Source organism: Talpa europaea, assembly GCF_964194135.1.
Source record: "Talpa europaea genome assembly, chromosome: 1".
NCBI lineage: Eukaryota > Metazoa > Chordata > Mammalia > Eulipotyphla > Talpidae > Talpa > Talpa europaea.
In genome coordinates, this window is record NC_140073.1 from 148,874,987 (window position 1) to 149,019,165 (window position 144,179).

Sequence of the window (144,179 nt, forward strand, 5' to 3'; positions counted from 1 at the left end):
ACCTCTCCTGACTCGCCCGCTGCTCCCCTCAGCAGTGTATTTCAGTCAGTCTGCCTGCTCTGCTCCCCACTCTGTCTCTGGTGAATCCTCTCACTCCCCACATCTCTGGCCTGTACCCCAGTTCTTGTGTGCATAAATAAATCTTCAAAAAAAACCAAACCTAGATACTGTCTTTCATCATTAAATTACTTTAAAAAAAAGAATGGGGGTTCCTTACCCCCAGAAGGCACTGGACTGTTTCTTCAGGACACAGGGTGAGCGGTGAAGGTAGTGGGGGAGCGGGGTGAGGAGCTGAAACCTCCCGGCACACAGTTAGGCTTCCATAACCTGTTAAACTTTAAGATAGTAAAAACGTCTCTTAAACCACATTGGAGTCCATTTAAATTGTATTGGTAGAAAGTTTGAAATTTTGCCACCACTTAGCAGGCAGCATTGGAAGGGGATGGAGCTTCTCAGCAGGGAGTCTGAGTTTGGGGCTCTGGCCCACAAGTCTGGGGGGGAGGCGCTGTGTTTCACTGAGCATCACTGTTGTATGTTACTGTGTTTTTCAAATTTGAAGTCAGATTCGAATTCACTTTTGCATTTCAAATAATTCTTGCTAGAAAGTTAATGTGACTGATGTGAAAATGTCTTTGCCCCCAGAGATGACCCATACTTTGCCTGGTTTGGAATGCTCAGAAGACATATTTTCCTCTGCAGTTTGCCAGCATTGCTCCACCTTACCTTTAGCATTTGGTTTTGCAAATGAGATTCTGATGCAGATGTCATTTTCTTTCCTTTGCAAGCAAGTGCGTTCATTTGGGAGAACACTTACTTTATCCTTAGAAGTCAAATACATGTTTCTCAACTGGTCTCAAATTTTCCAGTTATCCTGCAAAACATTGATGAGGCATGTTGTGTCTTAATTCATGTCTTTCTTATACCTGGGAAATTTTCATTGGTTACTGGTTTGCTTATTGCTTGTTCTCCATCTCCTTGACTGCTTCCTCACACCCCTACTTCACTGATATGGGGTCTCCTTGGCCTATTTTTTTTATGCCTCATATTTTGTTTTATAAATTCTCTTTCTTGCGCTTTTGCTCTACACTCCATAAGGCTTCTTTTACCTTTCTAAATCATTATTTCTGTTTTGGGGAATGTTCTTTCATTGTTGCTTATAATAAGTTAGACTTTTTTTAAATAATTATGTTTTTTTCTTATTTTCAAGAAATTATATTTTGTAGTCTTTTTTTTAAGATTTATTTCTTTATGCATGCAAGAACTGGGGTACAACAGAGGTGTGGGGGGTGAGAGGATCCACCAGAGACAGAGTGGAGAACAGAACACTCTGGTGAATCTACTGAAATACACTGCTGAGGGGAGCAGCAGGAGAGTCAGGAGTGGTCTGCTGCACCATGTGGGTAGCTCCCTGGCTGGCCGGGGATTGAACTTGTGCTGCAGTGGCTGCACATAGCTTCATAGGTTGCATCTTAACACTTTGTGCCACCAGGGAGGCCCAGCCTTTTCTTTTTTTTAATGAGACGATTGCCTTAGTGCTGCAATATCCCTAAAGACAGCATGAAGACACGTTTAAATATTGTTGTTTTCTGCATTAAAGCTGTATGACTCCAGCTATTATGACTTTTTGGCAAAGGAAAATCTATAAAGAAAGTTAAAAGCTCAGTGGCTGTCAGGGTTTAAGGGGGGAGCAGAGGGACGGAAGGATGGCGCACAAGGGAGTGGAAGGCAGTGAAACTGTTCTGTATGACGCTTAATGGCGCATACAAGATATCGCACGTTGGTCAAAACCCACAAATCTGTAGGAAAGAGAGTGAACCCCAACATTAAATGCACACATCAGTTAATAACAGTGTATCAAAGTTGGTTCATTAATTGTAACAAATATACCACACTAACCCCGGATGTTAATAATAGGGGGAAGTTCCAGCAGGAACGAGAAGGGATTTCTGCACTAACAGCTAAAATATTAATTTTTTAAAACCTATAATGACCCACCCATGTCCCACTCTTCAGATTTTTCCAGGTGAGGGTTGGTTCAAATGGAATATTGAAGCAGCAAGGACCCACGTGAGGTCTTCCAGGAAGAAGAGCACAAACCGGAGGAAGATGGGGTCCATCTGACTCAGAAAAGAAACCAAAGGACCCCAAGGGGAACCCACCTGGGGTGAGTGGCCACAGGTTGGGGTGACCACGGGCTCCAATATGCTTCCGCACACCAACAGACTTGGAACCAACCTTTGCCATCCTGCTTTGCTTCACCTAGTGGTGTGAGCACAACCTGCAAAGACACAGGTCAGTAGGTGACAATTCTGCAGAAAAAGGAGGTAAGAGAGGGCTAGAGACAAAGGCAGGATACATTTTCAAAGGGCAAAAATATAAACAGGAGACTCCTCTGATGACTAAATACTTCATTTACTGCTGTTACACCCCACAAAATAAAGATGAAATCATGAATAGTCAATGAGAGATGTGCATTTAGCTCATCAGGAAATTCTTCTCATGATTAAAAATAATAGGGACAGATTTAGATTTACTATTTTTCCAAATAGCACATGATCTAAACAATGACCACGTGAATAATACAATTTATCCAAATTCTTGGAGTACTACACATTTTGATAAATAAGTGAAATAAGAGAGGGAAGTGACTGCACCAAGGATTCTCACAATGAAATTAATTTAATCTCAATACTGATTATTTTTATAATGAGTAGAATTGTCATTCAAAATGCCTCTTCATTGCTTATATCTTAATTTTGCTTCAATATAATATTTTTGTGTCTTCTGGGGAGAGGAATGAAAAGAAGAATTCACAATGATAAGCTAGATCTAAAAGAAGAACCTTAAATTTTTTTGTAACTGTCAATTGTCAAAATGTTGGTCTCATTAAAAACCTTCGAGCATGGGCCTCCCCGGTGGCGCAGCGGTTGAGCGCTGGGTTGCGAAACTGCGCGCGGCCTCTGTGGCGCCGGTTCGATCCCCGGCTGCTCCCCGGCCACCAGAGGAGGGTCCCACATGGCGTGCAGACCTCTCCTGCCGCCCGCTGCTCCCCTCAGCAGTGTACTTCGGTCCTTCTGCCTGCTCTGCTCCCCGCTCTGGCTCTGGTGAATTCTCTCACCCTCCCGTGCTTCTGACTGTACCCAGTGCTTGTATAAATAAAACAAACAAACAAACCAGCAAACAAATAAATAAAGCATGCCTCTATATAAAAAAAAAACAACAACAAAAAAAAAAAAACCTTCGAGCATAATGAAAGTGAAGTTTATCTTACTGTCAAGTTAGTAATACCTGAACTCAACTGCAATAATGAAAGGATTGAGCATAGAAAACATTAGACTTCACTGACTCACTTTCTGGACTCTGCCTCCCCCCTCGTCTTTCCTGCCCAGTTGTGACCACAACGCATGGCTCCCCTCCCAGCCTTTCACATCCGGTTGCGACAGCATCTTCACTTACATTGGGGGTTGGGGGTTGGGGGTTGGGGGAGGGTAGTGAAATAAGAGAGACTTAAATTCCTTTTATTACTAAAAGGAATCACATAAAGTAACTGTTTTACTTTTTTTGAGGGGAGTTGTACTGATTTCAAAAATCAAGCAGGGCAGAAAGCTCATACTTTATATTTCAGGAAATTATGTTAGCTCAATGGAGAGGGGAGAGTAGAATGATTTGGTTTCGTTTGTACTGTGAAGTTTCTAGGCAATATGCTCAGCTGATCAGAACATGATGTCATAAGGCAAATGCAAGAGTTTGGGTGTAAGTGCAGGGCTCTTAGCTATACAGGCTGTGGGGGTTCCTATTCATTGTCTCAAACATACACTGCAGTTAGTGGGTTGGAATGAAGTTAGCATTTACTGAGGACTTACTAAGGGACAGTTGTCATGCTAAGAGCTACTCCAGGGAGAGCACGCCAGCGGCTGCCCCTTTGGTAAGCCCACACCCCAGTCTCCCAGGACAAGGACAGCAGGAGCAGCGCTGCCATCTGTCATCCAGGCTCACCAGTGGATTCACGGGTGAGTCCTCTGGGGAAACTGAGGTTATGAAGACTAAATATTAACAGACCATACTCACGCTGAGGCTGCAGCAGCAGCTACTGCAGTCAGGGGCAGGAGCAGAGTAATCATCAGTGAGAAATCTCCAAAGGGAAGTTGCACATGTAAGGGCCGAAGTACAGGTGGGGAGGGGCCCTGCTTCACCAGCCTGGAGCATGCAGCTTGACTCTGGACCCTGAATCAATGGGTCACCCTAGTGGGAGAACTATTTTTGAGTCTCAATTTTTGTCTTCAAGAATGAGAGAAACATTAAAAACATGTCTTTTATGGTTGGTACAAGAAGAAAATATGGATGATTCTATGCAAGTTCATTACTAAGAAAAAATCCAAGTCAGGCTGGGGTATTAGGAAGTTGGGAGTGTCAGCTTCTCGAAGAAGTCCCCTCACGACAGGTGACATCCAGCCTCAGACTAAATCTCACTAGCGGCTCACACATGCTCCCGATCTTCAAAGCTGGCAGCACAACATACGAATTTTTGTCACCCACATCTTACCGAGTGGCTCCCCAGCCAATGATTCTTCCAGGAAAAAACAAAACAAAACCCACATCTGTTCCATAGGCATTTGTTTCCTCCTTGGAGTGGCTCCTTCAGGGCTGCAAGGGAAGGGTCACTGTGCTTTGAACGCTTGGTTTTTAGATTCAATTTCTCCCAGTGAAAGGGTAATGAAAATTTTAGGACCTCTGACTGCCCTTTGACGTGAGGACGCTATTATTGATTCTCCTCCCCACAGTTAGTAGGATCCACTAATGACAGCTCACCTGTTTAATTACTACTGCGGGGCGATGACCACGAATAGCTTGTTAACTGGCTCACTTTGTCATCAATCCTCTTCACTTGATCAACATCTTGCTTTCGCCAGCCGAGGGGTAATAAACGCTTCTAAGATGTTAAGGAAAATCTTAACAACTTGCCTGTCATATCAAATGAATGCTCTCTAATTAGTGAAATTGGAGTTTATATGCTTTACTATAACACCTGTAATCTACAGTAATGGTTCCCACATATAGCTGCATCAAAGAAACACCTCAAGCCTGCTAAATCATCATCTCTGTAAGAAGCACTAGTTGTAAACATCCTGAGAAAATTCTAGTGTACAGTCAGATCTTAGAACACCCGAACACTTGCTAATCCTCATGTGGAGGGCTTGAGTGTCATAGCACACTCTGGCTTGACTTTAATGATTTCAGGCCTTCATTTCTTTGAGACTCAATTGCATTAAAATCAGTTCAAAACAAGTTTGGTGAATACCAATTTAACAGTAATTTTGGTAAAATGTTGCCAATAGTACTTGCTTTGCGGCAAACTTGAGGGGGACTTCTGAAATGTGATGGGTTTCCTACTTTGAAGGGCATTCCCTTCCCCCCTCATCTAGCAGAAGTCACCACAGGTTTTTGAGTCATTCTACAGCCGCACACCCTGGCTGCCACTGTCAGAGCTACACTGGGACTAGTGCACTTTTGTCTTCTACCCCACTTGATTCCAGGCCCTTTGGGTTAAATTGTTCTGTCACTTTGATAATTGCATTTTAAAAATTACTCTAGTGGTTATTTTCTTAAATGCAGAAGCTAGAATCATATAGGGAATGAAAGTAAAGTTTCATTCTGTAACTGACGTCAGCTCTGTAAGTTTACAATAAACAAAATACTCAAATACACCACACACACCCATGTGCACGGCTGTTATCAATCCTCCACATCAAACTCTCCAAGGAACATTTTTAATAAATTGACAGGACAGGTTCACCAAAATATTCACCAAGAAAATCTACCTTCAGATCTAACTTCAATTTAGAAAGTTCTGTCTAGTCTACCCAAACAACTAGGTGCTGGGAACACATTAACACTCATTAAAAGCACAAGTTTTACAATCAGAGTTGGGCCCAAATTTCTGCACCCCATTTATTATTCATGCGAATCTGAATGTTTTTTTACTACTGGAGGGTTTTAAAAATGGCATGTAATTAACATGCATACAACCAAGCAGCTAAAATCAGCAGTTGTTTTACATTTTCCACTTTTTATCTGGTTGAAAACTAAATGTTTTCCATTTATAAAAACTCTTATAATAACTTTGAATGTTGTCATACTCTCCCAAATAATACAGGACAAATTTTAATTTTTTAAGTTCAATTCTTTTAAGACTTTGTTTCAAAAAGTGTCCACTCAGCACATTCATCTGGGATTTACTGCCTGCCCAGCCCACCACATGCCAGACATTGCACTGAGGCCCTGGAGAATCACAGCTGTAGAAGAATCTCGAGACTTAGGATTTTAATTTTCCCACACTGCCAAGAATTCTTGAGGTTTTGTGTTATTTGAGCCATACTTTGCTCTCTAAAGTTAAATTTTTACCATTTCATTAGTTACTAAAAATGTGCAAAGTTCTCACTCAGTTATAAAGCTATTTTTATTCAGCTCATTTGGATTCAAGTTAAACCCGAATATTGAGGGTCAAAGACCATTTGTATTTTGTCAGTCTGCCCGTTCTGTTCCCCGGTGAATCCTCTCACCCTCCCGCACACCTGGCCTATACCCCGTTCTTGTATATCTTTAAAAAAAAAGACCTCCATTTAACTGACATAAACTTGCTGTCTTTAATGGGTTCCTAACACTTTCTAGTTGTTCAGGCTCTCTAAGCTGGTGAAGTGATTCATCTGTATCAGGTTAAATTCATGGTCATTCTTTGCCTTCCTCTTGGGCTAACCCATTTGCAAACAGGAAAGGCACAAAATAAGGAAAATGCTTTTCAGAATTTTAGACTGAACATAAGATCTACCCATTACCCACTGAAGTACTTAAAACTTACAAAAACTCCAGAATAGCAGCCATTACCTTCCATTTCCCGCCATTCCAAGGCTGACATTAGCAAATACTTAGAAATTTCACCTCTACATTAGGAGCTTCAAGTGTTGTCTTCCTTGTTTGCTGTATTATATACTCTAGCTTTCCTTGATGTGAATGAGGTACAAAGTAATGAATTTGTGAACAGAGAATCATCCATCTGCAGTATGGCTTAGGCAGAACACAGATCAAACCTAGGTCCAGCTGCCAGCTGGCTCCATGCCCTGGAAGCTTGGGCACCCTGAATCACAGTTCTCATTTGAAGTGACCACAAAGTGAAAATACACAAAAAGCATCCCCGAACAGTGTCTGGCACAGGACATGAAGCACTCAAACGTTATTACTGTTTATTTAAACATTTCTAGCCACTCCTGTTTTGGGGAATAGAAGTGGTTTATAATAATGTTGCTAACCTGAAATGTTTTCACATTGGTATCAATGAAGTACGAGGTACTTATTGACGGACTATACGCAGCACCATAGAGTAAGATAACACAATCTATCAATTTGGTTATTTAACATTTCCTTCCAATGTTGATAGTTCAATAATCGCATACATCAGTTTATGAAAAATGAAGCTATAAAAATTGCCTTAAATTACAGTAGACAGCAAGGACTTAAAAAATTGTCACTAGTCCATTATTCAGTGATATTTAAAGCTACGGAAACAGACAGCATTATCTGGATTTAACATACTTTCCAAACAGAGGCACTACAAATGCCGAGTAGCCGAGAAGCCTCTGTACTAGTCTTCTAAGGATACAGGCACAGTCTGAAGGTGACCAGTCGCCACCTGCATCGTTTTTGTCCCCCCATTCCCACCTGGGGATGGAGTACAACATCCACAGTGCAGGCATGACAAGGATTCCCAGGGAGAAAGTGTCTCAGCGTCTTGGAGGGCCTGGGGTGGCACATGCCTAAGTTTACGATGCTGCACAGGTGACTCAACTTTTGGAGACAAACATCCCATTCCCCCCACTCCCTTTTAAAATTCACTGACATAATAAAGAATCCTTGCAGTCACAACCACATTTTATTTTGTGAGGCTGTGTATTCCCTAATTGTAATGAATTTTCAATCTTTAAATAATAACAACTACATGACAATTCAAAATAAACACTGACCTGGATTTGAAAATGACAGTAGAGAATTACAATTTAACAAGAGTTGAACAAAGATTACATCATTTGTGTGGTTGGAAAACTATGTATCCACCACCCTCCTTAAAATTCTTCAAGTCACCAAAATTTATTCACATCAACAGGATTGAATGGGTAGGTTAGGATGCATTGATTTTTAGATTAAGCATTAAGAAACAGAAAAATATGGACTTCTGCTGAAAAAAAAAAAGCTACAGTACAGCAACAAAATGTGTTATTATGAGCTTTTTGAACTAAGATACTTATGAGCTAGAACATATAAAGGTGTTAGGTGACCCAATTTTTTGCCAATGCATCTTTGTCTTCAACCATTCAACTCAACTGCAATTCAGAAATGTTTCAATATATTTATAAACATTCAGAAGCACAAATATCAAAAGTGTGCTCCAAAACTAACATGTCTCTATAAACTCTAGGCTTATTTGTACATCCACATTGAGACAATAACATAAAAATTTAACTTTACTGATTTCAAAGCTTAAACTAGCACTTAAATTTTTATTTAATGTCTCATTTAGGAGATTTCAAGTGAATTTTTACATCTTTCATATTAACTTAAGTCAGAATGTTCTATTTATTTCCCAAGGTGTTATGTATCATTTAATTGGGATTTGAGCAGTAAAAAAAAAATCTGGAACCTGAAATACCAGTATCTTCCTGGAAATAAAACATCTTACCATTATAGGAATTCCAATAATGTAGAAATCTGAAAGTGAAATCCTTCAGCTTTCCACATTACACCTGACCCCCTATCGCTCATACTCTGGTACAAGTATCCTGAGAATAATGTTCATGATAGTTTTCATCTGTATCTTAACTGCATCATGTAAAAGTGGAAAATGGAGAGATTAATAGTATAAGGTCTACAATTCTACAGCACAAATGGAGACAAAATTATATGCAATAGGAGCAGATTTCCAAGTCTAAAAGGAAAATTATAACCCAAGACGCACGGGGAAAAATATTTACGTGGAGTTTTTAATCCATATTAGAATTGTTGTAGCGTGACCATTAAGTTTGAACAGATACGTAATCTTCCGAGACAAACATTCTAATCAACAGTTTTGATAGTTGAAGGGTCAGTTATTTGAACTTATTACTAACATTCCATTTTTCTCTCCAACACAAATTTGTAGTGGTTTGCCCCAATTACACAACTGAAACACTGTCTTATGAAAAGCAAAATGAAGTAAAAGATAAAAATACTCTGAAGATAAAAAGCAAACTGTAATCCTCCGCCGATCATTCAGGTAAAAAAACATTGGTGAAAGTTGGAAGCACAGGATAACCAATTTAAATCTTCAGCACGAAGCACAGCTTTGAAAACATGAAAGGATGACTCTTTGGAGGACAAGAGCTAAATATCCAAGAATCATCAGATTCGAAAAATATTGCTTCATCACGTTCCAAACACAGCTGCAAAAACTGAAGATTTTGTTAAAAAATACCAAGGTCATATTTATTGCATCTTTAGAATGCATTTTGCAATAGAGAATAGTGCACCCCAACTTCACCAAAATATTTGAGAGGGGGAACCGACAATATTTATAAATAAAGTATAGACTGCATGTGCTTTTCAAAGGGGCTGAATTAAATATAACCAGCTGCCAACTTTGTGCTCTGACATACTTGAATTAGTGGGTATGTGTATTAACTACGTTCATTTATTTTTGTCTACAATAAATGAAATAAAAACACCGCCCTATACAATTCACTATAGCAGTGAGTACAACAGCAAAAAATTATTGTACAATTTATACATACTAAAATATTTTCTTTCTCTAGAGATAACGCAGAACAAAGCCCAATCATCATAAGACTTAATTTGGGAAATCTCAATTACAACAGGGTACAAAACCAAATCGGTGTGTAGCTGAGCCCAAAACAAAGGTTTCTGGTCATAAGGCTAGAAGATTAGTAAGTGCAAGTGGTGAAGAAAGCATGCTTAAAATGTATGCTTGGGTCTTTGTATTATTTATCAAACCTTTAAATTAAACAAGATTAGCTAACGAAATGTCTTAAGCAGAGCAATATAACTGGGAATTGTGTCGATTCTTATACCATTTTGTTACCCAACTTATACAATGCGCAAAGTGCTAAGCAACACTACAAAAACACATTTACATCAACACTGAAGACCTGGGGAAATGAAATCCAACAATTTTATTTTAATGAGCTGTATTTTTCTAAATTTTTGTTTTATTTTTTTCCTGGTTTGTACAGTACTGAAAACAAAACGCAGCACATTCACATTTTCCCGAGGAACTGGAAAGATGGTCTCTACAGGGATAAACGTTGTAAAGCCTGAAGCTCAATCGATGTTGAAACTCTCAAAGGGAGTAAAGGCTTGATCTGAATGGTCTAGAACATGTACTGTAATTTAATAGAAGAGATGGTCGTCTTAATATTTAATGATTTAAAAGAACTTCCCAGTCCATGCTTAGAATACAGTCCAAGAATAAATCAAATTTCTGAACGCATTTTATGCTACATATGTGTATACTTTGCGATCCTCAGGTGTTCGTGCCAAATATTCTCTCTCAATAAGTCCTTCAATACGTTTCTTAATAACAACTGGACTTGGTAAGAATCGAGCCTTCAACTGCTGAGTTACCTATAAAGAGAAGGAAAAAAAAAAAAAAAGTAATTCCTATCTCCAAAAATTTAAGTATATTTCTGTATCAACAGACAAAAATCCTTATCTTTGAATAACACTGCCATGCCATTTTATTTTAAAGATTTATTTATTTATGCATACAAGAGCTAGGTTGCAAGCCAGAGGTGCAGGGGGTGAAAGGATTCACCAGAGACAGAGTGGGGAGCAGAACAGCCGATCTACTGAAATATACTGCTGAAGGGATCAGTGAGCTAGAGAGGAGAGGTCTGCTGCGCCATGTGGGTCAGCTCCCTGGCTGGGGATAGAATTCGTGCTGCAGTGGCTGTGGATAGCTTCATAGTGCTACAACTTAATCCCTTGCAACACCAGGGAGGCCCCTGACGTGCCATTTTAAAACTCAAATCAGGACCTCCCCTGGTGGCACAGGCGGTTGAGCGCCGCATAGCAGCACTGTGAAGCTGTCCTCAGCCTCTGCAGCGGCGTGGCAGGGCAGACCTCTCCTGTCGCGCCGGCTGCCCCCCTCAGCAGTGTATTTAGTCAGTCTGCCTGTTCTGTTCCCCGCTCTGGCTCTGGTGAATCCTCTCACCCTCCCATGCATCTGGACTGTACCCCGGTTCTTGTATAAAATAAAAAAATAAATCTCAAAAAAAAAAAACACCAAAACACCTCAAATCAAAGTTTAGTAATTTGATTAGCAAAATTAAAAATACAGAAAATTGAAAAAGATTTTATTTCAACATGTATGGTTAGAACTTACCTCCTCCTCACATCAGAATGTGAATGCTATAGTAGACTAGTAGTTGGAATCAGTTGAATATACTACTGTGACATATGCTCCCTGACAGTTGTAACCTTTTTGATGCTATTATCTACCGACTTCTACTTCTAATCCAAAGAATTTAGGTGACACATAACGTGTTTAAGAGCACAACTCAGGATTGCCTGGATTCAAGCTTCAGTGCTCCCATTTACTAGCACTGGGAACTTGGGTAAGCCACTCAATCTTATGACGTTGCAGTGGGTAGCAAATAAATTAATAGATGTAGTGATGCTTTAGAATACTACTAATATGCTACATATGTTTGTTCTTCCTTTCTCCAACTGCTGTCAGGATTCTAGGTATTAAAACGTAAAACAGTAACTATCTCAGCACCAAAAGTCTGACTCTGCACTGTATCAGTCATTTTTTATACACTTGCTCATTTAATAAATTTAACCTGCAGAGTTGGTGGTCTCATTTTACAAATGAGGAAAATAAGTCAGAGGAAAAGCTACGCATACATTAGTAAACAGAGCAGAGCCAGTAACTCAGAGATGAGAATCTAAACCATTCCGTTCCCCAAAGTCTATGCGCCTCCCACGTATCACCCTGCTCTTACACCACATCCACAGACCTGAAAGCTGTCTTTCCTACCATTTCTGTTGCTTTAGTTCATTTCCCAAAGCCACAATGGACTGAAATCTGAACCTCAGGCACTTCCCTCTCCACCCAGAATCAAACTTCTAGTATTATCACTTCAGTATCAGCAACCTCTTTCTCACATTCACCTGAAAGCTCTCTCACTTTCTGACCCTTCCCCCGATGCTACTAATGACTTGACAGTACCTCCTTCCTGACAGGGTCTAGAGAGAATACAATCATCCCTAAACTCCTCTAATCTATTCCATGAACACCCATTCCAGTGCCGCCTTATTTGAAATGTACTCTCTAGTTCTCTGCCCAGTAAAATTGTAGTTTTTAAACCTTTTGTGCAGACCAAGAGTCAACAAGCCCACAGCCTGTCTTTGTGAATTCTTACTGGACCCCATTTGTTGTCTGTGACTACTTTCAAGCTGCCAACTGGTCACTGACAAAAATTTATGCTAATTTCTGGTAGAGACCAGTAAGACAAATGTACAATATTCAAGTTCAGCAAGTTCGTGAGCATCATTCTTGACAAACACAATTTCAAATTTCTCACTCTACTTATGTTCCTAAATGGAAGCCCTACATGATCCACACCCGATGCAAAGCGGGGGAAGAGGTCATTTCAGTTCAAAATTTCTTTGATTCCCGCCATCTTACACACATCCACTCATCCACTCCTGTATTCGCCCTTGATCAGTACAGGCCCCTGCACCCTGCGTGGTGCTATCAGGAAGGGGCATGTTCAGAAATGTCTCTGTTACCACATCTACTACGCTGCATACTCTACACACTCCTGTCTTTCCCTTTCTAAACGTTGGCACATCAATTGTCCTCTCATTCCATTTTGTTTTTAAGCATTACTTCTTTGTTCAGGAAACATGTTCAATTATCTCTCCATCCAGAAAATCAAAATCTGCACCCCTGACCCTACAGTTAGTCCACTAGTACTGCTGTCCTTTCCCACAACATCCCAAAGGACAAGTCCCTTTCTGGACTACTTCACCTCCATTTACTTCTCCAGTCACTGTCATCGAATGCCCACTCTTACTTGTCCATAAATTGTCTGGGAAAAATATCCAGTCACCAAATTGTCGATGTTGTCTCCAGCATGTAACTGATTTGGACTTTTCATGATTTTTTAAATTATCACCTCTTGTAATTCTCTTGTCATGTGATACAGTTAACTTATATAAAATGATACTAACATGTGAAACACAGTTAACTGTCCCTCTCTTTGGTCAAAAGAACCAACCTCTATCTAGTAAATCAAGCCACAGACGGAATCATTTTTGACAACTTTCATATCCCACTGTCAGTCAAAAACTCCAGTCAATTCTACTTCCCATGTGTCTTCATTCAACTCTCCATCCTCCACCAATGCTTTACTCAGACGTGACCATCTCTTAACCACTTTAACGGCATTTCAAGAGGTCGTCCCTCCTCAGCTCCCTCACTTACAAAGTAAAAGCATTTTATAGTAACCATTAATTTTTAGATCTAAAGGTACTTTTACATAAAAAATTAACAGCAGGGAACATTTTTCTCTTCATCATTGACTAGATCATTCTCTATTCCACTTTCAACGTAAACATTAATTCTCAGAAAGCGTGCGCCTATTTCAACATTCTGCCGTTTCATCATCAAGTTGCATTTTCCTAGTATCACCTGACTTTGTTTCTTCATTTTAAAACTGTATCTTAAGTTAGTTGAATACTGTACTTTCCTAACTAAATCGCTAGTGGTTTTTTGCTCATTCTATATCAGTCCAGTGTCCTCACCTCTGCTACCAGCACATTGTGCTGCATCTTCTTCCTAGATTTCATTATCCGCACTATAGCAGCTTCTATCTCGTGTTTCCTGTCGTCGTCTACTTTTTGTCTTGTTTCTTTTCTTTCTGGGTCAGATTCACCTTGTTTGGCAGCAACTAAAATAGAAATAACATTTACCGTGTAATTAGCATGTAGTTTCAACTGTAATGAAAATATCTGGTTCATAAGCAAACAGTAACAGTTAGCATTGTCCTCAAGAGTAAAACTAAATTCAACCTCTGAGTATTCACCTGTATTTAATTCAAGTTAACACTCAATATGTAAGTAATTCAGTATCTGATATATTCTAAATAACAATGACATAACAGCAAATAATTTTCACTGCATGTGACTTTTAAACCACACCAAAAGTATCTTAGGAGAATAATTCATGTTTTAAACTCAAGATGTAGGTACACTCTCTAAGGCCTTAAGAGGAAGAAAGAGTATCTATACTGCCAAAATTTAGCTGTACCAATAAATAAATCTATCAGTAGGGTATCAGTTAAAGGAATTCCATAATGACTTAGTAATTCACTTGTATTTCCACCACATATCTAACAATTTCTTGGCATGTAACTATTTTTAAGTCACAATCGAATTATCATAAATTATGCACACTGTATTCCAATCTTTAGGAGAAGTCCTACAACCGCTGAGAGAGCAAATACAGCAGTCCATTTCTCCTACAACTTGGCTCTAAGAGAAGTAGGAGGAAAAGATGCTAACTGTATCTGTATATTACTCCTATTGGCAGTTATCAACAGGAGACGTGAAATTTCTGGAGGTAAAAAGGTTCAAAATCACTAAGAACCATATGTGACACAATGCTGGCACCCCCATGGGCTAGCAAACTATACAATCTAGCAGATCATTTTGTTGTGCATGACCATTATACTTTAACAATACAGCTACAGTGTCTTTTCCCAAGTTAATATAATCAGTCTTAGGCAAAAAAAAAAAAAAAAAAAAAAAAAAGCAAAATTAGATCAAAATAGTCTACCAAGAAAAAATAATGCTTTTCCCCAATAAAGACAATGTCCACCAAAAAAAAAAAAAAAAAAAAAAAAAAAGACATTGGTTTAAACTAAATAGAATTGGAGACATAAAAATCAAGGAAACATGGAAACCTTGATTGCATCCTGAATCTGAAAGAGGGCACGAAAAAGCATCTTTTTTAAACTGAGATAAAATTAGTTAACAACACTGTACGTGATTCAGTGGCACAAGAGCACATTCTTCAGATGAGTATCTCCACACCTTATGACCACCAAGGTACATTATGGTCCTCCACTACAGTCCACCCCTCCAACCTTGTCCCCCAAGTCCACTGTCAGATTTTTAGGGGCTATCAGTTTAGTTTGGTCAATTCCATCGTTTTGTTTCTCTATGTTGTACATTTAAGTGAAACCATTCAGTATTTTTCTCTCTCCTTGAGACTTTATTCTGCTTAGCTCTCCAGTTACATCCTTCTTGTTGTAAGTGCCAAGAGTTCACTTTTTATAGCTGAGCAGTAGTCCATGTGTGTATAGGTACACCCCTCTACCCCCACATCCTGCTAATCCCCTTGCCTTTGGGCATTTAAGTTTTTCCCATAAGTTGGCTATTGTAAACAGTGCTGCAATGAATGCAGGAGTGCTTATATACCTCCGAATTAGTGTTTTTGCATTCTCTGGGTAGCTAGAAGGGGTCGGATTGCTGGACCATGTAACAGAACTATTTTTAACATTCTGAGGAATATACTGTTTTCCACATGGGCTGAACCAGACTAAATTTCCACCACCAGTATACAAAAGGTTCCTTTTTCTCCAGATCCTCAACAACCTTGTTTCTGGTATTTTTTGATATGGGCCATTCCCACAGGTATGACAGGTGTGTCATTCAGGTTTTGATTTGTATTTCCCTGATATATGATGCACATTTTTTCATGTGCATCTACATGTCTTGGCCATCTACGTATCTTTAGGTAAGTGTCTATTTAGCTCTTCTATTTTTTGATTGGGTTTTCTTTTTGTTGAACTGCATGAGTTCTTAATAAATTTGGGGTATCTGCCCTTTTTCATATGAATTATGTGCAAATATTTTCTCCCATTTAGTTGGGTGTTTTTGTTTTACTGATATTCTTTCGCTGCGCAGCTTTTTAGTTTGATGTAGTACATTTGTTTATATTTACTTTTGTTTCCCTTGTTGGAGACATCACTAAAGCCAATGACATGGAGTGTTTCACCTGTTTTCTTAAGTGTATTTATGACCGGGTCTTAATTCGTACCTTCAATCCATTTTGAGTTAAATTTTGAGTAAGGTGTGAGCTGTTTTTCTGGTTTCATTCTTTTGCATCTGGCTGCCCACTTTTCCCAATTGTTCTTTTTTCTCCAAGGTGGACACTCTTGGCATCTCAGATTACTTATCTATAGATGTGGGCGCTGATTTCTGGTCTATCAATTCTATTTCATTGGTCTGAGTGTGTTTTTTGTTCCAGTACAATACTTTGCTGATTATTGTAGCTCAGCAGTACAGTGTGAAGTCTGAGAGCATGAAACTACCACTCTTCCTTTTTTTTTAGCCAGGATTGTTTTGGCTATTTGGCATCTCTTGCGGCTCCACATGAATTTCAGTAATGTCTGACATTATTCAGTAATGTCTTCTATGTTTCTTAGAAGAATGCCACACTGGAGTCTTGACTGGGATTTTAGTCAATCTGTGTATTGCTCTGGGTAAGATGACCATTTTAACACTGTTAATTCTTCCAGTCCATGAGCAGGGTATACCTTTCCATTTTTGGGTCTTCTATTTTTCTTAGCAATGTTTTACAGTGCAAATGATTTCTATAAATTCACTTTGTAACTGTTACAGTACACGTCACTGTGATGACTTACTTCAATTAGTTTTTTAGTGGAGCCTTTATGGTAGTCTATGTATAATATGTCATCTGCAAGTAGTGATAGTTAATAGGTCTTGTTTTCCAATTTTGATGCCTTTTATATCTTTTTCTTATGTAACTGCTTTAGTTAGGACTCTAGTAACTACAGTGGTAAAAGGGGCATTAAGTCTTATACCAGATCTTTGAGGACAAGCTTTCTGTCTTTCACCACTGAGTATGATGTATATAGGCTGTGGGTTTGCCATGTATGGTCTATAAAGGGATTTTTAAGAAAACTGAAGATACATAATTATGGGTGGCATGAGGTGCACAGAATTATTCAATTTTTGTGATATGGTAGCAATTACGTGGGAAAGTATCTCGTTCTAAGGCTGAGTGAAAAACTTAGGGAGGAAATGTAAATAATGGTTGCAAATTAATTTAAAATGCTGTAGCAAATATACACATATGGAAGGGCGGATGGGGGACAGGGGAGGCAAGGGCACTCAAACAAATGTGGGAAAATTTTAGTGACTGGTAATAGGTTATGGCTATACAATGTCCATTAAAGCATTTTTTACCTTTTCTGTGGATTTGAAAATATTTAAACTAAAAGAAGGAAAAGAAGTATTAAAAAATAATCCACTTGATTCATCTGGATTTGATCACTCTAAATAGATATACTATTTAACGTGCAAAACAGATACATGGGAGGATTGTGGTGCTGTTTTAATATTTTAATATTTAATATTTAAACTAAAAGAAGGAAAAGAAGTATTAAAAAATAATCCACTTGATTCATCTGGATTTGATCACTCTAAATAGATGTACTATTTAACGTGCAAAAAAGATACATGGGAGGATTGTGGTGTTGTTTTTAAAAATGTGAGGCCAGTAGCTCACTCCCACAGCCTAACACAATACTCTACACCTAAGAAGGGCTTAACAAAGGTGCTTACTTATGTAAGTGGGGACACAGGTATTTAGACACATCTGGGGGAAAGGAAAAGAAGGTGGGTGGTTGTGGTGATGAAGATGGTCAACTATGGAAACTGTAATTTACAGCAAATCTAATTTTTTCCAAAGCTAGTGTTATTCGAGTAGTCTTTTAACTTTTTGCTTCAGTACTTCATTGCTAACTACAGTTAGAAAAAACAGTAAAGGTAGGTTCGCAGTTTCCCTGGGACACTATGGAAGGTGGTGAAAAATTCTGGATTAAGCGCAGATTTTTGAAAACTAAGCATGGAGCCTGGAGAATGAAGTCCACTCTTCCATATAGGTACTATGGGAGGAGGAGGAGGAATCAAACATTAGAATGTAGGAATATCATGATCACCAAATTTCACCTTCTTTAATGGAATCTCTAATCCCACTTCATTTTCTCAGCTCTTCAGCTGCAAATGTTTTAAAAATGAATTCCTTTTTATTTCTTTTACATTTGATAGACAGGGTCTAGACATAAATTTGATTAAAGTGATGGACCTTGTTTTGGATTTTTTAGAAAATGCATTTGCCCACCAAATTAAGCATATAATTTCAGGAAACTGAGGTTAAGTATTGCTCTATTTTTGAAAGAAAAAAAAAAGTTCAGTCTCCTCACCAGATTAATTACCTTTTCTCCCTGTGGAATCCAAAGGAATGGAACACCTAGCCTCTGGTAAACAACCATTAAACATCAGCTGATATTATCCTGACAGTTTCCTCTCTTTTAACAAACCCCTTTTAAACATGCAAGCAGGAATCCAGTGGCATCTTTAAAGTTCTCATTTTTAAATTTTCATTCACATTAAAAATGCTCAAAAACTACTGCCTGTATTTTCACCATTTATTGCTATATTTTTTCTGAAGAAAAGCTAAGTGATTCCAGTAGATCAAATCTAGACTCATCAAGTAAGTGTTTGAATAAGGGCTAGAGTACTTTCTCCAAAAGGCAAACATGAACCTTGACAACTTAAAAAAAGCCTATGTGGTCACAATATTTACCACCAGAGAAAAAATTTTTAACATACATAAATTATCAACAAGAGCCAAGATAATTTAAAAAACATTCCAAAATGTAAACGTAAGGCTTTTATAGCTAAAAAGAACTTTTAAGAGGTATGTAAAATCTTTATGTATAGTTACAGAACTATTTTCCTATTTTCTATATTCCTATCAGATCTAAAATACTATACAACCCATTTAACAAAAAAATTAAAAATTCAGACATTATTAACAATAACACCTAGTAATATCACTACTGGGTGTGTGAGCATCTGAAATTGTAAAGACAGCTATTTATTTAAGAGTAAATAAGGCTAGGTAACTCAGATATACATTTTTCACTAAACCTAGGATTCAAGCAAGTCTAAAATCAAAAATCTGTATATGCTATGAAACTATGAAATCCTGTGTCTTGCATTAGGGAAGAAAAGGTATTTTATTCTATGACTCAGCACAATTCTGTTTTATTTTAATATACATCTGTGTTCCAAAAACAGATATAATGATAGGGTTTGCAACTATAGGATAAAGTAGTTCAAACTTTAACTGAAATACCACACTGTTGGATCTAAATCCAAATAGAACAAAAATAAAAACAAAATTGTAAGAAGTTCCTGAATCAATGTATTCCAGCAATCAAGTACATAATTAACATTAATATAAATCTGAAAAGACAATGTACATATAATACAAGTTTTTTTAACATCAGAAAATTATAATTATTTAAAACTTTATCTTCTAAAATGCTATTTCATTACACATATATTGGCTGTAATGGATGAATTATCTAATATTAGTCTTGAAATCACAGAGCAAATTACATTTGTGGTTTAAACATAGCAAAGATAGAGTGCCTTTTCCGCCTTAAACAGAAAACAAGTATCTAACATTATGCTAAAAATACAATAAACAGATTGCTCATTCAGAACATAAAAATAGAGCCATATTAAAAACTATTCACAATAGGGTCCTATCTATGTTTGTAAGCTGCAGGACTCTATTTCTAATTTTTGTAATTTAAACTTAAAAATATTTCTCAAAATATAGTTGGATCTGAAGATCCAACTATATTTACCAATTCTGAGAATCTTTTAAATCAGTTTTAAAAACAGATGTCTATTAGTTAACGCAACCTGTTAGAAACAATTATTCTACAACTATCAATATGTTCACAAAACTGTACTTTGTCAGAAACCACATGGAAACACTTTTCAGTGTGAATTACTTGCTTCACTTGGATTCAAGTGCATTTTGACAGGAACACATACCAAAAAAACCAGCTGCTTTTATGTATCATGCAGTACCAGAAAAGCTTTGATTTTTAATGATAGAAATCCAACATAAAAAACTATTAGAGTAAGGGAAAAATATAATTCCATATACCTGTTTGAATCTTGACTCTGTGTAGTTTGGATGTGAACTGATCATTAACTGTAAATATGTGACCATTTTCTATTTCCTTTGATTTGGGTTCTTTGGTAAGAACCCGCTGTGTTGGTTTACCACAGGCGAGGGACTGCAGGGCTCGAACAAGTTCTCTTTCAGGAATATCTGTCTCTTGCTGAATTTCCTGCAATTTCATCATACTGACATAATTAGACTTTTTGAAAAATTAAAACCAAGCAGTAGAGAGAATTCCATTAAAGAAATATTTTTTACCACAACAACAAAAATCCCTTGATTATTATACTTCACTAAAATTTCAGCTATTTGAACAAACTGGAGGAAAATACTATTCAAGTGACCAAATATTGAAAAGACCTGTGTACTTGCTTCATGGTATATAATATATACCTAGGTCTAAAAACATAAACCAGCAACAATTATCAAGGACTTGCTTTAATATTTATGTAAAACTGAAACGTTAATGAACATATGATAGAAATCAATGACACATGATAGCATGCCAAATCCTAATTTAGAAGTAGTCTATTTCTTCCTTCCAAGTTTATCAACACTGCTCTATTGTGCTAAGCGACTTCTTTCGCAGAAAGCAGCAATGTAAAGCCTGAGTTCAGGCCTTCTATCACACAATCAAAACTCACAATCCAAGTTGTCCACACTTACTGCTTGTATAACCAAATGAAGGAAAAAAATACCTGGTTATTAATACTAAACATGAAAATCAGTAAGAAAACTGTTTGGAAGTGCAGCAATAATGCTGGCTACATATTACTGTATGAATAAAAAAAAAAGTCAAGAGAAAACTGAATACATGACTTATTAACTATTTTCTTTTTCTTTTAAAGATTTATTTATTCATGCAAGAACTGGGGTACAGGCCAGATGCGCTGGAGGGTGAGAGGACCAACCAGAGACAGAGCGGGGAACAGAACAGGCAGACTGACGAAATACACTGTTGAGGGGAGCAGTGGGCGAGACAGGAGAGGGCTGCCTTGCCGTGTGGGATTCTCGCCAGGCCGGCCAGGAATCGAACCCACGCCGCAGGGGCTGTGGACAGCTTCCCAGCGAGGCGCTCAACCTGCTGCGCCACCAGGGGAGGCCCTAACTCACTATTTTCTTATCTCAGTGGGACAGCAAGAGAATTATATGCTACGATTTAGTTCCTACATGTCAACGAGGATGACAGATACAAGTCTTTATTCTGGATTACATTACTGTGATTATTCACTGTATAAAGCTATTTCTTTCTCAAAAGCAACTCAGGAAAAGCAGGCAAGGAGTGGTAGCCCTTTTACAAGAGGCTCTGAGCAGCACTTTTAGGTTTTTCTAAGGACTCTCAGGTAAGTGAGAATAGAAAGAAATGTAAATGTTAGTGATAATACACACTGTCCTTTGCTTCATATGATCTCTGGTACCTACTTTAAACACTTCAAATACTAAAAACGGTTAACACTAGCAAATTAAATAGGTACTAATAGTTAATATAATGTTGACTGCAATTATGTAGATGCTAAGTGACTTATTTATATATTCCAATGATAATCATGTAAGAACTCCAAAAACCTTCTTAGGTGATATTTTACAATTACAGAGGTAACTATTACAATCCCTTAAGTAGCCCTCTATGCCTTTTCCTATATATCTACATACCCAGGAACACAAATGTACATACATACATGCATCTACATGTACATGTTGATCTAAACACTAGTATAAGTGCTAAACATAAATCGGATCACATGAAAAGAATGCCTCTATTAATTTCTTGGAGACTTTCTATGTCAGCATTAAGAGATTAAGCTATAGGAAATTCCATATTCAATCATCATATGAATCATCATCAAATTTTGTGTCAGACCATGCATTTTTGTGTTTGTGTAAAATGTCAGGCTTTCCAAAGATTTCTAGATCTGCATCTGGTCCTCAAGTTATAAGGATTTTCTATCTGATAAAGCACTCACAAACTGTGCTTCAACTTGCTTAAACACTTTTGACTTCATAGGAGGAAAGTTCTTAGGGAATACTCTTAGCCTCCCCAACATAATTTGTCTTTTCCTGTTTTCAAAAAAATGTCTTATGTCAAGTTTATCAAAATATTTTATACTTTCTTCTATTACATTACAGACTTGTGCCTCTAGCAATGTGGAATTTAATTTTGTATCTGACCTCATATATGTAACTAAAGTCCCACACAGCTCTCCCCCCATTCCAACAAATGAAGAAGCAAGTATTTTAACCCAGTTTAGTGAGAAATAGCAAATTCATCACCCAAACATATCTCTATATATTTGTTTCTGGACCCTATAATTTGTTCAAACAAAAGATTTGTGTGCATTTGTTAAAAATAATTTTGACTTAAGGCATATTTTGATATTAGGACAAATTCCTTACACTTAGTGGACATCCCCCCTCCAAACCCCTGTTCCTCCAAAATGCCTGTTGCCTATTATTAGGCATTTTGTCCAGATTAATTCTGGCATTAGCTTGTCAAGTCACATAGAACACAAATTTTTTGTAGGTGCTCTCGGGGATTTCAGTGAATTTATAGATGACTTAAAAAAAAAAACAAAAACAAAACTCCTTTACAACAGAGTTTTCCCATTCCGGGACATTTACTTTTTATATTCCTTTGTTTTTACTGTATTTTTGACAAGTCTTCTACCGTTCTTGCTAAAATGATTCCTAGCAAGATTATGGTTCTTACTGAAATATCAATTTTGTTACTGTATATTAAATTTTGGTTTACAGAAAGGTTGCTTTTTCAAATGACTCTTTTCAGAGGATGGTTTCTCAGTTGACCTCATAGTTGCCCATAACACTGTCTATAAATTTGGTCAACTCCTGACCAAATTTTAAGTTTCATCTTCTCTTCTTAGTTAGGGTCTACAGACCTTAGGCTTAGTAGTAGTAGTAAAGGCAAGTATCCTAATTTGTTCCTAACTTGAATATAAATGTGTCAAATATTTTACTACTAACTACTGTTGCTTAGGTGTCTCAGTAGATAGACTTTATGACATTAGGTACCTCATTCTATGCTTACGTGGCTATGAGTTCTACACCCTGTTAATAAACGAGGATTGGGCCTCCCCTGGTGGTGCAGCAGTTGAGCGATGGGCTGCGAGGCTGCCCGCAGCCTCTGAAGCACCAGTTTGATTCCCGGCCACCCAGCGAGGGTCCCACATGGCACGCAGACCTCTCCTGCTGCCCGCTGCTCCCCTCAGCAGTGTATTTCGTCACTCTGTTCTGCTCTGTTCCCCGCTCTGGCTCTGGTGGATTCTCTCACCCTCCCGCGCTTCTGACTGTACCCAGTGCTGGTATAAATAAATAAATAAATAAATAAATAAATCTCTAATAAATAAATAAATAAACGAGGACTGACTTTTAGGAAATGCTTTTTGTTCACCTATAGAGATCACAAATTGATTTTCTCCTTAAAATGGTGTCAGGCAATACATCAAGTGCTTTAGTTGTTATTATAAAATCTCAGTACCTTTCTATAAACAAATTCCTTCTTTGAATTCTATGGATAAATTCTATTTGGACACAGTGCTTAATCTTTCAACACATTGCTGAATATGACCACTGATCTTTTATTTAATACTTGTGCACTCACTGAATAACCAGAGGTTTCCTGCTCCTTTTCTGTATCTTCCTGGTTTAGTTTTAGTAATAAGGTTATGACAACCAAGATATATGTGTATTTTGCTTTCTGAGTTCAAAATTCTCTGTACAGCTTTCAATTTTAATTTGCTGTGTTACTCCAATCGTCTATATTCCCTTTTATACTTATTGCCTGGGGGCCTCCCTGGTGTCACAGAGATTTAATTTCACCAATGCAGCCTGAGTTCAATCCCCCGGTAGGGAGCTTACCTACATATGGCACAGCAGACCTCTCCTCTCGCCCGCTGCTCCCCTCAGCAGTGTATTTCAGTAGGTCTGCCTGTTCTGTCCTCCACTCTGTCTCTGGTGCATCCTCTCACCAGCTCCCACTTCCCACACTTTGACTTACACCCCAGGTCTTCTATGCATAAATAACTCTTTCAAAAAGTATCTATTGTCTGGTCAGTAAAATTATGAGGGCTTTCTATAATTGTGGAATTGTCTATTTCTCCTTTTTCTTCCAACCATTTCCCTCTATATATTATGAAGTTATGTACTTGTCTGCAGTAACTTTCTTGATGAAATACTATAAATGCCATTTAATGATTTTCTACTTATACTGTCTGATAGTAACTGCTATTGTGCATAGTTTTTATATTTCATATTCATCTTAGAAAATCTTTTAAATGAACTCCAGAAAATATGTATTAATGTTCATACTCTTTCAAAAACCAAATGCTAGTTAATAAAATCAAAGGTATGAACTATAACTATTTCCTGATTTTAGGGGTTTTCAATCACAGTAAGTGGACTTTGCACTCATTCAAATACTATATAACAAGACAAAAAATCTGAGTAGCCTGATTATTATGGAGTAAATGCGACACTACAAATAAACCCCACCATTTCTAGGTAGTTTCCAAGATGGACCACAATGATTCTGGTATGGTTTATTTTACCCTTCTGTGGGGCCCTGGTATTTCAAGACTGACTTCAGTGACTAAGAAAATGAGGAAGTAACAATACATGACTTCCAAGGCTAGGTCACAGAGGTAATGCAAGTTCTGCCTAAGTCTCTTGGATTGCTAACTCTAGAGAGAAAAACCACCAGGAGATAAGGACAATCAACCAATCAAGTGTTAAGATCCATGTGGAGAAATTAAGACCTCTTAGCAATCAGCCAACCATGCAAAAGTATACACCAACATCTTGGATGTGTATTTTCCAATTCCAAACATAAAATGTCTGACGCCCCAATTGACATCTTAAAGAGATCTTATAAGACTCTGACCCAGAAACAACCAATTGAGTCCCTGCTGAATCCCTTACCCAAAGAAACAACAAGAGATAATATATTGTCATGGCTGCTTTAAAACTCCAAGTTCTAAAATTTGTTATGCAGCATTAAACCATGAACACACCATTCTTTACTGAACTCATAGAGAAAATTTAAAGATAAAAGATCATCCTTTTTAGGGCCTCCCCGGTGGCGCAGCGGTTGAGCGCTGGGTTGCGAAGCTGCCCACAGCCTCTGCAGCGCCGGTTCGATTCCCAGCTGCTCCCCGGCCACCATAGGAGGGTCCCACATGGCGCGCAGACCTCTCCTGCCGCCCGCTGCTCCCCTCAGCAGTGTACTTCGGTCCTTCTGCCTGCTCTGCTCCCCGCTCTGGCTCTGGAGAATCCTCGCACCCTCCCGCGCTTCTGACTGTACCCAATGCTTGTATAAATAAATAAATAAATCTTAAAAAAAAAAAAATCATCCTTTTTGAAAATTATTCAACATTTTAAACTATTTTTCCTGATTTGGATATGATTTCTGCAGAAGAACTAGCTAGTTAAAATTTATGCAGACTATATATAGTAAACACCTAATATGAATAAAGACAATGTAAAGACAATGTGCCTTCTCACAATACTGGTTTGAGACGTGAACAGCCAGAAGATCTGTGGTCATAGGAATGGCATTCTATGTATGCCACTTATGCGCTAGGCTTCCAGTTACTGACTTAGCTAAAATTTGAAATATCAGGAATTTTCTACTTAATTTTTACCTTGTACCTAACACTGTTCATCAGCATGTGACCTCAAACTGGTTGGGGAAGAGAAAATTCTAAGTTTGAAACACTAAAATTAACCAACAGATGTGTTTTTGTATACAAACTGATTTTAACTGTTAGTGACGATTTACAAGTGTGTTTGAAGACTTACAATGTTTGAATAAGATATTTAATAGTTGCTTAATCAATATTTTTTGGACTCAACTATATATAACTTGTGCTTAAAAATTAAGGTTGTTTATTACTTAAGACACACCTGGAAATACCTAAGAGCAAAAAATCCCTTAACTCAGGCATCAAACTAACACACTTAGGTTTTAAAACATCTCCTGAGGTCCATCACAAAAAAAGGTCATCTCTTAATCATATCACCTAAATGGTAATATGGAGGATAGGTATTAAGGTAGGCTGAGACTTGTTTTTAATTTCAAACCCAAAAGGTATTTATTACTATGTTTACCTATATCTGCAAATTGGTTTTCAATTAAGTGTATGACAGTAATTTTGCAGCTTTTGAAAATATTCCTTATCTTAAACTTAGTAAAAATCACATGATTCTCTTATCAACGCCAACACACCCTTTAAAGGTACTAGAAAAGACTGAATGAATTAAATCAAATCATGGCTTAATGGGGGAGGGAAGTAAGTAAAAAAAAGTCAAAGCACTTTATAACAATTAGCTACTCAAAGGGGAAAAAAATGGGTGCAAAAATAAATTTGACACTATCAAGAAAATGTAAAATTAACACAATGATATAGAAATAAAACAGATCAGAGAGCAGAAATAGACGCAAGTATTTCAAGTTTATATTCAACTGACTTTAATAAAGGTACCAACATAATTCAAAAGGAATAGTACTTCTGACATGATGCAAGAATGAACAATTTTGTATGTAAAGTAACTTTCTTAACCCTCATACCATACAACAAAATTTACTTGAAACAGGTCATAGGCCTAGCTGTAACAGCAAAAACTATAAACCACTTAGAAAAAATAGAAGATCATCTTTGTAAATTCAGGATCGCCAACAGTTTCTTAGGCAGGACATTAGTAGTTCCTAATCTTTTGTCAGTATTTAAAAATTCTGTTGTTTAAAACATACATTTAAAAAAAAATGAAGACAAGGAACAGCCTGTGAACAAATATTCACAGCACACAGGTCTGAAAAAAAGAGTTTGTATCCAGAATCTGTAAGGAGCCTTTTAAAATCCCAATAAATATATGAACAGACACCTCCCCAAACAAGACATACAAGTGGCACATAAACACATAAAAGATGTTCAACATCATCAGTCATCAAAGAAAGGCAAATTAAATCCACAATGATATGTAATTACATACCAGCTAAAAGGTTAAATTAAAAAGACCAGCAGCATCAAATCTGGGAGTGAGATGGGGCAGTTGCAACTCTTCTACCCTGCTGCCAGCAATGTGAAATGGCTCCACAGCACCATTTGGACTGTCTGGCAGTGTCTTAAAACAGTGAACAAATATAGCTCTATTCCTAATACCATAAATCTGATTATAGCTTAAATAAACACAACAGTTTTATAAAGAAAGGTGGCCAATCCATAAAATAGATTACTAAGCAATAAAAAAGTATTTTCAATAAAAAAGTATATTCAATAAAAAAGGAAGTATATTCTACCATGTGAAAGAATGTGATTCCATTTTTTTTAAATTCTAAAAAGGCAAAAATAATCTGAAGTGATATAAAGCAGATCATTGGCTACTTGGGCTTCAGGACAGTAAGAAGGACCTAAGTGCAAAGGAGTGTAAAAAATGGGCGGGGAGCAATATTCTGACCTTTACTGTGATGGTAAGCAGGTGTATACATCTATTAACTCATCAAATTGTGCGCTTAGATGATTGTTTTATTTTTTTATTTTTTTAAAGATTTATTTATTTATTTATACAAGCACTGGGTATAGTCAGAAGCGCAGGAGGGTGAGAGAATTCACCAGAGTCAGAGCGGGGAGCAGAGCGGGCAGAGGGACCGAAGTACACTGCTGAGGGGAGCAGCGGGCGGCAGGAGAGGTCTGCGCGCCATGTGGGACCCTCTCCGGTGGCCGGGGAGCAGCCGGGGATCGAACCGGTGCTGCAGAGGCCGCGGGCAGCCTCGCAACCCAGCGCTCAACTGCTGCGCCACCGGGGAGGCCCTGATTGTTTTATTTTATTAAAGATTTATTTATTTATGCATTCAAGCTGGAGTACAGGCCAGAGGTGCAGAGGGTGAGAGGAGTCACCAGAGACAGAGCGGGGAACAGAACAGGCAGACTGACGAAATACACTGCTGAGAGGAGCAGCGGGTGAGACAGGAGAGGTCTGCCTCGCCATGTGGGAATTTTCCTGGCTGGCTGGGGAATCAAACTCGTGCCACAGAGCCTGCGGACTGCTTCACAGTGCAGTGCTTAACCCCCTGTGCCACCAGGGAGGCCTGATTATGTTTTATTATATAAGACCCTTTACTTCAATAGAGTTGATTTTTAAAAAGCGTATGAAATATGACCTATTAAGTGTTTTGATGTTCATATGATCTCAAGTTTAGGCTGTTTTTTCAAATGTTACTCAAAGGTCACTCAAATCATCATCACTAAATTCCATAACTCTAAAAGTCACTCAAATGAGACTCAAGTAATAGGTGAAAATTATAAACAGTAAAATTAGTTAAAATTTATATAAATACAGTCCATACCTCAAACGTATATTTTTCTCTATTATTAAAGAGCATTAATATGGTCATCTGGAAAGTGGAGACTTGTAATATGTGCTTCCGTGTATTAGAGCCAGTTACTTGTGCCCCTCCAACACCAACTTCAGATCCATCTTCCTGTTTCACATTTTAAAAACAGAAAATAAGAATTATTTCCTGGTAACTTGAATTATGTTTAAAAAACAAAACAAAACAAAAAACAACAAAACTCACAACAAAAAACCAAGTCCTATAATGTCCATCCCTGCCCTATAACAAAGTTGTATAAATCATTCCTACATAAGAGAAAGTGTCATTAAAACAAAAAAACCCTGTTTACAGGTATAGGAATATGTATGTACACACACATATTTAGGAATGTTCTAGTTTTTTCCATTGTGAACATATAATCACCAATTCCAAAATTACTTTAACAGTACACAGAATAATAATTAAATTATGAGATTATCACTGCCATTACACCACTACCAAAAGTGATAAGGTTAGGTTTCTTTTGCGTGATGTGACAGAATGGAGGGGGAGGGGGAAACACTGTGATTCTTAAAGCCTGTTCCTCCTGTTTTATGACTTAAAGAAGACAAAACAGAATTAAGTCTTCAATAATTAACAATTTAATTGTTTTTTAAAATTGACTTTTAATAAAGCTTAAGATAACTTTAGTTGGGAAAAATCCTCCCCTTTAAAACAAAAGAAAAAATTAAAAGCCAAGTTCCTAGACCTTCCCTCTTACACTGAAATAATGCAAGTGTCAAACATTGTTTAACTACATGAACTCTATTGTTGGTAAATATGAAAATCAGAACTTTTTTTTAAAGTTTTGTGTTAATAGTGACATTAAAAACTATGAAGATTTTAATTAAAATATGGAGAAAACTTACTGCCTAGATGAAAAATTAGGTATTTTTAATATTTTTCTAGAATCTTTTTATCATTATTCTTTTAAAGCATATGACCATGACTTAATACCAAGCAAGAAATTAAGGTTAATTATTACTCTAAATCTCATAGTTAGCTTTGAAAATTATTTTTAACATGTGAGGCAATTCACTAGTCTACCACTGATTTTTTCAATAATCACATAATAACTACCATATTTTACATTTCACAAATCTCATGTTAATTTTCTTGGCTTTGATTTATTGGAAATAAGGAAACAGGAAACTCAGTTTTGAAAGGGGACTTTTTGTACAGCTCTGTTATAATCGCAAATCAACTTACACTTTATTATTTTATGCAGTACTGTCTCAAATGTAATCTTAAAATATAATGTGTAGTTATTAATTACTTCTTAAGGAGGCTACTGATAACAGTTTTCGTATTGTTAATGAAGTTATTAACAACTGAGGAAATAAATGTAAATAAACCAAAACCAAAGTTTCCCGCTTTTAAGTATTTGAAACAGGTAGGGAAATTAGACAATTTACCACAAATCAGGTCTATAGACTACTTTTAAGTCACTTAATATAAATATGTTCAAACTATCATTATTTACCTTTTTAACTGGTCCATAAAAGGTAGCATTGAGATCTGCAGAACCCATATGATGCTGGAGCGTGAGCTGGCGACCACTGTGTTTGGCTAAGTAAAACCTTCAGCAAACCAAATCAAGTTTTAGGGAACCACACAATTTACAAAGTTGAAATCAAAAACTACAAGAAAACAACCCTTAAGAAACATACATGGAAGGAGACTAAAATTTAAAAGAAACCTTAGGAATCAAATTCAGTTCCTTTTTTCTTTAAACAGAAAAAAGAAAAAGGGGGGGGGGCTGGAGGGAGGGAGGACGGAAGAGTCACCTAACTAACTTGGCTAGATATTAAATGATAAAGGTAGAATACTCCATAATTGGCATACTTGTTTGTCAGAGCCTGCTGCTCAGTCACTACTCTTCGAAAGACCAGCATTCTCCAGTTACACTATCATCAATCCCACCCCCCAACAGCCAGTGGCAGACATCAACAGTATGAAACATACTCAGTATGCACTAAATCAGAAGGACAGGAATAAAACATCCCTCTCAAAAGAGTTTATGCAATTCATTTTTATACACTGAAAACAATTCTCTTTTTGAACTTAAGTTCAGAATGGAATACATTCATTCTCATTCAGGATAGCACTAACACTCAAATGGATAACTACGGACAATCGCTGGTACTTAGAAATACAAAGCTTGATCTAGGTGTACCTTCTAAATATCTCAAAAGCATGTCTTGGTGCTGGTGGGATGTTGCACTTTGGTGTGGCTGACTGAGTGGGCCAGTATCCTGTCGTGAGCACCCGAACTGTGAGATCAACACCACCTAAGGAGACCTGTGGAGAAAAGAAGGCAAGGTTCCCCGCAAATTAACTTGTTTTCCATGCCATCTACACTGTAGCAGAGCTGTCAAATTAATTAGCTACAGGTTCAATACCTAACAAAACATACCTCTTTAAAGGCTAGACCCAATCAATTATTTCCCAATTTTTTATGTGGCAAGTATTCACAATTTAGATTGACTTTAAAATACTGACTAACAATAGTCTCGGTATGTTAGCCATGTCATTGATAAGTTCATCATTTTGATAAGCCTTTTTAGATAAAATGTCAAGGGCTAAATATCACATCAGAAAAAACTAGGATAATACCGACCATCTCAGAAGTCATACAAACAACCTATTTCTAATATCCCATTCACACGTTTCAACTACATTCATCAACTTAGATGTTTTCACATTGTAGTTCACATTCTAACACCTTTGTATAGGTCTAACTCCAGTTCTACATTTGCAAGTGCTTTATAAATATTTGTGTAATGATTGACTACCTGTACAAAAAGCATCACTGCCACAATTAGGTAATTTCCTCTTTTTTAACAAATTAAATTTTTGAGAAAACAATTTAAAAAAGCACATCAACAGGACTCCTTAAGGGTGAAAAATATCTTTATTTCTGTTATATTCACAGTTTGGTGTAGGCCATTATTCCATTTTTATCTAACCAGGATGTTTCAGTGATACAGAGTTTCAAAAGGGAGGAACAATAAGAGCACAAAGAACTATGGTAATGGTTCATGGGTGAATTGGTGGTGGGAATTTTACAGGGCCTACACCTAAGAGGAGGAATCAAACATTGTACAAAAATGAGCAATGATGTAAAATATATATATAAATAAATATTTAAAAAAATAGAAGGGAAGAATGAAGATAATAAATACCAGGGAATATTCCACTCCGATTTCTTCACAAGTATCTATTAAATGTTACACAACTTCAAAGAAAATGAAACAAGAAGTCCTAGATAATGCATAGAAGATGATTATAGCAGACTTTCCTAGATGATGAACAAAGGGGGAAGGACTTTATACATCTGCAAGAGGATAAGGGGTAGGTGGGTGGAAGATTGTGTGTGTGTGTGGGGAGAGACAGCACAAGTGCATGCATGCTAGAAACAATTCAGTTCAATTAATCCAAGAAATACCCAAGAAATAAAAGTCTTTGATCTTTCCTACTTGCCCAAACATCTTGCTCCTTAAGCATTCCTCAAAAATATCATTTTTTGAAAAAGGCCTTCCCTGACCACTCTTCCTTACTACTTTTCTCTGTATCTCCTTATCATCATCAATATGCTGAGTGTTTATCACCTTAGAGAGTGGAAGCTCCAATTGGCAGAGATTTTTTAATCTGTTTCATTCTCTGCCATATATCCAGTGCCCCTGGAATAATCAATGCTTGACAAAGAAGCATTTAATGAAGTATTTGTTAAGTGGGGAAAAAAGGCAGCACCTTAAACAACAATTATTTCAGTGGTTAGTATCTTCTCTCCCTACACTCTTAGCAGTATTTTGAAGTCATTCGGCTATATTTAGAGACAGCGCATACAAGAAGCAAGGACATTAAGACATGGTGGTACCAAGGAAGTCTGTCAGGACATTATATGATTTGTTGATAAATGAAAATGTGATAGCAAGATAGTTTCCTGCCCCACTCCATTTTTAAAACTAGAAACACAGGGAGGAAAATGGACAAATATTTATCTTTCAGTATAGTCAGATCTGTCTAAATAAAATATTCCACAAGTATTGTTGTAATGTAAAGAAAGTAACTCATTTCATGATTTCTAAAAGCAGATGGAAACACAAATCTCAATGTATTTCAAAAAGCCAAGAAATTTAATTAAAAGAACTGTCTACCCAAGGATTGGTGGTATTTTAAAAGCTCTCAAAGATCAGAAAGCTCAACATTTGTTTTGATTACTGTCACTTCTTATTAAATCTTTTAATGTAGACTAAGGCTTAGGAGACAAAGCTTAAGGTCCTTAGCATAAACAAATATTAAAAAAAGCTAATAATAGCCTTACAGTTAAGTGGAAGGTACAAGTGGATGAGCAGATACATATAACTATTTACTGCAGTTTTAAAAAATTATCAAATACTCTACCACAGACAGCAGGAGATATCTGAATAATTATCAGGATGAAACAATGGAAAATTCAGACTTTGCTACAATTGAATTTGAAAAAGACGAACACAGTCTAATGAAATCATCATGTCGAACTATCATCACTGTCTCCCAGTCCTTTAATGAACAAGTGCACAAGACTGGTTGAGAATAAAGATGGGGAGCCTATCTAGAATAATCACATTTTTTAAGATCCTACCCATCCACATTTCTATTTATCACAAACATATCTTCCATGCTTTCAGCCTTTTCTGCAATAAACATTATAAGGCAAACCATACAACTATTTACCATAGGAAAGGAACAGAAGTTCCTCTGAATCAGAATCCTAAACATACATACATACATACATACATACATACATATATATATACACACACACACACACACATACATACACATTCATTCCTTTCACATACCTAGTTTATGAAACTAGGAGACCAATAGGAATGATGATTTCACATTTAAGTATCAAAGGGAAAGTCCTGAAATAATGGTTGTGACATGACCTAACTATAAAGTGGTCAGTTATATGGTCACTTGAGAAATAAAACTTTCCCCAAAAAAGAAAAATTGGACTTTTCCAAACAAAGTTTAAGGAAAAGCTGAGAAACAGCAAAAGAAAGAAAGAAAGACATTTCTGAACTTCATTAAATCCCTACCAAAACGCCACTGGACTCCAAAGTCCAATGAGTTGGAACTCCCACTTCTGGGAGTCAGAATACAAAAAATTCTTTTTTTCTCAAAAAAAATTTTATTTATTTATTTATTTATACAAGCACCGGGTACAGTCAGAAGCGCGGGAGGGTGAGAGAATTCACCAGAGTCAGAGTAGGGAGCAGAACAGACTGACGAAGTACACTGCTGAGGGGAGCAGCGGGTGGCAGGAGAGGTCTGCGCGCCATGTGGGACCCTCGCCCAGTGGCCAGGGATTGAACCAGTGCTGCAGACGCTGCGGGCAGCTTCGCAGCCCAGTGCTCAACCGCTGTGCCACCGGGGAGGCCCCCAAAAAACTTTTTACAACACATTAGTGCCAGGTTTTCATATTCAGTTCATCTCCTACCTACCCCAAGGATGTCAAGCCCATTTATGGTAGAATACTGAGGTACAGGATGACCAGATAGTTGTTCTAAAATAGTATATCTGTAGGCAAAGTGAAAAGAACAAAAGACTCATCAAGTTTGCCTAAATAAACCCCAGTATTCTGTCCAAATGTTATCACCGATGTCATTTAATAACACCAACAGTTCTCACTGGTCTGATACATAAAGGGAAATACCCATCATAAAAGACTCCAAGCAGAAACTAATGCTGAATCTTACCCCAGTTGCCTGTAGATGTTGCCTGAATTCATCCATAGTTGTGTTTGAGATGCTCATATCCCTAAACATTCCTTCCAGTTTTGATGTGAACTGACATCCACATTCAGTCTGTGGAAGAAAAACACAACACAGGCAAATAAATGGAGGATGTTCTATGTGAAAACGTATACAAAGAAGCAAATTCTTCCACATTACTGCCATTCTTCCTGAATTTTTCCAATAGTTGCTCTATACCCATGGTCACCAAATTTTTAGTGTGTTTAAGAATAACCCACGGTTTACTTTTAAATAAAGGCTTTCAGACCCTTTCAAAAATTCCAATGCACGTCACTGAATGTAGGGCCCAGAACTCTGCATTTTTTACAAGCACCTTTTTTACAATCACACTTGTGAACAGAATTAGGGGCAATTCTCCATTATCACTCCCTTTGTACTAACCTCCCCTCTACCCAGACTCCCTGCCATACAAGAGAAATTCCAGCGAAATTCAATGTCTTAGAATTAAGGAGAAAAAAAAAAAGTATAGACTGCTCAAAACAATCTATTGCATAGTTTTAATTTATAAATATTTTTTAATCAATTAAAACATTTCTAGCCACATGTGACTGATGTTCAATTATGTGTTAAGTACCAGTTTAGGTGCACTCCAGTCCCTCCTGCAGACACCTTACCTTTAACTTAGATATCATATTTTTTTCAGAGTCATCAGAAACACTTTTATTTGTGAGAAGTCTCCTTGCCAAGTGTTGTTTATAGTAACGTTCAAATACATCTTTTTCTTGCATAAACCTAAAAAGGACCATTGCCTTATCCAATATTGTTTCTACTTCTTGTTCTGTTAGCTGAAAAATTAATTGAAAGACTATTTAACAAATATGAAATTTTAGTTCTAAAATAGCATCATAGTTCATCTGTAGTTTAAAAACAATACTGTCTGAAAACAACCATCTGGTCGAGCTATGCTGGAAGGGATCTGGTCAGAGAAAGCGCCTCCAATTGCATATAGTAGCACCATTTTTAGTCCTCATCTAGTACAGCATCAATCAGGGGTAGTATAATTCCATTCCTTAGGGAGCTACCAATGAAATGGGAGGCATAAAGTGACATGGCTGGATTAAAGGATGACTGAGAAGAGATGAAGTAAAATTTTAATCACAAAAAAAGAGTATTTTATGTTCTTTGCATGTATCTTCAAATTCTTAGTATTCAAGTATTTTGTTTGATACAAAACCAGATGAAAGCAAGCAAGATTCTGTGGTACAAATAGTTGCTTTCTAGTTTCTTCTTATATCTATGGTATACCTGCTCTCACAGAATTGTTAAAAAAATTCTGGCTGCTGCCAATTACAAAGTTAGTGAAATGTCTAAGTACTTTTGACCACTGCAAATACCTTTAACACCTTTCAAAGATCACAGCATATATTTAAGCACAGCATGCTTAATTTTATATCTACAATATTCCCTCATTTTATACTCAAATTTGTATCTACAAATAAACTTTAATATATTTTCAAATGCATCCATACTTACCCCTTTGACTCCCTTTTTCAGTTTATCATCAATAAATAATGAGAGGTATTCAGGGGACCTGGAGTTGAGGTTGAGAAAATACTCAAAGTCACCCGCAATAGTTTGTTTAAAGAGTCGGTCATTATTGAACGATTCCTGGAGGAAGCGATCAAACCTACTCTTCAGATCCAATAAGCCCTTCCAAATGAAAACAAATAAATTCAGGATACATTACAATAACTATTCCACAAACAATACACTATGACCATCAATGTTACCTTGCCTTTGCTGGTAATAAAGCGTACATTCAGTGTTAAACTACAGATTCCATATTATTTTCAGGTCTGCATCTAAGCCTATATTAAAAATGTCAATGATGAGGATAAATGTTCTATCTTCCATTTATGATCACTCTATGGAAACGAACCAAAGAACCTCATCACTGCTTCTCTCCCTTTACTCTGTCTTGAATAATTGGGTTAGCCCAACATTAGCTGTGATAAGTATACTAGAAAAGATGATTTATATTAAAACATGAAAAACATGGAGCATGATTTATTCATAGCATTACCTAAAAGCAAAACATTTTGAAACAAAAAGTACTTAACCGAAACAGTTTGTTCTGACACATTAAAGTATAAAAACACAAAGACATACAAAAAAAAGGGTAACTTTCTTGAAGCCTTTGAAGCCTTGAAAGCAAGATCTTCATCACTCAGGTTAGTAAATAAAAAGCAGCAGGTGAGTATGGTTTCCTAAGATAAAAGCGCATTTCACAAGTCTGAAATTTTAGAATAACTACACATTAATTTACCTTTGGCACAATTAAGTAAAAAAAAAAATCATAATACATAGCTTATCAGAAGTAATCTTCCCTTGTCAGAATTACTTCATCATACACTTAAAGAGAATCTTCTGTATTTGCTTACCTGGATATAGTCAACAGGATTCTTCCCTTCTCCCTCCTCAGAAACAAGGGCTTTACCCTGTTCCCTCAAATAAGAACTCATACACTCACACATGGTTTTCAAACCGTTTGGCACACGACTAAATAACTTGTACATGCAAGCAAGATCTGTGAACAGAAGGACACAAATAGACTACAATAACGATTAAGAAAAACATGGTAATCTCTGATCTGTAATAGTCAGAAGTTTATTTCTCCACTACTGCCATTTGCTAACCACATGAAAAGCTGCTAAAAAATCTAGCAAAGTAGAAAAACCAAAAATAGGCTAGTTAATGGTTATTACAGCAATGTATGAAATAACAGCTTTCAGATGAGATGGTTTTTAAAGCATCAATAAAATGTCTTAGCAAATTTCAGTTTACCTGGAAGAAAGCTTCCCAAACAAAGATAAAAAAACAAAAAATTTAAGTTGAAGTTTGGGGTTCCCACCAAATTTATCCTATATAATTCTAACTTAGAACCTACTGATACTACAAAATATCTATTAAGGATAATATCGATTAATAGCTTTTATCCTTAATATCCTTAATATGGTATAATTGGTAATCGAGCAAACAAAAATTTAAAAACCAATTAAAGTCTTAACAGGTAGTTTCAAAGATGTCCATCTCAAAAACTCAAATAATAACCATAACAACAAATATTCTAGGATTTACTTCTTTACACATCTTAGTGAAGTTTGTATGAAATTTATACCTGAAATTCCTATTCTTTAATATTCCTAATTCCTAACATTTTCCAGATGATGTTCCAAGCCAATGTGTATTTCAAAAATTGGTTTACCTCATTAAATTATTTCTATTTAGAATCAAAACTTCCTGAATTCTGTCTAATTTTTCACAAGATTAAAATATGGAGTTAAAATTAATGCCTTTTCATGCTTTTTGTTTCTTTGAAATGATTTACTGGGAGATTACAGTGCATAAACTTTACAAAGATATGAAAAAGTTTTATAATCAAGAACTTTCAAAAATAATTTCAAGATCAGTGGCTGGGAAATTATTTTCTATAATGCACCAGCTAGCAAATATTCTAGACTTGAGGGCCATTTGCTGCAACTCCTAAATATTGCCACTATGACAAGGACAAAACCCCATAGGTAATACATAAGTAAATGAACATGACTGTGTACCAATAAATACTTATGGGTGCTCAAATTTGAAATGTAATGATACGGTCTTCTCTTGATTTTTTCCAACCAAAGAGGTGGTAGCCCAGATGTCTAGGCTATAATTTGCCTATTCTGGTCGGTATTTCTAAGAGCAATTTAGATTAAAATTAAAGTTACATGTTTTTTCCAAATACTTAACGAAGCAAGTTTTACAAACGAGGATTCTAAAATTTGTTTCAGTGATTTTTAAAAGCAAATTTTATTTAAAAATAAGTTTTCATTGATAATATATGTCCCAAGTGATTTACACACAGAAAAGCTTGGTTTCTCATATTTGGCATAAATCATAACCAAATTTCCTGTATTAAAAATAGATACAGATGCAACAGTTATTTACTGACCTGTACTACAATAAAGTTGGTTTATCAAATACTTCCAACAAAACGGTTCTCAATTTGTCTATTTTTGTTCCCATACTGTTACCGTTTTGCTTAATTTTATGTAAATTCATACAATTTCATTGTATTTAATTCACTGTATATAAATGCATGGGGCAGTGAAGAATGTAACTAAAGATGAAAAATATTTGGCCATTAAGAATTAAACATCACTTTTGAACACAAAAGGACAACAAAAATGAGGTAATTTTTAAACTGAATTTCAAAGTGCCAGTGGATTTAATAACCAATCCAATTCCTCCTCCAAGTACAGTGAAAAGTTTTTTGCTTTCTGACTTATGAGCCATTTGGCTGCATAATGGCGAAGTTGTACCTCTGAGATATTCTCAACATACTGCTAAAGTGCAGGGTCTAGCACAAGTAAGACATTTTGTGATTAGGTTTCTAATGGACAGTTAGGAAAACTGAATCAGGGATTTTATCATTTAATTTAGAAAAAGAGAAAGCTACTTAAAATATCAAGTACTAAACAGAGAGCTGTGGTACATCTATTGTGGTCTTTCTTCATTTATATATTAATTAAGCACTGCCATGTGTCAGGCATAACACAGGTCTTCATGCGTGCTAGAGATATTTTAATTCAGCCATGCCCAACAATCTCTCCATCAAAAACATTTCCTACTCCCTAAACTCAAGTCCAGTTAGTCTTCTTGCCCTCTCTCCCAGCCTAACAACAAACAGAAAATTTATCAATTCTCATTTTGTTTAAGCAGAGGAAAATGCTTCTCATGAAGTCTTAATGGGTCAGGAACCCTTTAATCAGGGGTTTTTAAACTACAGCCCAGGGACCAAATACAACCCACTACCTGATTTTGTACAGATCTTGAACTAACAATGGTTATCACATTTTTAAATGGTTAGAAAAAAAAGAAGAGTGTTTATTAGGAACATAGTAAAGCTAATTCATTTGTGTTATTATCTGTGACTTTGTTACTATCAATGACTCAGGCACCTAAAATATTTACCATGAGACCCTTCACAAAAAAAATAGTTCATCAACCCCCCCACCTTAGATGTTAAGACATCCAGGAATACCTTATTTTAGAAAACACGAAAAACAAAATTATTTTGAGTAGTATTTTGCTTTCACCAAAGAGGTTTTACCAATTTTTAAAAAAATGTAACTTTTCTGGTTTATAAAAACAAATTTACATACTCTTCAAGAATTTATCACATATACAGGAATATAACCATTTCATAATACAAAGCAAGGAAGCATGAAACCACCTTCAAACTTCTCACAACCATCTTGTCCCTTATCCTACATCATCTCTCCTTGAGTCATTTAATATTTCGTTTTCTACTCTCTCCACAGGTTATGACTTCAACAGGCAATACATACTCATTTAACAAGAACTGGCTGGCTAAAATATTGCTATTCCTTGACCAAGGAAGCAGGAGAATAGCAAGATTATCAAGTTCATTTTTTAAATACCATTATCAGTGATATATAAATTCAAAATTTTAAACTAAAGCTTTAGAAATTAAGAATGAGGACAACAAGGTTGTTATTCTTTCACTTAATTACTTCTTTGAGGATATCTGTCACATAATAGTAGTCAGGAAAATAGAAGTCATAATAATAAAATCAAGAAGAGCAAATGCTGAAGTTCAAAAATGTATACCGTTACTTTATGTAATTCTTCCTCTCTTTTTCAGTCTCAACTTCACAGTTCTCTAAACTAACCTAATTTACCTAAATATGTTGGCAATGAAGATGTATTTTCACCATCCTAATTATAACTAACTCCCAAAAGAAAGCCTAGAAAAATTTTAAGAATAGAATTTCAGATTTTAAAAAGAATCACAAAAGCTACAAGAGAGTGTGGGGTATGGAGAGCCTCGAACCACTGACATATAAAGACAAAGTAAAGGAACAGATGAGAAGCTCATTGGCCTCATCAATATCAGACTTCTTAAAAAACACGAAGGGAGGACACTGAAGATGAAATAGAAAAAAGCCACTCAATTCACTAGTAATATCTAAAATCCTCATGAATGATGTCTAAAGTTTTACCATCAATACCTATCAAAGTAACAAGTGAAAAATTAATGATATACACAACTCATAAGTTGTTATTCAAAATATTTTATTCTAGGGAAAAATTATTAAGAACCTGGAATAACTGTAAGGATTTAATTATATTTCAATTTCAACACTTACCTTCTGTCTTTCCATTTTTCAACATATGTACTAGCCCAGAATTTTCCATTTCTACTATAGTTTTCATGTGCTTGGAAATGAGTTCCCGTTCAACCACTTTTACAATTGGCTCTTCAGTTGATTTGTCAAGGCAGTGCATCACCCGTTCTATTTCTTCATTAATTCTAGCTTCAACTTTCTTTATATATACTGAAGCACTGTTTTCTGCTAAAAATTTCTGGCTTTCCATCTGCAATTAAGAAGCACGATTTTTTTTAAACGCAGAAGCAAAATGTATTTCTGCTTTTAACAGGGTTCATATAAAGTGTTTATCATAAACCAAATTAAATAAGAGCACTGTTATCGTTTTATGATGTTTCTTCTTATATATATTCAAATAGTTTGGAGACTACATTTTAAAGATTGCATTAAATAAAAACAGTGAAAATAATTTTGAAAAATATATATTTTTTAAAGATTTATTTTTATTTATTTAAGTGTAGGCCAGAGGTGCAGAGAGTGAGAGGATTCACCAGAGACAGATTGGTGAGCAGAACAGGCAGATCTACTGAAATACACTGCTGAGGGGAGCAGCGGGAAGAGACAGTTAGTTGTAACTGTGTTTTTTATGGTCTGCTGGGCCATATGTGAGTTAACTCCCTGGTCAGCGATCAAACTCAGGCCATGGAGGTGATAGTGCTGAGACTTAACCCCTGCACCACCAGAGAGGCCCTAAAAAGAATAAATTAATACATTATCCGTAAGCAGTGTTTTTCAAACTTTTCCAATGATCTCCAATTAACAGAAAAAGGAAACATGCCAATGAGGGTCAGTGAGACTGAAGTATCTAACCACAAGTGTGGAAAATACTCTTTTGATGTGCTTTAATGTCAAGTTATGCCTAGAAAGACTCATTAGGTCTATCATATAGTGTGCTAGCAAAAGTGCTAGTAACAACTAAGGTTTCCCTGACACCTTATCGTCCCAGTCTCAAAGGACTATACTTAAGTTTGGGAAACAGCACTTTAAAATAACTATTTTCGATACAAACACCAGACGTGTATTACAGCTGGTCCCAATAAATTATCACTGTTAATCCAAGTGATTTCAACCTATTTAATAGGATTAATGAATATATCTAAGACTAATAGAAGGCATGTTGATACAACAAACCATGCACAAAATTTAATACTTCACACTTTATTAAATGATCTTAATCCTTGAAAGTTTTCCAGTTTCTTAAACATTAATACAACAAAAATCTTGATGAGACCATCTCTTCGCTATTAAACACAATATATATTAGGTATATACAGACACACACACATCCAACTAGAGCACATTTCTTAATCTTCCCAATGTTTTATTAGTATTTCTATACTGTAATAAAGAAAATTTATACTTTGACAAGGTAAAAAATATTGTCAAAAATATACAGAATTAATTTTTGTATTACTAGAAAATACTCTTTCCTATATTATACATTAATAGTCCATAAAGCATGGTGCAGGCTTCATGAGTACAGGGAACTCATTTTTCTAATGAGCCCTACATTGATTCAAGAAGAAAAAAGCAGCAAATCCATTCTTGTTTCTCTATGGGTAAATGACACCAAAACTTACCGAGTTTTTACATATATCCAATGGCTCTTGTGAATAAGTTAGTGAATTGTAAGAGTTATAATTTTGTATTTATTTACTTTTAGACCGTAATAGTTCACAACACTGTGTAAGTTTCAAGTGTAGAGTTTCTCCCCTCAAGCAACTATATATAGCATTTATTTTTTAAAAAGTTTAGTATTCAACTATGTCTGTTTTGGCAGTACTACAAAGCTTCTTGTGTAAACTGCTCAGATAATGAACACTTTCAGGAAGGATGCCTGGTTACCAATCATTACTTGTAAATATTGTCTGTCATAGTATTAAGTTACTGTTATACTTCATTACAAACTGGTACTAATTTAGACTCACTTTGAGCAATTTAGTTGGTTTTGGCTACTTACTGACTTGTAATTGTACTACTGACCTATAATTTCCTTATCAACAGTCTTTTAGACGTATGCTTATGGGATCACACATATACCTAGTTTGTTATACTAATAATTTATATAAAGTCTGAACAGTGAGACTTCATTGGTGACATACAGCCTCTGAATTTATACTTAAAATAATCTGTAACATACAATTACTGTTATTTTTACTTCTAGGTTAATATTTTATAGTATGATCTTTTTTAAAAAAAAAAACAAATCCTGTATTTAAGTCCAAATGCTCCCATTTGTTTTCAGTGAGTTCACATTCCTTTGCAAGAATGTGAAAAGAAAAGGTTATTTTTTTGTACCCTGTTCTCTAAAGGGTTGTACTAAAAAAAAATAAAAATGTTCATATTAGTAACTATCCAATAACTTTAACATCTTAAAAGAACATTTATTTATTTCTTCACCGATTACCTGAAAGAATTCTGCAGACATTTCCAAAAAAGGAGCCTCAAAATCTTCTTCATACACAGATCGTCCTTCAAGACCTAAAATCATTAACATCTGGCAAGCATTTCTTATTGCGCCTCTGTCAAAAGAAGTTAAGCCACTTGATAATCAAAGATTCATGTGAAATTGTAACAGAAGTATTAATACTTAAAAAGACTTTCAGCATATTTTTCATCAAAGTAACCAGTCTTTCATAAGCAATTCATTTATAACATAAAGACTTAGAATAATTTTAATTGGAAACCTTATCTTGACTGCAGTTATTTTTCTCAAATTGTTTTCATCCTTTAACAACTGAAAATTTTTAAATATGTTTACAATAAGTATTTATGCATTTAAGGAAGTAAAAAGGTGGCATATCAGGAAAGAGGAGGGAAAATATTGCTGGACAGTCTTCTCTAACAGCTGCTTCAAACACAGAGAAACAAAGAAAGCAGCTCTGCCCATTTCAAGCTATTCCAGCTGCAGCAAAATGGCACTGCAATCATGTTAGAAAGGGGGAGAGAATATGACCTAAAAGAAGGGGCAAAGTTGTTCTTAGTCATTTTAGGCTGTATCTCACAATTTTCTTCAAATTTGTTACAAATGGAGGATAGCCAAAAGGCCTTAAATAAAAGACAAAGAAACAACAATACTATCACACAACAAAAAAGGAACAAAATGCCAGCCAAAAAAATAGAACAAAAAAATCAAAAGGGAAGACGAATGACTGATTTGCTTTTAAAAAAATACATTAAATAAAAGCTTAAGATGACCTCTTCTAAAAATACAAATGATAGGTGCTTTTAAGTTAAAATGCAAGTAATTTTGTTAACTGTGATAGGTTTTTGAGGGTTTTTATTAACTATTGGACAATCAAATTTTTATTTGTTTTAGTAAAATTATGACAGTGAATCCAGTTCTAAAGAAATAACTGCTACAGCCCAAGCCCAAAGAGTAAAAAGATGATTATACCGGTCTACAACTTCTCCTTTCCGTTCTCTTGCAATCATATCCAGTAGCGTTTGTCTTAGATGATCCCTTATACAACCATAACGTACAACTTGATCTCGAAAAATAATTAATCCCAAATTGTAGACATTCTCCACATTATTTTGCTGTACATATACACGGTCCTGCAGTTTAAACAAAATCATAAAAATGAGTACAACTCTTGTAAACATAAAAAGAATCGTCGTGAGCTATAATAGTAAACTCCTAAGGAGTCAATTCTTCAAGTGAGAAATACTTCAGACTATCTCAGAGCAACCTGGAATTACCAAATACCATCTTAGCACATATGAGTAATTTTTTACAACTTACAACTTCTCCTGAAACAATGTCTGCAAGAGGTTGCCCATTTAATAACCCTCAGAAAAAGGAGGAAAATAAGCAAGCAGCCCACTCCAGGGGAGCCAAATAAACAGAAAGCAGAGGATAAAGGAAGAAAGCAAGGTAGGCAGATCTTTCTTTCTCATCAAGGTTATTTCATGCCCAAGTATGGTTCTTCCTTTCATAAATAAATACTGCACTTAAAAGATAATATTCTTTGATGTGAAACTGAAACATGAATGAAATACAGATCTATAAGCTGATTGCTTACTAGTAAATATTAAGAGGTTCTAATTCTTATAATAGAGCAGCATTAAATATGACATAATTAGAATACCCTTTAAATTATACTACCACTTCAGATTATTTACTGGTAGTCAGCTTACTTTCCTGTCCTTACCAATGTGACTGCAGGTCTCTCACTTTAGTATGGAGTACAAATAACTTAAAATTACTATATACGTAAGCCCTACTTTTGTACATTACTTGAAGATCCTCTCTTACACCAAAAAATACTGAATAAAACTAAAACTAATTTTTGATTCACAAAAGAATTAGTAATAGAATTCCCTTTTTGTTCTCTCTGTTCCTAATTTCTCTGGACTTTGGATTCTGTGAAACCCCCAAGATATAAAGTTGTTGTATGTTTGTATATAAGAAGTACTCTTGAAAGAAAGTCCAAAGTTTTCACCAGATTCTTAAAGGCACCTGTAATGGAAAGACAGTTAAGTACCACTGCAAACTATCACTTCTGAACTTTTAAAAGAAACACTGCCATTATAAGCAATACCAAACAAAGTTACAAGGTGAACATGAACAGAAGTTCAACCATGTTTCCAATGCAACTGTGGAAAAATTTTGACTTTCCATCAGTAGCAGTCTCTTCCTATGGTGTTATTTCTCCAACCACCATCTCTTACCACCTTTGGTGCTCACATTTCTATATTCTCAATTCTGGTGCAAACTCACATTTTTTAAATCCTAACATGCAGTTCAAACTTTTCATTGATACATTCTCCAGTAAGTTCTACTGACAACAGGTAAGAGCGCTAAGAGAGAACATGTACTATAAAATAGTCCAACAGTAGTGAGAGAACGTTGTATCAACCAGGCTGTTTCACAGCTAGCATAGGAACTGCTGGTAATTCTGACCAATCTTTTAAGGTGCAACTCCTCTACAGGCCTATGAAACATTAAGTGAATTGTGTAGAGGGGATACATACTGAAATGATATAAGCAAGACTAACACAGGTCTACTAAAATCTTAATTCCTTTCTTAAGAAACCAAATGTAGTTAATTTAGCTTAAGAAACGTCCAAGAATTAAGAATTTATTGTTTTTGGTTAAGGGGCACCACTACCTTTAATTACAGAACAAAAAAGCACCACCTAAGCAATCTTTAAATTGTTAGTGTTAGAGTGAAATTTTAGTGCTCCTCGTTTCTGGCTCTATTGCAATATAATTTATGTGACATAAAATTCACCCAAGTTGAGTCTACAGTTCAATAATTTACAGGAAATTTCTATAGCTGTGTAACCATTGCAAGAATCCAGGTTAGAATATTTTCATCAGCTCCCCAAAATTCTTTGAGTCCATGGAAAGTCAACAACCCCACTCCCACTTTCTCTTTCTATAAATTTCCTTTTCTAAACATTTCATGTAATTGGAATCATGTAATATGTAATCTTTTGTGTGTGATTTTTACTAAGCATAAAGTTGTTACTGTTCATGAACGTTGAAAAGTGTCCTTCAGTATTTTATTTCTCTTTTTGTGACTATAACCCATTGTATGAATAAAATGCATTTAGTTCATCCATTTATCAAGCTGATAGATACTATGGGCTACTTTCAGTTTTTTTCTACCAAGAATAAATGTTGATATGAACATTTGGATACAATCTTTTTGTGAACTTATGCTTTCATTTTTATGTGATAGATTTCTAGGAACAGAAGCACTGGGTTACAGGGAAATCACTAAACTGTCTTCTAAAGTGGATGTATCAGCTACAGTAACTTTTTAAATATGAAAACCACGTAATAGTGGAAAGAGTACTAGGTGTAGAGTTAGGGATTCCTTGCGTGATGTGTGGATCTACCAATAGCTGGCTTTATGATGGTGAGAAAGTCATTTATCTACTGACATCTTGGGTAACACAAAGAAATGGCAAAGATAATCTCTAAAACTCTAATATGATCTCCTATGAAGCTTGACTCTGATCAAAAATTGACAAATACACTAGGGATTAAAACATTTTACTAGGGTCTCCCAGGTGGCGCCGCGGGTTGAGAGCACAGTGCTGTGAAGCTCTCCGCAGCCTCTGCAGCATCGGTTCAATACCCAGCCAGCAAGGGAGATACCCACATGGCGCGGCAGACCTCTCCTGTCTCGCCCACTGCTCCCCTCAGCAGTGTCTTCGGTCCATCTGCCTGTTCTGCTCCCCACTCTGTCTCTGGTGAATCCTCTCACCCTCCTGCGACTCTGGCCTGTACCCCAGCTCTTGTATAAATAAAATCTTAAAAAAAAAAAAAAAACCAAACATATTTTACTATTATTTGTTTCCTTTCTGTTTCTCATCAGTCTTTCCTGGCTTGGATTTCCTCCCTCCTAACCCTAAGCACAGTGATGCTATCACTACTAAAGTACGTGAATCCACGAACTATGGTAAACCAATGGATTTCTACTATCTCAAGTCCTCTAGCAAAAAGGCAGAAAAGGGGCCAGGTACAGCTGATAAATTCTTCAGGTATATAGGGTGTGGGGTGAGAAATAAGACTTCAGCCAAGGACACCAGGTATGCTAGGAACACAGTTGGAGTGTAGGAGCAGAACACAGAGAAAAGGCTGACTGAGGCTAAGGTGGGCATATACGCGATAGTATAGGGGCTCAGCCTTTGCCATTTAACCCGAGGTTGTCAGGGTGCATATGATGATAGTAATTAGATGACATATAATATTAAGAAACCGTTAACCCTGAAATTTGATTAGATTAAAGAACGAATAAATGGAGAGGGGAAAATACAAAAACTTGAATGTCGCTATTTGATTAGTAATACTTAAACAGTCGTTCATATTAAATGTTTGGCATACATGATTATATACCATCAAGCAAAATAAAGATTCTGCAATGCATGCAGTATTTATGTATGCATATGCTGAACACAAATGCACACATACATTCACAGTAATTTGTGATCTACATGATATATATGAAAAGATTTGCTGAATGGACATTCTAAATCTTCTGTGTGTGAGTACATAATAGCATTTTCGTAATAGATTCTAATAGCAATTGTTCTTTGTTAAAAAAGAAATAAGTGCCTGAATTTATGTAATACTAATGTAACACTAGTCATTTATATTATCATAGGACTTCTTAAATTTTATGTGTTTCTGGGGAATTTTTAATTTTTAAAAAGATCTATTTACAACCACAGCTCCAGTTAACCTATAACTAGCTAAAAGAATACAATTTCAAAGACAATAAAAATCATTCCAAAAGAGAGAAAACATTAAAAAAAAAATCTGAAAAATATTTCCATCTCTGGCTCTAACCCGATGTGGATTGCAGGTATCCAACATTAGTCATTTATTGAAGAGAGCTTAACAGGGACAGAAAATCAGCTGTTGCTTCTATTTCCCTTTTTAAAAATACAGAATTTCAAATATAAAACTTTCCAAAAGGCATGTATGAAAACCTAATGTTGAGTCAAGCTTAGATTCACTTAAGGGAGATGAGTTTCAACACTAAGAGATAAGTTACATTTTAAATTTCTGTTTATGGTTCTCTCTCAGGAGTTGCTATCCCTAGGCCCAGCAAACCTGTAGGGGCCAACACACTTCATTGGACTCAGAAGTGAGAGGAATAACCAAGGATGGGACTGTCTCATTTTCCCCATTTTTCAGAGGTGGAAGAAGTCAGACTGTTTTTGTATCTGACTTGAGCCATAAACTTGATAAACTAACTTGCAAGCATTTCATAAACTAACTTGCAAGCATTTCATCTTTAACACAGTTCTAAACCACAATGCTATTCCATTTACTCCATTTCTAGTCTTGAAAGAACAGTTTTTAATAAAGTCAATTTCCCTGCCAAAAACAACTATATAAGCTAGATAAGAAATTTAAAAGAAGTACTTAATGTTTACAAGCATTAACTAGGACAGGCAGGAACAAAGGTAGAGAGAGATGAAGTCTGTCTTTCCCTGCTACAAGAAAAGGGAGTTTCAACCACCTGATCTCCATATAAAAATCCTTCAGCAAATATGACTTTATTGGGTCTCCCCGGTGGCGCAGCGGTTGAGCGCTGGGCTGCAAAGCTGCCCGCAGCCTCTGCAGTGCAGGTTTGATCCCTGGCTGCCGGCAAGGGTCCCAAATGGTGTGCAGACCTCTCCTGCCAGGCCTGCTGCTCCCCTCAGCAGTGTATTCCATCAATCTGCCTGTTCTCCTCCACGCTCTGGCTCTGGTGAATTCTCTCACCCTCCCGTGCTTCTGACTGTACCCAGTGCTTGTACAAATAAATAAATAAATCTTTAAAAAAAAAATATGACTTTATTAGTCAGGGTTCTGCACAGTCCCAGCAAACAGGAGGACATCAGCCTAACAAGGATGTTGGCCCTACAAGGTCACAGTTTTACTACTCCTTCCATCTTGGAGAAGATTTGCTGTTTCCTCTTAACTGGTGATGGCTTCACCAAGATACCTAAATCCACACCAAGATACATAAATATTTAACTAATGTATCGAAGCTCAAACTCAGTATGGAAAAGTAATCTTAGAGGTGTCAAGGCGTATCATGCAAAATTATAGATCTTATGAAAGCTAAACCTATGCAAGGTCAAAGTGGGCTAAACAGCTTTACAGCTCAGGGGATGGTATTAAAAACAAATAAAACCCAAAAAACCCTGCAAATTTGACAATGAAGTTCAAAATGTAACAACTCTTACTATTAAATTTACTTGCAAGAAATGGGTCCACAAACATTTTAAAACAATGGTCATTATGTCTTAGAAAAGCAAATGAGGATAAATGGGCAGTGAGAATGATAATTAATGATGCACCCAAGAAAAGAAACAAATCAGAAGCGGTTTCATATCACTAGTATCTAGTGCCTCATTTGAACACTGTTTTCTTGCCAGATTAAACAGGTATTTGGGGAATGAATTCCTAAACTAACCTTTGGGTCATATTTAATTCTGAATACTTAGAAGTAAGACAACAATCCTTTGTCCCAATTTTGAAGTTTAAGGATGCTCTCTCTATATCACTTTTGTTTCACTTACCAGTAAGCTCAGTATTTTTAATACTAACATCAATGAACCAAGGGCAGTATTGATTAGTACTCATCTGTCTACTTTCCCCTGCCTGATTCCATTTAATACCAATGGTAGTTTATTTATCTAGGCAAAGACTAAAAATTGTGATCAAGAGCTCTGAAAGCTGATTTCTCATGTAAACTGTTAAGCTGATAATTCAAACTTTTAAATAACTTCCAGATTCTTGTCCTCAGAGCAAGAGGATTTATAACATTTTTAAGAGACTAGAAAAAGATCTTAAGGTTAAAAATCTTATACTGACATTAAATATTCATCCTACTTGTAAACAAGAGGTATGCGCTGAAAAGTTAACTCATTTTCTAAAAAACCAAGCAAGCAAATAACTCTGTAACAAGCAGCTACTGTCTGTCAGAACATGTTTGAACCTGCTTTCCCGAGCTTAATCACTAGGTAATCTTCTATTCACAAGCAATAAATTTAAGTGTTTTCAAACAGGGTTCACTTTCAAACCATGAAATAAATACAAGTTAAGAACAATGAAGACATAAACAGAAACAAACAGCCACCAGAAAAGTGACAGTTTCTACTGCTGAATTATGAAGAAAAATGTCTAATTAGATCAAACTTAAAAGCTGTCCCATTTTAAAAATTGCTAGTGCCTAATCACAGTGCTAAAACAGCAATGTAAGACACAAAATAGTTAACTGTACAGACTAGCATTTCTTAATTTAACACATTACTAGTAAACTGAATGGAAAAGTACAGAATATGCTATCAAAAAACCCTGGCTTGAAAACTTAGCTCCACAACGAAAGTTCAAACTCATAGTTTCCACCACTGTAAAATGGGCCCCAAATCTCTCAGGGCTGTGAAAATTTTTCAAAACAATGTAATTGTAAAAAAATTCTATTTAAAAATAATTTCCATTTATTAAGGGTTGTATCCCAGGATACTTGACAAATCAAAACTCTTGTCCTGTTTCTCTAAAGTTGTGTAAATTGTACCAAATCTTAACACAAAAGCACATTTTCCTACCCCAAAATTTAATAATCTAATGGTGGGGGAAAAAACCAACACTAAAAAGTAAATGGTATTCATCCTGCAAGAGTAATCACTGTCAGGGTCTAGAACAGTGAAGTTATAGACTCTTTCAGGAAAGACCTGTACTAGAGACACCATCTAATTCAGTAGTTAAGAACATGAACTTAAAAGTCAACCCTGTCTCTGTCATTTACTAGCTAGGACCTTAATGTTTGCATCTATTACCTCATCTGTAAAATAACTTTTACCTCAAAAAGCTATTATTGCACTTATTTCAACTTGACTTTGAAAGATTAACTTTTTAAAGACCAACTCCTCTGGCAAGAACAACTCTAAAAATTGGATGAAAATTAAAAATGACTACTACCACCTCACACATCAAAATAGTTAATAACAAAAACAAAGCACAAAATAACAAATGCTGACAAGGATATGGAGAAACTGAAACCCTTGCACATTGCTGGTTGGAATGTAAAATGATGCCGTCACTATGAGAAACAGTATGATGGTTCCTCAAAAATTAAAAGTAGAGAAACCGTATGACATAACAATCCCACATCTGTGTATGGCACACACACAAAAGAATCAAAACTAGGGCTTAAAGAAATATCTGCAAGCCTATGTTCACAGAAATATTTAAAATAGCCAAAGTATGCAACAACTCAAGTGTCCATTGACAGACAGGAGATAAGCAAAATGTCATACATACAACAGAGTGGCAATGAGTCTTACATAGGAAGGGAATTCTGACACATGCTACAACATGGATGCGCCCTCACCTTGCAAAAGACACATAGTCTATGAATCACTTCAAAGAGAGAGATATAACAGGAGGGTGGCCAGGGGAATATAGGGGAGAGCAGTTATTGTTTAATGGGTACAGGGTTTTAGTTTTGCAAATATGAATGTACTTCAATAGCACTGAAATGTTCACTTAAAAGGGGTTAAGATTAAAAAAAAAAAACACCACCAATCCACCTTTTTTTTTTTTTTTTTTTTAAAGCAACAAACATCAGCAAAGGCAACCTACACTTGTGGTGCCACCATTTTGGAGAAAAGATTCTGAGGGGAGCCCCACATTCACTTGTACGCCATCCCCTGAAAGACTGGAAATAAAAAGCCAAGGAGAAAGCCACAAGTGGGCTGGCTATCAAGCAGTGAGGACTTATGAAGCTAGTCTGAAGAAGAGGGAAGAACATGAATAAGGAAGGAATTTTCATCATGATGCTTACTAACATAGCACCTAAGCATCGGTAGACCCCCAAAACATCAAAGCAAAAAAGCAAAGAGGATAAGAGCTAAAAAGAGCTTAGACTTGCAGTTCTGAGGAATTCAACGACCAGCATTGCTAAGGTAAAACTGGTGAACACCTAAGGCTTTTCGTTAAGATCCCAGAGGGACTATTCCCTGTGAGTGAAGCTATGTTCTGGAAATAAAGGCAAATCAAGTAAGACCACTCTTAAAGTCTAAAAGTCAGTCTCAACTAGATCACAGGGATCTGCCCATAGGTGCATGCTCACTAGAAGAAACTTAAATTTTGAAGAACGATAATGTCATCCAGACCTCCACAATCTTTCATATACAATGTTGGTAAAATTACCGATTGATCTCCCCTCCTCCACCCATCAAACTAAAACAAACACCACAGGTTCAAATGTCTGAAAACCAAAGGAAAAAAAATAATCCAGGAAGTTTAATTATTCTGAGAGTCTCAAACTACCTAGGAAGTGGTTAAAAAAAAAAAAAAAACCCACGCAAAACAAATCGACATAAGGTAAACTATAAGTCAAGGACCTACACTGTAACCTGTAATGTAACCATTAAAATGATAATAAGTAACAGCAAATGGAAAATGGGATGGGATATTAAAACATATTTGATGGCAAGAAAGCTGGGGAAAAGCCTGTGAAGATGAGATTAATAGAAAAAAAATTAGTAGCTTGGCGAATCTAAAACAAAATATAAACTACATATGCTTCGATTTAAAAACAAGCATCAGGTGAGGTTAAAAAGCATATTACTGTATAGTGCTTCCAAGTGATGTAACTTGATTTTAAGGACACCACAGGTGGAAAGAAAAGGATAGAAAGAAGTTTGTCATATACATTAACCACAAGATAATTGATGAGTTATAATAATACCAGACAAAGCAGACTTTAAGGCAAGAAATATTATTAGAGACAAAGGTATTTTATAAAAAATAAGAGGTAATTCAACAAGGTGATAGAACACTTTATAACCAAACCTCAAAACATATAACTAAAAGGAGAAATAGATAAATCTAAAATCAAACTGGAAGATGTAAATATTTCTCAACAGCTCCACAGAATAGACACACACACACACACATACGTTAGTGAAGATGTGGAAAAAAGGCAACAAAAGCAAAAATAGACAAGCAAACAACATAAAACTAAAAAAGCTTCTGCACAGCAAGGAAACCACTATAAAATGTAAAAGACAAGCTAGTGATAGTAGAAAACATTTTTAAATCACATATGGGAAGGAGTTAATATCCAAAATATATAAAGAACTCATACAAATAGCAAAACAAACAACTCAATAATAAATGCGCAGAGGATTTTTTCCAAAGAACATATACAGATGGCCAACAAGTGCATGAAAAGATATTCAACATTACTAATCAATCATGGAGGAAATGTAAATCAAAGCCACAATCAGCTAATACTTCACACTTGTCAGAACGGACAAGAACTAAGTGTGGACCAGGATGTGAAGACAAGGGAAGCCTTGTGCACTGTTACTAGAAATGTAAATTAGTGCAGCCACTATGGAACACTATATGGAAGTGTCACAAAAAAATTTACCATATGATCCAGCAATTTCAACTGTCAATATTTATCCAAAGAGAACAAAAACATTAACTCAAAAAAGTTGTGACTTATGTACTCCAATGTTTACTGCAGAATTATTTACAACAGCCAAGATAGGGAAGCAACCTAAACATCCATCAACAGATGAATGGATGAAGAAGCTACGGTACTTACATGCACATACTATTCAGTAGCTAAAGAAATAGAATGAAATCTTGCCATTTGCAACAACATGGAGAGATCTTGACAACATTGTGCTAAGTGAAGTAAGTCTGAGAAGAGACAAATATTCTATAATCTCATTTACATGCAGGATTTAAAAAACCAAAAAAACGCCAAGCTCACGAAAACAGAGTGGTGGTTGGTGATAGGGGTAGGATGGGCAAAATGGCTCAAGAAGGTCGGTCAAAAGGTACAAACTTCCTGTTGTAACATAAGGAAGTCATAGGGATGTAATGCACAATGATCACAAAAATCCTCATCATAAGAAACAAAATTTTGTAACTACTGAATGTTATAATTTTTTCTAATCTCATGAATGTTAACTATATTTAAGGTAGTGATCCTTTAACAATATATACAATTATCAAACCACTGTTGTATAAAGCTAATATAGTTATTTTATGTCAATTATAACTCAATGAATTCTTTTAAAGACATGTGGCAACTTTGGACAACATGGTCAATAAATTCTCCAGAATGATATGTACACACCACTAGCCAACAACTGCAGAGAGAGAAAAATGGAACTAACTGCAATTAAAAACTTCTCTTTTGACACCATTAAGAGAGATAAAGTGCAAGCCCAGAATGGAAAATATTTATCCAAAATACACAATTAGAAAACAAAAACCAGAAAACTCATTTAAAAAATGGACAAGACATAATTTTATGTTATATATTAAAATGTTTTCAAAAAAAGAAGAGCAGGGCTTCAAATTATGTAGGGCTAGTGTATCTTAAAGTGGATAGAATAATTGTTACATTATTTAATGTTCTTGTGGTCGTTTTTAAGTACTCCAATAATGATGGTTTTAAAAGTAACTTCTGATAATAATCAGACTCAAGTCTGGGAAAGTCCCTTCTTTATGTTTTTTAAAAGATTTATTTATTTATACAAGATTTATTCGAGGGAGGGTGAGAGAATTCACCAGAGCCAGTGCGGGGAGCAGAGGGCGGCAGGAGAGGTCTGCACGGCATGCGGAACCCTCCTCCAGTGGCCGGGGAGCAGCCGGGGATCAAACCGATGCTGCAGAGGCCGCGGGCAGCTTCCCAACCCAGCGCTCAACCGCTGCGCCACCGGGGAGGCCCGAAAGTCCCTTCTTTAATAAGAATTTTAATATCAGATTCAAAATAAAAACACAGGGAAGAAACAGATTTCAAATACATTTCAGTAGCTTACTCCTGTGTCATATATAAAATCACTATTCTTTTTTTTTTTTTTTTTTTTTTTTGGTGGGACCCTCGCCGGAGGCCGGGGAATGAACCGGCGCTGCAGAGGCTGTGGGCAGCCTCACATGCAGCCCAGCACTCAACCGCTGTGCCACCGGGGGAGGCCCTAAAATCACTATTCTTAAGTTAGGCTTGGTAAACTGAGATTATCTACTCCAACAGATGTTCACATTATAAAAGCGCCCAACATGGAAAAAGGAACCACAAACAGTGTGTGATACAAAATACACAGTCGTGTATATTCATTGAAAGAATGAATTTATCAACGCGAATGAATGTTAGCTTAACTCTGGGTAAATTATCATAAATTCTGTGAAGCAGAGACAATTAACATAATTCTTCTGCACTGAGGTAGTAGCAACAAAGTGGTGAGGACAAGAAAGTCAGATTCAATTCACTACTTCAGTAAATGTGGTAGCTGTATGATTTGGGCAGATTAATCTCTTTAGTCTCAGTGTATTAGTTTGCAAAATGGAGAATATAATAGTCACTTGAAAGGCTGGGTATTTAAAATATTTAGCATATCATGTGATAAATAATGTAATAACTAAAACCTGTTAGGTATTCAGAAATGTATTGAGCTTTCAAGGAAATAAAAAATTGAAAAAAAAAATTTCACTGTCTGGAACCCACTGCTTAAATAGGACAATAAAATTATTATAAGGATTAAATGATTTTATATACTTGAAATACTTAAGGTAGTGCCTGCCACATAGTAAAGGCTACAAAGCATTCTCTGCTATAAGGAGTGGTACAGAGCAGACACTGACCACCCACGATCTATTAACCCACCTAAGAAGTACTTTTAAAACAAAAATGCCATCAATTTAATAATAAATCTATCCACAACGCCATTATTTCCTTCATTACCATTTGCCAGACACCACATGTAGCTATTCACTTTCGGTTTCAAACTGGTATGAGACTTCAGAGTTGAAAGAGCGCTAAAATTTAAAATAACCAACACATCCTTAACTAGATCCTACAGAGGCCAAGGCAATCCAGGAAAAAAGTATGCTGTGTGGTGAAGAAAGCAGGCACAGAGGGCGCAGGTCTGTCAACTTTGACTACACTCCAAGGGGTCTATAACCCCTAAAAAGATAGTAAGAGCATTTACCCAATAAACTTATTTTAAAAATAGGAAAAAAGAATTTTACCTAGAGGTAAAATGACTTAACCAAATTAATGACAAAGCAGGAGCTAAAGCTGAGTCTACTGATCATTAAGTATTTTTCTTATAACTTTAAACTTGCAATCCCTTTATGTAAAAGTTTCACTTCCTTTATTACGTGAACAAATAAGTATGTACTCTATTTCTGATGGCACCTCAGGCCTTCTGCATGCTGGGCAGTGTGAACACTGAATAAACACTTGCTTCCCTAAACTCAAAGTCTTGAGCTGCTGCTACCTCTTCACTGCACATACACACAGACATAGTAATCAAGGTGGTTCTGGTTCTATTAATTTATCTGAAACAAGAACTGTTATGAAAGGCAAGGAAGAAATCCTGATTATCAAGCTTAACATTCTTCCTATTTACAGTATTCACTATGTACTGGTTTTATTTTACGTAAAGGTCTAGTATTTGGCTTTTGACCTAGCCATATAAAGATGCCAAAGGTATTGTACTACCACTAATGTAAAAACTAGAGGTCTCCCTGGTGGCCAAGGGGTTAAGTCTCAGTGTTATTACCACTATGGCCTGAGTTGGATCCAAGGACAGGGAGATAACCCACATGGCACAGCAGACCTCTCCTGTCTCTCCTGCTGCTCCCCTCAGCAGTGTATTTCAGTCAGTCTGCCTGTTCTGTTCCCCACTCTGTCTCTGGTGAATCCTCTCACACCCCACACCTCCGACCTAAACCCCAGTTCTTGTATGCATAAATAAAAAATAATAGTAAATAAATCACACACACATGGGGGAACCGATCTTGACCAGATTTTTCTTGGAAAAGCAGAGTCAGTAAAAGTACTGCTAACTTGTGAGGTTTGATGATAGGCTAAAAGCCACTGAATCCTGTTTTCCTTAAAAATGTCATTTTGAAAACAGGTAAGGTACCAAGAGACTCTCAAAAGCAACCTATCTGTGCTCTCCTAGATTATAGCTATTTTTAAACTTCTCTAAATTTGCAATATAGAATATTGTAAAGAATTTTTTTAATCTAAAAACATCAAAATTTATAGGAGAAAATACACACTCACAAATTCCACAATCTTATGTTCTCACCCTCTCTTCTGACCTCCAAGGACACACAAATCCTTGGTAGTTTCAGCAAACAGCTTTACATTACTTCTCTCAACTCTGTCTTGCCATCTATTACTCTTGGTAATTATAACATTCTTCTTACATTCTAACAATGACCTATCTGATACACCCTTTACAAATGTCTAAACTCATTGCCCATTTTTATGAAGAATCCCTTTACCCACATACTGATAAGGGCAAACCTTGAACTTCATCATTGAAAGTCACTCAGTTATCACTGGCATTGAAGATCTTTTTCCTCCAGCTTTATTTACTACACTCTTTAACCAACACAATTCTCTTGCTGGATCTCTAGATCTACTGATCCATTCATTACACTCAGTACTATTTTCTGGCACCTTATGATTCATTTGTCTACTTACTAAACAGCATAATCAACCACTTTAACAAATGCTATTATCTTAGAATTCACCCTCATAGCCAATAAAACAAATACAGTGAATATTCCTAATTTTGAACATTCTTCTCTGAGACTGCTAAATACTTGTGAAAAAGTACATACTCTGCACACTGTATAAAATTTGTGTAATTCCTTTAATTTTCCTCCTAACAACTACATATGACCCATTTACGTACACACAGTTGACCCCAACATAAAGGGTAATTCCAAACTTTCCCCCTCTATTAGTTTCCTATTGTTGCTGAACAAATTACCACAAATTCAGTAGTTTATTTATTCTCTCTTACAGTTTTAGAGTTCAGAAGACTGAATTAGTTCCACTGGGCTAAAGTAAAGATGCTGGCAGGACTGGCTCCTTCTACTAACTCTGAGAGGGGCATCTAGTTCCTTGCCTTTTTCAGTTTCTAGTAGCCAGCTGTACTCCTTGGACTACAGTCTCTTTTCCATCTTCCAAGCCTATCATTCCAATCTCTTCCACTGTCATCATATTGCCTTCTCTCATGACTCTGATTCTACTTGGACTGTTATTAGACCATGTGATTACACTGGGCCCATCAGGATAGCCTAGGACAACCTCCTCATCTTAAGACCCTTAATCACACTCACAAAGTTCTTTTATCATATATGGTTAACAACTGTAGGTTCTAGAGATTAGTCATGACTTACTTGGGGGCCATTATTCAGGCTACCATACTCCTTAGCACCTCACATGCCACTGCCACCTTAAGTTGATGGTCTTGCCTTCTACTTTACTAGGAGACTAAGAACATCAGAGGAGATGTTCCTCACTTCCTCTCTTCTCACAGTTGCTGTTAGTACCCAACTCACCTCTTTACCTATCCTTGATGACTTTCCAACTAGCAAAGAAGCAGTGACCCTTTTTTGCTGGGTTACATCTCTCACCATGCCTTTGAATCTACAACATTTAATCTTTAAGGATAACCTGCAATTTTTTTTTTTTTTGCTGTTTGTGTAAATGACTGGAAATACAGACAAATTCAAGTAAAACCATGTAAATATATATCCAAAATTGCCCCACAGCTTTATGCAGACAATCTCTGTATCTTCTATTAACCCTACATATCATACAGGAAATACACTTCTATTTCCCTTAGCATCAATTCTAATGGCTCACAAGTGACCTACAGAATACCATGCATAAATTGAAGTACTCGAGTTAAATTAAATACTCAAATCTTTTCCTAAGTATTAATCTTTTAAACCACAACTAAAAATTAAATTTATACTAATCAGTCCTATGCCAATTCTAAAAGCTCACATGTTAACATGTCAGAAAAGAATGGCTTACAAACAACAAATTTAAGTAAAGCAGATTACAAACTCTAATAGACATCTTCAGGGGCTAAACAAGTAAACCAAGTCTCAAACATTAGGATGGGAAGAATGGCAGAAACTAGCGGTCACATGTTCAATAAAGACATGTACATTTTCTTTGAAATACTCAACCTGCCAAACCACAAAGTTACATGAGACAAACTGTGACCAATGGCTGCCTCATGTAATCTTTGACTTCATTTTCACTTTTAAGAGTCACTGTGTCCCATGGTCTCTCTACACTGAGGTTTGTGTGTCACATTTTAGAGACCTCCTTGTCAGAGTAAAAGTGAGCCAGCTAAGCAGGCAGTAAGTAGATAGACATCTCTCCACCCTCCCTGAGTCTGAGATCTAAAATCCCAACTAACCAAGCCAGTGCCCATAGAAAGAGAGGCTCGCTGAGGGGATAACCAGTACGCCCCAGGTACATGCCCTATTTAGCAGGTATAGTGAGCTGAGAAATCTGGGAAGGATTAATCTTTAAAGAGAGTATAATATAGATAGCAAGAGGAAAAGCTTTTCTTGATTTCTGGAAAATTAAAGCACTTCCTTATTTGACTGAAATATTGCTTCCATATGTACAAACAATTGTCAAAATAATTCTGTACACTTTATTCCTGCACAGTTTAATGTACACAAATTTTACCTTAATTCTAAGAAGCACTTATTTATTTAATTAGCAGAAAAAGACTACACATAAGAAGACTAAGAGAACAAGAATGTAAGAAGTAAAAGAATTCTATCTCTAGATAGTGAAGGTATTTTTACAAACACTAGTTTCTTCCTGAAACTAAAATATCATTTTTTAAAATCTGTGTTAATTTGATCGAGATCTGTCTGAGTGCCTAGTTTGTGCAAGGAGCTGCGCTAGGTGTTGGAGACACAACAGTGACCACCATTCTGGCAAAGTTCAATTTAGTGGAGAAAGGAGACACTAAATAGTTGTTAATTACAATAAATGCTACAAAGGAATAGTACAGATACACTGAGAGCAACTGCAGCCGGTGGGCAGTACAAAGCACTCATCAGGGCAAGTTTACCAGGCAGTCAAACTTCACACTTAAAGGATAAGTAGGAGCAAGTTACAAAAGAGAGGAAAGATTCTAGAAACATTTGCAGAGGATGTATTAAGATTCCAAGATAAGATATAAGGATTTCAGCAAGGCAGTAACATGAACAGGTGCTTTAAAATAATAAAGCTGGCAACAGGGAAAAGAGATTAGAGAGAAGTGTGAGTGTTATAAGACCAGTTACTGAACACGCTGACAGAAATGGGATAGCAGATATGAAAACTGAGGAATTGCAGATCCCGATGATAGATGATGCAGGGAGAGAAAGGGAGAAGAAACAAACTAGAATAATGCTCAGGTTTCTGGCATGAACAAATGGAATGACAGTGATTATGAGTTCATTTGGAAGGTTTGAAGTAGTACTCAGATAATGAAAGGAATCATCAACTAGACAAATGAATATACAAGCCTGACTCTCAGAGAATGAGGCTGGAGATGTAATTTAGGAATCATCTGCATGAAAGCACAGAATGAAGCTATAGTAGTAAATGAGCTGTATACTGGGACCAAAAAAAAAAAAGTCAACGACTAAGCCCCAGGAATGCTTCAATTTAGGAGCAGAGGAGGAGGAAAAGTGGTTAAGAAGGAATAGTCAAAAACGTAGGAGGCATACCAAGGGAGTGCTTTGTCACAAAAATTAAGGACCCACACATTAGAAGAAAAACAGCAAACTGTCAGAGGCTGCTGAAGAGAGAGAGGATGAGGACTCTCAAGTGATTTTTGCCTTCAAAATGCAAGGATTACCATGGTCCTAATGATAAGAGTAAATCTTAGTAGAATAGTTGGAGAAGCTTAACCAGAACATAGTCAAAGTGAAAGATGAAAAGAGAAACCAAGTGCCAAAGCTTCTTATGAAGTATCTACTTGTGAATGACAATGAGAGACCTGGGGAGGCAGTGCAGGAATACAACAGAAAATTTAGTGGTATTTTATTTTGACAGTGTAAGTAGCCTGAAAGTGTGTAATGCTGATTAGTATGACCCAGTAGAAAGGCAGAACCTGAACAGACTTCAGGTTTTTGACAGGGTAGAAAAGGAAGTGATCCCCAGCATGGTAGAGAGAACCGGCAATTCACAAAAGGATACACTGCTCTTCATGAAAGCAGAATGGAAAATGATAAACACAAAAAGGTTTAGAAAATATAAGTAAATCTGGAGGTTCAGTGGGAAGAAATGAACAGTTTCTGCCTGATGCTTTTCTCTAATAAGCAGATGGCAAGATCATTTATTATGAGCAGGGTAGATCAGTGGAGATGCTGAAGTTTTGAAGGAAGGAAAGTTTCAAAGTCGTGCAATGTCCGACTAGAGAAAGTGTGAGACTGCTGAGAAGTGTGGAGGACTGTAGGTCTGAGACAGAGAAATACAGTGGCGTTGATCTACAGTGATCTGCAAAACATGGGGTTTCTGCCACCAGAGAAGAGGAAAGGTAAGTTGCAGAGTTCATCCAAAGTAAGTGGCACTACCAAAATAAGTCTGATGAAAGGATGAAGGGACAAGAAACATGTATATTTCTTTATTGAGCACATTACTACGGGCCAGGCCCTGGAAGTGCTCTACATGAATAGCTCTTGACATCTCATGGCTAATATACACAACTGTTAAAATATTATATTCATTTTATAAATGAGAAAGCTGAGAAATAAACTATTTGGTTTCTGGTCAATGGTCACTTAAGAGCCAGAATCCAAGACTTGAAATTCTCTTTCTCTCATACACACACACACACACACACACGAAAAACTTAAATCATTTTTGTTTAAAAACATGATACAAGGATGTGTGTATAATTTACAAATACTTCTTTTATCAACTGAACAGACCATGAAATTACTTGAAAAGTAGTATTATATCTTAGCATTAAACAGCATTAGAATTTAAAGACGCACCAAATCTAGAACTTAAGAGAAAAGCAGTAAGCTAACTTATTTCCCAGATATTATATGCTTTCCCATGCTATCTTATCTACCTCAAAATGTCAACACAAGATGAGTGCCTTTTATCAAGTTCCTGAAACATGAAATAACATCTCCCCGTCCTCTTGCCAGCAAGTCCTACCAAACCATGGGTAATAAGCCTGGATGAATTAACTCAGCAAAACAAACAAACAAAATAAAAAATCCCAGCTGTTTGCTCTCATTGGAAATTGTTTCCAGACAATTGCTTCATTCTATTAAATAATAAAAAAAAAAAGGAAAGCACATCCCATTACACTATAGTTAAAAATCAAAAGTAAAGAAACTACAAAAATTGAAATGTGTAAAACCTTAGAAGAAAATTATGTCCATTTTCCAAAGATAAACTCTGAAGCAACAAGTCATTAGATTTGATAATTTTGCAGGGACACAGCAATTATGCTTGATGAATCTAGTTGTACTCTATAACCATACTTAAGTTATTTTAAAAAACAAAAACTGGCTGCTCAATCTCCAGAAAGCTATTGTACATCTTAGTTCAAGTTTCCCAAACTTTCTTGAAGATTTTTTTTTGACTTTAAAAATAAAAAAAAAGGTATAGTAAGAAAATGGAACACATGTATCTGAAGACTATGTATACGACAAGTATTTACTGAGGGCTGAGAGATGGTAACTGTTATCAAAATATAATTATTCTACAAAGTATATTGACATAAAATCCCCATCACGGAAGATACAGACATTAGGTTTTACAAACTTTTAAGAAAATATTCTCTCATGTTGTCATTCAAACACCCTTACTCAAGAAGTGAAATGAAGTAATAAGTTTTTTCAATATTTCCTGTTTTCAATATTTGAAGCAAAGTACTAGGTATTGAGAAAAAGAAAACTATCTTTCCACTTCAGCATTCCATTCTAACCATCCAGTAAGTATACAAACAAGATTTTACTCATACAGTGGATTGGCCCTTGCAAACAAAATATTCTTTAAAAAAAAAAAAAAGGGCAACTCTCACACCGACCACTGACATGTACTGTCCAACTAAATATATGAAAAGAATTGAATTTTAAAATGCCCAACTCTGAAAAGGAAAATGACGGCAAATCTCTACTTACCATATACATCAGTATGTCTCTAATCATCACCATAGCTGTTTGATGATCATTCCAAGCTTGATTTAGCGTCTGAAGAAAGTTGTTATTCAATGAATTTAGTACATCTTCTCGCACCTATTAACAGAAGAATTCATTACAATTTGTTTATATACATACAAATACACACTACACACACGTAGGTACTCATATACACATGCACATATCTGTTCAATAAAATGGAATCTTTAATTTTAAATCAAATAAATGTTACAGGCCAGTAAAAATATTTTAAGCTAAGATATATCCCATATGCAGATGACTACCTAACATAGTATGCATAGTCCAGACCTGACTCTTGACATCCAGAATCATAAAACAACCTCCTGGGCATTTTTTGACTCTTTAATGACTTAACAATAGTCAGAATAAAATCCAAAGTACGTAATAATGAACTACAAGGCCATATAGAACTGGCCCTACACTAGTGGCTCCAACTGAATTTCCTACTACACACTGACTTCCCCATCTTTGAAGAATGACCAAGACCAAGAACACTGATTCTGGTGGAGTCAAACTACCTGGACTCAAGGTAGTTTGAGCCCAGACTAGCTATGGGACCTTGGGAAAATTATTTAACTCCATGCTTCAGTTTTTTAATATGTGAAGTAATATTCATTTTGTAGGCCTGTTTTTATACTAACACTTAGAACAATGTCTGGCACTCAGAAGACAAGAATAAATTCCTAATTTAGTTCACTTTGGCTGCACTGGAGTTGCATACAGTAAATGTAAAATGTACATTTTTTCTGCCTCAAGTCTTATATTGGGTTGTCGGAAAAGTCATGGTGCATTTTTGCTTGAAAAACATTAAAAAAGTCATAACTTTACCAATGACCCAATAGCTCATTCCCACCAAACTCTGCCCAAGTTCCATCTCCACAGAAGTCTTCCCTGACCATCCTACTCAATGTCTATCTCTCCACTACTTTCCCCTACACCATATTCCCCCCCTAGTACTCATGCCTATCCCATTCTGTATTACACACTTGTTTTTTCTCCCACTAAAATGTAAACTCCTTGGCAGCAAGGATGCTATCTTTTCCATGTATACGTCTACACGTGGAACAACACCTGGCATAAATAAGACTCTTCATTTCATCCCCACCCTCCAACATGGTAAGCTCTTTCAGGATTTGCCTATGTACACAAAGGTATCTTCAGTCTGAAATGCCTTAGTAATACAATCCTGGTAAGACTACCCAGACATCAAGTACGCCTTTCAACAGTCCACAAGCATGCTGTCATCTTCCCCAAAAAGAAGTTACTGATCACTAGGCCTTTCTGCTATGCTATCAGCCCAAGGAAAGATTATATGACTGAAAAACAGAATCGGAGCCTGAGTCTAGCATATTCATGAAGTAGTGTATTTGTCCTTTCAGTTCATACATCACTTTGGGACTATACTGCCAACCCCCACAGGTATTCAAATCCAACCAATCCTCCCGGGATCTAGCTCTATTCTCAGTTACTTTAGCTTACACACAAAGTTTCTAGCTCCAAACATCCCTTACACCACAGATATTGATATGATAGCTAAACTTTTTTTTTCAAGCTGGGGAGACGCTAAAGTCATGGTACTTTTTGAGAAAGTACTTAATTCGTGTTGGGATATACAGATATTATAAACATGCAAATACAAACATATGCAAATAAAATGCCATTGCATACTAGAGCCAGTATAAACAAGTAGCTGCAAATGCCAGACATTGAAAGAAAATACATACAATGTATTTCGTGTACCCAAAATACAGGAGAGTAAGTTCAAATTGAGAAAGCTAGATCTAATTTTTTCTTTCTTATTAGTGGAAAAGAGGCCATTAAGCAATTTTTAGTAATGGACAGTACATCTATTCTAGTAAACACATGAGATCAAAGGTATTACTTTCTACCAAGATAATCTGGCATTTTATATTAACTTTTTAATTCATAAGACTAAGCGGCTGCTTTCAAGATGCATAACCCAAAAACTGTTCCGTAAACATATTGACTACAACAAAAGCAATAAACATCCATGTTGGTTAAGCTAACAATATTATGTCAAAGAAATACTTTCACAGAAAGTGGATAATAAGCTATTTATTTCAATTCATTAAGTCTAATATTTATCAGATGCAAATTCCCAAAGTAGCTAACACAAAAAAAAAAGACACGGCGCAAGCTGAAGATGTGCCTATTTACAAAATTCTTCACCAACCTTTATATTCTTATTACCAAACCACTAAATCCTAAGCAGCAACTAAAACCATAATACTAGAGAAACTGTAATACATAATAAAAATAAAATTATATATTTCCAACACCAGACTATTCAGCCAATTAATCTTATGGACCTAAGTGAACATCTATATACCCCACTATATACCCACTGCTACAAAATCAAGTTATACGTTATCTCTTAAAGTCACATGATCTTGGAATACAAGTATGTGGTTGGTGTATTTCTGACTGAATAAAAAACTGAATTAAAAAATGTTACAAAGTAAGATGTCTTCTAAAATAATTTATATACTTTAAAACAAAATATATCAAGTATTTGTGTAATATCTATATAGATCTTTCAACTAAGTAAAAATTTGATTAACTAGCACATGTCATAAATGATAAAATTGCTTTATTTGCATTATACTTCAAAAATTACTTTGACAAATCAGTAACAGTAAATTTTACTTAGAAAATAACTATTGGAAGTTACTTTTGCTATATTTATTTTCAAATGATTATACATACACACAGACACGATGACAAAATTAAATGTCTCAGATACACTTGGCTGCCATGTCCTCTTAACTACTCAGATTGCACTAAGCAAAAAATTCTCTCTCTAAAAATTCTCCCAAATGAATCTTTCCAGTCTGATAGAGAGAAATGAAATGGGTATTTGTTCAACTATACAAAATTAGATGGGAAGAATTCATATTCAACCTTTAGGAAGATTAAAACAAGCTTTTTAGAAGTTAGCATATAAAAGAAAATTCATATTTATAAACTAAAGTATTAATCTTTATCTTAAAATATTAATACAACAATACTGAAAATTTGAAAATGGGCCTCCCCTGGTGGCTCAGGCGGTTGAGCACAGCCCTGTGAAGCTGTCCACAGCCTCTGCAGCGTGGGTTCAATCCCGGCTGGCCAGCAAGAATCCCACATGGTGCAGCAGACCTCTCCTGTCTTGCCTGCTGCTCCTCAGCAGTGTGTTTCACTCAGTCTGCCTATTCTGTTCCCCGCTTAGTCTCTGGTGAATTCTCTCACCCTCCCGTGCGTCTGACCTGTATCCCAGTTCTTGTATGTATGAATAAATAAATCTTTAAAAAAAAAAAAAAGAAAATTTGAAAACATGGGGGCAGTGTGTGAGTAGGTAATATTACTCATCTCATACCCAGCACAACCACCAGTAGCTTTTGCACTAACAAGGCAAATGGGAAGGTGTCCTGCTGTAGCAGTGGGACCAGAACCAAAGGAGCCTGCCGATCAAGCACCACCAGCATGATCACTTCAGAAAATTGAAGGTTTCCAGAGGAAGAGGAGTTTGAAGGGTGAGACAAGGAAAAACAAGTAAACTCCTCAAAGAAGTTGATCAGGGCAGACCAATTTTAAAAACTGGAAAAAGACCTGAACCTTTCAATAAAAAGATATCCAGATGGTGAATTAGCACATGAAAAGATATTTAACATAGGATCATTAAGAAGCTGCTAAGTAAAACAATGGAATACCACTTCGCATGCACCAAGACAAAGTCCAAAATACCACCCACCCTAAATGCTGGTGAGGGTATAGAACAACAGGCACTTTCATGTGTTCCTGATATGGTGGGAACGCAAACTGGTATCACCATTTTGGAAGTAAGTTGGCATGTTCTTAAAACTAGACATGCTCTTACTATAAGATCCGGCAATCATGCCCCTTGGTATAAATACCAAAGGAATTTCCACACAATACCCTACACAGACATTTACAGCAGATTTAATCGTAACTGCCAAACTTGGAAGAAACCAAGTTACCCTTCAATTGGGGAACAGATCCAGTGGCACATGATGGCAATGGAATATTATTTAGAACTAAAAAAGAAATGAGCTATCAAAGCTACAGAACCTTAAGTGCGTATTACCAAGTGAAGAGAAGCCAATCTGAAACGGCTATATACTATGGGATTCCAACTATATCACACTCCAAGAAAGACAAAGATCAGTGGAAAGATCAGTGGTTGCCAGGGCTTAGGGTGGAGAGATGAAAAGAGAGCACAGAGGATTTCCAGCTAAGTGAAACTATTCTGTATGACACTACACTGATGGGACAGAATGTACCATACCAAGAGAATCCTAATTCAGCTATGGACTTAGGGTGCTACTGATGTGTAGTTCCAAAACCCTCATGGAATAAGAGTAACTGACCCTGGGCTAATAGCTCTTGGTTGGCTGGAACAAGGTACATTAATCTGCACAAAACCCCAACACTAACACACAAACATTATTTTTTAATCATTAATTAAAAATTTTTCACTCTGTAATAAATCTCAAAGTCTGGGGCAAAGTTTCAGTCAACCCACCCTAATTAGATATCTAGGTAACAAAAATAAACTCATCAGCTAGAACAAATTATAAATTACAAAGATTTTAACCCTAAAGCTCAATGATACTAGAAATGAGCCATATAATCAATGATGATATGGACTATTGAAAAATAGGGACTTGTTTTTTTTTTAAAAACCTGAAAACTCAGGACAATATTTAATGCAAAAACAGACATCTTTAAAGTGCAGAAATTTGTACTTATTGTCATTGAAATAAAAATCACATGCCAAAAACAGAATGAAGCATTAATAGCATGGGGCATGTACTAAAACATTAAAAAGTATCACAAAAGTGTATGATTGTAAATGTGCCCTCCTAGAAAGTGTATTGTCATTTACCCAGGAGCTAAAACAAATTAGTATTTGCAGACAACTGCCCATAGCAGTTACTAACCAGGACTGTGACCAAGTTACTTTACCCCATCTGGTTGCTCTTACCTATAATATGACTATGGGTAATTAGATCAAAGGCTTCCACCCATGCTCCAATTAGATGCCTTAGTACACCAGAGAGCAGGCTTTGTTTCCCATAATTAAAAATGATTTGTATTGGTTTTGCATCATTCTAGAAGTGGGGGGTTCTATTCATTTAAAATAACTGGGAATCACTGGGTAACTCCCTAAACACTTTTCTGGCTCTGAATTCTAAAACATATTACCTGTTTTATCTGATGAAAACAGTGTATTTATATAAACATGTAATGTTTACCATGGTCACCTAGCAATTAAGTTTTCAAAGTCCTGCATATGTGACCTAGAGCTTTTCATTTTACAATTTTTTCTATGTAAACCCTACTTTTCAAAGGAATACCATTAAAGAATTTTTCTTGAAGCTCTCCAAAGATCTTTCACTTCATCAAATAACAGTGATATGACATAAAATCCATCAATATAAGTGGCTTAATACAAGAAGTGATTATCAATAGGAACCAGTTAAGGAAAACTAGGATCCTCTCCTAATCTGACAAAATAGTTTTTAAAAAGTTCCACAATTTTCCCCTTGTCTCAGAGAATTCCTGATTGAAAGAACAGAACTAGTTTAGCTATTTCTTCGTAATAGTCACATCGAATGAGTAGTGGCAGCACAGAATTAAGAATGCTAACAAATGCAATCTGTCTGAATTCAAATCCCAGCTCCCACACTTAGTCAATGTGTGACTAGTTTATTTCCCTTTTTTTGGTGAATCATCAGTTTTAACACTTTCTATAAAATAGGAATAATAACACCAGTACAAGGAGGTGTGTTATATGGATTGAGATGATATACACAAAATGATTAAAACAGAGGATATACACAATCCACAGTAAATGTCATATAAATATTTGCTATTATATTTTATATATCTGTATTATTATTCACACACTTATTTCAGTCTTTCTTTTCAAAGTGAGGTTCCACAGAGAAATATAATGATCAGGCCCATCACTGGGAGCTTTAGAAATGCAAAATCCGGGCCTCCCTGGTGGTGCAAGGGGTTAAGACACAGCAATATGAAGCTGTGCGCAGCCACTGCAGCTCAAGTTCGATCTCCGCCCACCAGCCAGGGAGCTACCCACATGGCACAGCAGACTTCTCCTGACTCGACCCACTGCTCCCCTCAGCAGTGTATTTCAGTCAATCCACTCTGTCTCTGGTGAATCCTCTCACCCCCCACATCTCTGGCCTGTACCCTGGTTCTTGTATGCATAAATAAATAAATCTTAAAAAAAAAAAAAGAAATGCATAATCCTGGGTCTTATCTCAAATCTATTCAATCAGAATGTGCAAAAATTTTATAAGATATCCAGAAAATTCCTAAGTACCTTAAATTTTGAGAAATGATTTTGTAACAGGGTGGTCCCCAAGAAAAGGGCAAGTGTCAGGTTCCCTGCCCCACCCAAAGGAAGGTAAAGCTGAGCAGGGAGAGAAGCAGCTGCAGAGGAGACTAAGGAAGGAAGGAAGCAGGATGGAGCCAGGAGACCTGGAGGAGGCACAGGGAGCAGAGAGACACGTGAAGAAACTGCGTTTGCCTTTTGGCTGTGGACTGGGTGAAACCAATGTGGGTGAGACCCGTGGGAAGGTGACAATGGCGGTTTTTTATTTCGATTTTGCTCTTTTCCTCCCAGACTTATCTGGTTGTTTCTGATCCTTTTCTGTGGGTCCCCATTGGAAGGTGCTTTAGACTTGGGGCAGGCTTTGGGGTCTTGCTCTGGGGCCAATCCTGCTTGGGTGGGCTTTTACCCACGAGGGGACGGTTCACTTTGGGTGCTTGATTTAGAAACTCTATTCTGTGTCTTTTCTGTATTGTTTACTGATTGTATTAAAGTTTCTTTCCATAAAGTCTTGCATGTTTTGTGTTGATGCAGCAGATGGCAGAACCTATGTAGAACCGGCAAGTTTGGGGGCTCTAAGGTACCCCTCTCCCTGCCCTGTAACACTGTGACCTAAGATACATATACACAGATATGGCCACATATTTCTTTTAAATTCTCAATTTCTACTTGATTCTTGCTTTCCTCTGAATTTCTCCAAAACCAGAAGGAATTTTTACTTCACAGTTTGATGTCTAGGCAATACAGCCTATTATATGTAATGTTCAATATAAATTCAGTGAATATATGCTGCTATCTCTTGTAATACACATAAATAACCACCTTAAAATTTCTTTATTTCAAAGCAAGTTTCTATAACATGAGGTAATTTTAACTTCTATACCTATTTTAAATTTTTAAGAATTCACTAGTAAGATTCCTGAATAATATAAAATTCACTCTCTTTTGATATTTTCTAGATTGACAGCAATGTTCTCATTACTTTCACTCACTTTTAGAATAAAGGTGACAATCGATTAAAGAAATCATATCTGTATCATTAAAACAAAAAATAGCTACTGCATGGAAAAATTCTTATTAAAGTCAGAATATTATTCTGTGAATAAATTTACTAATGTGAGGTGTGGTGACATGCATCTGAAGAGGTGTGATTCTATGCCTCTAAATCACATAGTGTTATGCAAAACACTGTTACTTCAGTTACAAAACAGGAACAAAAGCAAAAACAGCAGTGGTGCCATGAAAAATGGTAGCTTTTGGCCTACTGGCCTACTGGTAGACAGGAACACAGGAATGTACCACAGAAGGACCATATGAATTATCTGTGAAGAGCTCCATTGCCAGTGACTAAGACAAGAAGCTTTATATTAACAGTCATGACAGTGACCATAAACTCTGGGCAACAGGAACATAGAAAGAACAAGTAGTAAAACAGGCAATGTAACAATCTTTTTGTTTCTTGAGTATCATGGAAAAAAGAAACACAGCAGCACACTGATGGCTCCAGTCTCAAAAGCAAAACAAAAAAACCCAAATCCCGAGGCTTTTAAATAGTGAGAGACACTCTATGGAAACTGTGGTTAGAGGAAGTAATTAACTTGAGTATGCAGAACTATTACCCCACATACAGGCAACAAAACAGATCTCAGCAATTTCTGGATATAAACCGTGATGGTTTTTCAGTTGGCTGCTGTTATTATTCTCAAGACATTCATTTAAGCAGACAATTACTGAATGTCAACTATAAGAAAGAGCAAGACACACAAAGATAAAACAGGTTCTAGCTTGTTCATTCACTGACTAGAAAAGGAGAGTGGTACCTGTCCTCGGTGTTTATTGTCTAACTCAACAATTTAAGCAAGAATAGCTGGTACTTAGCATTGGTGAACTTGCTAAACAACACTTTAAATTTAACTCTAGGGCCTCCCCAGTGGTGCAGCGGTTGAGCACTGGGTTGTGAAGCTGCCCGCAGCCTCTGCAGTGCCGGTTCGATCCCTGGCTGCTCCCTGGCCACTGGAGGAGGGTCCCACATGGCGCGCAGACCTCTCCTGCCGCCCGCTGCTCCCCTCAGCAGTGTGCTTCGGTCCTTCTGCCTGCTCTGCTCCTCACTCTGGCTCTGGTGAATTCTCTTACCCTCCCGCAATTCTGACTATACCCAGTGCTTGTATAAATAAATCTTAAAAAAAAATAAAATAAATTTAACTCTACTCCAACATCATTTCTCTTCTAATTCTTTCAAAGCACAAGCACTTAATTCCCTAATTCCCTCATAACCCAGGGTTGCTTGCTATCTTTCAGACTAACAATCCTGTTCCTCAACCATAACCCCTTCCTCTTTGGAACTAACACTATTCATATTTAAATCACTCTTAGGGTCATTAAGGGTTTGCATAATTAGCTAGAGCTCCCCCTTCTTCCATTATTTTAATTGAGGCAACATTGGTTTACAATGCTGTATGAGATTTACTTTCAGGTGTGACTGCTCTTCTGTCACCCTAAAGAACTCCAATATTCACTGTAATGGGGTCTTAGGTTTTATTCCAACTTTTAGTAAAAAAGGAAAAGATGGCAGGAGAATGAAAGCTAAACAGCAATGAAGCATTGCAACTGGCATTCCTACTCTACTTTTTACTCCATCTCCCCCACTTCAGTCTCTTCTTGAGGATTAAAAACCAAAGGCTCTCACTATCCACAGAATAAACCCAAATACCCTATATAATGTTCCTCAAAACCCATTTCAACACATTTACCACTCTCATTTCCTACAAGTACACACCAAGTCACTTGTGTTCCATCTACACTGAGAGACCTGACTATGCACATACTACTAAAAACCCAGGCCAGTTTCTCTATGAGATTATTTCATCTTTATTCACAAATTGAATTTTTAAAAAAGATTTATTTATGCATACAAGAACCGGGGTACAGGCCAGAGGTGGGGGGGGGGGTGAGAAGATTCACCAGAGACAGAGTGGGGAAAAGAACAGGCAAACTGACGAAATACACTGCTGAGGGGAGCAGCGGGCGGCAGGCGAGGTCTGCGCGCCATGTGGGACCCTTGCCGGCGGCCAGGGATCGAACTTGCGCTACAGAGGCTGTGGGCAGCTTTGCAGCCCAGTGCTCAACCACCACGCCACCAGGGATGCCCTGCTAACAAAAATCTTACCTCAAGTGTTTCTATTAATGTTTCCCATAATTCACTGAGATTATATTTATAACATATTTGATCCGTAGATGCCATTAAAAAATCTCTCTACATTCAATAACATTTGCCTAAAGGTAGAATACTAAAAAAGTTTTGTTATAAAAGCCAAATCTCCTTAAGTAATTGGCCTACAAGACTATCCAGAACTTACCATTAAATGACCAAATTCATTTCTACGTATAATTAGTAATCTCACGTAAACATATTAATTTATCTACAAATAAAACTTTAAATCCAGAACTTGGCTCTTCTCATTCTCCCTCTAAAAATGAGGAGAAAATTACATATTGAAAAAAATTTACACAGAAACCTCATTTTCAGCAAAGGAGACCTTATGTACAAACAATAAACAATAGGGTGTTATTCTACACAAAGCACTTTTCAGTTTGCAAAAACAAAAAATTTAAACTAGAAAGTCACCTATAAACTAAAACTGGGACGCTCTGGTCGCCCAAGGGGTTAAATCTCAGCACTATGAAGCTATTGGCAACCACTGCAGCAGGAGTTTGATCCACCTGCTGTTCCCCACTCTGTCTCTGGTGAATCCTCTCACACCCCTGCACCTGTGGCCTACACCCCAGTTCTTGTATGCGTAAATAAAAATAAATATTAAAAAAAAAAAAACACGTAAAACTAAACCTATCCCAATTGAAGACCTGAATTTCCTCCCTATAAAATAAAGTGCTTATGACTGATCAAGATCACAAGGCACCGATTCAAGTATGTTAAGTCCAAAACTAAGTTCCACAAAGACAGGAATCTTTGATATATACATGGGTTACTGACCAGACTCTGCAAGTAACAAATGCTCAATAGGCAGTTTTCTGAATGAATGAATGAATGAATGAATGAATGAATGGAGTGAATGAATGGTGAGTAGAATGAAGCTCTTCTTACATTGCTTTCCTCCTCCTCGAATTAAGTCATTATTTGAAGAATAGAATATAAACTACTGTTTATAAACAGAATAGAAATACATAAACTATTGTTGTTTGCAGCAATAAGCTGTTTCTATATAGTACATTTAAATGTTCAACATTTTTGTTCATTTTTTCCCAGTGTTTTTTTTAAGAAGAAAACAAATTTTCAAATTATAATAATCTGATTCCTACAAGCTCATTTATGAGGCTGGCATAATCAATTATTACTATAGACCAATAATTCAGAAGGGGGAAGTTAAACATAAGGTAAATCTAAGAAATCTGTTAATCACCACCACAAAATTGTGATAATAAAGTTCTTGCCATATTAAAACTAAAGCAAAAAAAGTTTCTCCCTTGACTTTAAGAAACAGTAAAATTGGACAAACTGCAGAAACTATGCAAATTGCAAAAACTAATCTTCCTCAATCTAAATATCCAAAAATTATCCAAAATTATCATACCATATCAAAGCACATTAACTTGACAAAACCAACTCCAATATCATTTTATAAACTAATAATCTTAAATCCAGGAAAGTCCAGACTCTAGTAATTTGTTCAAGATTGTTAGTGGTGGAAGAAGGCCTAATATTTTCCATGCAGTACTTTTTCCACTGAAATTGCTTCTAATTTATTTCTTCTTATTAAACATGAAGTACTCAAGAAAGTGTAGAAGAAAAGGCAAATATTCTTACTTTACTATGATCTTTTTAAAAAAAGATTTATTTACTTTTGTATACAAGAACTGGGGTCTAGACCAGAGATGAGGGAGATGAGAGGATTCACCAGAGACAGAGTGGGGAGCAGGACAAGCAGATCGACTGAAATGCACTGCCAGGAGGAGCAGTGGGCAAGACAGGAGAGGTCTCCTTTGCCATCTGGGCCAGCTCCCTGGCTGGGGATCTAACTCAGGCAGCAGAGGCAATATAGCGTGATATGGCAGAGACTTAACCTCTGTGCAACCAAGGAGGTCTCTTCACCATAATCTTAAAGACTTTATCAAGTGTAAAACCTAAAGTTAGAAATCTTCTAAAAGGCGATGAATCCAAAAAAGAAACATTCGACTGTACTTTTAAATGTCCCAATTTTGTTTGACAATCACACCTCAATAATCTGAAATAGTTCTAAACCCTTACCTAGCTCTGCCCACAAGTAAAAAACTAATTATCACTATTTCTGAATTTAAAATTGTCATTTAACATTAAACACAGATAAAATGGTTGTAAATAAATGTCAAAATCAAATTATTTTTTAAGATTAAAGCTGAGTGGTAAAAGCACCACAAACTCTGGCCATCCACTGCAATCCCCAATCTAACCTGAAATATTAATTAATTCTTCAGGGTTCAATCTGGGGTCCTCATTTCTTTATTTCTGTGTGATTTTCATCTACTTTCAGAATTCTAAGTATCATCCTACATTCTCATGATTCCCAACCTTCTTAGAGAAGTAGATTTGTATAACCAATTTCGTTGGCATCTTAAAATTAGTATTTCTAAACGGTGCTCCTTTTTTTACTCCAAATCTGTATCAAATCATGGACTCACCTATCTGTCCAAGAGCCCAAGATGGATTTCATTTTGGATTCCTTCTCTTCCTCATTCCCTACAATAAATCTATTACTACTAGGTACCATCTTTCTTCAATTTTTTTTTTTATTTCCACTGTAACTACAGTGATGCAAATCACCACTATCACTTACCTGATTTATTCACTCCTTCCTTTCCCCACACTTCACTCTTGGATTCTCTCATTCACTATACAGCAACCAGAGTAATATTTTTAAAACCTGTATCAGATCACATCATTGTCTTGCTAAAAATTCTGGAATGGTTTCCTAATATTTGTATGATTATGCATGAGGTCCTTTTACTATGGCTTCAAAGTCTGTAATGACACGGTTTCTGATTTTCTCTTCTAGTCTCAATGTTTTTTTATAAATAACATTTTTTTTTTTTTGGCGATAACAACGGTTTAAAACACTGTGTATGAGGGTCTCCCCGGTGGTGCAGCGGTTGAGCGCTGGGTTGTGAAGCTGCCCACAGCCTCTGCAGCGCCGGTTCGATCCCCGGCTGCTCCCCGGCCACCAGAGGAGGGTCCCACATGGCGCGCAGACCTCTCCTGGCGCCCGCTGCTCCCCTCAGCAGTGTACTTTGGTCCTTCTGCTTGCTCTGCTCCCCTCTCTGGCTCTGCTGAATTCTCTCACCCTCCCGCGCTTCTGACTGTACCTAGTGCTTGTATGTATAAATAAATAAATAAATAAATCTTTAAAAAAAAAAATAAATAAAACACTGTGTATGACTCAAGAGGTATAGGTTCACAGCACTTCAGATGCATGTTACCAAACATAGCACACCCACCACCAAGGCACCAATAATTCTCCACCATAGTCCACTGGGGCCCCATCATCCCTTTGCTCCACACCCCCTCCCACGTCTGTGGTAGACTCAATTTGGTTTAGTTTTATCTGTACCTTTGTTCTGTTTCTCTGTATTCCATGAGTAAAGTCATCTGGTATTTGCCTTTCTTCTTTTGACTTACTTCACTTAGCATACTCCCCCTCCAGTTCAATTCATGTTGCCATAAATGGTAAGAGATTTTTTTTTTAAATATACCTAAGTAGCATTCCACCGTGTATACATGCCAAATCTTCTTAATCTACTCCTCTGTAACTGGCACTTAAGCCAACAGCTAGTTGTCCCCCACACCCCATATTAATTTTATTATTGAAATAACAGCAATTTATAACACTGTTTATGATGTAGGGAAACAGGTTCACATCTCCTCAGATATACACAACCACACCACACCTAGCACCCAAAGCACCCTTCCCCCTTTTACCACAGACCACTGGGCCCCTTCGCACTCCCTCTAGTCAGCTCAATTCTGTGGTCATGTTTCTAGGTTAAGAACTCTCACATGCTGTTGATGGGAACTGAACATATGGTTCAGTCCCGATGGAAAACAAAATGGAAGTTCCTCAAATTATTAAAAATACATTTATTATACGATCCAGCAATTCTATTCCTCAATATTTATCCAAAGAACGCAAAAACACTAATTTGATGGGATATATGTACTCCTATGTTTATTGTAGTACTATTTACAATAGCCACGTTATGGCAACACCCTAAGTGCCCAATGGCAGATGGACTGGGAAGATGTGGTACATAACATAATAGGATCCAGTCAGCTATTTAAAAAAAAAAGATGAAATCCTGACATTCGAAACAACAGGATGGAAATGGAGGGGATTATGCTAAGTCAAGTCAGAAGGAGAAAAAAATACCAGATGTTTTCACTCGTGTGGAATATGGAGAAACAAAACAAAAAAAAAAGGAAAAAAAAAAACCAAAAAAACCAATTGGCAAAACTAAACCGACCTCAATCTTGTCCCATTTGTCCTTACTGTTAATCCTTAATTTCACATTCACAAGACTTCCCTCACTCTAATTTCTGTACTTCAGAAATTGGCAATGAATGACTTGCTGTCGTTCTAAAATGAAGTTTTATTGGAATACTGCTGTCATTCGTTGAACAGGGCCTAACTGCTGCTCTTGCACTGCCACTGGAGCGCTGAAAAGCTGTGACAGAGGACATATGGTTCAGAAAGTTGAAAATATTGACTTATCTGGTCCTTTACAGAAAAACAAATGTCCTACCACCATCCCCTTAGCCTGGAATGCCCTACAAAAACACTTCCCTCAGAAGTGCCTTCTCACTCTTCAAATCCCAATTTAAGCACCATTTTCTCAAAAGAGTATGTTCCTGTCCTATGCCGTGGCTACAATTTTTCTCTATAGCTGTATCCTGTTTTCTTCATTATATTTTATAACTAAACATTTGTTACTTATTTATCTGTTCTACCATGGCAGGGATCAGATGTGCTCTATTTAACGACATTTTTCTTACACCTCAGTCAGAGTCTAGCAAATAATAAATACTGTGAGAGCTGAGTTCCGTTTTAAGGATCCTTCTTAGATTTTAACAAAATGATCTAGAATTTAAAAATCCTTAAAACTGAAAAGTAGCAGAATTTTTTCCCTCCAATAAAGCCATGCTTTTAAAGTCATTTTCTTTAGGTAAAAGGTTAAAAAAAAATTCCTATGAATTCTGAAATGTTTTTGTACTAAGCAGACTGTTTTTATGTTGAGCCAGAAGGACCACATCACAGTCAAAGTCTGCTTTGTGGTCTTGACAGATTCACTGAATTCCTTGGGTTCTCAGTTTCCTCAAGGAGAACATTCTTAGAGAGACAGTAAAACTACACTACCAAGTAAGAAAAAAAGGATTTATCTTTTCAGTGACCGCTTCAATATTGTGAACATATTTCCAAAGCCAATGATCAATTAATTTCATGACAAAGAAGTGAACTCCCTTCATCTGGCCTCCAGTTGGCTGTACCATTGTGCTTTACCAAAAACGTTGCTCAGTGTTCACTGTTCTCATCTTGATTTCAGGTTACCAACAAACAAATTACAAACCAGTCCTGACTCCATGAAAAAATTACATTTCCTTTGAATTTTCCCATGTGAAACGAAGGCTCCTGGTTGTCTATATTACAACACTAAGTAATTTCAGCGGAAAATTACTCTAAAAAAATACATTATTAGGTAGTTTAGCTAACAGCTAAAAGCACAGTGTACAAATAAACTGATGAACAGACCACCTAGGAATGCTTTTGAGATACAATCTGTGAGACTAAAGATAGCTATTTTGATACCATAGAACCCTAAATTATTCACTCACTTTCCAGTCAGAAGATGCAATGTAGAGACAAGCAATTCAGAATTCCATGACAGCAATACTTTCACACATTACTAATATCCCTAAATCCTATTTAGAAAAACAGATCGAGACTTTCATAAACAGGGGACAAACATTTTGGGCCCTGTATGATGGCCCTCTGTTAGCAGATCTCTTGTGGCAGTATCCCCGTCAAGTACTGTTTTGTATAGTCATTAAAGAATTTCTATTAAACAACAGTAAAAAATGAAAGACAACTGTAAAGCAAACTTAAAAGGACAGATATTTAGCAGAAGTTCTATAACTAATTCAATTAAAATAAATCACTCACAAGATCTGCTACAATTAGTACATTTCCCAGTCAGAAATTAACTGATGTAAGTTGGTCAAACGAGGGTGAAAGAAAAAAAATAAAGAACGTTTTCAGGTGCCACCAATACAGCACTAATGACTGTGTAAGAAGTAAACATTAATTTAGCATTCATTTCTTTAGCTCAATCAACTTGACTAACTGTTCTCTGCAACATATTATAGACAACTGCCTGTATTTTGTAATGACAGTTAATCTTACATATTGGTCCACTTTAAACAACTTACACATATGCTGAAATGCTCATAGTCACCACAGAGCTATTTCAGATAACTTTGATTTCTACCTATGTTTCAGCGTCCAAAAATCAGTCACTTAAAACACTGACCTCACACTCTCTCCTCACTTTTTGGATGAGTCAATTATTGACCACAGCACATAACTACAAATGTTTTTTTCTGCATCTGTGCCCATGCTGCAAAGCACTGCTTCAAAAAAAAAAAAAAAAAAAAAAGACAAATCATACATTCAGGCCAACTCCTATAGAGCTATCTTTTTCCTTATTTGTCAACTCCGGAGTATACTCCCCAAGTCTCTTCATGTCATTTTCAGAAGGTTCATGCCTAATTATTAGATTCATAGTGATTTTGAACAAAAGAAATCTCAAAAATATTATTCCCAATGCCTTCATTTTAATTATAAATAAACCAAAATCTAGAATTTAAAGGACTATAGCTTTACAAACACTGAGTCAGTTTACTAGAAGACCTTCACTCACAATTACAGTATATTTATTACATTTTGATTTATACATCATGCCTCAAGAGCAGATCTATACAAGTCAAGGACTCAGTTGGAAGGCTTACTGCCTGAATTCTGTTCCAGCTATGCCACTTAATAGCTACCTGCATCTAGGCAAATCACAATCCTCTATGTCTAGGTTTCTTCACTTGTAAAACAGAGGTAACCATATTAACAGTCTAACTGGGTTGGAACCACTAAGTTAATACATATACAAGAAGTGGACTAGCACATGATAAATACTAAATAGGAATCAGGTGTGTGACCATTAGCATTCCCTACAGAACCTCTGGCAAATAAGAACACTCCCCACTTCTACCTTTACATCTTCTCCACTGTTCTCAATTCACACACCATATCCAAGAACTCAGTTGCTCATTGACCAGCTTTATCAAAACTCTCCCATTCTTTTTTTCTTTCTTTCAATGCCAAGTTCCTTAAATGTCTCCATCATTTCCCACATCTACTTATTCCTTTGCCCCTCAAGATTCCTCCCCCGAGGCTACATTTTTCAGTCTCTAAATTACAACACTTATTCTTCAATATATGCTGCCTAAATGCCAAATCTTGATCTCCAGTTTTGAGTTCCTGTCCAAGCTCTGCACTTGCAGTATCTCCAAACATATGACATTTCTACCTGAGCATCTAATTATCTCACATGTAAAATGACTTCTAAGTGTCTTCCAACTGTAAAAATGTCCAATAAAAAAATGCCATTTCTTCTACCCTTTCCAAATCTGGTTTCTACCGTAACTTCACAATGATTCTCCAAGTAACCAAATTCTATCTAGTCTTTCTTCAAAATTTCTATCATTCATTCACTTCACTGAAATTTTTCCAGGTCTTATGCTACTAGCAAAGCCCTCAGGTTACTACATTTATAGCATCCTCAGGTCAATCTTAACATATTGTCATGTTATCACCCCTTTAATAACTTCCAATAAACTTAAATTTTAAGTCCCAATTCTTTATCTTGGCATTCAAGTTCTTCTCCAATTTGTTCCCAATCTTTGCGACACTGTAATAATCCTCTTATTCCCATATACTATCATATACCGCAGTTAAATTCTACTTACCACCCTTGAAGCGCACCAGCCTATTCCTGTATAATCACATTGACATCTGCTCTCTTGCAATGCCTTCCGCATGTTCACTTACGTACCAGTTTTCACAGCTCAGTTCAATTTGAACCCCTCCTATGAAATCTTATAGACCAGGGTAATCACTCCCTCATTTGAATCCCGAAGTCATTTATTGCCTATGTACCTATACAACTCATTTGCCATTTCATTAAATAAAGCCCACACAGGTACCTAAATGTAACATCTCAGAGAGTAAAAACAAACCTAGGAAGGGATAGTATCCTCTCCTTACATCCACTGTATTTTCCCAGAAAGTTCTGAGCAATAAGCATTAAACAAAAAATGTTGACTTCGTGAAAATCACAATCACCTTGTTTTAATGAGATACTAGCTTCCTGTTCATGTAATCCCACTTAAGAGAAGGGATATAGAAGGAATAAAAGTAGAAAGTGTATTCTGTAACCACCACAGTAATAATGATTCATGGAAGAATCATCAATGGACACAAAAACCATCACATGAAAGTTTCTTGGGGAACAAGATATTTATACAGTCTCAAAATATATCTGAACAGATTACTTATGAATTACAAAGGGAAAAAAGGTACCTTCACAGTGGAGAAATCTGGCGGACACCAAGTGATCAAAGTTAACACCACCAATAATGGGATAAACTGACATCATGTGCCTCCTGATGTGATGCACTGAGGACACAACATCACTTATGTATTATTCCTGCCAAAAATGCATAACCTGAAACTAGTCATGAGGAAACAATCAGACAAACCAAAAACTAAGGGACAATCTACAAAACATCTGACCAATTCTCTTCAAAAATGTCAGTGTGCTGAAAGACAAAGAAAGGCTAAGGAACTGACTGTGATCCTGGATTGGAACCTGGATCGGAAAACGAACTGCCATAAAGGACATCACTGCTACACGTGACAACTGGTAAATTTGAACATGGACTGTATAGTTAACAATATATTAAAGTCAAACTACCCAATTTTCAACATTGTTCTTTGGTTAAGAGAATTTCCTTATTCATAGGATAAACATATCAAACTATTTTAGGATAAACTTACTTTTTAATTGTTCAGCAATAATACCATTTATAGTAACAATACAAAGGTTGACAAAATGTTAACTGGTGGATCTAAGTGGTACACAAGAAATCACTGTACTATTAGTGTGACTTTTCCACTTTTCGATATAAAATTTAAAAACTAAATGCCCTAATACACTAAAACTTCGATAGGTTTTTATTTCTCTGTACTTCATATGTCATCTGACAATATTTAAGCAAGACATGCTTCCAATGGAAGGGTTTGCTCTATAAAATCATTTGTTCTAAAAACAAATACATCTTTCTTGGAACCAAAGAATCATTTCATAATGGTAAATTAGCCCACCACTGATTTATTTTTTTTAAAAAAAATCACAACTATCAAAGCAAAACTCAGTTAAAATTTAATAAAGTCAACTTCAATTGGTGCAAAGTCTCAGACAATATTTTTTTAAACAATGCAGTTTATTATTTTCAAATATATAAAGAAAGCTAAAATGGGTTAAGCATTTTAAGGGAAAAAATTATCTTAGTAGATATGCTAACAAGCATTTGTAAATTACTAAAAATTTTCTTCCTTATCATTATAGCACAAATCACAAACTTTTCATCTTCTCTCAATTAGCAACAATTATGATTTAAGTTCTGAGTGACGTTTTATAATACAGTCATTAATTGGAAATTATTTCTATAGGCTTCCTGGAGCCTATAAAATAGTCTAGTCAAGTAAAATATGATATAAAGTATTTTCTAGATTCAATATAATTAGCAACAGTCCTTTAAAGTCGGATACCTTATTTATGAGATGTTCGGTAACAACTTCTCTTAGTCCAGTGTAGAGTTTTTCTCCATGTTTATGCAAAACCATTGTATATGCATTTCTATAGAGCTCCTCAAAACTAAGACCACTGTTATTCTTACGCTGGATTTCTTGAATTGCATTTTTCAGAAGGTCCCAAATGCTGTTTACATATTTTTCATCCATGGTCATCTGTAATATCCAAGAGAAAGAGACAAAAAAAAACAAAAAACCAATGGTTGAAAATCTTTCTGTATTTGTCTGTTCAGTAAATACTTTATTATGACTATGAATATATATCCGCATGACTTACAAAGATGTTAAACTGTTTTAAGAGAAACCAAGGGATACACCTTTAAAAGTTGAGTTGACAGAAGCAATTTTTTAAAAACCCTTTGAGACTTCCCCCTCTTTTTTTGATCTGCAGCAGTCTCCCACTTTAAATACAGTCAAGTCATGATCCCTGATGTTAACACTTGCTTTAGTCCAAGTATAAGACATATTTTTCTCTAAATTCATAGAATAAAAGCTCAGAGAAACATTAAAACTGAAAAGGTTCATTGATTGTTTTAAAAAAAGGGGGGGGGGCCGAGAATACTATTTTCCTCTCCTAAAGATTTATACAGTCCCTTAACAAATTAAAGAGAAGACTACAATTAAAAACAAAACAAACAAACAAAAAAAAACAAACCAAAAGAGCACATTTTCTTTGTTTAGCATTCTATTTTTCTCTCTTTCCCCTTTCACAGCTTAAGACTCCCTGGTGTGTAACACCCCTGACTACATCCATAAATCACTACCCACGCTCCCCCCGCCCCTCCCCCCCACCAAAATACTTGACATTCTCAACTCCCATCCACCCATCTAGTTCTCCCCTGCATCCATGTAGCTGAAAGTTAATGAAGATTAACATAAACCCATATCTGATCCACCTCAGTTTAAATTCCTAACTACTAACCCCAAGTGGCCCCCAGCACAACCCCACAACCCTACTCTTCCAGTCCACAACTAACTCCACTCTTCTAGTTACACCCTCTCCTCTATCCCCACTCTAGGATAATGACTGGTTTCCTGTTTCATTGAGAAAATTAGAACTACCTGAAGAGACACTCCACAAAAACTCTGAATTTATCTATTTGATTGTACTCCAATATAACCTGTTAGTTCCTGTGCTCCAAGTGCCAGGTTCTTATACTCAAAATACAAAAAAACCTATTTTTGACAAGCCAAACATAGGTTTCATGTAGGAGCTTAATAGATATACATAACTTCTGGGCCACTGCTGATCTACAAAATCATAACCTTCATTTTGAAAGAGAACCCCAAGTAGTACCTATACAGAATAAAGTTTAAAAAGTACAACTTCAGTTCCATTCCAACCCACCTATTCGCCAACCCCCTTTTAGCAATCTCCTTTCAAAATAATCAATTTTCCATCTTCAAAACAAAGCTTCACAACCCTATATATTCCTCCAGCACCACCTATTTCCCTTTTTCACTTACAGCAAAATCACAGGATGGAGAAAGGGAGATGTCCATGTTCTCTGTTCTCCAAGTCCTACTTCTCCTGTATCTAGAATCTACTTTTATAGTTTTCCTCCCTACAACTTCACTGAGACTACTCTGGAAAAGGTGACCAGTGACCTCCACATTACTAAATCTCATTGTCTAAGTCTCAGTCTCAGGTGATCTACTGCGCAGGCAACTAGAAATGCCAATCATTCACACTCCTTGAAACAAATTCTTAATTTGCCTGCCAAGCGCTAGAACCTCTTGTTTTTTCATCCTATTCCATGGACTTCTATTTGCTAGTCTGCTTACCATTTCTTAATCATCACCACAACCTTCAAGCCTAAGGTTCAGTTCTATCTCTCCAAACACAGTTTTTAGGTGTTGATTGCATCTATCTTAATGAGTTTTTTTTTTTAATTAAGATTTATTTACTCATACAAGAGCTGGGGTGTAGGCCAGAAGTGCAGGGGTGTGAGGATTCACCAGAGACAGAGAAGGGAACAGAACAGGCAGATCTATTGAAACGCACTGCTAAGAGGAACAGCAGGCAAGACAGGAAAGGTCTGCTGGGTTAGCTCCCTGGTCAGGGATCAAACTCAAACCGTAGGGGCTGGTGAAAGCTTAATAGCACTGAGAATTTAACTCCTCCACCACCTGGGAGGCCCCCGATCTTCATGAGTTTAATTTATGTTTGGCCCTCTCCCCAAACACCAGTTATTTTGTTTAGCTGCCTACTCAATGTTTCTACTTGAATGCCTACTGGGCATTTCAAACTTACCTTATCTAAAAACAGAAATCCTATTCTTTCCCCCACGTCAGCTTTCCCTGATGTCTTTTCCAACACAGCAAATGTTGCTAAGGCTAAAAAGCTTGCAACCCTTGTTACTCTCTCACAGAAACACTTCTAATCCAGTACTAAATGTTGTCTCTACCTTCAAAATATACCCAGAATCTAATTCCTCACCTACTGCTCCCCTGCTACCAGCTAGTCCAAACCACCAGTGTCTCAGATTATTGCAACTGCCTCCTCACTGATCTGTTTCTGCTCCTAGCATACTATCATACAACAGCCAAAGTGACCTTCTGAAAACCTATTTCAAAGCATGTTACCCACTTGCTCACAATCCAGAAGTGACTTCTCCTTTCTCTTGGAGTTGAACTCTTCACACCTCCCTACACAGCTTATTCAAGCTGATAGCCTCCCTGCCTTCACCTGTCCTTCCTCCTTGCACTCTGATCCAGCCACACCAGTTAGAGTGCTGTGCCTTAGGATGTGAACACGCTCACTTTAGGGGTTTGTATTTGCTGCTTTCTCTTGTTTGAAATGCTTCTTCCCCAGATATCTGCATGACTCATTCACTTAACAACCTCAAAACTGTTCAACTTCCACTTTAAAATGAATCTGCAACTGTCCACTCGATTTAAAATAGCAGTCTTCTTCTTGTTAGTGACCTCCAAACTCCAAGCGCACATTCTTTATTCCTCTTCCTGGCTTCCCTCCTTCAAGTCAAATGTCAGCTCCATGAGGGCAAAGATTTTTTTCACTGAGGAATCTCTCAGCACTAAAACAGTGTCTGACATATAACAGGCACTTACACTTGCTGACTGAATGATTTTCTGCTAATCTCTGACTAAGGAGTCCTTCGTATGGCACGTAAGTACAGGTTCTGCATTCACAACCTGGGAGAACTACACTGCAACAATTACTCATCAGCACCACACACATACTTCTGAATAGAAATTACGGAGCTAATAGAATTCTCTTGCAAAGTGTAAAAAAGAAACCTTTGGAGCTGGTGGATACATTTACTAGCATAAACTGTGGTAATAGTTTCACAGGTGTCTATTTACCTGAACACTCATCAAGTTGCATACTTAATTTACAAAGTTGTTTTTATATGTAAATCACACCTCAATAGTGCTTTTTCTAAAAAAGAATTCTCTTCAAGTCATGTTTAGTGGATATGGATGTGAAAGAGGAAGGAGTGAAATCATTCAGTCACCTTGGCAATAGAATACCAACTCAACTCTACCAAGAGGATCCTTAAGCAAATGACTCAAACTGAGCCTTATTATTCCAATCTCTTTCTGGAGAACTTAAAAATGAACTCTTCAAGAGAGCAACTTCTTTCTGTTTTGAATCCCAGGTCAATCAGAGGATTTTCTAAAATGGCCTTAAAAAGAATTTATTCCTACTCACATCTAAATTGTTATTTGTGTCACATATTCTGACACAGGATGCTACCAATATAAAGTATAAATGAGATGTACCTACTCGTAACTTTTCAAAAATAAAAGACATAAAATCACATAAAAAAGATGGCCTCAAAATATTCCATGCATGGGCAATATGGTTTTAGTTTGTTGACAGAAATGCACAGATTATAAAAATGCAGACTAGTATCATGTTATCACTCCGTGATATTAAACAATGAACACATAAAGCAGAACATTCAGAAGAATTTCAAAGCAAGTAAAGTTAACATGAACTATAAACTGAAAAGGTATACTGGTAATAGTTGTACAAAACTTCAAAACTTGATCTTTTTCAGGTTCATAACATAATTTTCCATGAAACCCAGAAAACATACAAAAAAGGGCTTTATCCAGCATTTAATTATTTAATTTTCTATTAAGAATTAAAAAAATATAAACCAGGAAGACTCAAATATTGTACAACTGTTCTCAAGTTATGATAAAAGAATCATTTTCCACATACACAAATTAAGAGTTTTGTAATTCAAGATTGTATATTTCCTTCAGTTTTATGCCTTACAGATAAAGCAGAGATGGAGACAGAGGTCAACAATGGTGATTCTGGTAATTCGTCAGGCATAAGAATTTTCAAACAAATAAGAGAATCAATTCCGTTAGTAAATAACTTACCCAAAATTATAGAGCTGTCATAAACACTCATTATAACCCCAAATCTAGTTCAAACCATTAGACTCACCTCATATTCCACTGTGTTCATAATTCATAATATCACAGTGTGATTCACTGATTAGTCTGGTAAACACAGCATGTCAGGTATACCAGCAGAGAACATAGGTTTTGCTTTCCAATGGACATGGATTTGTGTCATGGATTTGCTAAAAAGTCACAAGCACTGTGACCTTATTTCCCTCTAAGTCTTAATTTTCTCACTAGTAGAGTGGATTTAATAAGAGCTAACTATTTCCAAGAACCATCATAAAGATTAAATGAGAATGTCTGCAGAATGTAGCCTCACTCAGGGCTAACTCTCACACATTGACTAACAGATAGCCCATAATAGATTGTCTTGAACTCTCATCCATGGGCAACAGATGTCAGGAAGAAAGAGAGCTTTTCCGGCATAGTAAATAATTAGGTACAAGGTAAAAGAGAGTAAAAGTACTGTAAGAGCACAATTATGCTAAATGCAAATCAGTGTAAGGTAGTCTTTCAGAAACAGTACTCCTTCCTACTTCATGTCTCCTATTCGTCCAGTGCCATTCAAACTGTTTTAAACCCCAAAGCTGTCCTTTGTTTTTTTCACTCTACTCTGGGTCCCTGCCCATTTTCATTCATCATCATTGTTACATCTGCTACACACATCCTGGGTGCTAAAATTTATGAGATTCTAGTTTGGCAAGGGGTTCTGGAGCCTCTTAAAACTGTACACAACATTTTGCAAACAAATGTATGAATTTTCTGGATAATGGTTCTCTACCTGTTATGATTTTCCCAGAAGTTGGGTTCAGAGCTCAAAAAAATTAAATTACTAGCTTATATGTTAACCATTCCCAAATATATACTGCTAGCCCAGATGTCACCCCCTCCCCAAAGTCTAAAACTACTATATTCAATTTTCTGCTGGACATCTCTGACTAAATGAGCCAGACACAGATCATACCACATCCAAAATCCGTGGTAAACTCACCCTATTAACCCATATCTTCCTCCTAAATTCTCTAATTCCTGAGGCAACACAAACCACCTAGCTACACAAGCCAGAAGTGTAAGCCTCAATTTTTATTCTTTCCTCTGTCATCCCCTTCTCAAGGAATTATCAAGTGCTACTAACGTTAGGTACAAGATATTTTTCAAATGTTCCTCTTCTTTCAGCCTAAATATTAACATTGTAAAGCCTCCATCTAGCTTACTACAACAGCTTTTCAACAATAATGAACTCTAATAACCTTTTGGAATCTATCTTCCTCAAAATCACTGTTAAAATATACATATGAATATCACACCCCAGTTCAAAACCCGGTGCTATTAATGACAGGGGATGTACTTTAAAAGGCAAATATAATACTCTTCAAGGTCTAGTTCGGCATATCTACTTCTCTAACTTCATCTTTCCTCAATACCATGTATCTCCATTTATTACCTAACAGTATAACAATGGTTCTGCCTGTCCAATGCTGTATCTTCCCCCCAGGACTCCTTTATGGCCTCCCCCCTTCTTTATCTGATTCTTTATACCACCTCTGATCACAGTTCAGCTCAGGTGTCACACGCACCAGCAATTCTTCCTTTACCTGTTCAAACAAAGTTAATGACTCCTGAGCTCTTCTCCAATAATACTTAGCTATATCTTAGACTACGCTCCCATAGCGCTGCATAATCTTGCTCCCATAGCGCTGCATAATCTTATTTGTATGAATATTTTTCTTCCACTAGACTGACGAGACAATAAAAGGATTACGCATTTTCTTCAATTCCACTTAGAAGATCATAAACAAATGTCTGACGAATATTGTTTTACCTATCAAACCAATGTAATTTTAAAAAAATGAACATTTGAATTACTAAGCCCAATTATAGGAAAAGTATTTAATGTGCTTTTCTACAGTAAACGTAATCTATATTTTTCAAATAATGTACAATCAATAGACTTAAATTTCATATAACAAGTAGTATCTTCAGTTTTTCCCATTCACCTAAGCGAATGCCTCAAAAGGCTATTAATCAATTTTATTAATAAGCATCAACTAGAAAAGTGGGAAGTGGAATAGGCCCTTCAGGAGAGAATTTATAAACTACACCCTTTTCCTCAATCGAACAAGTCCCAAAGATATGTCAAAGAAAACAAGCTTCAAGGGCCTCCCCAGTGGCGCAGCGGTTGAGCGCTGGGTTGCGAAGCTGCCCGCGGCCTCTGCGGCGCTGGTTCGATCCCCAGCTGCTCCCCGGCCACCGGAGGAGAATCCCACATGGCGCGCAGACCTCTCCTGCCGCCCGCTGCTCCCCTCAGCAGTGTACTTCGGTCCTTCTGCCTGCTCTGCTCCCCGCTCTGGTGAATTCTCTCACCCTCCCGCGCTTCTGACTGTACCCAATGCATGTACAAACAAACAAATAAATAAATGAATACATAAATAAAAATACATGCCTCTTTAAAAAAAAAATTAAAAAAAAAAAGAAAACAAGCTTCAAATGCAGGTAACTATAAAGAGGCTTTGGACTTGGCATCAAGTGAAATGTCAACAATAGTGACAAAATAATTATGCTATTGATGATCTTACCTATCCTTGATAGACAACACATTAACTGCCAATGAAAGAAGAACTAAAACACTGTTAATATGTAATTTTATCAATGTTAACCATAAAAGATCAGTCTATACTTCACTGAGTCTAAAAATTTAAAGGCCTTGACTTGATAAGAATAAGAATAGTTAACACTCTTAAAGTATTACAAATTATTCAAGCAGGACTTTAATCCCATTGCTGGAACTAAGGTACATAGGTTGCAGTAACTGCAAATACACTCACAAAGGACTTGGTAACAGTACTATTAACAAAACAAAAATAATAATGAAATAAAATGCACATTTTTTGTTTACTTTTAGGTGTATACAGTAACTTTCTCCAAGAAGCTCAAATCACCAAATAACCAGCAAGCAAAGTCAATTCATTCAGCAGGAAAAAGAAACAAAAGCTCTTTGTAAAAGCAAAGACATCAGTTTCTTAAAAGTTTTATTACGGTTTCCTGAAGACTTTTAACAACTAAGTCAAGACTTTAGTTTTTTTAAACTGATCTTCACTCCCTCAACTCTCCCCTACCCAGGATTACAATTCCCTCATTAGTATCAATAACAAAAATGAGACTAAAGGTCTTTCTTAAAACTGGTTTCTCATCTACATTATTTTAAATACAAAATATAACATTCAAATGCCTCAATTTGAAAGGATGTCAGTCTATTACATACTTACACATCTTGAAGTTTCTGCAATTACTGAATTGGAGAGAACTAAAGCATGAACCAATTAAAACTAAAATGAAGAGAACTGTATTCTTCAAATCCACTATATACAAAAGAAGTCTTTAGTTCCCCGTGAATAATTTTCTACAAGAAACTTAGAACAGGGTGGGTGGGGGAAAAGATGAGAATCTGAAATTCCAGACAATTCAGAATGACATAGCCAGAAAAAATAAACAGGAAAAATGCTTGATCTTAATTTTGAGCTTCTGCTCCAAACAGCTGCTTTGGTGCAAATATCTGAGGCATGACAGTATTCTCGTTAGACACAATTAAGCCATACTCTATGGAGGAAACGCCCTCCCAGAATATAAGCATCTCAGCATCTCTCTTCCTTTATATTATTGTATCTTTTATAACACATGACTGATACCCAGATGACATTCAAATAATGATATGAATGAAGTCTAGTTCAGAGTTAACAGCAGTGAACCTTATTTGATGACCAACAGTACCCGACTTAAGACACCTGCAATAATCCCATTTACCCATCAATTAATCTTTAAGCCACCATCAAAAATATATACAATGATCCAAATTTTGAGGAAAACAACCAAATAGGACACATTTGACAAGTTATTTAACATTCCAAATTTCACTTTCCTCATCTGCTTATGGAGGGAAAAATGGGGGGTGGGGGGGAAATGATGTACTGGGTGGCAATTTTGAAAGTTTAGGAACAGCACTTTTTCAGTAAATGTGCTTCTTTACTACACAGGAGAGACACAGACTTACTTAATAACCTAAACCTGAATCTAATGTTAAGATGCTTAAATGGTTTCTATTTGCTTATAGTGGAGATGAAAAATTACGCTGCTAAAAGTAATAAACTGATGTCAAGGGAGTTGAGAAAGTAAGATTACTAGTCAGAACAGCGTAGAAGGGACAGGGACAATTCTGTGAAATCACAAACTACAATTGATATACATTCAAATGGCCTCTAATGTCATTAAATTACAGAGAAATAACCTTGTAATGAGAAAGCTGTATCATCAACAGAAGGTTCAATTATAATCTGCATTTCAGTCAACACGAACAGGTTGTCCACAATCCAATTTGAAACAACTTTTTCGAAGACACAGGATAGTTTCCTGATTAGCCTAATAAAGGTAATTTTAGTACAACTGACTTAGAAGTACTAACAAGTACTATGTATTTGTGAATCACTTTTGCAGGTATGAAAATGTGAAAATATGTATAACATTTCATAGTATGATAACCACAACAAATAAGATGCAATCTTAAGTACTATCTGAGCCAGGAAGCTGGTCATTGTACTATTATTACGGGGACTCGTTTTGTTGACAGAAAAAGATAGTTATTACTGGGCACCGTGAAACACACTTTATCCTGAGAGTACAGTTTTCCTCTCAATTGGAACTCTTCAAACATTATAGAGATCCTCCCTATAAGAAAATTACTTACCAGATCTGTAAAAGCAACACTTTAAAATAACAGCAACAATGTATTTCCCAAACATGATTTATTGAAGGGCCATATGTATAAACCTGTTCTTTAAGATTCACACAGAAAATAAGAAAAAAGAATCATGAATTTGGGGAGGAAATGTAACCGCAATAGTAACGCAAAAGAGGAAAACATGTAGGTGCATGTCTGAGTTCCTTAATTCTATCCTAAAATAAAGAATTGGCTTTAATCAAAAATAACACTTCCTCCTCTTAAGTCACTAAAATTTTTTAAATGAGTAAACCCAGTTATTCCAAAAGAATGATAATTTGTAACAGCTCTACAAACTGTAAGACAGTAATATATTGGCTTACAGGGTCAGCTACAAATTAATCCAAAAGGAAAAAAAGTAAACCTTGTCTGAAGGAACAGGCCTGCAAACATGCAATTATTACAAAAATCTGATACCAAGTCTGCGCAAAATTCTCTGAAACTACCAATTAAAAAATATTATGCAGGAACAAAGCTCAGCCCACTTCCCCACTATTTCATGCTAGGATTTAACCATCGTCCCTGAAATATAGATTTCTTATTGAAGAAAATCCTAAGATTGAAAAGAGAACTTTTGCAACATCACACAATGTTTTAGGCTATTGGAGAATATACTAATATTCACTCTCTAGATTTACTTGTATAAATACACTGCTTTACTAAAATATTTGGAGTTGAAATACATCTAAGAGAACCCAAATTAAAATTGCTTTTTTACAAATGAGGAAACAGGCTAAATGGCTAATGTGAGATCATGCCATACAGTTAAAGTGCTGAAGAATCCTAAATTATTTTTCCATGCTATACTAAGTCAACCAAAATCTCTTGGGTGCTCAATATTAAGAAATCATTTTATAACTGAATATGGTAGTGTTAATACTTAGTTACTCAGACTAACTGCTTATTGCAGTATGGTCTAGAGAAAAAAGCTTTTAATCTGAAATCAAGTATCTAGTCATGGTTCTTCCATAAATTCAAGTCACGAGAGAGTACCTCTTATGTAAATCACCATCTCCAGTGTTCATGTTAAGATCTGAACAGGTTCTGTCTGACCTCCCCTTTAGTTTTTCAAAGCTATTAATAAAATACAAATACAAGCAGGAGCAACCTGCTTGTTCACTTTGCTGGGGATAGCATTCACCAAAACTACACTTCTTTCATGTCTCGTTTGCATGTACCATTAGGGGAAAAAAATTAAGTATCTGATCTTTGTGTTTCTAACTGCATTTTACTGTTTAACTTACTTCTTAGTATATTTTCAAAGAAAAAAAATTTAAATATTAAACTTCAAGAATTATTTTCTTAACATATACTTAAATTTATACTGTCTTAAAAGTTAAAAAATGGGTACGGCTTCGTAATTTAAAAAGGCAAGTGTTATACCAACCAATGTCTTTCTTATAGGTTTTGCCTGACTAAACTGCTTTAAGTCAACACATATACACTAGGCCCCCACCAAGAATTGGTATGCTTAACTTTTATTGGATACTACATACTTCAATCAACTCCAAGTTTTTGTAACTTTGACTCTGACAGATGCATTTACCCTGAATGTGGTGAGGTGTAAGCTTGCAAAAGCTCCTTCCAAAACCCAGAATCTAATTTTGAATTCTTTTAGGAGTACTGCATTGTATCCATATAAGGGACCCTGGATCTAACCCCAGCTAGTAATTTAAACACTAGCTTTAGAATTAATTTTAAAAAGTAAATATTCCAAAATCTAACAAATTCTTAACAGAATATAATCAGGCAGAGTGGTATAATGGAACGGACATGAATTTCTGAGTCAGACGCACCGGGGATCTGAATCCCAGATCTGCCCTTTCCTAGATGCGAGTAATACATACTATACATAGTTTACTAGGTAACACTACCTAAACTTAAGATTGTAGTGAAGATTTGAGATATAGTTCAAAGTACCTGAAAACAGGTACTACGAAATCATATGGTAGACATTCAACAAATTGTAACTGCTAATCTTAAACAGCAACTTCTCATACTATTAAATTGGAAATTGAATAAAAAGAATTTCTCATGATTACTTTCAAGAGGATAGGGCAAACAGAAGAGGCTAAGTGCTGCTTAGTTAAGAGCTGCTTTAGATAAGAATGACTTGCAATCAGCGTGTCAAAGCATTTCTCTCAGCAAGGACAGCTTGCTTTTATAGCAAAGTACCTCCGAGAATCTAGTATTTTCTTAAAGTAGGTGAAGATATCCCTTTGAAGTCTTTATTCAATGATCAGCAGTAACTTTTCTCATTTAAAAGCAAATTTGGATCCATTCCTTTCTCAATGATTACAATAAAAGAATGGAAATCAAATTAAGAAGTTTTTTTTTTTAAGATTTATTTATTTAGGGGCTCCCCGGCGGCACAGCCCAGTTGTGAAGCTGTCCGCAGCCTCTGCAGTGCTGGTTCGATTCCTGGCCAGCCAGGGAGGTACCCACATGGCGCAGCAGACCTGTCCTGTCTCACCCGCTGCTCCCCTCAGCAGTGCTTTCGGTCTGTCTGCCTCTTCTGCTCCCCGCTGCCTCTCGCGAATCCTCTCACTCTCCTGGGCCTCTGGCCTGTACCCCAGTTCTTGTGTAAATAAATAAAAAATTTTTTTTAAGATTTATTTTATTCATACAATAGGCTGCGGACAGCTTCACAGCACTGCGCCTAACCCGCTGCGTCACCAGGGAGGCCCAAGAAGTCTTAATTACATTCTCAACTTTATGAAACTGACTTTTAAAAAAATAAAGAAATGCTTTCTAGTGGCAAAAAGGTCTGGATCAGGAGTTAAGGCAACTGCAGAATCATTCCCAATTTCCCATTAATTGTATATACTTGGGTAAGTAGGTCTCTTTACCCATATCTTAAAAGACTTAATGATTGACTTTAAAGCAATCGTTAACAGAACTTTTAAAATGAAGTCTTCGCCTCCCCAGTGGCACACCGGTTGAGCGCTGGGTTGCAAAGCTGCCTGCAGCCTCTGCACCACTGGTTCGATCCCCAGCCGCTGGGCAAGGGTCCCATATGGCACACAGACCTCTCCTGCCGCCCGCTGCTCCCCTCAGCAGCGGACTTCGGTTCTTCTGCCTATTCTGCTCCCCACTCTGGCTCTGGTGAATTCTCTCACCCTCCTGCGCTTCTGACTGTACACAGTGCTTGTATGAATGAATGAATGAATGAATCTTTTAAAAAAAATAAAATGAAGTCTTTTACACAAATGACAATATGCAACTGCTCTAAATGACCAGAAAGGGAGACTTTGAAGATACCTCCTCCATTCCTCTTAGGCCTCTTGGATCCTAGAGACCTGCCAGAGTTTGAAAATAACCATCCTACTTGAAAGGTATTATTGCTTTTAGTTGAAAATTCTGACTTTATTATCAGAAAAATTCTTCTGTCTCAGTGATATCACAGCTTATTAAAAAGCACTTCTTAAAAAAAAAAAAAAGCACTTTCTGACATTTCTTTTAATCCTCACAACTAATCTGTGAGAAAGACTGCTACAGTTCCCATTTTAAATATGAGAAAACACAAGTCTATTAGTTCATTCAATGTTGTTGGATACTGTGGTGCTGCAGTGACAAAGAGCGAAACAAAGACTTGATGCCCTCTTTAAAGAAATGCATGTTCTCACGAAAGACAGGCTTCCTGGGCCCTAAGCAAAATAGTGTGGCAGTTGCCAAGATTGGTAAGGCAGGAAAAATATCTTCCTTGTCAAAAACCTAACGGAAGGAGTTGAAAATAAAGACATAGGTTAAAGAACATGACTAAAAGGGAAGAAATAACTTAGTTTTAATAGTGAAGCAGTAGTTAAGCTTCTTGAAGAGGATAGCCAAGAAAATTCTCCGCAAAGAGCTTAAGGACAGTGGTGGGAAAATTCATGAAGGACAGGGAAACACAAAAATTGCCTAAAGTTACTGAGAGTTCAGCTAAGTCAGAGAACACTGTCTTACAGTTTTTGCCCATAAGTGTACAACAGTCAAAAAAAAAAGCAGATGGATGAAATGCTTTGAAGATTTTTTTTGCTATTTCCGGCCTGGTTCTGGGGTCCTGGTAAGAAAGAAGGGAACCATGACTTGGTAGAATGAAAGGGGGGAGGAGGTGTCTTCCTGAAACCCAAGAGCACATTAATGTGATGCGAAAACAAGCAAAAGGTGGGACAGAATAACAACAGCATGCATTTTATTTATAAGGCTTACTATGTGTGCTAGGTACTATTCTAAGAGCTTTAGTAGTAGTAACTCTATCCTTACAACAACCTAATGAAACAGATACTATTGTTTTCTCCTTTTGCTAGGGCAGAATATAATAATGGAGTGTTAAGAGTTTTTTAATGTGGTGAGACAAGCTCAAGGTGAAGATCACGCAATATAGAAGAAACCAAATCTGTCTGATCATCATTGGATACTGTGCTTAACCCCCAAAGCATTTTAAATTAATTACTGTCCACTTGCACTGGACACATTAAGATGTGAACTAGAGGGCCTCCCCAGTGGCACAGCAGTTGAGCACTGGGCTGCGAAACTGCCCACAGCCTCTGCAGTGCCGGTTCAATCCCCAGCCGCCGGCGAGGGTCCCACATAGCACCCAGACCTCTCCTGGTGGGCCTGCTGCTCCCCTCAGCAGTGTATTTCGTCCGTCCGCCTGTTCTGTTCCCCACTCTGGCTCTGGTGAATTCTCTCACCGTCCTGCGCTTCTGACAGTACCCAGTGCTTGTATAAATAAATAAATCTAAAAAAAAAAAAAAAATGGTGTGAACTAGAGATAAAGTCTGAGAAGAAGATATTGAAGTCCTCAATGACTAAGAAAGCATATGTAAGAAGTTAGGAGATGGTTGTAGGAAGCCAGTTCAGGAGTGAAACAAAAATGGTGGGCAGAGGAGAAAAGAAAAGGGAAGAATTAAGAACAAGATATACTATTTTTAGATAAAACATTGAAGAAATATGAGAAGATATATACCAAATGTGTTTACTCTTTCAACACAGTTACCTGGAGAGATTGCATACTTACTTCAATGATTACTGGAACCAATCTTTTGAAGCTACCCCCCCACCCCCGCCCCGTGGGCCAGGAACATTCTTTTAAAGTGTCCCAGTGGTACCAAACCTGCATTTGTTCTTGGAGTGGTTCACAAATTGCTTCTACAGGTTATGTAGAAACTGTACAAAAGTATGACAGCATCACTGAAATATTTATGTAGTATTCCAACATAATTTCTTGCAAAAATCTGTTTCAATTTTAGTACTTAAATTGCAGCATTATCATGGGTACACACTGGATAACAATAGCTAATTATGTGCTAATACTAATCTAATGCTTTTTTTTTCTGTATTTTACAACACCCCTGTAAAGTAGACCCTAATAATATTTTCTTTTTATAAAAAAGAAAACCGAGTCTAGAAAAAGTTAAATGACTTGTTAAAGAAAATGAAGTTACAAAGAGTTAGAGCTGGCATTTAAATCCTGACAGTCCATTCTACACGCTTGACTGTTACACTCTAGGGCTCTTTATTTTTTGGTCATACTCTTAACATATGTGTTGAATACTCTTACTGTAAAACTAAATGAAAATTCCTACAGACTATCCCTAGTTTTATTCTTAGCATAAGTTGAAGAAATGCAAATTAAAGCATTGAAGTATTTTTTTTCACCTATGAAATTAAAGATACAGTATGTTGGCTAAGTCACAGCTACACACTAGAAGTTAAATTGATACAACCTTCAGAGGTATAATTAACTCTTAAGAGCATTTACTTAAGAGCCAGACTGCCTGGGTTAGAACCCTAATTCTGTCACTGAGAAGGGTATCCCTGTACAGTTCTGCCATGTGCAAGCATAGTGACCTTAAGCAAATTACTTCACCTGTCAAGGCTGCCTGTGTAAAACAGATGCTAACAGTAGTATTCTATAGAGATGTGCAAATTAAATGAGCTTACACAAGCTAAGTAGAGAGAACAATGCCTGGCACATGACAAGCATTCAGTAAGTGTTAGCTATTATTTTACCTTTCTGGAGGTCAATTTGGCAATGTATCAAGTTTGGTTAGCCCAATAATTCCATAATCGTGAATGAACTCAAGTATGGGGTTGTCAGAGAAGTCATGACATATTTATGTACCTAAAGTCACAGTTGCAATTTATAAGAGAAAATGGATTCACTAGAATCAATCAAAATACCTGACAAGAGAGAGCAGTTAAGCAAATTAAGATATGACAGAGCATTATGTAGTCGTTAAAAAACATGTTTTCTATATATGGATAGTGCGATTATTGTGTTTTAATAAGCATTATATAAAATGAAAGTACTGCAATTTTACTGTGCATTCATGTGCATGAAAGATGAAAAGGAAAACATCAAAACATTAGTATTGTTAATATCCAAATGACAGTTATAGGTGATTTTTATTTATTTGTAAATCTAGATATCTATTAAGTTATCATGAACATGCATCTTTTATAACTAGAAAAGTTATCAAAATATATTCATCCCTTCAACAGACTCTAAAGAATTTTAACATAAACTGATAAACACTAATTGTAATTCATATTTTATCTATTTGTTTTTACTAGTAACACCTTCACTTGTATGCCGATGTCGTAAGAACGATACTCAAAATTGCATTATTTAAAACTTACAAACTGTCCAGTAACTTTTATAAAATCCAACAAAACTGCTTAAGAACATCCAAATAATCTTGAATGAAAATAAAAGCAAAAAATTGTCTCCAAGCTTTCCCAATTGATAACATAAAAGAAGACATACACACTGCTCATTCTAGTCTTTATCTTCCTGAAATAAAGAAATGTTAACTGCTTAGCAACATAATGAATGATGTACAAATGAAACTTCCTCTATTTTGTTGGAATGAACTGACCTTATGACTAATGTATTATTTAAAAGGCCCAATTCTTGCATTATGTCAATACTACTAAAACCATTTCAAATTCAATACTGGTAGTGATTTTCCAGCCTCCTCTAAACTGCCATCTAGGAAGATAATGTAAAATAAATGCTGTATAGACAACTATATTATGCTTTCATTTTTCACCTTCTAAAGTCAGAGAGGTACTGTCAGCTATATCACAGCTGGCTGTCCTAAAAGGATCAAACAGCAGGAATTAGTCTAAATGCAAGCAACAAACTTTAACAAATCTGTTGCACCTTAATCCAGTTTTTCTAAAGAAAACACTAGAGAATAAAAACAAACTTACAGTAAATGCCATATCCTGTGTGATTTGCATCTATCTGTATATATAGTCTAGGTTGTTCCAGGCAACATTTTCCCTGATAGAAACCTATTCTGAGGATCAAAGCCATGCAGTCCCCGCCCCTCCCCCCCAAATCTCATCAACATGGTAGCTAAGAAAAATAAAATCTGAAACATTAACTGGTGCCATTTGTTGTTACTCTGATGGTCTTAAGTACACCTACAAATGATCATAAAACTCAACCCTTTACAATGTCAGTCACTCTGTGGGTTCCATCTAGCAATCTCCGTATCATTATTCACTGTCCACGCCATACAAGTGGAGCTCTGTGAAGCTCATATAGAATTATGGAATGAACATCACAACCAGAGAATCTTTCCTGTCATGATTTAGCCTGTATAAACTAATAACTGAAGTCACTTTCAGGCCACACTCTTAAGGACAATCACTTTCATGTTTCCTGAATTATGAAGGCTAGGCCAAGAAAGTTAAATCAGAGGTGCCAGCAATTTCATTCAAGCCCAGGTCCTCCAATTACAACCAAGCTTTTTAAAGTCATGTGGACAAAGGTCAGGAAAATACAGATGGGTAAAGAAGGTTTTTCAAAGAGAAGGACAAATGGTTCACCTGACAGCAAGAATCCTAGGTAGAAGGGAAAATTCAGGAGTGACACACATGGCAACAAAAGCAAAGAGCAGCAGGAATTTCTTGGGGTAGCATTATTTGGTCCAACGCATCACAGTTTCCAGGAGTTTTGCAACTATGGCCTCCTTCCTTAAAAAAGTTGTGTGAGGGCCTCCCAGGTGGCACAGCGGTTGAGCGCTGGGCTGTGAAGCTGGCTTCTGCATCACTGGTTTGATGCCCAGGCACCGCCTGGGGGTGAGGGTCCCACATGGCGCGCAGACCTCTCCTGTGGCCCACTGCTCCCCTCAGCAGTGTACTTCATCAGTCTGCCTGCTCTGCTCCCCGCTCTGGCTCTGGTGAATTCTCTCACCCTCCTGCGCTTCTAACTGTACCCAGTGCTCGTATAAATAAATAAATAAATCTTTAAAAGAAAAAAAAAAAAAGTTGTGTGGACCTTGTTACCGTGGGTACCAAAAAAGCCCCAACAAAACCCATTTAAAAACATTATCAACAAAAAGATGTGAAGGGACATGTATTTTGTGCACTGCAGAAAGCTTGTAAACTGGAATAAACTTGCTCCAGCAAGGAAGTGTTGTTACAGAAATCTCCTTATTGCTTTCCATCTTTAATTAAAAGAATTAATTTCTCTTGAAATCTTATGAAAAGTTTATTTAAAATACAAGCACTTCATTAAATTGTGATATGGCATAACTTTAACTCTTACCAACAATGATGCATATTTTAATGCTCAAAACACTAAAAACACCTGATTTTACTGCTGGACTATATCTGCAGTAGGCTTACACATCTGTGCAATACCCTGTGAGCTCACTGATTACTGCACTATGTCTGCACTTACTTACATATTAGTAAAAAGAAATAAAAGCTCACTTACCATTCTACTTTGCAATGAAAACAAAACATCCCCCAAACATAATTTTAGTACTGTGCACACCAATTTCATAAAACAGAATTTGAAATCATAGCACTTAAAGACCTTTGGCTAAACTATCTTAAATTCTCCTTAAATAGTAACTATATACCCAATGGTAATATAAAATACAGTAAGTGATAAGTACGTGCATATATGTATATACAAATACTTTTCCTTTATGGGATATTATGCATTTACTAGCTCTGACTAGTAATTCATGCAGACTTTAGTTACATGAAAGATTGCTAACTGGAAAAAAAGAAAAATTTTGAAGATCTACAAGTTCTCAAATATTTGTTAGAGAATAAAACAGTGAATGAAATACCGTATCACCGAGGTTTATCTATAACCAAGGTTCAAGCAACGAAGTATATGTTTGTTTTTTTAAAAAAGGTTCTCTTCAGTGAGAAAGGTTTATAAACGATATCAACAATACTTACGAAATAATTAAAATCTTGACAGTCTAAAAATTACCTGGTGGTAGCCACTTTATAGCAAATACTAGTCAAAAATAAACTTCATTAAAGGAGTCTAGAAAAACTTAGAAGGCAACAGGTCACAAACTGAAAGGATCTGAATTAGCTAATAACCATATGCTACTGGGAAAAAGTTTCAGCTCTGTGTGTAAACCAAGTCTTCAGGTAAGGAATAATGGAGTCCCCTCCCAAGACTCCCTCCCAACAATACAAGACCGAAAAAGCAAGATCTTGGTCTTTCGGGTTGCATTAATGTATCTCAAGTCTCTAGAACAGTGCCTGGCACAGGGTACTCAGTATTCATTCAATGAATGAAGAAATGGGAGTACAGGTAGGAGCAGGCAACCCTAAAGAGATCAGAAAGCTGATCAGAAATGCAAATCATAAAAGTACACAACTGGGTAATCCCTATTAATTAACATGAGAGTTTATGTCAAATTAAGCTATTGCACATTTGGATAATAAAATCTGATTAAACTCAAACATCAAGAATAACTTTCTAGAAAGCCTGTGCAAAACTATCTTGAATTCTGAAAAATTTTAAATTTTGGTAAAAATGGTCAGAAGTGACTTAATAATAACTAAAGTCACTCACAAGTCATCAGCTCAGCTGATCCCCCTACGGCCAGGGCACCAGGCAAGTGAATTTCCTGAGTGCTTTGTCAACAGTTCTCCCTTTCCTTGTCGTTTCTCACGTTTATTTAAAAAAAAAAAAAAAGGGGGGGGGGAACCTTCAGAAATTCAAAATCGCTTTAATTAGTATCCCTACACCTCTCCCGAGTAAACCCCACCTTTATCTACATAAAGCCCAAGTCTCTGAAAACTGATCGTGAGTATTTACGTTGCTACAAATCCAAAATCCACATCAGGTGCATTCGTGCCTATTAATATTTCAAGAATTCATAGAAGCCCCGCGCTCTCCGGGCCCCTTTCTTACTCAGCTGGAACAACTCTCTGAAGTCCTTCCTCCCTGCAAACTACATCTCAGCAGCACCAGGCTCCGGGCGGGCGCGAGCCCCCCCTTTCCGCCCTCACGGCGCTGTCTGGCTCCGAGAAGCCCAGCCCTGGCTCTCATTTCACCGTCCCGAGCGCCCCGGCCCGCCGCCGGCTCGCCCACCTGGCCGTCTACCTGTTCTGCAGCGACCGGGGAGCCCGCCCGCCGCGCACCCGGGGCCGCCGGCCGGGCTGACAGGCGAGTCCCGCGGGCCCCGCACGCCGGGGGGAAAGTTCCTCCGGGGGCACGTCCGCGAGTTCCCGCGAGCGGAGCCCGCGACCCCCGGGCCCGCGGGGCGGGGAGGCCGGCGGGCGGCCGGCGGCCATAAATACACCTGGCGGCGGGGCCGCGGCCGGGCGCGGGGGGCGCGGGGCGCGGGGGGCGCGGCCCCCGCCCCAGGGGCGCCGCACGTGAAAAGTTCCGCCCGCGCCGCGCCGGGGCCGCGCTCGCCTCCCTCGGGGCCGGCCGCGCGGGCCCGGGCGCGGCGGCCCGGCCGGCGGGGGGCCGGGGCGGGGGGCCCGCGCAGCCCCGTTGCGGGCGGCTCGCGCCCCGCGGCCGGTGGGGGAGGGGCGGCGCGGCCTGTTGGGGGGGCGCCGCCCGGGCCTCGCGTGCGGCGCTGGCCGGCCCCGGCCGGGTCCCGGCGCCGCGGACTCACCGGAAAGGCCCGGATCCGCATCTTGGTGTCCTTCCGGCTGCCCGTGCCTTTGCTCAGGTTCGACATGGTGCTCGGGCCTCCCCGGCGGCGCGGCGCGGCTGCTCTCCAGGCGCCGGGGTCACATCTAAGGCGGCGGCGGCGGCGGGCGGCGGCGGCCCCGGGCGGGGCGGGGCGGGGGGCGGCCGGCCCCGGGGGCGGCGGCTCGGGCTCCGCGACGCGGGCTCGGCGGCGGCGGCGCGGGCGCGGCGGCTCCGCGGGCGCCTCACGCCCGGCTCGGCTCCTTTATCGCGCTCCTCCGCGATGGCGGCGGCGGCGGCGACGGACAAACATCTCACTGCGCAGGCCGAACGTCCCGCCTCTCCTCCTCCGCCTCAGCGCGACGAGATCCGGCCCCGCGGGTGGAGGGGGGAAGAGGGAGGAGAGCCCGGCCGAGGAGAGATGGGGGAGGGGGCGGGAGGGCGGGAGGGGAGGCGACGGCCGCGGCGGGGGACGCGCGGCTCTCGCGAGAAGAGGGCGAGCGCGCTCCCTGGGCGGGGCGGGGCGGGGCGAGCCCGGGAGCGGGAGGGGGCCCACGGGCGGGGAGGAGGGGGCGAGGGAGTGGGGGACGTGGGCGGGGCCGGCGGGGTGGGGCGGTGAGAAAGGGGCGGGGCCGGGGGCGGGAGGCGTCAGCAGCCTTTTTGAAATGGAAGCGGCGGAGACCGGGCTGTGGGCTAAGGTGGCTGCTGATTGGTGGAATGCGGAGCGGGGGTGGGGTTATGGTCACGTGGGAGTAGTGGGCGAGGGAAGTTCGGAGAACCTGAGCTGGATTACAGGGGCCTGGATCCGGCTGGGCTGGGCGGGGCGGGGCGGGGCGGGGCGGGGCGGGGGCGGGAGTAGGACCGTCTCGGGGAGGGGCGTGGGGTGCGAGGTGGACAAGTAGGTCCTAGAACTGGTTCCTGTGTTTTTCTAGGACATGTGAGCCCGCGATGGGTACTTGAGCAGAGATCAGAAAGTCGAAGGAAGAGTTCTGTGCAGGAGTTGACCTGCAGGGTTGGAATTTAGCATCTTGTCTGCTTAACAAGAGATTTGGGGTGCATGGGGGCACCCCAGCTCTCAGCACGAGGAGTAGAGACCATCGTCTACCAAATTTCCTTCCTCCACGCAAGCCCAGATCCTCTTGATTCACTGACACTTTGTGGGGAACCCAGCACTTATTCATATCAAGCTGGCTTTTTCGGTATCATTGAAATAAAAGAACCCCCTGAGCGTAGTGAGGTGTTTTTGGTAAACGGTGTTATGGAGGTTGGGATGATGGAAACCTGTTTTTAAGCTGCCAGAACATTATTCCCATTACCAAGGGCATTGTCAGTTGTGACAGCCACAATTATCTTCAATACAGTTTGCTGCAAATTTGGACTATATTGTTATTATAGCCCAAAGATCTAGTTTGAGCCATCGGTTTTGCTTTATATTTATTATGAATTTTACTTCTTAATTTGTCTTAGTGTTTATTTGGATTTCTGACCTGCCTAGGAATAATCCAGTTCCCACTAAAGTTTGTGATCTTTTAAATGAGAACCTATGATTGGGCTGGGAGTGAGGAGTGTATGGATGGTGTACTGTCTTCCCCTACTTGATTGAAATGCTCCAATCTACCGTATTTTTGGGTTTGTTTTTTAGTATGTGCTAATCAAATCACACTCTTAAGCAATAAGGATATAGCTTGTAGCAATAGCTGTGTAAATACTGAAGCTAAAAATAGATTGTCAAGACCTGGGTTGATAAGGTAAGAATGGGAGGGGCTCTTCAATATAAGATAATAGGCATCTTGGCTAGGAGTTCATAATCTGAATGCTGACTGAACCTCTAATCCATGATCATTAGAATAAAATAACAACCAGTGTTTTTTCTATTGCTTGTATTGTCATATGACCCAGTTTCTTTGGAATTTAAAAATGTGTGTTCTGGAGCCATTGTTTGAAATACTTATTCTAGCACTTTACCTAGATTTATTGTGTATCTTTTGGAGCCAGATCTTGATTGGTAAGGGCTCATGTTCCTCATCTGTAAAATGGTGACAATAACAATACTTCCTCCTTGGGCTACTATGAAATTTCAATAATTTAATACATTCTGTGAAGACTTGAGTGCTCTACTCTGCAGAGACTGAGCACACAGTACCTGTTGGCTAATATTATGGGTAATTAAGTTCATACTGTCTTCCTTTATTCAACATGTAGGCTTCCAAAAACACTTATATGCTTTTATAAAATGCTTTCATTTTGAAACTAAGCCAGGCTCCAGCATTTGGATTTCACCCACCACAAAGTATTTTTTGAAAAGTTGGGGAACCAATATAGGGTTGGCAACTGTATTTTTGCAAGTGAGGCCACTGAAAGGAACAGCTAGCTTAGACTAGCCCTGTCATCTTATTAAAGGAAAAGTATTTAACCACAGACATGTAGGAAGGTCAATTTTTGAGTAAAGACAGTTTTTTATGGTGATTAATTTAGCCTTACATGCAATTGTTGTGTGCTGATTTTTCTCTGTGACCCTGAGAAAATACCTTGGGCCAGCCTGTAGGAAGCCCCTGCATTAAGATATATTTCCACTTAGTTATGAAGCACGTAATTACCCTTTAATTTGTTTTGTGAATCCAGATGCTCATATGTTGATTATGTTTCAGCAAAGTTCAGCTGCGTTTAAAAGAAGCACTATCCACGGTGTCTTCTTGAGCTCTTAAAGGGCATAAAGAACCAGAAAAGCTCTTCCAGATGAATTCGTCTGCCACTGCCATTTAGAAATCTATTGCTCAAGTACTTGTTCTTTTACTCGTTTCTTCAGGAATATTTATTGAATGGTTGCTATACGTCAGCCACTCAGGTGAAGAAGACAGATGACATCTGTTACCACAGAACACACAGTCCTTTTTCGCATCTCAGAATTTGGAAGCCACAGGTTGGATTTGGCAACAACTTTCTGTGCACTCTCGTCCAGAAAGAAGAGATTTTTCTTCCTAGAGAAGCAGACTCCTCAAAATATGCAGAAAACGTGCTTTATCTAAAGCATCAGGAAACTCACCTATGCCCAGTGGTCTTCCCTCACTTGCTACCTCCAAGTACCAACAGAACTTCCAGGATATTTTTCTGCCAGCTGCCTCCTGATCCAGCAGAGAAGGTGACCCTGCGAGAGGAAGTCACTGGATGCTTCCTGACTGCCAGTTGGCATTCCCACTTAGGCTGACCCTGTCCTGACACAAGATAGTGGTGGCCCCATTTCTGTTGATCTCTTTGGCGCACATGCAGTCAGGGGGCCCAGTGGGCCAGCCCCTGTTCTACAGCCCAGAATTAAAATGAGCCCCAAGGACTATGAGAAACCGGTGAGAGGAATAGCCTTGTCTTGGCCATGAGTGTCTAGTATCCAGGACACCAAGCCACTGTAAACACTCTATCAGACCTGCCAATTTGATTGTACAGATAATGGCTATTAAAACAGCTGCTGCCCACCAATTCAATCGGAAAGACTCATTCACTGGTTTTGAAGAGACAAATACTATGTGAGGGAAAAGTGTATGTTTTTCAAGTTGGAAGTGGAAGATTTATAGGCAGTATCACTTCCTTGAAAGTAAGGGCTAAATAAGATGACTCCAATCATCTACTCTCTTCCTCATCTAACTAGGCTACTAATAAGGATTGCAGGCCATGAGATGTGGCTGTCATGTTTACAGCAGCAGCCTTTGCACACCCTTTATAAGATCACATGTTGGAGGAGTATCCGAATGAGAACATAACCACAGATGCCCTCATGTATGAAATCTGTAGATCTTCTCCACACACCTTTTCTGCTTTGATTCTTTCCTCGAACATGCATATCTTAAGACAAGAAGCATACAAGACATAAGAGCATATGAGGCAAGTTTCATCTTGAATTAAAGAGAACTCTTAAATGCCTGTTCTATCATAAAAACCCATCTCAGAATTTCATCACATTGTCATGCTACATCATCTCCCCGGTAACTTTGGAAACTTTCTGGTTTGGCCTTTACAGAATTGTTATTCCACATTTATCCAGCAAATTGATACTTTTGGAAATAAAAATCTACATATACAACTAACTAGGATAATGTTAATTCTTACTTAGAAGTTAAAGGCACTGCATCCATGTAATTTTACCTAGGAGAAAAAGAACTTTTTCTTATTGATAATAGTAACTGTATGAAGAACCTCCCTCCTCACCAGGGACAATTGCAAATATGTATTGCTTTCATTCCTAGCCAGAAAGGCTATGTTCAAGTGTATATCTCATCAGCTGTCTTTGTGAATATGTTGGAGTTGAGATAAAGAGTTATAAAAGTAAATAGTCTAAATATTATGCCAAATTTAGTAACTGTGTGAACTATAAATACAACAATCGACAGAATAAACTATCATTTCAAACTTCTTCAATAAACGAATTGTATTTAATTCACATTAAAACTGCATCTTGAATTCTTCTATCTTGAGCTAGTAAAAATCTGAGTAAAGCCAGAGAGATGATGGGGAAGATGAAGGATAACCCTTAAAGAGACTAACAGATAAAACTAATGTTGGGGTTGATTTCCAGCCCAAATTGATATAATGAATTATACCTGACTTTAAGTATCTGAATCTTCTAGTCCTTGTGTGATTGTTTTTAGGCAGAAGAACAGAATGAGCAGTTCTGAGAAAGGGGGGAAAATCATGGACCCCTTCTAAGATGAAGCCAGTAACTTCATATATAACACTGTTTATTTTTTGTTTGTTTGTTTGTTTTGTTAAGTGTTTGTATGTGCCAGTGTCTGTGTGTGTTAGTGATTGGCTATGTTTCCCCATGGCTGTGTGTATCTTAAAACCTGAACAAGCTAGTGTCTGACAGCGTTCCAGCGTCTTTATACTTCGGTTTCCTAAGGTTCCTGTGTCCCAATGTCTCTATGTTCTTGCGTGTGTGGTTCTGGTGCTGTGGTCCAATATTTGCATGTTCTTGGCTCTCTGCAAGTCTGTAAATTTCCCTGACCCATTCTTTGTACATTCCTTTGCTTTTTGCATCCCATTGGCCTCTGTGTTCCATTGTCTATGTACATCCATCTCTGGGTGTTCCTGAGTCTTTGTCTGTATTCCCCTACTTGTGTGTCTATGGAGCTGTCTGCCCCTGATCTGTCTAATAGAGTTTAAAACCTTTCAAAGAATTTCCATTTATGAGAGCTTTTGAAATGGTACTTCTCTCTCACTGATATCCTTATTGAGAAGTACCTGTCTCTATAGGAACTTTCACATTTTCAGAAACATTGCTTTAGATGCTTTTGCCACATTCATTTATTAAGTATTTTAGTGACATTTGTCCTTCAGTGGGGTGGAGCATCCTACTGATGCCCTGATTTCTTATTTTCCTATTTTAAAGGATTCACGGTTGGATGTGTCTTGGACAGTGATTTACACTCCCTATCTCAATAGCCAACAGGCCTGATCTTTGCCTGGGGTTAGAGAATGAAGACAACGGCAGTCAGATCCTCTCCTCGGAACTCAAGGTATGTGGCTGGACACAGAGAAAGCTGGCGGCTCTGCAGGCAGTGGCGGCCCAAGTTCTTCCTACTGAATTTCTTAAATGATCATTCCTACTCCACCTGACCCTGATCCCTGCTTGTTCTCCTGCTCCTTTCACTTCCCCTCAATTCTGTGACTCCAGACATGCCTTCCCCAAATTCCACCTTTGTTTAAAATAGTTCAAGTTTGTTTCCACTGTGTGTCGGTCAGGGTCCTGCAGGAAACAGATGCCTCACTCAACTGGGAAACTGAGACGAGTTTAATTCTGGGACTATTTACAGACATGTGGGCAGAGTTAAGGAGCAATCGGGGTGATGAAGCATCTCAGCACTAGCAAGAGTAGGGAGCCTTCCCCGCTTCTGAGCTAGAAGGCCTAAGGGGTGAGGTGGCACTGGAACCTGGGAGAGAATTCTCTGTCTCCGTGGGAGAGGGTGGCCTGACACGTTGAGGCTTTGGGGTCAGGACTCAAGCTACTGACAACTCCAGCTCAGTAGGGAGACTTCTCACTTCCTCTTCTTCCCAGGACTTCTGGCTGATGCTTCCTGCTTCAGAATGGATGAGCCTAACTCATAGAGTTCATTAAGGCCAACCCTCTAAGGCAATGAAGAGTGGAGAAGGGTAGAGAACAGATCTGGAGAGGCAAGCAAGGAATATCCATGTAGAGTGCTTGCCAATAAAGTAGTGATACTTCACAAATTAATTTACAGAGAAGAACGCTGAATGGGAAGGGATGAGGTTGGAGAGATGGAAGGTGCCACATATGGATGGGGGAACTGACAAGTAAAAGTAAAATACACCTGTATATTAACATACATGTTTTTTTTTTTCCCAAACCCCTTCATGTGTTTGTAGAATCTGTGCCCTGTAGGTACATGGCAAAGTGCCTTGCCAAAGAGGTAAATGGAGGCTCATATCAGAACTATACGCCCTGGCAAATGCTGTCATTACCTGCAGGAAGGAGCGGCTGGGCCCTTGATCAGATCTGTCAACTGCCCTGAACTGTGAGGTGCCCTGAGCTGGATTTGCCTGCAGGTGGGCAGGGCCTTTTGCTGCTGCTCCTTTTTTTTTTTTTTTAAAGATTTATTTTTATTTATTTATGCATACAAGAACTGGGGTACAGGCCAGAGGTGCAGCCAGAGGCGAGAGGATTCACCAGAGACAGAATGGGGAGCAGAACAGGTGCATCTGCTGAAATACACTGCTGAGGGGAGCAGCGGGCGAGACTGGAGAGGTCTGCTGCACCATGTGGTTAGCTCCCTGGCCAGGGATTGAACTCATGCTGCAGTGGCTAGTGATAGCTTGATAGAACTGAGACTTTAACCCCAGGCACCACCAGGGAGGTTCCCTTTGCTTCTAATGTAGCTGTGCACTGCCAGCACACTGATATTGTCAGCTATAAAATAATATTGCCCTTTGATTAAGAGCACTGGGCCTGGAGTGAGACTACTGAGATTTGAATCTGAGTTCTGCAAAGTATTAAGTGAGCCCCACGTAGTCTCATCAGTAAAATTAGGTTAATAATATTGCTGACTTTCCAGGCCAACATGAGGATCAAACAAAATCATCGAGGCAAAGTATTTAACACAACACTTGGCATATCATATGAAATCAAAGAATATTAGCAATTATTTTATGGTTCACTATAATTATTTTTGACTTTTCAACTTCAATTTGGTAAATGACAAATAAGTCTCTGTGCATCCCTGCAGCCACCACTGTGTGCTCTGTGCTGGTCTGTTCTCTGATGCTCAGTCTCAATCACTCCGTGTGCAGTGCCCCCTCCCTCAGTCACATGTGGCACCCACCCTTCCAGGTCCCCAACCACATCCTCCTCCACTCAGCGTTCTTCTCTGCATCTTCCCCTTCTCCAGGCCTGTGCCCAGACTATCTCGTATCTATGGAGGACGCTCCCAAGTTATTCTTCCTCCAAAAGAGACTCAGTAGCAGCCAGCTTTCTCAAAACAACTGAAAAAAAGAATGGGGCCTCCCTGGTGACACAGGGATTAAAGACATAGTGTTATAGGACAGGGAGAGGGGCAGCCCAAACCCCGCAAACCTGTCTATTCTAAGTGGGTTCTGCCATCCGCCGCATCAACACAAAACATAGGAGACTTTAATGGGAAGGAACTTTAATAAAACTAGGAAACAATACAGGTAAGGCAAAGAGTCTAGTTTCTAAATGAAGCACCCAAAGTTACCCATCCCCTCGTGGGTAAAACTCCATCCAAATGGGATCGGCCCAGAACAAGGCCCCAAAGCCTGCCACAAGTCTAAAGCATCTTCCAGTGGGGACCCACAGAAAAGGGTCACAAACAACCAGACAAGCCCGGAAGGAAAAGAGCAAAATCAACATCCAGATAAAAGCTGCCATTGTCACCTCCCCACGGGTCTCACCCACATCTGTGTCACCCCGTCCACGACCAAAAGACAAGTGCAGTTTCTTCACGTGTCTCTAGGCTCCATGCGCCTCCTCCAGGTCTCCTGGCTCCATCCTGCTTCCTTCCTCAGTCTCTTCTGCAGCTTCTCCTCTTCCTGCTCAGCTCCACCCTCCCTTGGGTGGGGCAGGGAACCTCCCCCTTTCCTGGGGACCACCCTGTTACAATAGCACTATCTGCAGCCACTGCAGCACGAGTTCGATCCCCAGCCATGGTGTTACCCACATGGCACGGCAGACCTCTCCTGTTTCGCCTGCTGCTCCCCTCAGCAGTATGTTTCAGTAGATCTGCCTGTTTGTTCCCTGCTCTGTCTCTGGTGAATCCTCTTAACCCCTTCCCCAGCATTTCTGGTCTACAACAAGCTCTCATATGCATAAATAAATAAATCTTTAGGGCCTCTCCAGTGGCTCAGCGGTTGAGTGCTGGGCTGCGAAGCTGCCTGCTGCAGTGCCAGTTCAATACCTGGCCACCGGTGAGGGTCCCAACCTCACCACAACAGATCTCTCCTGCCATGCCCGCTGCTCCCCTTAGCAGTGTACTTCGTCAGTCTGCCTGTTCTGCTCCCCACTCTGGCTCTGGTGAATTCTCTCACCTTCCTGCGCTTCTGACTGTACCCAGTGCTTGTATAAATAAATAAATAAATCTTAAAAAAAAAAAAAGAAAAGAAAATTATCGATCTGTTACTCTTATTTCAAGGTCAAATGAAGGACTTTGACAAATACGCACAGAGCAATCTATCCCGTCACTTCTCGTGATCTCATTTAAGTTGTATTCTTCCTTCCCCAAGCCTACGAATGAAAAGCTTTGGATCTGTAGATCACATGTGGTCCAGTTCCTCACCATCTGTGCTCCTGCATTTCTTTTCCCTCTGCCATGTCACTTTTTCATGCCCTAGAGGGCAGCCAGGTTTGACCTTCCAACCTTATAATAACTAAGAAATGATGTATCTCACATCAATGCACAATACACAGCAAGTATGATACTATATTATCTGTACTTTCCTTTTAATGTCTAATGATAAGAATGTAAGTTCTCTCCATAATTGTGTCCAGACTTTTGGAAGCAAAAAGAATGGTCTGCCTGGCTCTGGTTTCATCAACTCATTCACCATCAGTTTTTGGTGACTCTATATGGCTACCACCTAATGTTACACTAACCAGTGATAAATGGTAACAAACTACATGGGTAACAATGGGTAGAGGGAGTGAAGAATTCCAAATTAATTGAATATAAATAATGCCATTTTAAAAAATAAGCCTTTTATGTGAATACAGGACACATACTTGGAACTCAAAGAAAATGAGTACTTGTTTATGGCTACACCAAAGTTATACAGTAGTCCAACAACTGAAGAAATACATGAAATGTAATGGGCCATTAACAATTAAGATTATCCATGAAAAGAATACACTGGAGTCAGTTAAATTAATTGCTGGTACAATTGAAAGAAACCCCTATCACCTTGGCATAAGCAATAATTAAATCTAATGATTATCTCACATGTCAAGAAGGCCAGTTATCATTGGTTCTGGCATCGTCAGGGTCCAGCCTAGCTTACTCATGATTTTCTTCACCATGACATTGGGCTGGCGGGATGGTGCTGCAGACATCATGCAGAATTACAGACACAGCAAAGTCCAGACTGGAGAAGTCAGATGGTGGTCTTTCTTGGGGCTTGTGTTGGGACTAGGACCCCGCTTTTGGGAGCAGTCCCAGGAGACTCTTCCATGATCATTAACCAAGACTAGGTTACATGTCTTTTAACCCACTCAGCTGCAAGGTGCCTGGGCATGGTTTTTGCTCACCAGTGGAGCAGAGTAGATCTTAGGAATCAAATATTATCTCCTGGTAGTCCAGGGTACATTTAACTACCTCTGGAGAGACTTTACATAGACACTAATGAGTTTGAGGGCGTATGATGGAAGTGTGTATATGTGTGTGTGTGTGTGTGTGTGCATAATAGTGTCTGGTCAATGAAGGGGGCATGATCTTAGGCCCCAGACTACACTCTAAGGGTAACTCTCAAACACAGATAAAGAGATCAAAGAAAAACATCATAGCCAGGGGCCTACAAAAGGCACAGTTTATTTCAAAAAGTACTCTGGCACAGGCACGTACACAGACCCCTGCACACTCCTTTTAGGGCTCTTTTTTCAAGGGTGCTGGAAAAGCCTTATTCTTTATTCCTGCTTTTATTAAATCTGTAGACTAAGGTGACCGCAGGCCAAGAGGACAAAGTGGTTGCTCACACAGAGCCCTTTGACATGTGATGAAGAGGCCCCTTTAACCTCCCAAGCTCTCCCACGACAAACAAAATAAATGCACAAAAGCACAGTGAGCCCAAACTAGCCATCTGTGCAGGGATGAGACCGTTCACCATGGGGCAGTAACATTGCTATGTAAAACATGTGAGAAAAGAACATGACCGTGACCTCTAAGCATGTGTCTTACTTGAGTCAACATGGGAAAAAGAAACCACAAGTTCCATGGAAATTAACCAAGACTCCCAAGAATGAAGTATGACCTTGGGCTCCTTTTAGACCCTCATCACAGGAGTGAGTGAGTATATGAGAACTCAATATTGTGATGTTACTCAGAAATGTTTATATTGATTGAAGCAAAAATGTGTTATCAATCATCCTGGAACCCCTCAAGTCCTTGGTCCTGTCGTTACTATTTGTTAGCAAAGGTGTGTGTCTTCCAAAGATATAGTGAGCTGGTGTGCTAAGGAAAGTTTCCTTTATGGATAAAGTTAATATTTCAGGTCAGATCTATTCTTAGTTCAGTGTGTTTTTAAAAAAAAAAATCACTAAATTCCAAAAAGTAAGAAAATATCTAAATATTTAAATAAAGAAATACCTAAATCTTAAATATCTAAAGTTCCATCTCTGGGTGTTTTAATTTGGGGACATTTTTGCAAAGGAAAGGAGACTACCATTGGCTGAACATGTCCTAAGTGTCTGTTTCCCAACTCAGCAATGCTGACTTCATCATCCCAGCATTCTATATGATTCAGTGTTATTAGGAAGAGATGTGGGTCTGACCCCAAGTTCTGTGCTAGTTAGGCAAATGACCTGTGTGCTGCTATATGAAAGAAGATAGTAACAGTACCTACCACATGAGATTGTGGTGGGAATTGAATGAGTTAAGGACTATTAAGTGCTCTTAGCTCAGCACCTTGCAAATGCTAAGTGCTTAGTAAAATATCTGCTTTTGTTTTATTCTTTTCCTCATTTTACAGGTCACACCATCCTATCTCAGTGAGGTTAAGTAACTCATCATATCTAAGAGAAGTTAAGAAATTAGCCTAGGGCCTCCCTGGTGGCGCAGGTGGTTGAGCGCTGGGCTGTGAAGCTGTCCATAGCCTCTGCAGCACAGATTCGATCCCGGCCAGCTGGTGAGGGTCCCACATGGCACGGCAGACCTCTTCTGTCTCGCCTGCTGCTCCCCTCAGCAGTGTATTTCATTCAGTCTGCCTGTTCTGTTCCCCGCTCTGTTTCTGGTGACTCCTCTCACCCTCCCATGCATCTGGCCTATACCCTGGTTCTTGTATAAATAAATCTTTAAAAAAAAAAAAAGAGGGCATCCCCAGTGGCTCAGTGGTTGAGCGCTGGGCTGCAAAGTTGCCCGCAGCCTCTACAGTGCCGGTTCGATCCCCGGCCACCGGTGAGGGTCCTATATGGTGCAGCAGATCTCTCTTGCCGTGCCCGCTGCTCCCCTCAGCAGTGTCTTTGTCAGTATGCCAGTTCTGTTCTGGCTCTGGTGAATTCTCTCACCTTCAGGAACTTCTGACTGTACCCAGTGCTTGTAAAATTAAATAAATAAATCTTAAATAAATAAATAAGCCTAAAAATCACCATATAATCATGAGAGAGGGATTCAAACTCTTTCTCTAATTCAGGTTTGTCAAGCTAAAGAGTCTTTACACCTCACAAAAATGATGTCATTTTTCTATTGAATCACTGATTTCACATTTTACTCTACCTGGGAAAGCGGGATGAAGTCCTTAAAAATTGGAACTCAAAGGTGATTTTAGAGATTCATTGTGAATGTTCTGCTACTAGAGGCTACTAAGGGGATGTTGCTGAATGACCCACAAATGGAAAGTCTGCGCTGAAGACCCTGATAAATGACCTTTTTGCCATTTTGAAGGATGGCCTGAAAATGTATTAGTACTCATAGCTTGGGCAAAGCAAGGCAAAGTGGTTTTCCTAGGACCCCACAAAAGGCAGGAGACAACCCCGAGGGGAAGTGTGTGGCTACATTATCTATGCTCTTCACCACCCCCTATTCTGAAAAAGCTCTCAATGTATGCAGAATGAACTTAGCAAAATGTACTCAATCAATACAGCATAGACTTACTACAAGCAACGGATTCATCATTATGGAGGCTAAGTCCGAGACCATGCTGGAGAACTAGGAAAGCTGAAAGTGTAATTCAGTTTAATTTTGAAAACCCAAGAACCAGGAGTACCCATGTCCATTTGCAAGGCATGAATGTCCCAGGCATGCAGAGAAAATTCCCTTTCCCACTGCCCTTTTGCTCTCTTCTGACAACAGAATGTAGGGTCCCCATCCACAGTGTTAAGGACCACGCCCTCAATTTGTCTACTGATTCAAACATTAAAATCTTCTGGCTGCACCTTAACAGACACCCCCAGAAATAATGTCTTACCAGCTACCTGGGTGTCCCTTAGCCCTCAAATTGACACATAGAATTAGCCATCACATCCGGCTTTGTTTTCTGTGCTCTGGTGAGAGAAATGAGTTGGAAGCAAAGTGAAACCAAACCAACCAACCAAATTAATCAACAAACATCCTCATGGCCTTGGTCTGGGGTGGGGGTAGGGCCCTGCAGGGTCAGTCACTCTTGATGTCTGAGGCTTCTCTATTTCTGTCTACATTACCATGATCTTTACTCACGAACATCTCCGTGTACTTAAGACATCAATTAGCAATGAAAGATTGAGTTTTGCTGACATGTTAGAGTAAGGAACCAACGTTTCAATAGAGATTTGGAATGAATTTTCTTAACTTACCAGAAAATTGAAATAGATCAGAGTGCCTCAGGGATGATTAAGTTGCTTTTTCATTAACTATAGTGGAAACTCTTTTTATGAGAGCTTATTCTTTTATGGATTTGGATATTGTTTTGGTTGAATTACATGGGCCTAAATAAAACAACCACCAAAAAGAAACTTCTTCTGAGTTAGCTGAGTTGAAAGGTAATGGTAGCCCTCTGACACTAAGGTTTAAAGGTTTTTCAATGCATTATGTACAGGTTATAGCAAGTAGAATTGATGGCTTGATTTTTGAATATTTAAGTCACCACAAAGAATAAATTTGAAATATTTAAATCATCCAAAATAGAAAAATAAATGCATGACTTTAATATATGTGGTTTGACCTAAAATGGAAAAATAAAGACCCACAAATAAATTTGAGCTCCAACCAAATATGCAGGCTGACACATTTAGGTGAGAATGTCATGATGTTTTTAACTGAATTTGAATTTGAAATCCAAAAAATAAAAAGGCGTAGGGAGTGTGTGTGGGGGGTAAGAACAAAGAGGGAAGGAAGCACAATGGACTATGGCGGTGAACTCTGGGTGATTCGGTGGTGGGTACCCTATGGTGACCATACCTGATGGGATGTCCAAATATTACCTCAATTAAAAATAAATTTAAACAAAAGGAAACAAGCAAAAATTAAAATCAATATTAAGAAAATGTTCCATGAAAATAAAATCAGTCTTGTTGGATGGATATAGGAATAGGTAGACATATAACACAAATCTATAAAATGTTGTTGGATGTAAGTGGTGAGTACACAAATAGTTCCTGTATAGTTCTTTCAAGTTTATAGTAGGTTTGAAAATTTTCATAAAATGTGAGGGGAAAAAAAAAAGGAAGGCTTGTTAAATTGTTATTATCAGACTTCATTTAAAAGAAGAATCCAGAGCCTTCCTGGTGGCCTAGGGGTTAAGTCTCAGCACTATCACCTCTATGGCCTGAGTTTGATCCCCAGCCAGGGAGCTGACCCACATATGGCACAGGAGGCCTCTCCTGTCTTGCCCGCTACTCCCCTTACTAGGGTATTTCAGTAGATCTGCCTGTTCTGTTCCCTTCTCTGTCTCTGGTGAATTCTCTCACCCCCTGCCCCAGTTTTTCTATGCAAAAAAAAAAAAAAAAAAAGAGAAGAATCCAGAATTGCATGTATTATAGGAAGTCTCACAATAAGTGAACTTGATCATGAAAATGTAGAACAATGGTATTGATTGTGATGTATTGATTGAGTGCCTAGTATGTGCCAGACAAAGTGCTTAATATTATCTAATTTAGTTCAGTACTCTCAAGTATTGTTTGACGTCTGTGTTATTAGCCTTATTTTTACAGGCTAGAAAATGGAAGATGGTGTAAGATGGTTATGTAACTTTCGGTGGGTGTTGATGCAGGAAGTGCCACAGCTGAGAGTCAACCCATGTCTGTGAGTCTATGGCCCTTGCAGCTAGTGATTGCACTCCAGGAAAGGAAAATGTGAATTGGAGGCATTTAGAGATTATCTAGTTCAATTTCCCACCACTTGTTACAAATGACATTCAGGGTCTTTCACATTAGAATCCCAGAATTTCTGCTCTTTAACGAAGGCTTTTGCCGGTATCATGATGTCTCTCTAGTGGAGAATTTTTTTTTCCAAAATGGATTTACTCTAAGTTTCCTTTAAGTAACAAATTTCCATAATGCACTTTAACTATAATATGATAGTAGAATTTGATCTATATACTTTTTTCTTTTTTTCTGGTATCATGTATGTCATTAACGATGGCACCCTGATGCTATAAAGAGTACGTCCAAAAATGTAACATTAGTTTGAGCTTTTGAATGCACTCAATGATTCACATTTCCCTGGTGGGAAAAATGCATGATTTTCTGAAATAAGTACGTATTGCATCTTTTTGGCTGAAAAATGCTATGATTCTGACAATACAGGTTTTTTTTTTCCCCCCACAGCTCAATTCTAAAACCATAGCTTTCTGAGTCGTTTTAAAAAATTTTAGCCATGACTGATTTATTCAATGCAAATCACCTTAAAAACATGAACATAAAAAGGGAAGTTGAGTATTAAAAACAAAAAGGACCTATCTGTGTCTTTTCTTCCATCTGTACCTCTCCCTTCACCCTAGCTAAGGTCTCAGTATCTCTCCCTAAATTCTGATATGAGAATGTGGCAGCATCATACAAGTCAACAGATCCACTAAGTCTTCTAGGTTTTAAGTTCTCGTCAACTTTCCATCTACTCTGTTCTTTTAGTTCAAATGTTTGGCAGCTTGGGCTTAACTTTTGACTCTTCTACTTACTAGGTGATTGTCAGTAAACATCCTTATCGTCTGATTTGCTTGTCTCTAAGTTATAAAATATTTATCTGGGAGGGCTATTACAGACATCAGACTTCAAAAATAAAGAAAAAAACACCAAGAGCAATAAAAGTTGCAATAAAAGTTTTTTTTTAATTCTGTCACATTTGTTTTTGCCATTTTCTACAAGGCATGTATGTTTCTGGTGTGTGAGACAATGAACATTTCTTTTCATTTCAGTACTTAGACGGCAGGGCTGGAAGACAGTACTTCGTGGTTCCCTTGCTTATCTGTACACCTTTAGAGTGAGGCACTGCCTGCCCTTATTATGGACTATCTTTTCAAAGATTTTTGTGTAGTTGCCAACTCTGAAAAACAGAGATAGTGTCTCTCTCTAAAGAGAAGGAATGCTAGTTGAGCAGTATAAAAGATCTTGGTTCCCCAACCTCAGATTGCCTCAGGCCCCTACATCACAGTTAGCTGAAGGGGCGGCTAGCTCTCTGGGTTGATTCATGTCTACCTGTAGAAAATAGGCCTTTGACAGCTACTGCTCTTGCTGTGTGTAATAGAGTTCTTTGTCTCTGACCCACGAACCTCATGTCTTCTGCCACCATTTATTTATTTATTTGTTTGTTTATTTATTTATTTATAAAGATTTATTCATTTTGATATAAGACCTGGGGTACAGGCCAGAGGGTGAGAGAATCCACCGGAGACAGAGTGGGGAGCAGAACAGGCAGACTGACTGAAATAAACTGCTGAGGGGAGCAGTGGGAGAGGCAGGAGAGATCTGCTGCACCATGTGGGTAGCTCCCTGGCTGGCCAGGAATCAAAACAGCACTGGAAAGGCTGCAGACAGCTTCACAGCCCTGTGCTCAATGCGCTGCACCACCGAGGAGGCCCCTTCTGCCACCATTTAAACCATGGCAGGCTGCTTTGATGGCCGACAAGGATAGTAAAATCTCAGACCCTTCACAGCTCATGACAAGAAGTTGCCATATAAAATGAAGGTAAAGATTCTTCCTCTTATCTTATCTTGGGACAACTGTTACAAAATATGTGTCAACTTTTTGGGGAATGGGCAATAGATGATAGTGAGCACACATGTGGACTCTATGACCTGTCTGGGGTATAATCCTGTCTAGGGGCTCTCTTTTAGTTTTAAGTATCCCCTGAAACTTGAAGATAAGGATATGGGTGAAAACAGTTAATTTGGTTCATGACTCAGTAATCACTGATGAGGACTGAGGAAATAAGGTGGGGTGGAGAAGCAGCTATAATTGATACATTTTCAGGTAACAAGAATTTAATTCTACTTGAGAGTTGCCAATATAGAACATGAGCCTAGGAGTTATCCTATCTGAGGGGTGAGAAACCTAAGATATTTTATACCAAATCTTACCTGTCATTGATTGAGGGCTTCTGGGATATGGCTGGTATAGACTCTAGGTCTGGTTTTTTTTTGGTTTTTTTGGTTTTTTTTTTGGCTGATCTTGCAAGTACACAAAGTTGAGATGCAGCAGGCCCTGATGGTTAGAAGTGAGGCCTGGGTGGGCCCCACATTAGTAAGACCCAAGGGAATAGAGCTTACACACCTACAGAAATCTTCTAGCAATATATTCCTAGGAAGTTACTCAACCTGTTTATGATCCAGTTTCCTCATATGTAAAAAAATAATAGTACCAACCATATGGAGTTGAGAGAAGAATTAAAGAAGCAATCCACATAAAACACTTAAAATAGGTCATAGCATTTCATAAGCCCTTTCATAAATGTTGGCTATTGTTATAGAAAAATATGACATTTATTGATTGATAGTTATCTACCTATCATTTGCTGATATTCTGGAGGTTAACTTCTAATTCCTCAACACCATGAAGTTCTATGTTGTTCAATGCCTGAGAGAGATTCCTAGAGATTCTAGGTTTATCTGTGTTCACCTTTTGTCAAGACCCGACACTAGCTGCCACATGGGAGGGACCAAGACAGATGTACTTAAAACTTACTATTCCTATTTAAATTTCCTTAGAGAATTTATGGGGCTAAGCACTCCTGAACTCTTTAATTTAAAGATTTACTGCTTTGTCAGAGAAACTAATTAAATCTTATTTGAAGTGTCAGAAACAGAGCGGCATTAGACTCAATTTTCTGTTCTTCTATTATGGGAATGAGAATATAAAAGAGAATTGTATTTTAAACTCAATTTTCTAACATTATGTATCATTTATGTCAGACTTCTACAAGTCAGCATCATACTAACTATGGAATTCATCAAAACAAAACACTCTAGAATTTTAGTCAGCCTATTTAACTTTTGATTAAGGTAAAATTCTCTATTAAGCTAAACAACATGAACAGGAAAATATAATTTACCAGGGAAGAGACTCGTTTGTGGAAACCAAATCTGCTGTGGTCTGTAGATTTGTGAGCTTCCTCATGTAGGAACAGCCCTGACTTCCAATCTCTTTATGTTCCCAAAAAATCCTCCTCTTTCTCTGGTTAAATCTTTATCCTTTTATTTAAAGATCACATTTTCAGAAATTACGTATGTCCTTACAGAAAGGAAATTGTGAGCCTCCCCTGTGGCACTGTGGGTTGACTGCAGCGCTGTGAAGCTGTCTGCAACGTCTGCAGCACTGGTTTGAATCCCGCCCGGCTAGGGAGATACCCACATGGTGAGGCAGACCTCTCCTGTCTTGCCTGCTGCCCTCCTCAGCAGAGTGTTTCCGTCCTTCTGCCTGAACTGTACCCCACTCTGTCTCTGGTAGATTCTCTCACCCTCCTGTGCCTCTGGCCTGTACCCCAGTGCTTGTATATATAAATAAATCTTTGAAAAAAAAATAAAAATAAAAAAAGAAAGGAAATTGTCTGAGGACTTTCCCCAATATTAATTTTTCATTTTTGTGGTTGCTCATTTACATATTCTTTCTTTGTCTATGCTTATCTTAGTGCAACATAGATGTGTGCATATGAAAAAATTTATCATCTTTCTATAAATATTTTATCAGCATTAAGGTTGAAAGAAAAGACCATAGTCTTCCACATCAAAATTCTGATAGTTTTATTTTTTAAACATCCTTGTTATTTTTTCACAGCACAGGATTTCTCCCCTCTGGTGCGGTGACTATACCTTTCCACCATCAAAATGCCCCTGGCACCTTCCACTGTGCTCCCTTCCCCGTTCCCTGTTCTCTATTCCCCCTTGCACCCTCTCCTCTTCCCCTCCTGAGTGTCTCAGATACATGGTCAAAATTTTGATAGTTTTAATGACACATTTTATTTTTAGCCACTGCTTTTTTCTCTATTTAAATATCTTACATTTGAAAGCTATTAAATGGCGTTTAATTTTTATTATGGACCAAGAAGAGCTGGAAAAACCTGTAAACTTTCTTCTCTTCCATTAGTCAACTTTTAAAAAATGGTTTTTTTTTTTGATGTCTTACTGCCCTATAAATCTTTTCTAAGTAGGAGGTATGATAAAGTTTCCTATATACTTAAGAATACATATACTTTAATGTTATTTTTATTTTTTGATTTTCCTTGCAATTTTTTCCCTTGCTCAACATCAGTTTATTGCTGATAGATAATAGAAATTGCTATAGATAACAGAAATCAAATATGTTTATTTTAAATGTAGGATACCCAGGCTATTGAGGAGGAAAAATTAATGAAATTAATGAAAAAGTGTGTTTTCACTTTAAAAAGTATAAAATAGATAAAAATAAGTTCAAATTATATCACATATTTGTGAATATTTAGTGCTTTAAATATTTCTTAGTGTATATATGTAATTATAAAAATAATGTAATGATTGAATTCTCTTTGCAATGTCTAGTTAAATTTCTAAAATTCTTCTGAACTGTGAACAAATCTAAATCCTCTGAAAATGAATTTTTATTCTTACCTTTCCTTTGAATATATTCCAGGAGCTTAAACTCCACTTAGAAAAATTTAATATTTGTTTCTTTACTCATGAGTGCTTTGATAGTTATTGTGTGTCGATGTATGCTAAGGTCCACAAATATTGTGGTAAAACAACATACTTTTTGGCCATGAAGACAAGATAGTGATCAAATAACACCACTAAAAATGTCCATGAAAGACAATGGTGGTAAGTATCATGGAAGAAATGATCAGATACTACGAAAATTTGTGCTAGGGAATCCTGACCCAGCCTGGTAAGTGGAGGGAGGGCTTTCAGAAAGAAGGGACATTTGAAATGAGATCTGAGGACTATATAGGAGTGAAAGATAAATTACAGTTGCAAGTTTATAGACTTAAAGTCAAAGTACAGAATTCCAGCTCTAGATTTCATAGTTAAAGTAAGCAGCACATACTCATGAATGTCCTCTAACCCTCTAATTTCATCAGAGATATATGCTCTTTCAAGCACTGCAACTACCTGGGTCTTAAGTTTCTCTTTCATTAGTAAAAACCAAATTATAATGCCAGCTCTATTTTTGATGCTCTATTTATGCATGCATTTATATAAATACACATCCATATATGCCACATATGTAGTTAAAATTTTCTAGTAGCCATAATTTAGAAAACTAAAAAGAAACAAATGAAGTTAATTTTAACAATTAACTTGTGATTAATTACATATATATTGAATATGAATATATATTGAATATGATTAATTATATATGTGAATGTTTTATATATATATATATGCCACTTATAGATATTTCTTAAACTCTTAAGAATGACACTGAAAGTAAAATTTGCAGCCCTATAGGAGAGCTGTATTTGGGGGGTATAACTTCCATTTAACTTTGCACCCTCATGTCATTTCTGTGTATGATTTGGTGACCCTGATCCTGTGGGCCTATGAAGTTACAGGCTATACATTGAGCCCAAGGTACACTGTTGGAAGTTTAAGATTTGTCAGCAAGGTTGACTATTTCTGGGAATTGGTACAAGTCCCAGACAGAAAGATGGGTTACATGTTTTCTTTAGTGATGACATGAGTTAAACAGTATACCCTTAGATTAAATTTGTCACCTATTCAAAGCAGGGTTCTTACAAAAGGCCTCAAGCAAATACAGCCTATTAAGTGTAAAAACTGGGGAATGTTGACAGCTGCCAAGCCCATGCAGTGTTTACACATTTTACATGCTGAGCAAACATGTCAGTCAATTGGTCTGACCTGCCTGTGCCCCTTCCTGAGAACTTGTTCCCATTGCTTCTGAATGAGTGGGAAGCAAGCCATTTGACCACACCCTCCTGACCACAGCTGGTTGGAGTAGAGATGAAAGAGACAGAGACAAAGAAGAGTAAAGTTGGGGGGGGGGTGAGAGAGAGAGACAGAGAGAGAGAGAGAGAGAGAGAGAGAGAGAGAGAGAGAGAGAGAGAGAGAGAGAGAGCGCGTGCTCTCATCTTGATTCCAGAAGGCTTTCCTATTTCTTGTGATTTGGGGGTGGTCCAGATGTACTTCTGATCTCTATTCAATAAGATAATCTGTGTAACAGAGAAGGCTAATTTCCATGGCAGTGCTATCCGATAGAAATAGAATACAAGCCATATATATAATTTAAAATTTTCTAATAGCCATAGTAAAAAAGAGACAGGTAAAATTAACTCTAATAGGGGCCTCCCCTGGTGGCACAGCAGTTGAGCACTGGGCTGCAAAGTTGCCCGTAGCCTCTGCAGCACCGGTTCGATCCCCGGCTGCCGATGAGGGTCCCGCATGGTGTGACAGACCTCTCCTGCATCGCCCGCTGCTCCCCTCAGCAGTGTAATTCGTCAGTCTGCTTGTTCTGCTCCCCGCTCTGGCTCTGGTGAATTCTCTCACCTTCCCATGCTTCTGACTGTACCCAGTGCTTATATAAATAAATAAATAAATAAATCTTTTTAAAAAATTAACTCTATATATTTAGTTTAATCAATATAGCTATCATATATTGCCATTTCATGATGTCATCAACATAAAAATTATTTGCATTCTGATTTTCAGGGAAGTCACCTGAGTCTGGCACACATTTTACAATTATGATACATCTCAGTTTGGATGAACTGTATCCAGGAAGTGCCCAATGCCACTGTGACTTGCGGCCACTATCTTGGATAACACAGAGATAGCGCAATCACTGGAAAGCAGCTTTGCTCTCTGGGCTTCATTTCTCAGCTACACTTGACTAGGTATTGCCAAAGACTTGGGAGCAGAGGTATGTCTGTCCTTTCCAAAACCAAGGTATAAGAAATACATGTGATTTTTCATTCTGTCTGTCCCTTTTCACTAGTTTGATGCAAATGTACTTGGAGCCTGTTAATGATCATACAAAGGAAGGAGCTGGGCTTTGAGTCATAACTTTGAGGAAAGGCTGCTCTCAGTCAGAAATGTTTGTTTTGGATATTACCTAAGCAAGAAATAAACGTCTTTTTGTTTAAACAGCTATACATTTTAAGTCTGCTTGTTTACCAATCCCCCTACCCTATCTAATATACCTGTATTTTCCTGTACCAGAGTTATGTGGCTCTTCTTTTTCTTGCTGCAAGTGGTATCCTAACACATTTGATGGAGTGCAGAGGTATACACATGTGCAGGCCCAATAGATAATTACCTTTTGGTTTTGGGGATGAGTAATATGCCTGTGTGTATTTTACCCGGGACATGTTTAGGCTACAGACTCTTTATGGAAAAATAAAGTCTGAAATACAAATTAAAGAAGAATATGAGTAAACTATGTAACTCTTTGAAGAAAACAGGACGAAAGCTTCCTGACTTTGGATTTGGCAATGATTGCTTGGATATGACAAAGAGACACACAAACAAGAAAAGAAAAAATAGACAAATTGGACTTCAAGAACATAAAAAGTTTTGTGTAGCAAAAAGATACTATTAGCACAGTAAAAAGATAATTCATAGAAATAATTGCAAATCACATATCTGGTAAGGACTTATTATACAATTTATATAGAGCACATCTAGAACCCAACAACAAAAAGCCAAACAACTCAGTAATACCTAAGTTGGCAAAGGACTTGAACAGATATTTCACCAAAGATAGGCAAAGGACCAATAAGCACATGAAAAGATGATTGATATCACAAATCATTAGGTAAAATGCAAATCAAAACCACAATGAGATACCACCCTTGGATACCACACACACCTTTCTTTTGTTACCAAAAGTAAAAAAAAAAAAAAAAATGCAGAAAATAACAAGTGTTGGTAAGGATATGGAATTGGGATTCTGTGCTCTCTTGGTGGGATTATAATACGAACACTGCTGTGAATATTGGTGTTGCAGATCCTTGCAAAATTTAAAAATAGACTTATCCTCTAATCCAGCAATTCAATTTCTGGCTATATACCCAAAAGAATTGAAAGCAGGATCTAGTCAAGAGGTATTTGTGCAACCACAATCATAGCACCTTAGTCACAATAATTAAAATGTGGAAGCAGCTCTAGTGTTCACTGACAGAGCATGGATAAAGCAATGTGATAAATACATATAGAAGAATATTATTTGAGACTAAAAAGGAAGGAAATGCTGATACATGTTGGGTTGTGGATGGCCTTGAAGATTTTATGCTAAGTACAATAAGCCTGTCATAAAAAGACAAGTGTATCTGATTTCATTGATGTGAGTACCTAGATGCGTTGAATTCAAGGAGGCAGAAAATTGAATGGTGGCTGCCAGGGATGGAGGGAGGAAGGAGTGAGAAGTTATCAAGTAGTGGGTATAGGGCTTCAATTCTGTAAGATGAAAAGATTCTGGAGATGGAGGATTGGGGAGGGGTGCACAATTCAGATGCATTTAATACCACTGAATGTACACTTCAAAATGTTTAAGATGGTAAAGATTATGCTATTATATTTCCCCACTATGAAAACAAAATTATTGAAAGTCCTATTGTGGGCCTCCCTGGTGGCGCACGGGGTTAAGATGCAACCTATGATGCTATCTGCAGCCACTGCAGCATGAGTTCGATCCCTGGCCAGGGAGGTGACCACATGGCGCAGCAGACCTCTCCTGTCTCCCCGCTGCTCCCCTCAGCAGTGTATTTCAGTCAATCTGCCTGTTCTGTTCCCCACTCTGTCTCTGGTGAATCCTCTCACCACCCCCCCGTACCTCTGGCCTGTACCCCAGTTCTTGTATGCATAAATAAATAAATCTTAAATCCTATTAAAAAATCAAGAAAAGTATATGATGAAAACCTTTAGAATTCTGAGATGTTTGGTAAGTAAACGTAGAATTCACACTGTGAAGACATTTTCTAACCTAAAATATTGGTAGGATGAGGAAGGAATGGATAATGACATCAATATCACCAAGTTTTTTCCATTGTTTAAGCACCATTATCACAAAGTACTCAAGGTTCTGAAGCCACTGAGTTAGATGCAGTGATAACCCCACAAGAAATCTATCTGTAACTCATCTAGGTACTCACATAAATTCTGAAGCATAGCACTGTTAAAAAACTTGCTCAAGGTCATCTGTCCAGTACCTGGGATTTTCTCAACTTTAACATCATTGGTGTTTTGGATCAGCACTCCAGTCTCTGCCCACTGGGTGCTGATGGAACCCTCCTGCATCATCTTGTGGTAACAGCTGATGTGCCAGAAGGGGCAAATCATGCCCGCCATCTCAGCTGAGAATCACTGCTCTAGTATCAAAAGGTTACTAAGTTTAGGGAGATCTAGCAGAGTTCCTCCCTTAGAAATGGACTCTCAGAAAACAAATGGTCAGAGTAAGGGAGGATCAACTTAGGAGACTGTCATATTCCAAATTATCAAAGCAAGGTCAAAGATGGAAGTTTGGTCATAGAAACAAGCTAAAGACTAATGCGACGCCCGCCATCACAGCTCCGTGATGGATCAGGGCTTCTTGCTTTTCAGATAGTAAAACAAGGTCTATGAGCGGGGTCAGGGATGGGGCTGCCCTTTAAGAAGAGATCAGTGACTAGAAGGCAGTGAGAAGAGAAAAGGAGACAGGCCATGATGAGGCAGCACAGCAAGACAAGAGTTGCTCCAGCTGGGATGTTTGCCATGGCAGATGGAAGATAGAGAAGAGTTGTCATCTGAACTGGGTTTAAGGCAAAACTCAATGGTTGTAAGGGACAGAAACCCACTCGAATTAATTCCAATTGAAAGGGAGATTTATTTTTAGGCTCTAGAGCCCTCACATAAATGAGATACAGCTGGGAATGGAGCTGCAGGCTGGGGAGCTGCCAAGGACCATGTTGCTTTTTCTTTCAGTGGCTGCATTATTCTTCTCTGCTGGATTTTGCAAGCATGCTCTTTGTCTGGCAAATAGACTTTCTTTGCTCACTCTTGGATTCGGATCCTCTATAACTTGATCTTGTACATAACTTTGGATGGACATGATAGTGACTCCAGAACAGACTCTAGATGAGTTTCCACACAGCTTTCTAAGTTGAATTAACTTTGTGTTATTTATCATATAGTCAAATGATTTCAAGGAAAAGAATATGATCGGTAGTGTCTGAGTCACCTATGTACCCAGCATTTTATCCAGCTGAGAGTAGGAATGAGAACATATGATATAATGCAGACACCTATACCTGGTTCTTTAGGCGTCCTCGTGAGGTGGGATGGATCATGGCAGGTCCTCGGAAAGGGAGTTTGGGAAGACACATTTCCAAAATCTTATCTACAATAGCTTCAAATGATGAGTAGACTGTGGAAGAAATTAACTACTGGAAGTGGGAAAGACAAATAGGTATAGAAAGGAGGTATTTTACATAAAAATTACACAATTTTTTTAGATTAATTTAACTCTCAGTTCCAGGGATTATTATGTAGTCTGGATTTAGTTAAAGGCTTGTGCATGGGACTATTCAGTAATAACTTTGGAAATATCGGGTGGCAGTGAATTTTTGAAGGCATTAAGCAGTAGACTGAGGCATTTAGACTTTTCAGGGTGCCTGAAATATCGAAGGATACACCATGGAAAAATGTTGCTGTGCTTTTCTAGAAAATACTATTTGGTTCCTGGGTAAGCCCTACATACCACAGTCAAGCAGCAGGCTAATTTGATTTTACAGTGTGTTGAAAGGGAAATCAAGTCATAAAGTGCAGTAATCTAGACATAACACAACCAGAACAAGAATTTGCTTAGTAAATTAGTGAAAAAGACTATCTGATATCCCAACTCTTTTGAATAAAGTGAATAGATCACAAGAAGCAATTTAATGAAAAAAATCATGCCAGGAATCCAAGGACTGTTCTACAACAACTATAGACTACAACCACCACCACTTACAGCTTTTGCAGGCGCAAATCTGGGTTAAGTGTTTGTGTGAATGGGACAGGGTAGGTGAATGAGATTTTATTCATTGTCTAGTAGACATATCTTGCCTTTTTACTTCAGGGCTTAGACTTAGTGAATCTCAGAGTCACAAGACCTTTGGCATTGCTCCAGGGGCAACTCCCCCCACAACCCCACCGGCCCTTAGTCTTTACCTTTCCTTCTCCAATAGCTCCTAGAGTCTCCTGGTACCTGGTCTTGCAGCTACAACACAGCTAAGACCAGATGTACCAGCCCTGCGAGTCCAAGGATCATTGAAAGTTCCACCCACAGAGGTACAGATGGCTTAAAGCCTGTATTTTTGGACTTCGAGTTCACAATAGAATATCAAAAGTGTTTTGTAAACTACTTGTCTCCAGAGAAAATAAAAATCTACTCTGGATTTAATGAGCCTGCTTCTTGCTTCAAATTTAATGCTAATGGTAAACTGAAAAAGATTTCTGGTGACAGATAATTAGTGATAATGGTGATTACTGGCCTTTATATAGTCTTTCACCCAAACAGATGGTGGAGAGCTTGAAAAATGAATGCTCTAAGGCATAATTTCTCCCCCTTCTTAAATAAAAGTTCCTCTAGGGTCAATGATAGTTTGTATTTAACACACTGCATTATGTTACCCATACTAAATAACAATTTCTGGGCAATTCAGTTAGTCTGTTAATTTGCTGAGCAATTAGCTTTAAATGGATTTCTGCCCTGAATACATTACAAATGTATGAGGGCATGTATGCCTTATTTATTTTTCTTATACATTTATTTAACTTTTATAAGCCTCTGTAGTTATCATCATGCGGGGGAATTCCTGGGTCACTTAGGTGGCCCCCACTGTGCCTCTGTGAAAGCTGCCAGTTTCTCATGATGCAAAGAGAGAGAGCCAGGTTTGAGATCTGTAGGTATTCCTGGATCCCTGGGATCCTCTGTCTGGATGCATTTTCTAGTTGTCTTTTTTCCTCCTTTTATGTAGTGTTTTAAAGATATAATATTAAAGAGGCATCCAAGTTTGATCAAAATTTATCATATATTAAACCTCCAAAGGGGACATAGAGATTCTCCCCTACCTTATCCCTTTCCTTCCCCCTTCTCTCTTGAGAAAGGTGATTTGGGCCTTGCTTTTGTCACAGTCTAGTTCACGTGGATGCTTCATGGTGTGATCTTGGGAAAGTCAGGGTGAATGCCTCCTAGGCCTAATAAGAATGAGATATTATTATTGCACAAGAAGTCAAGTCAAAGTTATGTTACTGGGAAGAATGAATTTCTATCCTATAGTCCAGACCAAATTTGAAGGAAATGAACTCTGTGTTGGTCAATGGATTTAGTCTTACTTGTCAGCAGAGGAGAGGGTGGGTGGGGGAACTGCTGCCTGGAAGAAAGCCTCTCACTTTTCCTCTCTTCTACTCCCCTGTCTAGTTCTTCCTCTCTTTAGAGTCAGCTTTTTAGCTTAAGTCAGGAAACAGCCCACTCCTGTTCACAGCAGCAGATGCTGTTCGACTGCAGGAGCAAGCAGAAGTGATGTGGCTAAGAGTCCGGGACCGGTGACCTGATTGGAACCTGCAGCTTGTGGGATGGGAAAGTCCTTCCATGCCTGGAGCTTCAGCTTCCTCATGCAGGAAACAGGGTTAATTGTTCTCTTGAACATCAAATCCAACAGTCATGCTCTTGGCACATGGCGATTGGCATACAGAACATCCACACTAACTACTAGTATTATTATCGTTGGCACTCAATGCCTGGGATGGTGGAATGTACTTAATTCATTCTCCAGGGTGGGGGGAGGGAAGTACTGGGAAAGGTAAGGGTGTGGGATATTTTTAGGGACAGGGCTAAAGGGAGAGCAAGGACATAGGAGACTAGTGGGAACCAGGTGGGGAGATCCAGGTGGGCATCGTCTGAAAGCTTGAGATGGTTCCGGCTGGGGCAGATCTCCCACCCCCGAAACAGAACCATGAAATCTTAGACATAGCGGGGTAAGGGGACCCAGCATCTAGGCGAGGGCACAATCTTCCATCCCACCTGCTCTCCCTCACCCGTGCTGCTTTGGAGATAAACACCAGCAACCTAGAGTAAGAACCTGCTGCAGGAGCTGCATATTCAAATGCCATTGGGGCCACAGGTATATTTTAAACACCAGAGGCAGTCAAGTGTAAGACAGCTGGGGTTGTGATGAGGCTCGCCTAAAGATCCTCAGAGTCAATTAAAACAAAACAAAACATGATGTCTCCCAGACCAGATGTTTCTGCACATCTTCGGTATCATTTCCAAGCTTTGACTTAATTCTCCAAGCAGTGCGTAGTGCATGGTGACTTCGGGCAAGGATGTGTGAGGACAGTCGCATAGCTCTGCCTGTCCTTTACCCTCGAGGCCATCATCTGGTCAAGCAGAGGCCTCCTCGTGGGCTCCTGGGCTCCAGAAGAATCGTCCTGCACACAAGGAGTACCTCAGAGGGACAAAGAATGAAAAAGTCTACTCCACGGTCTATATAATCTGCCTTTTCTTCTGGAGGAACACAGTGAGTATTGTCTTGGAACTGCGTGGAAGGTCATGAGTGCAATGAGAATAGCCAGGAACAGCAGCTCTTTTATGAGAAGTGGAGGAAAGGATGAAGGTGCCCTGCTATGGAGTCTAGGATTCTACGCTTCCTGACAACTTCAAGCCTCACATTTCCTATCTGCAAAATAGGACCATTACTCTCCCTGATGCAGGTCTACCCATCAAGGGTGCCACATAGGTGAAAGTACGGTTAGAATAAAACTCCCACTGGGCCTCTGCGCTGGGTTGCGAAGCTGCCCGCAGCCTCTGCAGTGCGGGTTCGATCCCCGGCTGCTCCCCGGCCACCGGAGGAGGGTCCCACATGGCGCGCAGACCTCTCCTGCCGCCCGCTGCTCCCCTCAGCAGTGTACTTCAGTCCTTCTGCCTGCTCTGCTCCCCGCTCTGGCTCTGGTGAATTCTCTCACCCTCCCGCGCTTCTGACTGTACCCAGTGCTTGTATAAATAAATAAATCTTTAAAAAAAAAACCAAAAAAACAAAAAAAGGAATAAAACTCCCACTGCCCATTTATTTGCATATTTGCATGTGTGCTCACTGCCTGCATCTGTTTCCATTAGACTTTGTCAACAATCAGCTCCTTTTCTGGAAGTTTAAGTTAGTTCTGAGCCCTAATGATGACCAAAAAAGCTGAAAAAGGATCAATCAAGTCATGCAACATTAACGCGTTTCTATCTCTAAGAGGGGTTACTTTTTATGTATTTTGCTAAGATTGACCAAATTGTCTTGTTTTGTCTGCGTTTTTAATCAATCTTCCTAAACTCATGGAGAAGCTGGCTTTATGTTGGAGGGCAACTTCTGGTAAAATTAAACTAAAGCAAAGATAGTGTTTTTTACTTACAAATATCTTCTTTTCTATCGTTATAAAGATACTCCATCTTTTGTGACATTTTTACTACAGGAAAGTCAGAAAATACAGGTAAGCCCAAAGCTAAGACCACCATCATCCAAATCTTGGAGACAGTGACTTTTAACAGCCTCCATAGCTCTTTTGATTTTTGGGTTTAATACACTAAATAAAATGAAAATGGGAGTATCTTACATGTGCTGCTTTTTATTCCATTTTCACATATTAAATAATCAAAAGAATAGTAAGAAATGATTAAAAATATGACCTCTCCTATCTTGCCTGCTATTCCCCTCAGCAGTATATTGCAGTGTATCTGCCTGTTCTGCTCCCCACTCTCTCTCTCTGGTGAATCCTCTCACCCCCCTCAACTCTGGCCTGTACCCTAGTTCTTGCATGCATAAATAAATAAAATAAATCTTTTAAAAAAATAAGAACTCACTAAAATTCTTGTTTTATATTTATTGCTCCATGCTATATCGTGGGGTGGTAAAACAATAGTCAATTCAATAACAAATTAATCCTCTCAAAAACTCACATTGTGATTATACTGAACTTCCTTTTTGATGTGATGTATTTTCTTTTATTGTTCTTACAAAATGAGCAAACAAAATAAAATTATATCCCCTTTTATTTGAAAATAGTTTGTGGGTGGGAAATAAATATTAATGCCACATTTGAGATGATAATGTAAAATTAAAACATTTTAATGTTAAGTGTTTTGGTATTATCATTTCATTGTTTATCTTCTACTGACAGACTTTTAGAATTTTCCAGTCAGAATTTGTAGGTATTAAGAAAAAGTCTTCAAAAATGTATGAAATGGTAAGAACTTGGTGAATATTCATGGCTGGAAGACAAGGCCATGGTCATACTATCATTTTTCTCACACACATGCACACACACTTTTTTTTTTTTTAATCTAGGTGAAATCACTGGCCCCAACTAAGCACTAACTGCAGTTTTGAGTTAAAAGATGAAATATTGAGGGCCTCCCTTGGTGGTGCAGCGGTTGAGCGCTGGGCTGCGAAGCTGCCAGCACTACTGGTTCGATCCCTGGCCACCGGCAAGGGTCCCACATGGCACGACAGACCTCTCCTGCCACGCCCACTGCTCCCCTCAGCAGTGTATTTTGTCAGTCTGCCTGTTCTGATCCCCGCTCTGGCTCTGGTGAATTCTCTCACCCTCCCACATTTCTGACTGTACCCAGTGCTTGTATAAATAAATAAATAAATAAATCTTTAAAAAAAAGATGCAATATTGAACCCCTAAGGACACAGTATTAGTGAAAGAATCGTCAACCTCTTCTCTCCATCATGTTTAATTTATAGAAGAAAAAGAAGTTGTGACTGGATGATGAGGTTGAATGTATGAACTCCAACCCTTCCCTCCATCCTGCTTTCTTTTAAGTACCCATTGTTTTCTCGAAGGTTATTATCCACAAATCTGGTGGTTTAGGTCTGAGTACTTTAGAAGGAGATTTTGGGGGTGCTCTCAGGGAAGGCACCTTAATCTGAAAATAAAGAGACTTCTAAATCCTGACAATAACAACTCAGTATTTGTATATCGTACTTGTATAATTTATAAAATTGAGATGTAATCCATGTTCCATAAATTCACCCTTTAATATGAAAAATTCAGTGGTTTCTAGTATATTCATGAGTTGTGCAGCCATCACCAGGATCTCATCTCAAAACATTTCCATCACCCTTGTGCCTGTGAGCAGTGACTCTCCAGTCCTCTTTCTCCAACCCTGCAACTTCTAATCTACAAGGTTTATGCATTTTGTGACATGAATCAAAACTTCATCCTTTTTGGTCACCAAATAATATTCCATTTTATAGCTCACACTCCATTTTGTTTATCCATCCACCACTTGGTGGACATTTGAGTTTATTATTATCAATTGTGATTATTATGAGTAATGTTCCTATGACCCTGTATATACCAGTTTTTGTTTGTAGATGATATTTCAGTATTATGATGTGCTTTCAAGTCTAATTTGTGCCTCAGAAATACTTTGTGGATAAGGCAAGTCATATTATTTCTAGTTTCAGGTAGGGAAACAGGCTCTTGGAGATAATTGCCTGGTATGTGTTAGAGTTAGCACTCAAATACAATTCTATTTATAAGAATAGCTTAAGGAATGTCAAAAGAAGTACACTATTCCCAAAGAAAATGAAATGTGTTGTTTATTTTTAGTTTTGTGAAAATGGATATATTTACTCTGGCCAATTGAAACAGCAATGCCTAGATTAATTTACAGATCCCAGATCCCAGAGGCAAAGGTTTCCATAAAAAGTTATCAAAATTTCTTAAAACAAAATTATACCCAGGCAGTTGTGTGGGTACAGGCCATTTTGTTCTTTGGTGTTTCGTGATTTTACTTTCAAGGAAAATGCAAAAACAGATTGTAGCTGTTCACAGTTCTAATGGTTCACCGAAAGAAACAGCTCCAGCTTATTTTTTCTTCTAATTACCATGCATCTTATCTTGGAGACATGTTTATGATTAGATTTAAATCTTAACAAGTCTATTAATATTTCAGTTTTGGCATCAGACACATGAAATAGTATTATTCATGCAAATCTTGCTGAAAGCTTCTGAGTCAAAACTTGACTAAATTAATATAGTTCTTTTTTGATCATTTGAGTCATCATATATTAAAGTTTTGCAAGGGACTTTGGAAACACTTCAAACTTATCCAAAATCTGTGTTCTGGTCTGTGAACTGAATACCTCCTCCCCATCTGCTCTCCTAGAGCCAAAAGCAGCATCACCAATAACAAATAACAGAAGTTTAACAACAAATAAATTCCTTATCAATATTTTCCTGCTTGGGATGGTGTTAACCACACCACATTCCTCATAATGACTGTGTTCCCTTGCCTTTCTCTGGCTTGCTAAGGTGAATAACTCCCACCTTATAGCAATTCTCAGATTCTACTTATCATCCTGTATTGAAATTATTCAAGTGACTGTTGTCTGTATCAGACCATGTGGGTCTTGAGGGTTGTGCGTTCTGTTATTTGCAGCATTCAACAGAATAGTCATGTAATACATTTTTTTGTTGAATTGAATTGACTTTTTAAGAGGGTCTCAAGAACTCCAAGTTCTAGCTTGGACTGCTAGAACTTGAATTGTGAAATGTGATCAACTAATACTAACTGATCCCTCCTAGCTAGAACTGAACTGGACTTAATAGATTAGTGAAGTATTTTGCACATAATTTCTATAATTAGGAAGTTCTATCCAAAGTCTATCCAAAGTAGAAATCAAGTGAGACAAAAGTAGGTTCAAAATTAATATAAAGACTACCCAGATATATGCATGTAATTAATGAGATATCCATGTGTGGGATAAGTAAAAGGATAGTGGGATTTGGTATTTTATGGTATTTTATTGGGACTGGGTCATCATGTTAGCCAACTTCACAAGGATCAATCAGTCCTTTCAACATGAAATTATTGAGCAATTACTTTGAAGGTGGAGCCAGCAAGACTTCCTGACTGATTAGATGTAGGTGTAATAGAAAATGGAGTCAAGAATGCCTCCAATGTTTTTGGCCTGAGCCACCGGAAGGATGGAGTTGTCTTCAACCAAGGTGGGCATCTGTGGTAGAGCAGGTTTGTGGGAGATGATCAGGAGTCAGTCCTGTGTTGTAGGCAGGCACTTGGGATACCTCTCTGAACAAAACAAGCAAAGGTTCCAACCTCTGCCATTACATTCTCATGGAGGGTGGGGGCTAAAGTTGTGATCAATAAGAAAATTATATAGATGTTGGGAGGAATGAGAACTAGGAGAAAACATAGAGCTGGGGAGGGGAACTGGGAGGTTTAGGTGGGGGTGAAGGTGGAATAAGTGTTTGGAACAAGTGTTTCAAGCAGAGGAAACATTCAAATATCCTAAGGTAGCCAGCACTTGCCAATCCTTCCTGGGAATACTGGGAGTGAAAAAATGGTCAGAAAAGAGTAATTCAGAAAGAGTCGAGGAGATTCTGATGGGCCAAGAGACCAGATCCTGGGACATCTGGTAGGTCAATTCTAGGACTTTGGCTGGTACTGTTGCTGTTTAAGCAGGCACTCTTTGGAAGGCTTCTACCAGAGTGCTGGTGACAAGACTGACTTAGGTATGGAAGGAATTGCTCACCTGAATGGCTGAGAATAGAATCCAGGAAGGTGCAATAGACTCAGGTGGCAGCACGGAGACTTTAAAAGATGCCAGTGTACTAGTCTTACAGGGCCAATGTAGCTAGTACAAGAGAGATTGAAATCTATATATTTTGAAAGTAGAGCCAACAGGATTTCCTTACAGATGGCATGTGGGGTGTGACAGAAAAGAGAATCAGAATGACTCCAAGGTTTTTGACCTTAACAACTGGAAGGGTGGCGTTGCTATCAATAAAACACGAAGGTCAGTGGTAAAGGAGTTTTGTGGGGGAAGATTAGGAGCTGTTTAGGGCATATTAGCCTTGAGATGCTGCTTAGACATCCAAGTGTTACAAGAACTGTGGGAGAAAAGAGGTCTATTGGCTGAGAGGCTACTGGAAACAATCCTCAGGGGAGAGTCAGATGATAGCTTAAGCAAGAAAAAGAAGGGGCCATTCAGACACAGCCTGAGGACATAAGGATTTTACAGGATTTTTTTTTAGGATGCACTGTGACTTGCAAAGGGCCATGTAGAAATGGCCCCAGGAGCTGGGAGGGATAGAAGATTCGGTTGAATAAGGGCTATGAGAGTTGTAAAGGGGTCAGAGTGAAGAAGATGCCAGATGACCTGGCATCTGGGCCAGATGAAGGTAATTGACATACACAGAGATAGGAGGAATAATGAGATTCATCACAGAGAATTCAGCAGTGGTGGCAAGACTTTGAATGTGAGGAGGGAGGGAGCTAAGAGGGACACCTGGGGCTCCCTTTTAATGCTGTTGGAGAGAAGGCGGTCAGAGCAAGATGCTTTCCTTTGACCATTGAGAACTTCTGCCTTGATGCTCATGCTGGCACCCTCTACTGGCTCCTGGTCATAGGGTAGAAGGCCTAGAATATTTGAGAACATTGTATTTAAAGCAGGAGGCTGAGCAATGTGGGGAGAGAGAAGTCATGTGGGTGTTGTCATTAAAATGTCTATGATTGTTATATTAATATGGAAGTACAGTGTCATCATAATCTAAGTAAAATAAGTTTTACAAGAACTTATTTTGAAGGTACTAACTGGCAGTCAGAAAGCTTAAGTCAAGTCCATTTTTTTAAATTTGCCAGTTGCAAGTTTTCTTGCTCTTGGTGTATTCACTTTTCATACCTTTTAATATTGGTATGATGACGTACCCTCTCTCACAGAGAAGTGAAAAATAAAATGTGATAATGCATGCAAAGAAGTAGCATAAACAAAAAGAACAAAAAGTATCATAGAAATACAAGGTGGTATGATCATAATGAGAAATGTTGAGTCCCTGTATATTTATTCTGTGAATACTATCAGAGTCTCAAAGCACAACTGAAAATATTCAGCACATTGGGGCCTCCCTGGTGGCGCAAGGGGTTAAGACACAACATATGAAGCAGTCTGCAGCCTCTGCAGCATGAGTTCAATCCCCCGGCCAGGGAGCTACCCACATGGCACAGCAGACCTTTCCTGTCTCGCCCGCTGCTCTTCTCAGCCTGTATTTCAGTTGATCCGCCTGTTCTGCTCCCCACTCTTTCTGGTGAATCCTCTCACCAACCCCCTCCCCCCTGCACCTCTGGCCTACATCCCAGCTCTTGTATGCATAAATAAATAAATCTTTAAAAAAAAAAAAAAAGAGCCATGACACAGCCATGATCCACCTTGGAGACACTGTCTTCTCTATTTGTGTCCATTCTGTATGGTCTTGCTGATTTACCCTTAAGTTTTGTCTGATGAATGCAGTCAAGTTTTAATCTTAAATATATTTTCATTGAAAAATAATGTATACCTGAAAAAATACCTACAAAAAGCTATTATTTTAAGAAACTCTCCAAAGTAGGGTAAACGATTTTCAGGTTTTTCTGCCTTCCCACCATTAGGATTGCCCTGCCTGAGGGGGCACCTGCAGCTCGTTACATTGTTATAAGTTATGTGTTTGCTTCTGTGGGCCATGGCAGTAGTATTGAGATATTCCCAAAGAGAAGCAGAAGCAGGAGAGAGAAGCCGAGAGAGAAGACCACCAGAGAAGCCCAGAGTGAAGACTTGCTGGGGGCTTGGAGGCCTGCTGGTCTCCTGCTCCCACCCTCCCCAGTCGCTGCACTACATGTGAAAGCACAATAAAAGCCCGAGAAATCCACCGAGGGCTCCAGGACTCTGCTTTATCTGGTCTGCTGGAATTATACAGATCTTGCACTGTGGCCTTCCTGCCCCTACAGTCTACCTTACATTTCTCATGATATACATTTCTCATGATATAGTTTCAAGTTTATAGTTTATAGCTGGGAATAATGCAGGGAACACTGTAAAAAAAAAAAAAAGAAAGAAAGAAAGAAAGGAAAAAGATAGAGGAGAAAGTGTCCAATAAATTCAAGGGTCTTACCTGAGAAGCAGAAACACAGTTCATGCAAAACCCATACAATGTTTGTGGGATTATGTGTCACTAACATCCTGGAAAAAAAAATACTGTAAGCCATGGATCTGCTTATGGTAAGAGCTGTTCGTCAAAACAAATGAAACCATTTTGTTTGCAAGTGCAAGGAAACCCAACTCAGATTGATTTAAATGATGACATCATTGGCTGCCATAACCAGGACCCAGACAGAGGTCAGGTTTTCAGTTCCCTTAATCTATCCATCACCCCCAGCAACATTTCTCAGTGGCCCAGAGCACTGGACCTCTCCATGCAGCTCCATCTTTATGCTGATAGTGAATGGGATGCAGCAATTTCAGACATAAAATACATGAACAAAGACCAAAAAAAGAAGAAAAGTTTCCAGAAGCTCATTTTTTCCTCCCCAATCACTGACAAGTGAAATGGATTTATCCTTCAGCCAGAGTTCTGTTTGGAAGAGCTGAGGAGCGAATGACTGCTAGATAAACAGTGAGCAATGTCCACCTACTCTCTTTCTACTGGATTTTGCAGAGGCTGAATGCCCTGTTATACTCATTTTTAAATTTCTGGCATCTGTCATGGTGGCCAGTACACAATAGCTGTTCAATAAATGTCACCGATAAATGAGGACCCAAAAAGATAGCAAGCCTGATCTATATTTGTCCTGTAGTTTAAAAGTTCAAATAATTTCTAATTTCCTGAAATTAAAAAGGAAGGCATTTATAGGAGTATCCTATCTAGAGAAGACAGAGGAAGACAATAATATACTGTTATCAGGACTCAAATTACATAGGATTTTACAATAGACCAGATGTCAACCATTTGAATAACAGTTAGCAGTAAACAGATATAAGTGCCACATTTTTTTTTTTAAATGAACAATTTGGATCCCAAATCAAGTGAGCTCCTGAATTTCACACAAAGGAAGCGTCCAGATTTTTTGCCTGCATTAATAGATTTAGAATTATTTAGCTTGAAGATGGGGGGAGGGACTATTGGCTTGGTGATTTACAAGTATTTCTAGATTCTGTGATTATTGGGATTGAGAACTCCAGGACTCAAGATAGATCAGTAAGCACCAGTTTTTAGGAACTACTCTCTGTTGGTGCAACTTTTCTTTTACTTTCCTCACAAAGTACAGAGAACAATTTAAATGTTACCAATGGCCAGCACTGAGTTCCTGTGAGTGGGAGGGAACAGAATATTAAAGAATGCTTTGTAGCAGCCTTTTGGACCCTAATGGGCCCAGCCTACACTCTGCTGTTTGGGTTGAGGCCTATTTCATTGCATCAGCAATGCTTTCAAGTTCTAGGCCAAACTCTTGATAAAGTAAACAGTTTAACAGGTGGGTGTCTTGGGGAGACACCCTCTGTACTTCATGGCAACAGGTTCAGCACTTCCTCTTCAGATCTGCCTCCTCATCCTGATTCCAAAGAAAACAAGGCCTGACTCAACTGAGTGTACTTTCAGGACTGTTGATGGAGGTGAATGGTGACTGCTGGTCTAGGTCTCGATGGTCTAACAAGAGGTGGCAAATTTGGGGGGGCTGGCAGAATGAGTGTGGTGGGTTTTTTTTTCTCTTGATAATGTTTGGGTTTAATTGACCTTGGATGAGGCATGCTCTTTTCCTTACTCTCTAAGTCTTCCTGATTCATGTATTTGTATTACCTGTCCTGCCCCTGACTGTACTGACCTAGCCACCCCAGATTAAACCCTAGGAGGAACTTGACATTGAGGCTAAGCTTCTTGAGGTGAAAAAGGGGAATTCCGAGGGAAAGAGTTGCCTTTTCACTATTTAGAGTAAATGTAATCATTGTTTCCAGGACTGTGTTGAAACTGATACAGAGCAGGAAGGGGCACTGAAACTGGCCAAGGACACTGCCCAAATAGTTTGTCGCTCACTGTCTGAGTTCTTCACCAGCACGCACATAACTGCAAGTCTACTCAGTTTCAAAGAATAACAGTAATGGGATTTATTTAACACACCAGGGAAAAACAAAGAGTTACTGAGGCCCCAAATGGCCACTTCTCTCACCTGAAGCAGTATCCAGTGTTTTAAAGTCCTCAGCACAAACACTGAGGGCCTGCAGCACACGGCAGCCAGACTATAGGCCGGGAGCCAACTCACGAAGACAGCAGAAGACACAACAGGAGATGCTCCCTGAGCTGCCGAGATGCCCCAGCGCAGCACCAGACAAGCGACACTCAAAGCAGCAGCTGCAGCTGCAGAACTACCCAATAAAGGGCCACACTCACAGCTCAGCAAGGGGCCCGGCTCTGGGTCTTAGCTTTCCCCGCCAGCCTGTAACAACAGCAGAACCAGGAACAGTTTCAGTCTCTCAGCTACCTGCAAAGCCTCTTAACTTTTCCTCTCTGACGTGGGCTACTGGAAGCCTCTCCACATCCTTCAAGGCCCACAACAGCCTTCCGGAAGATTGGCATGATGGGGGCAGAAATTCCTGACCTGGGAAAGGCTGAAGATCCTAAAATGCTGAAATCCTGAACTCCGAATGCAGGAGGCAGCTTCTGCAGTCCCTTGTGTTTCTTATCAGAGTCTCCACCCCCACTGATAGTTTGTTCACATTTTCCCTGGGGCGCTCCTGAAGGGGCAGGATAGGCACAGTGCAGGTTATCTATGATCCGCAGACAGGTAAAGGAGGTGTCCTGGGAACCCTCGGTGGGTTTCTCAGGCTTTTATTGAGCTTTACACGTAGTGTGACAAACAGGTATACGGCAGGCAGGGGGGCCAGGAGGTGGGTAGACCTCCAAGCCCCAGACAAGTCTTCACTCTGGGCTTCTTGCTCTCCCTTCTAGCTTGCTTTCTCCCCCTCTCTCTCCTGCCTCTCTGCTTCTCTACTCTTGGTGACTATCTCAACACTCCTCCCATGGCCCACAGAAGTAAATAAGACAGTTTGCAACAATATAACAACTGCAGGTGCCCCATCAGGCAGGGCAATCCTAATGGTGGGAGGGCAGAAAAGCCTGAAAAACCATTTAACCTACAACCCCCTTCCAGGTGGTGTCACTTATGACAGTCTTTGGTTCAGCCACAGGTTACAAACCAACCTAGGAATGGCCTCCAAGAGGGTAATCTCCACAGGTCACTCTAAAGAACTGTGATGTTGGATTGTTGTGTGACTCAAATTAGTTTCCTGACAATACCCTACAAATGGGGTTCATCTCAATTTTTTCTTTTGGAGTATGTGATTTGGAGAGAAGAATTGTTTCTTTTTTTTTTTTTTTAAAAAAAAAAGATTTATTTATTTGTTCATTCAAGAGCTGGGGTACAGGCCAGAGATGCAGGGGCGAGAGGATTCACCAGAGACAGAGCAGGGAACAGAACAGGCAGACTGACTGAAATACACTGCTGAGGGGAGGAGAGGGCGCGACAGGAGAGCCATGTGGGTTGCTCCCTGGCCGGCCTGGGATGAAACTCGTCCTGCAGAGGCTGCAGATTGATTCATAGTGTGGTGCTTAACCCCTTGCGCCACCAGGGAGGCCCAGAACTGTGTTTTTTGTCTATTCATCATGCACTATGGCATTAGTGCCTCTCCCCACCCAAGCCTGTATTCTCTAGCATTAGAAGTTGCTTCCTTTCCTTTCTTTCCATTTTCCATATACGTTGCCCTGGTGATTTCTCTGCTTTTATCCTTGTGCACCTGTTCTTACTATCTTACATTCCTACATCCACTTAGCCAGTATTTGTTGAATAGCCAGTATGTAGCTGATGCAGGTGTATTAACCCTGACTGAACTGGTAGAAGCTACTTTTGGGTAAGGATCTCTGAAAAATGAGAACTATTGTTGAAAGTCATGATTTAGGGAGAAAGTCTGCTCAGGTTATTTGTGATATTTGTGATTGTGATATTTACTAATGATCCCAACCTTCTTAGTGCCTTTGGCCATGTTGCCACAAACTAGGTCAGAGCCCAGGCAGTCATCTAATTTTTTGAAGGAGAAAGTGCAAGGAGGTTAAGGTAGTGAATCTCAGAGAGAGTATCCAGTGGTGGGAGGGAAAAAATCTCTCTGTTCAAGCACCGTCCCCTGCTGTTCAGAAGATTGACTGGCTTGTGTTACTTGACAGTTATCATTCTCCTTTTCTGTTAAAATGGGGGCACTAATATTTACCTCATAGGATCCATGGATGCATTAAGCGCAATTGTGTGTGTGTGTGTGTGTGTTAAATCAGCAGAACATAGTTTCAGCAAACACAGTCATTGTTCTGTGGCACAAAATGCATTGAGGCATCATGCTCGACCCTTGTAGGCACTTAGGAAACATGACTGTTCCCTTCCCACTTTCTGATTTTCCTTTGTCTTCTTACTCTCTATATATTCCAAGTTTAAAACATGGGTGGTGAGTTATAGCTTCTCTCTTTCCTTCAGCAAATATTTATTGAGCAGAGTTAGGAAAATGAGTAAATCAAGCTATTTTTCACTTTCCCCACAACAGATATCTCATACCTTGATCTGGTCTGTTTTCCTCATTGGACATCTAGCAAACAACAGATGGGCCTTGCATCTGCAGCAATGTATTGGTGGTGTGGCTGTGGACACTTAGCAGTGTAAAGGGGCTAGGCAGGGAGTTACCTTTCTGCCTCGTGCTCTGTCTGCCTACCTGTGTATGGGGTCCCCTGTCTCAGCATTAAACGAATACAAGATCCGCAGAAGACCCCCAAATTCTTTCTCTGTCTGCAAGAGCTGACAGTGAAGCTTCCCGGCCTGGGATGGTTGCATAAGCAGCTACACAGTGCCAGGTTCTGAAGATAGTCTTGAACAAGACAGGCAAGGTCTATGATCTGAGAGATTGTATCCTAATGAAGGGAGACTAAACAGAAACAGGTAAGCACCTCCACTTGCTAGGTCATTTTAGACAGTGCTCAGTGCCAAGTAAAAAGAGAAAAAAGAAGGTAACATGAGGAGTCAGGTAGTTGGGATGGGACAGGGACACACAGATGAAGGCTATTTTCGAAATGTTATTCTATGATGCAATCTTTAAGTGTGTCATCAGAAACATAAATTTGAAGGCAGTGAGGAAATAGCAATAAAAAATGCAGGAAAAGAGAGTTGTGGGCAGAGTGTGCAACCTGACGGTGAGTCTGAGGTGCAGAACCCCCCCCCCCCCCAGGTTTTGGCCAACTAGAGAGAGCAGTGGTGACGGTGGAGAGATGGGGCTCTCCAGGGCGCGCAAGAAGCTTGCACTTAGATCTGGATATGACAGGAAGAGTTTTGAACGTTGGGACGATGTGATCTGATTTATGTGTGATGAGGAGCATTTATTCTGCTGTCTGGAAAGTGGCGGGGGGTGGTGGGGGGTGGGGAAGCGTGTCCAAGGAGCACGGCAAGGGGCAGTTAAGTGTCACTGCAGTGACCCAGCTATGACCGTGGCTTGGCTGAGGGTTTTGGCAGTGGAGGTGGAGATAGAATAGGATGGATTTGGGGCATGTTTTGGAGCTGAGCTGGCAGGACCCGCACAGGTGGATGGGTGTGAGAAGTGAGAGGAAGGGCGGGATCAAGGATAATCCTGGGTTTTTTGGCTGAACATGGTTGGGAAATTCCGGGTTCTCCACTGCTCCACCGTGTTTGAAAAGGGAGCACCTGGCATGTGTTGCACAAGACGAGGTCATTCAGGTCTGTGTGTGCCGTGTTGGACAAGAACGTGGACAGGGCGATGTCAGATTTGGCAGGACTGGAGAAGAGATGTTGGTCAGTTTGGGAATACTTGAGGCTTTGTCCTTTCCACGACCAGTGATGGGTTACTTTGTAACCCGGGCTTCATTTCACGTCCTATTATCCCAATTTCCATCCTTACTCTTTGGCTCCAACTTCTGCAGTTCAGCAGAACCAGAACCACCTCCAGGCATGGTGCATTCTTCAGGATTGACATGGGCACTGGTGGAGGACCCCTGCTCTTTCAGTCCTGTTGTAACAGGGTGGTCCCCAGGAAAGGGGGAGGTTCCAGGTTTCCTGCCCCACCCAAGGGAGGGTAGAGCTGAGCAGGGAGAGGAGAAGCTGCAGAGGAGACTGAGGAAGGAAGGAAGCAGGATGGAGCCAGAAGGAGACCTGGAGGAGGCACATGGAGCAGAGAGACACGTGAAAAAACTACACTTGCCTTTTGGTTGTGGACTGGGTGACACAGATGTGGGTGAACCCTGTGGGGAGGTGACAATGACAGCTTTTATCTTGATTTTGATTTTGCTCTTTTCCTTCTGGGCTTGTCTGGTTGTTTCTGACCCTTTTCTGTGGGTCCCCACTGGAAGA

The 144,179-nt window shown here is 38.3% G+C and overlaps 1 protein-coding gene across 2 annotated transcripts; it reads right to left on the minus strand.

Annotated features, from left to right (window-relative positions):
* Nucleotides 1–10,479: 10,479 nt before the first annotated feature.
* CUL3 (cullin 3) lies at nt 10,480–102,439 on the minus strand (the record flags this gene model as incomplete). Of its 2 annotated transcripts, XM_084246897.1 has the most annotated exons (16): nt 10,480–10,665; nt 13,855–14,000; nt 20,111–20,297; nt 28,485–28,619; nt 29,995–30,091; nt 30,688–30,812; nt 34,262–34,369; nt 34,933–35,103; nt 35,792–35,968; nt 36,700–36,845; nt 40,474–40,702; nt 42,902–43,016; nt 43,892–44,052; nt 62,948–63,061; nt 82,289–82,486; nt 102,374–102,439. In XM_084246897.1, the coding sequence occupies 16 exons, from the start codon at nt 102,437–102,439 to the stop codon at nt 10,534–10,536; spliced, it is 2,307 nt and encodes a 768-aa protein (XP_084103023.1). In that variant the 3' UTR covers nt 10,480–10,533. The 2 variants fall into 2 exon arrangements, with proteins under 2 accessions (XP_084103023.1, XP_084103024.1); XM_084246898.1 differs by lacking the exon at nt 82,289–82,486.
* Nucleotides 102,440–144,179: the final 41,740 nt, after the last annotated feature.